The 121,896-nt window shown below is 41.0% G+C and overlaps 7 protein-coding genes and 2 long non-coding RNA genes across 10 annotated transcripts; 5 read left to right on the top strand and 4 right to left on the bottom strand.

Annotated features, from left to right (window-relative positions):
- Nucleotides 1-414: 414 nt before the first annotated feature.
- Nucleotides 415-21,298, top strand: LOC118493549. Its single transcript, XR_004895501.1, has 3 exons — nucleotides 415-495; nucleotides 20,695-20,699; nucleotides 21,286-21,298. It is a non-coding gene; the product is annotated as an uncharacterized LOC118493549 (long non-coding RNA).
- Nucleotides 5,920-7,242, bottom strand: LOC116043979. The gene is made up of 3 exons (XR_004103582.2): nucleotides 7,070-7,242; nucleotides 6,100-6,101; nucleotides 5,920-5,932 (listed from the first exon to the last, which is right to left on the bottom strand). It is a non-coding gene; the product is annotated as an uncharacterized LOC116043979 (long non-coding RNA).
- On the bottom strand, nucleotides 7,495-20,260 carry cd99l2 (CD99 molecule-like 2). 2 transcript variants are annotated; one of them, XM_031291071.2, is made up of 10 exons: nucleotides 20,005-20,250; nucleotides 16,878-16,937; nucleotides 16,511-16,567; nucleotides 15,090-15,224; nucleotides 13,514-13,594; nucleotides 10,789-10,857; nucleotides 10,661-10,711; nucleotides 10,444-10,563; nucleotides 9,595-9,660; nucleotides 7,495-7,991 (listed from the first exon to the last, which is right to left on the bottom strand). In XM_031291071.2, exons 1-10 carry the CDS (start codon nucleotides 20,063-20,065, stop codon nucleotides 7,930-7,932), a joined length of 762 nt encoding a protein of 253 aa, XP_031146931.1. In that variant the 5' UTR covers nucleotides 20,066-20,250; the 3' UTR covers nucleotides 7,495-7,929. The 2 variants fall into 2 exon arrangements, with proteins under 2 accessions (XP_031146931.1, XP_031146932.1); XM_031291072.2 differs by lacking the exon at nucleotides 13,514-13,594 and having other exon boundaries at nucleotides 20,005-20,260.
- An 867-nt stretch (nucleotides 21,299-22,165) lies between the features above and the next one.
- Nucleotides 22,166-42,117, top strand: LOC116044004 (arrestin red cell-like). Its single transcript, XM_031291062.2, has 14 exons — nucleotides 22,166-22,420; nucleotides 32,064-32,094; nucleotides 32,218-32,278; nucleotides 33,187-33,231; nucleotides 33,319-33,515; nucleotides 33,865-33,992; nucleotides 34,901-35,036; nucleotides 35,119-35,203; nucleotides 35,696-35,768; nucleotides 36,535-36,672; nucleotides 36,907-36,990; nucleotides 37,945-38,021; nucleotides 38,922-38,976; nucleotides 40,342-42,117. Exons 1-14 carry the CDS (start codon nucleotides 22,398-22,400, stop codon nucleotides 40,439-40,441), a joined length of 1,233 nt encoding a protein of 410 aa, XP_031146922.1. The 5' UTR covers nucleotides 22,166-22,397; the 3' UTR covers nucleotides 40,442-42,117.
- Nucleotides 42,118-46,743: 4,626 nt separating this feature from the next.
- On the bottom strand, nucleotides 46,744-50,663 carry med11 (mediator complex subunit 11). Its single transcript, XM_031291074.2, has 3 exons — nucleotides 50,412-50,663; nucleotides 48,731-48,861; nucleotides 46,744-46,979 (listed from the first exon to the last, which is right to left on the bottom strand). The coding sequence occupies exons 1-3, from the start codon at nucleotides 50,479-50,481 to the stop codon at nucleotides 46,824-46,826; spliced, it is 357 nt and encodes a 118-aa protein (XP_031146934.1). The 5' UTR covers nucleotides 50,482-50,663; the 3' UTR covers nucleotides 46,744-46,823.
- pelp1 (proline, glutamate and leucine rich protein 1) lies at nucleotides 50,657-68,916 on the top strand. The gene is made up of 20 exons (XM_031291046.2): nucleotides 50,657-50,871; nucleotides 51,083-51,147; nucleotides 52,172-52,277; nucleotides 53,444-53,593; nucleotides 54,276-54,347; nucleotides 54,446-54,505; nucleotides 54,803-54,959; nucleotides 55,684-55,816; nucleotides 55,950-56,037; nucleotides 56,939-57,027; nucleotides 57,176-57,289; nucleotides 57,478-57,628; nucleotides 59,899-60,052; nucleotides 60,153-60,208; nucleotides 60,333-60,466; nucleotides 61,510-61,612; nucleotides 63,141-64,523; nucleotides 65,223-65,465; nucleotides 66,579-66,881; nucleotides 68,338-68,916. Exons 1-20 carry the CDS (start codon nucleotides 50,731-50,733, stop codon nucleotides 68,428-68,430), a joined length of 3,795 nt encoding a protein of 1,264 aa, XP_031146906.2. The 5' UTR covers nucleotides 50,657-50,730; the 3' UTR covers nucleotides 68,431-68,916.
- A 5,820-nt stretch (nucleotides 68,917-74,736) lies between these two features.
- On the top strand, nucleotides 74,737-94,148 carry alox12 (arachidonate 12-lipoxygenase). Its single transcript, XM_031291053.2, has 15 exons — nucleotides 74,737-75,087; nucleotides 81,273-81,419; nucleotides 81,677-81,878; nucleotides 82,979-83,060; nucleotides 83,168-83,290; nucleotides 84,865-84,971; nucleotides 85,490-85,662; nucleotides 85,804-85,947; nucleotides 86,457-86,660; nucleotides 87,963-88,049; nucleotides 88,864-89,033; nucleotides 90,987-91,108; nucleotides 91,640-91,740; nucleotides 92,744-92,914; nucleotides 93,108-94,148. Exons 2-15 carry the CDS (start codon nucleotides 81,273-81,275, stop codon nucleotides 93,285-93,287), a joined length of 2,013 nt encoding a protein of 670 aa, XP_031146913.1. The 5' UTR covers nucleotides 74,737-75,087; the 3' UTR covers nucleotides 93,288-94,148.
- Nucleotides 93,925-99,114, bottom strand: rnaseka (ribonuclease, RNase K a). Its single transcript, XM_031291077.2, has 4 exons — nucleotides 98,864-99,114; nucleotides 97,109-97,191; nucleotides 96,015-96,141; nucleotides 93,925-94,480 (listed from the first exon to the last, which is right to left on the bottom strand). Exons 1-4 carry the CDS (start codon nucleotides 98,936-98,938, stop codon nucleotides 94,463-94,465), a joined length of 303 nt encoding a protein of 100 aa, XP_031146937.1. The 5' UTR covers nucleotides 98,939-99,114; the 3' UTR covers nucleotides 93,925-94,462.
- A 1,316-nt stretch (nucleotides 99,115-100,430) lies between these two features.
- On the top strand, nucleotides 100,431-107,984 carry zgc:92664 (uncharacterized protein LOC436695 homolog). The gene is made up of 5 exons (XM_031291087.2): nucleotides 100,431-100,851; nucleotides 102,164-102,258; nucleotides 103,379-103,587; nucleotides 105,713-105,820; nucleotides 107,697-107,984. Exons 1-5 carry the CDS (start codon nucleotides 100,831-100,833, stop codon nucleotides 107,759-107,761), a joined length of 498 nt encoding a protein of 165 aa, XP_031146947.1. The 5' UTR covers nucleotides 100,431-100,830; the 3' UTR covers nucleotides 107,762-107,984.
- Nucleotides 107,985-121,896: the final 13,912 nt, after the last annotated feature.

Here is a 121,896-nt window from a genome sequence, read left to right as displayed (position 1 = left end):
CGCCTGAAAAGTGAAGCCAGTGCTGAAGCTCCTTAAAGCTGCATTCTATCTCATTTCCAGCAGGGGGACCACTGGCTCCAAAAAGAAGTCTGTTTCTGTAGAAGTCTCTGAGAAAATGAGCCTGCTTCTCACTTTATTATTATCTCAGTAAACATTTTCATAATGAGTTTATGGCCTCAATCGCTACTTTTAAGTCTTCTTCAATGCAGCATGATGTTCCCTTTGTAAATTAGGGTCCCATTTATTTTAAAATAGACGATAAAGCAGGGGATGCTTTAGGGGCGTGGCTACCTCGTGATTGACAAGTTGTTACCACGGTGTTGTCCGTGTTTTCGTCTCAGAACCCTCACTCTGTGTTTTCGCTTCATGAAAGTTAATTGGAACACTTTGGTCGATTAAAAATGTCGCGTTCAGCGTTCGGTTGTACTAAAATACACTCTTAAGCAGTCAGCTGTTTTTGCACCTGGCGAACCAAGCAGGCTCGCGGCTTTCGGCGTGACAGCGCCCTAATGCCTAATGCACTGATCTTTCCATTTTCAATATGGAGTGCTCCCAGAAGCAAGCTTGTACTGTATATGCATTATCAGAAAGTGTCATGAATTGTCTAAATATTTGGGAAAATTCCTTGATCCAATCATTTCTATCTGTCGTCAACTCAAGACGGCTGCTTTTAGTTATCTCTTTGCAGTGCTGTTGTAGCTTTTGAACAGTGCTTGTGTAATCACTGTATCTGTTTAAAAAAAAATGTGTGCTGAAATCCCTTTCATGTTATGATAGCCGTGATTATTTTAGCACGCCTTGTAAAACAGACCTGATATGCTCCCTAAACCAGATCTAGGGACACCGCTGCTCCTCCACCAGTCTACAGCTATCTACAGTCTGGTAAGCAGCTCCAAACAGCAGTATGTTCCACTGTCACTGTCCACACTGAATCTTAAAGCCGTATCAACATCCACAGTGCCGATAACAACGGCGTCATTCACACATTGTGTTTCCAAGTGAACATTGTACACGTCGTTACACATTATTTGTAAGATACTGGGCGGATCTGTCCTCTTCACTCGGATCCATCGCGCCTTCATCCAACCATCCAACCAATTCAAATGTTGCACGGTCTGTTAGATTCAATCCCTTTCCTTCACCATTATTTTAAAAAACCCTTTTTCATTCAACCCCGATACATAAAGGCAAAGCCAATCACAATGCTACATCTTTGGTGAATTTGTAGTTTTGCTACAGGCCAAAAGTTTTTTTTTTTGCTATATGACATTAAGACATCAGATACATTCAGTAAACGGAAAAGGTTTGTTATTCAGTGTTGGCTTGGTGTGAAGCTCGGCTCTCTGCAGCCGGAGCGCGGCCAAACACCGGCGCCTTCCAGGTCCTTTGGGTGCTGCTGCCGCCGTTCATCCGAGGTAAACACCCAAAGGAGCTGGAGGCCTCAGGTGTTTGCTCTGGCTCGGGGTGCAGCTACGGAGTGGTAGATGAATACTGTGGCGCGTCCCTGTGGGACTGTGTTAGGGTATAAGGCAAAGAGAGAAGCACCATTTTGAATTACAGCTGACAGGGCGTCCATGCATGTGTCGTACTAGGTGAACAGATCACTTACACTCGCGCGCTCAGAGTCCCCGAACACACACATTTCAAAAAGCAGCTCAGAGCCATGTTGGCTTGCTTTTTCAGCAGTGTTTCGGGCCTTTTTTTTTATTTAGAGAAAGAGGGACACAAAGAGATTGCGGGTAGAGGCGTCTGCTATTCCAAGGCAACATGGAGGAGACCAGGGTGTGGTATTCATGTAGGACTGTGCTGCATCCTGTCAGATATGTAACACACCACGACCGCTGTTTACTCATACAACACATACTGCCTCGGCAGGAAATCCTTCACGCGTTCGCCTCTGTGTAGATACAGAGCGTTCTGTCAGACACTACTCAGGTCGCCGCCGGTCGTTGCTCACGCCACGTTCACGTCACCTGTGCGCTTCCACTAAAAGAATTGGCTCTCTGGGTACCAAAGACCAACGCGCCAATCATCACCAGGGAACCGTGCGCATTCCAAGAGGCATATGGATCCCAATGATTTTATTGGCAAGACACGCGTTTTAGAGTTCAGAGTTAGGATAACCCCATTGGTCAGGGAGTAGGACCTGAACACGCAAGCATGGACACCTAGCCAATAGGTTATTGATTAACCGTTCCATTAAAGTGTCCGCATGTGTCCACGGCAATGCACGTAACGGCGTGGCTGCGCGACCAGGACAAGGGTCCCTGGACTCTTCCCATGTGTTGCATGGGGAGTACCAACTCCTGCTATAAGGTCCCAGATTGCAGAAAGAACAAACATAAACATTAATTTGTTCCCTTGTCAATGTCTTTGCTGAATCAACACAGGAGGGCACAGAAGTGACAGTTTCCTTGACATGACATGTCATTTAGCTGACACTTTTATCCAATGCGACTTACAATGGCTATATATGTCAGACGTTGCGCGTCTCTGGAGAAATTAGGGGTTAAGTGTCTTGCTCAGGGACACGTTGGTTGATGTATCGCAGTGGGAATTGAACCCGGGTCTGCAAGGCGTGTATCATATCCACTACGCCATCACCATCCCCATATATGTATATATTTACGACTACTTATGACCACTCTTACAGGGCTGGGCCACCACATATTAATTATCTATGTTTTTAATGATGCCTGATATGTTTTTAACGTTTGTCTTCATGTTGTTGTTGTGTTGTCTTTATAATTGTTGGAGCTCGTATTGCAAGACAATTTTAGTAACGAACGGGTGAACTGGGAGTCCGCTGCCGCTTGTCCAATAACGGTCGGTTAGCGAGGGTCGGCTGTAGGCCAGGAAAACTCAAATCTAAATCAGCATCTCTACTGACCAATCCCAGCGTTTGAATGCTACGCAGGGTGTGTCTTGCCAAGAAAAGTAGTGGGATTGATAATACACGCGGCGTGCGCTGGTCCAAGCACTAGCTGAAATGATAGAATTGCGCCAATTTACGCACAAGAGTGTAAAGACCGACGCAAGAACCTGAAGAGCCTGAAGTCATAATTGTGACCGGGGAACTTGGAGGAGCAATCAAACTAAGACGCCTTCACGTCAGCCCAAGACCGCCCATCAAGATAAACAAACACATCTTTAATGGATAGCGTTCAATAACCCTCACCACAACCGTCTTTCGTTTGTCTGATAAAAGTAAACGTTCCCAAGTTGTAAATCTTACCCATGACGTGAACGTGGCATTATTACGTCCGCAGGATTATGGAAAAACAACTGGCCCGATTTTCATGACACGATGTGGAAGGGTGTAGCATGGGCCGAGGAAGAACCCATTCAGTTTTGGAGCGGATTCCGAATCCCAGGACGGATACCAAAATTATATTTTGTGAACACTGCGAGAAAGGGCGTGGCCTCGTCAGAGGTCTGCGCTCTCCGAGTGCCCTTCTAGTTCACACTAACATTGCGGGATCATTTCTGTCCATTACGTAAGTTTCCACAAATCCCCAGCAGAGCTCCTGAGCAGTGCTTTAAAACGACAGACAGACTAAATATCAGACAGTATAGAAAACAGTGAATGATTTCAGATGCAGCCCAGGTCTCGTTCAGGAACGTACGAGACCTCTTTAGACATTAGACAAACCGTTGGCAGTACAGAACAAGGAAGCCGTAACTATCTACAAAAAGTGAAGCTAAGTTATTAGGAAAGTCGGGTACAAAGTGTAAAAAGAGCAGGCGAGGAGTGTAAACTCACACACACACCAGACACACTAAAGAGTATATATATATAATATGGAGCATAAACAGGCTCTTACACAGGGCTACAGTAAAAGTACAAACACAGAACTGCTCACAGTAATATGTACAACCATCACAACTTTCCAAAAAGCACTCGTTATGACACTATTCAAGGTTCTAAAGCTAACTACTGCTGCTAACTTCATCTACACAGCTAAAGCAGACTTCTACATTTTTTTTTTTTTTTTTTTTTTTTTTTATGCATATCATCTCGACCAATATCGTCTTTGTGCCAACTGATAAAAAACTCCTCTCTTTGACTTCACACGTCAGACATCTTTCATTTATACCTCACGTTTCCACTCTGGTAAATCTTATTCCATTTCCAAGTCTACTAAAGGCTTCTGTACGCCTTGTTCTTGTTTGTCGTTTGATTCCACTATGGAACCGGTTCCTACGCAACTGGTAGGAATCGGACCGTATTAGAATACAAATTTCGGTTCCTCATTTCAGTTCCACTTAACGGACGTAAAAATATCACACCTTCTCTGTAGTCTACCGTTAGCTAGCTACTGTAAATGTAGCTAGCTAACGCCATATTTTCCCTCTGGGCTCACCAAAACGGACGTAAAAGCATATAACGGCTACCACATCTATAAAAGAGACTTTCTTTGATGTCATTTTTCAGTTTTTCAAGAATCAGTTTAGGAAATCGGAATCGTTTTAAAAGTACCGGTTCGGCATCGGAATCGTAAAAGTCCAAACGATACCCAATCCTACTGATCGATGTGCCAGCATAGCTTATGTTTTATGAGAAACAAAATGCATTTATCATGTTTGTTAGGCCTCGAGGATACACATGTTGCGTTTTGTAATAACAGGACAACTCCACAAGGATTCCTTGAAATGGTTATTTGTCATGTATGATCGGGCCAATAGCGGCCTGCTCTACAGTATCAGAAATCCCTCTGGCTTCTGTGGTGACGGTATGCTAATATCAATTTAAAAATGGCCACCGTGGGATAAAGACCAACTCAAGAGTTCTGCTGCACACACTGGCACCTCACTGCTACCACGATAAAATATAGTACAAACAATATTAGCTTCTTAATATAGCAATTGTATCTTCAACAAAAGTCACATTTCGCACGTTTCTGCCTGTCCACGAGCCTCGGCACAGCCTGCTTTTTTTTTTCCGGAAACAAAGTGCTCAGGTTTTCTCTTTTTTCAAATACCTTCCCGTTGGAGGAAGATCCCGTTCCAGTGAACAGAGGCCGAGAAGTACACGCTGTGCATTTTTTAGCTCTAAACTGCAGTGGAACTGATTTAGCTAGCATCACTTTTTATGCTACAAGTATGGTGAGTCCTTGAATTCAATCTGAATTCAAATTTGTCTTTTTCTTCTTTGACTTAACTTTTAGCCATTTCGGATCACAATTATTTCACCATCTTTGGAAAACCAAGCCATGCTCCCGTCATTAGGCGTTGTCATTAAAAGGCTAGTTGGAAAAAAACAATCTATTTACACTATAAAAAGTCACAGGTTGTAAGTAGACAGAAATGTTTGGATGCCTTATTTTTTCCCCCACTGCAAAAAGATCCAAATCTGAATAAGGCAACTTTGTACATCAAGATAGACAACATGAGGTGCAACTGACGATGTAAACAGTAGCTACCTGCAGTAAGTCCAGTATACGAGATGTGTCCCACTAATGGACTCTATCAGCTAATAGTGGAGCCCATTTAAGAGCAACACGTGTACCAAGTGGGTCAAAATGTAATTAAACATCCTGGGAAACTTCACCTAATAATGATTATAGATACATTATCATCATAATCACTGAGTACGTTTACATGCACACCAATAGTCCACTATTATTCCGAATATACAACAGACAATATTCCAAATTTGATGCAGGTCATGTAAACAGCACATTTCGTTTGGATATTCCAAAAAAGGCCTTTGACCTAATATAGCATTTTCTGATTAAGATGTGTGGGATATGCCAGATTGTGTAGTGTAGAGCGCATTCAGAATCTGCGTCTCAATCGGGGTTTTTACTGCAGTTTGTGACAGTTTACGGCTCTGTGCGTTGCTATGGTTGTTGGACACTAACCAAGCAGCCGACAGTTTGGAGGGCTGCGGTCGAGATGCACGGCCAAAAGAAAAGAAGGAGAAGCACAGCTAACTTGATTAAAGACTTGGATATCAGCAGGTTTTTGGATATGCGCACACATCACTACACCGACCTTTTCAAGAAGCTGGTTGAAGGAAAGAAAGAGGGACGCTGTGTTCACCAACAAGTCCGCCGCCGCCTGAGGAAAACTTTGGAAAAAGATCCTAATTTGCACGGCTGCATGTAAACAGGAATATCAGTGGAATATTCTCTTTCATTAGCCATGTAAACAGCTGAATATTGTCTTTTTCAGAATAAGGGCATTATGTGCATGTAAACGTGCACGGATTATCCCCTCGATATGACAATATAGTAAACTGAAAATGTAATAAATTAAATTAAAAAAGTCACATGTTGTGGGAATAAGAGATTGTGAGTGAACATCATGGTTACATGGTGTAACTTGAGTTCTATGAGTACGAGCTTGAGCCTTAACATTAACTGGTTGACTACCTTATCTGACAGTAATACACATTCTATCACCACTCTCTACAGGCGATTACATAATCAGTTGCTACAAGGCTTTGAATAGAAATCTGGGGAATCTTGTTAAATGTTCTCCAATCACTGTCTACTCATCTGTGGTGAGCAAAGAACACAACTCCAAGTCATGGATTCTGGACCAGATTCCATCACTGTGCATCAACAAAAGTAGTATCTACGACTCGATAATCAGTTATGTGTCAAAACTGCTGTGTTCCATTCAAAGTCAGGATATGAGATATTGCTGATCAGGGCCTTAAGTTAACTTGTTTTGGCCACCAGCCGCTGTGGCAGCTGGGTTTTCAAATCCACTAGCCACACAGGCTTTCTACCAGCCAATTTAGTTTTTGCCTCATAAAAAGGTGAGACACAGGAAATGCACGAGCATCGCTCTTGAACTTGTTAAGAATACACATTTGACCTCAAATCCAAGGAAATGGGGGACTTGGTTCAAATGTGAAAGAACAGTGGCCAAAAAAATCCCATTAGCTACACGCCAACGAGGCAGGTAGATTGACAGTTTCAACCGCCAGTGGCAAAATTCACCCGCATTTTGGCGCGCGGCCGGGTGCTAATTTCAGGCCCTGTTGCTGATTGCTGAAACATTTTTTGATTTGTCAAAAGAAATGTAAAGGAGGAGAAACACTGGGCGTGTATCGCACCGCTCCCTGGTTCACGTGAAGTTCAGCTGGAATTCCCTGACAAAACTCGGTTACACTTTACTTGAAGGTATCTACATAAGAGTGACATGACACTGTCATGAACGTGTCATAAACACTATAAACAAGTCATAAACGTTCTTTTAGTAACTTACTTCTTTTAGTAAGTGTCATTCAGTTTTTGTCATGACAAGTTAGAGTTAGAGTTAGGGTTCATGTGTTCATGACAGTGTCATGTGTTCATGACAGTGTCATGTCACTCTTATGTAGATACCTTCAAGTAAAGTGCTACCCAAAACTCAATCAATCAGGAAACTAATCCGCCTTAAATCCAGTCCACTGAGCAGTGACTGACTCCCTGTGAACTTAGAGAAGCTCGACACACGCCCAGAGGAGTTTCTTTCTCCAATGTATAATGAGATCAACCATTTTTTTGTATTTACTTTTTCAGTTTTTCGACGCCCCTGTGTGTCTGGAGCTCAGCAAAATGCTACAAACTGCAGCTCCAGAATCACAGCGGAGGAATCACAGAGAACATGCCGAAGGCTGGATAACTGTAAAAAACATTGTTAGTGGTGTTTAAACCGTAAATAATAAATTACTATATACACATACATTTGGCAAGGTTCGATACACTGTCGGCCATGTTTACAGCATAGAATTAAAAAAAGAAAAATCTGTGTTCACATTCAGCATAGAAGGACTACAAATCCCAACCTTCACAGCACAGAGCTGCAGGATCAACTAGGACATGCTACAATAGACAGTCTATCCTGTAGCGCTCGCGTGTGTGTGTGTGTGTGTGTGTGTGTGTGTGTGTGTGTGTGTGTGTGTGTGTGTGTGTGTGTGTGTGTGTGTGTGTGTTACACAGCATTCTCTTCAGTGGGAGGCTCAGCGTTGGGTGGCTCCAGGAGAGTCTGTTGGACTGCAGAGGCAGAATAAAAAACAGACGGGGGTTTATACACACATCATCTCGATCAGCTGTTACGAATGACAAGAGCCATCAGACTGCATCTTCACGGAGTACGCAGTGAGTGTTCTGACAGCGTGTGATTGAAATGTATTGTTAATAGTTTCTCATTATTAAAAAAGGGAAGAAAAAAAAAAAGGTCTTCAGTTTCTGCTTTTCCATCTCCGCCGGCTGGAGGGGTGTGTGTCCCTGTCTATGTTTGACTGATAGCAGCCGGTAGGCTGCCAGAGTGACGGTGTTACACCCAGGGGTGTACGTAGTGCTGCTGGAGCGCAAGCGCCACTTTTTCACTCCAAGTGAGGAAATAGAACATTGAAAGTTTGCTAATCTGGATGAAATTTAATATTTTTTTCAAATATTTCCAATCATCGCTGAAGCGTATATCATGCAAGAGAGACAATAAAAAAACAGATTCAATGGTCAAAGTTGTCATATTGACATTTGAGGTGTGTTGATTGATTCATGACATCAATTCATGCATTGAGTAACATGCAAGAAAACATTCCACCTTAAAAGTAACTGGTAGCTAGCCTTTGAGCGGCACGGTGATTTAAATGATTTGTTCTCTCGTCTATAGCTAACTGTTAATTAGTAAAGATGACAAGGCAGCAAAACATCCTTTCATTTTACAGTTATAGTTGACTAATGTGTGTAAACTTTCCACTGTAGGAACAGTGGTTACATAACCTTCGAAACGAGCCACAACTTAACCGCACTCATGTGGTCATAGGTGCCCTCCAGTACTTAAAGTGCTCATTTAATGCTCATTTTCAGGTTCATAATTGTATTTAGAGGTTATATCAGAATAGGTTTACATGGTTTAATTTTCAGAAAACACCATATGGTTGTTGTACTACAAATTACTGCAGCTCCTCTTTTCACCCTGTGTGTTGAGCTCTCTGTTTTAGCTACAGAGTGAGACCTCTCACTTCTGTTCCTATCTTTGTTGGGAGTCGCACATGCACAGTACCTAGGTAAGGACTACTAGCCAGAAGCAGAGTATGAGGGCGTCCCACGCTAGCAGCTAGGCGAGCATTATAACGTGTGTTAGAAAGTGAAGTAAAGGCTGGACTACAATAGAGCTGTTTGGAGCAGTTTGTGAACAGTGTTTCCTGTTGGAGATGGTAAGTCCCTTTGGGGTGGACTTTGGGCTTTTTCACTTTGGAAGCCCATTACATGCACAAAAAAGATATATAACATGATAAAGGAAAGGGGAAAAGCCAAAAAGGGGGTTAGGGGGCGCCATCGTGAAACCAAAATATAGATTTCCCCCTTTTGGTTTCTTTTTTCTAAAAGGAGATGGGCGGTTCCTCTTTTTTACTGTGTTTCTCCTTCTGTCACTCCTGCTACTGGAGTTATCAAGTGACTGGCTGCACCAGTTAAGGAAATGTTTGCCTTTTTTTTTCAGAAAAAAATCTATCGTTTTATATTGGGGATTTTATAGTAATAGCTGAGACTGGAAAAGAGTGCACAATAGATGTTACCAAATTTCCCTTCCCCGATCAATAAAATAAAAGGCATATCTAATGAGAGTGGAGTGCAGTAGAGGTGTGTTTACCTTGTGGTTCTGTAGCCACCACAGCCTCAGGGTTCTCAGCCTTCACCATGTCAGTATTCAGGCTCTCTGTCACAACAAAACAACACATTTAGTGAGCATCGACAAATACAAGTACTGTGCTGCTGTGACCACTGCTACTACCATTACTGCTTTTAGTGTTACTAACTGCAACTGTATCTACTGCCACTATGATTTCACTACTAGTACTACAACTAATAATTTGGCGTTATCTACTGGATTGTGTTGCACCAGCTATTCATGAATGAATAAAGTCTAAATTAAGTCCTTCCTAAGTTACTAGCTAGTTTCAAATATAGTGGTTTACTAAATCAGGTTGCAGGGAAACATCTAAAGTGCTGTCCAATCTTTTTTGTCTTAGTAAATTACACATATTAACACACAAATATGACGTGGAGTTCCGCAAGGCTCCATTCTGGGGCCTCTTCTGTTTAACATCTACATGCTTCCACTGGCGCAGATTATGGAAAAAAACAAAACAAGTTATGAAATTACGAATTACAAAGATTACACACAACTTTACATAATCATATCACCAGGGGACTCTGGTCCAATATTAACACTGAGTTTTTGGAACACATCAACAACTGGATGTGCCAGAAGTTACTTCAATCAAATTAAACTGAGGTAGTTGTTTGGGAGCCAGAGAGGAACGATTAAAAATCAGCCCTCAGCTTCAATCGGCAATGTACCACAGACAAAGACAAAAATCTTGGTGTAGTTATGGACTGATGATAATTAAGCCACATTAAGACAATTACAAAGTCAGCCTACTATCACTTGTGTCCTGAGAGACTAACTCCTCTAATGACTGCAGTGCAAAAGCCTTACGTTGTATACTGAAGCACAGCTTCTTCTTCTGGTAGGAGATGTAGCTGGTGATTGCACCCACAAGCGCCATAGCAACCGCACTTGCGATCCCTGCAATGGTGCCCACTTCTGCTGTGGTCTCTGCAAACACACACGCACACAGATATACAGTAAAGTCTGGCAGCCGAACAGACAGACATGCATTTATAAACACACGCTGGGGACAAAGAAGACCCACCATTGTTGTCGTCATACTGGTTAATTTGATCGTCCCCGCTTGGACGCCCACCTGTGGAATAACAGCACGGTTAAATTCCTAAAGAGACCGAGTTTTACATGGATTTCCTATAAAGGTGCCCACATTACCTTTGCCTTTGTCAGGCTTGTAGGTGTTGTCTTTGCCGACATCAAACAGATCGTCGTCAGTAAATCCACCTGAAATAGGAGTCGGAGATAATCACCACGCTTGAATGATGGAATCACTAAATGATGAACTTAAAGAAAGCTGCTTAAAGGCAAAGGAAGCTCTAAATTATGGATTTGCGTAGAGCTTCATTTGTTAAGCTGTGGTTATTGATCCGTCATGTTCACCACACACAATCTCTCCATTTGGTTCCTCTAGCTCTGTTGTGTTTTCAGTAGGGCTGGGTTAGAATAATCGATTCTCCAATTAAAATCGATCTTTGTTTGAGCGATCTGATCTCGATTAATAAAATCCTGAAATTGATCTTTTAATACATGCCTTTTCCCCATAGATGTATTGCCAATCACTAACTTTTTGGGGTCGTTTCTTAATGTAAACATTAACCTGGTGCAATATAAAAAAACATTTGAGGGTGGATTTTTGCCTGTACAATTCACAGCATCAGTTCTCTGACAATCTATTTTATATCCAAGCAAAATTGATATTGTAACTGAAATTTCCCTAACCTATTCGATATCGAAACCAAAATGTAATCGAAATCTAATGGATTTGGAAAATTACTGGCCTTAGTTTTCAGTACAGGTTGTTGACACTCTAAGGCCCGTCTCCATGACGTCCATCTGGACTTCTGGCAGCCTACCATATTTGATGTTTTGTGTAACTTGACATGCTCTGCTCATGTACAGTATATATGAACACGTTTCCTGCACCATTAAGTTGAAAGTAGTCTGCTACTAAATATAGTCAGACTGATACTGGATTTGTGAGGCCGGTAGTGATAGATATTTCAGAGTTTAAAAGATCTGATAACAAATAGATTTAGATTTTTTCTTTTCTAAACAAGATGCATACTAAGCGGAAGCGGGAAAAAAGTGAATTCGGCCAACATATGCACGAGTACAGATCTATCTGCAATAAGCTACATTATATATAATATATATCATATATATCAGCCGATTTTACAATCTTGCTCTAATACATACATAGTATGTGCATATAGTACATGACTATATATTGTAAGGTTGAACCCCAGCAGTCTTGTACATGAGGGAACATTTCATTATTAAAAGTAATGATGCATTTCATTAATAAAATCAAGATCACTTCAGATATCTACGCACAACAGGTTATTTGATTACAGAAATAGAGAGAAATATAAATCATTACCTGAGAATGAAACATGGAAACTGTTTTAATGAATATATCAGAATAAACTTCAACTAATAAAAACTTTGAAACCATATTTCGTTCTTCAGCAGTTAAACTTAAAGAATGCAGAAACAGCATGCGTGGACAGCGTTACTGTATCAGCATGGAGGGAGGGGATGATGAGCAACAGATGAAAACAATGAGCTGCCTCTCTTGGAGGAGTGTTATCTAGTTCTTCTGTAGAGCTCGACAACAGAGCACTTATTCAAGCAGACTGTGGGGAAAGCTGTCCTGATGGATGAGCCACAGCAACTCTGTCTCGGTTGCTTTTAATGAGCTGTACGCGCTGTGGCTTTGGAAGTTTTACAGGAATGTCCGAACGACTGAGGATGGTCGTACATTTACTGCTTATCCTTCTTTCAGAGGTTTTTCAAATACTGCAAAAAAAATTCAAATTTTGGGAGAATTTCCGCATGATTTCTGGACACTAAATAACTTTGCTCAATTTGAGGGTGTGTGTGGGAGAGGTGGAGAACTTGAACGGAGACACAGGTATGAGGTCACAGTGTAGAGAGCTCAACAGTGTGGTTCCGGAAGTAAAAATCCCATTAATTTTCTCCATAAGGATTTAGATTATCAACCATAATGTCTAAACCATCCGAGGTAGACTGACCACGAGCTGTGAGGTTGTGAAACGAACGTTTCTGCTCCTGTAGAAGTCTGTATGAAATCAAACTTGTTTTAAGAAAACATGTTTTATTCGCATAGGATCTATGGAGAAAGACTACACTTCCCACAATCCTAAGTGTAACAGCGACGTCTCTGATTGGTGGATCTCGCTGTTACCATGGAAACGTTTGCCGTACCCGCGAATGGCTATAGCGAGCTGCTACCACTGAAGTCTTTGATCGTTTCTGTACGCAGTCTTGAACCTTTTGATTTTTTGCCGTTTTCGAAATGTTATTTTGCGCCGCATCAAATGTTTTATGGTCAGGATTCAGATCATAGCTGGTTGGCTTGCTTCCAGGCTTAGAACTCTTTCTACAGTATATAAGCATTTTCTGAAAGGTTAATGGAGATATCGAACGGGGAAAAACACTTCCGGAACCAGAGCCGTTCATAAAGTGGCCAGTCACTGTTGAGCTCTAGATGAGTGGATAGGCTGCAGTATATTTATTAGGGCGATGATTCTTCATAATCTGGTACCAAACAACCAAACAAATGAATTTAAAATGCCCAGCCTTAAATATACTGTACGTCACTGATAATGGCTTTCTATCTATTAAAGCCGCTATGTGTAGAACCTGTATGGGATTAGAGCATCTAATCATTAAACTACTCTGATGTCATAGGTGCTGGGGGGGCAATCAGCTGTCCTCCAGATTCTGACATGTCTGAGATGTTGATATTCTACACATAGTGGCTTTACTTCCACATGCAATCCTTTAAAATGATGATCTTGGGAGTGATAGCAAACAGCTAACACATGCTAATCCTGCGGGAGACACTCCCACCCACCTCCCTGCCCCTTGTTCTTATCCTTGCCACCAATGTCATTGTTGGGGTCCAAGGCGTCAGCCAGGTCAAAGTCATCAGCAGCTGTAGAGTCAGAAGTTCCGGGGTCAATGTTTTTGCAAAATAAAGGCAAAAGCAGGAGGGAAAAAAAACATTATAACATATAAACTGAGAGGGTAATAACAACTCAAATTCAAAAGACCATTCAAGTAATGTATGCTGTCGCGTGTAAGCAAGCTAACATATGATATAAGGTGTTTGTTACCTCCTTAATAATTCAACGATCATTTATAGCACAACTCCCACACCATGTTCAAACTGAGCTTCACCTAGCAACAGGCTGCTGGTACTTAAAGGGTAACTGTTCAACCTGGACCCTATTTTCCCATGCATTGGTGTCTAATTGACTAATGTGAACAAAAAGCGTTGAAATTAGTCCAGTATTGAGGGAGAACGCTGTAACCGGCAGCTGCAATCCGACCTGCAATGTAACCCTATGGGGCAAATGTGCATCGTCAATTTCCGTCCACTAAAAGTGTTTTTGCCGCTGACAGGCTCAGATTATTATTCTTAGTGTTTGACAACATTATGGAAAGGATCCCTACAGAGACAGACCTTTCTGTTAAAGAGTAAGATCCTTTGTGTTTAACCAGAAACTGCAAATTGCCAAACTCACCAGACTCCATTTTAAATAATCAGTACTTTTAGCTTGTATAGAGCCAGCATATTTCCACATGTAAATGGGTAAATTAAGGGTTTATTCCAACCAAACCAGAGTGGTGATTGAATAAGCAACTGCTTTATTGATTAGAACTGTGGAAAGACAAACCACGATGGTTTTTATTTTGTTTCTGTCGACTTTGAAAGTGTTTTACGATGATAAAATCACTGTTTATTTAAATGGAGTCTGGTGAGTTTGGTAATTTGCAGTTTCTGGTTAAACACAAAGGATCTTACTCTTTAACAAAAAGCTCATTAACGTTACATTGCAGGTTGTTTCACCACTGCCGACTGCAGCAATCTTCGTCTTAATACTGGACTAATTTCCTATGTGTTGCATACTGTACATGTATTCAATTTATTTTATTCATATTGTTCTACCTGTGTGCATTCCCACTGCTTCTGTTTTGTCATTTTTTTCCAGCCACTGTTAAGCTACTGCCAATGAAACTCTGCACTTCCTGAACATATTTCACATTAAAAGCCTAGCCTATCACAAAATGGGGGAGGTATTCCATTTGAGGAGGCTTTTTAATGTTAAATATCTGTGCAGCGACAGTAGCTGAACACCTGATTTAAAAAAAAATAGCAAAATGGAAATTCATGACTAGAAGGAATTAGAGAGTGAGAGCAGTTCTCATATATAGGAGGAGGATCCAGACTGCAGGCCAACATGGAAGAAGGGTTGAATCTGGATTAACCGCAAATTCAAACAGAAGCAGCTCAGGAAATATAAAGCAGGGCAAATTTGAAATAAAGGCAAAGTGCTTGTAATAAAGACCTGGTGCTCTCTGCAGTTGAGGTGCTGGCCTCAGGAGGAATGCTGGCTATAAACACAGAGGAAGCTGCATTCTCTCACCTGGCTTGGGTTTGGGCTTGACTGGGGCCTTGGTACCTGTGGGGGCTTTCGGCACAACCTTAGGTGGGGCTTTGGTGGTAGTGGTGGTGGTGGTGGTGGTGGCATCGACATCGAGTCCATCATCCAGATTAAAACCTACACACAACATTGAATTATTAGTCTTGCATTGCCAGACCTATCTCCACAGCGCTGTGGAGTAAGGTCTGGCTATGCCACAGATGCATTGTGGGATTAGGGTTGGGTACCGAAACCCGGTTCCACTATGGAACCGGTTCCTACCTAACTGGTAGGAATCGGAACGGATTAGAACGCAAATTTCGGTTCCTCATTTCGGTTCTACTTAATGCGTCGACTGAAATATTTTCCCTCTGACGCTCCGAAACGGACGTAAAAATATCACCCTTTCTCTGTGGTCGACCGTTAGCTAGCTACCGTAAATTGTAGGCTACTTTTAAAATGCCATATTTTCCCTCTGGGCTCACCAAAACGGACGTAAAAGCATATTAACCATTCACTGCACGTGATCGCTAGTAAACATATTACATCTTTGATGTCATTTTTTAAGTCAGCTTTTCAAGAATCGGTTTAGGAATCAGAATCGTTTTAAAAGTACCGGTTCGGCATCGGAATCGTAAAAGTCCAAACGATTGGAACATTTGCACCCAGATAAAATAAACGCCCCATACAATATTAATTGAAGTTAACTGTTGATACAATACAGTAACGTGAGCTATTTAAATTAGCTGGATACATTAAACCTCATTAGCTCTTACCAGTGTATCGTCAGTGTATTTTGTCCACAGCAATCCCACCAATCAGTCCCAAAACGTCCCAGTTAGAGAGGAAATACTGTAACATATTCTTTGTAAATCTTTACAATCATTCCCAGAAAGAACCAAGCAGGCCTGCCTTGTTGCACGATACAAATTGTCTTCAAAATTTGCCATTTTCAGCGTGTAGCTCGCTAGCTCAAAGGTTGCCGTTGTTTCCCAAAGAGAATGAACTTTGAGAACGGCAACACACAGAGAGCGGAAAGTGAGCGACATCCGGCGCAAAATAAACTTCCGTTGATCCAGACTACTGACGTACGGATCCACTGACCTCAGTTGTGATCAGTGCGCTGTCAAATGTTTCACACAGGTTGATAAGGCGTGTCTAAAACCTGTCATAGCACAAAATTTAAGATAAGAAGTAAAATGCTTTCTGGACAACAGTATTATCTCACAGGTGAGCTGCAGTGGGAGGACTTAAAACTCCTGCTCCACTGTTCCTCAAATCGTATAAAAACATTTTGTTTACTGGTTTCCAGCGGTTCATACCAGGAGACATGATCCTGGTTAAGATGGTGTTGTATTACATCATAAGATATAATTATTATAGAATGAAATGATCAGTGTATGAGTAGCTGCTGTGGTTCTTACCTCCTCCAGTTCCTCCAGCTGGCTCGGCTGGCTTTGCTGGCTTTGGTGGGGGGGTCGCTGTTGTGAAAGTGAAAGATGAATCATGAACTATATCTATATAATCATTAGGGCTGTCACTCGATTGAAAATATTTAATCGCGATTGATCAAATGATTGTCCAAAGCTAACTCGATCGAATTCGAGCCACCTGAATTTTTTTTTGGGGGGGGAATTCTGAAATTCTGAATTTCTGACAATTGAGAAATGTATACTGAAATTTAGGTTTTTAACATGTAAAACCAAGAATTACCATATTTTAATTTCAAAGAGTTGAATTCAGAACAAATAAATTCAGCTCAGACATGGTCTGGAGTTTTATTGTACTTACGTGGTCCACTGTCGTCATCATTATCCAGAGCATCGGACAGGTCAAAGTCCTGAGACAGGACTACAGTCCAGAGAAGACACAGGGACAGACAGAGGAAGCAGACACGTTACACTGAATCTGACACATGAAACCCAAAAGGATATTCCCAAACACGTACTTTAGTTAGGGCTGGGCAATATAACGATAATATATCGACATCGAAGTATGAGGCTGGATATCGGGCCCTATTTTAACGATCTGAGCGCACGGCGTGAAGCACCTGGTGCAGATGTGCGTTTAGGGCGTGTAAGAATCCACTTTTGCTAGTTTGACGGCGGATAAAAGGGTCCGTGCGCCGGGCGCATGGTTCAAAAGCGTTGTACTTAGTTAAGTTCATAGGTGTGTTTTGGACGTAACGTGCAATAAACCAATCAGAGATCATCTCCCATTCCCTTTAACAGCCAGGCGTGTTTGGACCTTGGCGTATTGCTATTATGATGGAGGATTTGCACCGTAATATTTTTATTTGTAATCTTTTGCATGTGTGTGCGCTGCTGTGTGTCCCTGTGTGTGTAACAAGTATAGTGTGCGCGCGCTGTGCACATTTTACTAATGCGCTGTTAAAATAACAATGAAATGCTGCGTTATTGACTTTAGACCAGGTTTTTGTTGGTCAATGGCGCGATCACTTCCCGCTGCCTCAAGATAGCAATACTCCCAGAATGCACCTGAACACACCTCCCTGTAAGACCAGCACGCCCATGGGTGCACAGATGGGCGCAGGTGCATTTGCTATTTAAACGACGAGGGCGCTGGATGGGAAATTGACAACTACGTCGGTCTTAAAGGTCACATATTGGGTACACAAACAATGTTCTCAATGCTGGAGTTCATGTGTAGAGCCCCTGGTGAAACTTCGAGCAACGTTTCATGTTGTGTCGAGCCTTCTTTGTGTTTTAAAAATAGTGATTTTGATGAGATCATAGTAGTGCCCCTAGCACTCCCATTCAAAAGGCCATTTGACCCAAAACGAGAATACGGTAAATCTTAAAAGTGGCGCTTCCGTCATAATTATTTATTATTTTAAACGAAAGTTTGACTCGGGTACATTCCCGCCCTAGGTTGCATTTTGGCGAGAGTTACGCTTTAACATTGTCCCATGTAGCTACATGCTAACGGCAGTAAAAGATGTCATCTTGGCTGCCAGTGTCGTTAAATTCTCCCCAATTCCGGGTCACAGTACTCCTGAAACATTTTCTGTTTATGTAGTATTTGGGTTAAAAGCCTTTATTTGTGTATATATATATATATACATATTGACTGTAGAAACTGCTGCTATATTCTATTAGTGTCCACTGCTAACTATAGTAACTACATGCTAACGTCAATAAACAATGTCATCTTGGCTGCCAATGTTGTTAAATTTGTTAAATGTTGTTACATTTTTTTTTTTTATTTGTTAAGGTGCGACCTTTTCAGTGATGAGTTTTTCGGCCCTGTGGGTGTTACTGAGTCACACAGAGACAAAACCCCCGGCCCTGGTGCCAAACTGGCCCCTAGGGCACTAATCCGCTTTTGCTGTCTGAATTTCAGAACAGAGACACAGACAGGAAACAAAAGCAGTGACACACAAACACGTGGTGTGTGTGTGTGTGTGTGTGTGTGTGTGTGTTTGTGCGTGCGTGCGTGCAACAATAGCCACGTTTCAACATGCAGCTGCAGTAATGGACTTTAACGTATACAGTACCATATCCTTGCGATGACCCACATATACTATTGATATACATTAGACAAACAATGTAAAGATAATTGTAAGCAGTGTTAATGAAGAAAGACGAAATTAAACGGCAAATATACAAGAATATATATACAAGTATACAGTATACACTCCAGCTAATTGTGATGTATGCTATCTGTTCCTTCACTGCTCTATCCTTCTCTATCTATTTTTGGAATCTGGTCTTGTTTCTTGTTCTGCTGTCACACCTCACTGCCCCCCTGGGAATCAATTCTGATTTATGGCGTCATTTTGGGATTTGGAGAACAAAACCAAAACATTTTTCACCACTTTCTGACATTTTATAGACCAAATATCTAAGCGATGAATCGACTATAGGAAAATAATTGTTAGTTGCAGCCCTATCCGACTCTCGGCAACATCAAATCTTCACCTAACCCGACTAACTCTAATATTAACATTAAGATAGCTATTTTATTTTATTTTTTAAATGATACTTAAACTACCTGGCATAAGCATGTTCAATATTATGCCTAAACCCAACCCACCGGCTTGGGGAGCCAAAATGAATTCACATAATTTACATCTCATTTGCATAATTAGCTTCACAGCATTGCATTTACTAGCTGAACACTGATTGGGGGAATCATTTTCTGACTGCAGCTTTTCTGTCGGTCCATTAAATAATGGGTTATGAATATCATGCAGCCCTTAGGAAGAAACAATCCAAATATAAAATGCAATCAAATGTCAGCGAGCTCCATCTGCATGCACCTGGTGGTCTGGGGTGCTGATCATGTAAGGTGGAGCGAATTGGGGCGTGAGGACACGTGCTATAATACAGAATTGAATCATTTTGCACTTAAATTATTCACCTTTGAGTGACTAACTTCCCATATTAATCAGCACTGAGAGTGACCTCATTGTCAGCATGGCATGTGCAGCTGCAAACCAGACAGACAGGCAGGATACTGTGGGTGTTGCCACATCACTTTGATCTATAATAACTAACATTAGATTGTATTGATAAAGCCTACAGATATATTATCATATGAATAGCTAAAATAACTGGACTTTCTTTAACAAACTCTATCGAACCATGTAATAATGTGTAATTACTGAATCTATTACAGCTGGGTAACATCAGCATCGGTAGCCTAATATCTGGAGCAAATGGAGCCACAAAAACTGAATTAAGCTCCAATGTTAAAGTCTATTACGCGTATATGTATAATAAAAGATTATTTTTTGTGAGTGGACATGTAGGCTAATGAGCTGGCTTTCTGCTCTCTGTCTCTTTAACGTCTGCTCCCAGGCCGGTCGACCGTTACTCGGCCTTGATTCCAAGTGCGGCAGCGGCACAAAAGGCGAACATGTGGATTTGCTGAGGTGTGCGGGACAAAGCCTTACCTTCCAGCGGCAGCAGCAGCGCCAGCAGCAGACAGAGCGACCACAGGGAGCGGTTAGCCATGACTCCGGTCTCCGCACACACAAACAGCCGGTACAAAGTGGTAATAGAGCGGTTAAATAACGGGCCTGTTAACGTTCCGTTTGTCTGCAGCCTGCTGTTCAGCTTCTCACACAGAAAGCCGCATACAAGGCGTTCACTATTGCACCCAGTGACCCTCCCACACTGTGCCACTTCCTGCCACACCTTTCAAAATAAAAAAATCTACTTAATAAGAAGGCTATGGAGGACATAACCCACAACTTGAGGCTCCAAAGGGATAAACTGGACCCCTGTCTTACTAAAAATGTTTTGACACCCCCTCCCTTCTCCCTTTTTATTTATTTTATTTATTTATTTATTTTATTTTTGGTCCGGTCAGATACTTCATTATCTTACCATGTATGTCTGTGCTGACTGTCTACAATAAATAAAAAATAAGTTCATAAAAAATAAAGAAGGAGGTGATGTAACGGTTTGGTTTTGCCAACAGTAAAAGTGAAGAATGTCAGCAACACTAAAATGACCCTTAACTATTTTAATTATACGATAAATATGAAGTTTCAATCACGTCCTGCAATTAAATAGTCCTATCTCCTCAACTCGGGCATGTTTAACACGTAAAAACACTCTTTGCTTTGAATATCAATGAGTCCCAGTCCCAGTTTGTGGGCCTCATATTAGTACTCTGGTCACAGAGGAAACCCTCACAGTTTTTCTAAAAAAAGAAGGTTGTTTAAAGACACTTACCATTGTTCTTAAGGTAGGCCTATTTCCAAAATCCTCAAATATTCTTCCAACCATCTGGGCGAAAAAATGAATAACTATAGAATTATTTTAGAGAAAATCATGGTTACCTCTGTGACCCAATTCTATCCTAATAATGAGAGGCACAAACTGGAGTAAGTGTGTGTGATATGGTTTTTCCACAAAAAACTCTCTTTTTTCCTTTTCTTTTTACGATTATTTAAACAAAAGCATCTACTCTCTCTGAAATCTATTGATATGCAAATGCTTATAATGTGTGAGTACTGGAGGCTATAGGTTTCTACATCACATTTGTACAAATTGAATAGGCTTCTAAAATAGTTGTGATGTCACAAAATCTGTTTGGTACATCCAGGTGTTAAACTCAGACCTAAGGTGAGCGCAGAGAAATGTTCCCCCCTTCAGAAGATGAATGTAATAACAAACTCTCCATATATATCATTCTGCACAGAGAAGCTTAAACATCACAGTGAAAGAAAAACACGTATTTGACTGGAGGGGGACTTCCAATGAAACTGTTGGGATTAAGTGTAGTGCACTATACAGTATATTGGCTACATACAGTGGCACTCATAAGTTTATGAACTAATGCTAAAGTTAACTAAAAAGAGGAATAAAAAATCATCTTAAAAAAATGAGGAAAAATCCAACCTTTGAGGACACCAATTTTCTTTGTGAATGAATAATGTATCGTAAATAAATAAATGTTCTTCCTTAAAATACAGGGGGCATAAGTAAGAGGCCAGTTATTTCATGGATCCAGGATACTATGCATCCTGATAAAGTTCCCTTGGCCTTTGGAATTAAAATGGCCCCACATCATCACATACCCTTCACTGTATCTAGAGATGTACTCCATTTCAGAAGGAAACTTTTTACTCTACTACACATTTGTTTTGCAGCTATAGTTACTATTTCATTTAAATAACTAGTGAAATTATCAATTAAAACAAAAAATCATATATTAGAGACATGTTTTTTTATTATTTTTATGAATAGCGATTTGTGTACCATAACTTTGTTTTTCTTCCCCTCAGATTCATGTTGTGACCCTTTGGAGGGGCCCAACCCCTATGTTGGGAACCATCACGTCTCAGTCTATAGCTCCAACTTAAACAGCTGATGACTTATGCTCATGGCACTTTTTTGCTTTTACTTTGAATACTTTAGCTATAATTGTAAGGAGTAGTTTTACATTGTGATATTGGTACTTTTATTTAGGTAAAGGACCTGAGTAGGCTACTTCCACCACTTAGTGCAAGTGCAAGTACAAGTATAGCCTACTTCAGAAATGTATTGAGGAACAGACTACTTGAGTAAATGTAGGCTACTTTAGCCACCACTGTTTACTGTTAGCTAATGCTAGTAGTAGAGTGTATGCATTGGGATTGCAGGTGTATTAAAGTGCCTTGAGTGATTGTCGTGCCCATCATATTATGTGTAGGCGTGGTTTTTGTCCCTAAACTGCGGAAACAGGCTGACTTATTCCAAAAAGCTGGCAGCAGCAGCAGCAGCAGCACACAGCCTGGACCAGCACTGACAACAGAGCAGCGTACATTAGACGTAGTGTCCACACAGCACTGAGGAGATGGGGGACAAAACGGGGACCAGGTAAGAGAATCATCCAGTTGGCTAATGTGTGCTGTCACGGGATGGAAATAGAAGACGTAGGCTATAGCCTACGTTCCGTTAACTCGAGAAGAAGAAAAAGGTGGGAGAAAAAAGGGAACTATCCAAGCTCCTTTAAAAAAAAAAAAAAAAAGGACAAATGAAATCTCTGCTGTTTATCGCCGAAATAGCCAAACATGTAGCCTGTGTGCGAAAGACACTACGAAATTCGAACCAGATTCACACTACTCTCGCTTCGCCATGGATTTTGGAGGACTGGAAGTTGATTTTTTTCCTTTTAAATATATCAATATTCCAACGACACCGACCGTAAAAGTAATGCCGAATTGAAGAGTGGATGCTCACTGAAGTTTACATTATTGTCCTGTCATGTATGCAGCTGTTGCGTTTGACTACAAACAAGGCCGCGTCAAATTCCCTTAAAATGTATACATTTTGGAAAGGAGTCTGGCGTAACTTCCTCATATGAGAAAATGAGACGTATTGGGGGTGTTGAGTATGCTACCAGCAGTAGGGCATGTAGCCGCAGTTGTTGCCTCGCAGTAAGCTAATAATCGTTTTTACTTTTACGTGGATGATTATTCAAGTCACATAGGCCTATAGGTACAGTAGGCTATAATTCAATATAGACAGAAGTCAAACTTTGTTTAACCCGACAGGTGTTTGGTAGGCAGCACTTTTATTTACCGTGGAGGCTATTGTTTTTTTCAAGGTGCATTTTAACTGAACATCCCGTTGCATAACGTTACATTGTAACTCTCAGAATTGGCTGATAAAGTAGCTTCTCGTCTACAGTGTTGCATTTTTCGTACAACAGTTGAAGTCAGCAGCGGCAAACGTGCTGTCTGTAGAGGCAGGCCGACTTATTTCTGTGTCTTGTCTGCATTTTTCAATGCAAAGGTCTCAATATAAAAACGATGATTACACGAGAGATACAGATAGTGGAGATAAAGGAGAATTTGACAGATTTGGTGAAGGTGGCTATAGCAGCCCACCACTAGGAGTCGCCAAAGACACCAATAGGCTACTCAAATCACAGGGGCTTTAAAGCAGGGGTGTTAAACTCAGTTTCACTAAGGGCCACACTGGAAAATGAGAATCACACCAAGGGCCAGACATGTATAGTTTACTGACATGCTTTTATTTAATCGGAAAATTCAAATATTTTTGACCTCCATTATAAAGCCTTCTCACTTACAGTTTGCAGGGTTTTTCCCAGTGGTGTAGTCTAATGTATTTTAGTGGGTATACTGTACTATATAAATATATGGATCAGACTGGACATATCAAAGGGGGGGGTCTGGGTGTCCTCCCCCAGGGAAATTTTGAGCGTCACAGACTTCATTTCCTGCAATCTGATAGACTTTTTTTGCACCAACTTATGGTAGATATACCTTTTTTATTTAGCCTATGCGAAGGAAAACACAGATGACAATTCAAAATATATTAAACATATAATGGAAAGTATGTTGTAGCGTGTCATTGTGCATTTTTAAGTGGGTATATGGAAATCCTGGAGCTTTCTTAGTGGGTATCCCTGCATATCACGTAGACTACACCACTGGTTTTTCCTGCATAGAGGAATTTCTGGCGCCCGCCCCCCAGGAAGTTACCAAAATGATAACAATTGAAAATAAAAATAGCAATTCAAATCCTCTCTAAATGTGTTTAAGAGGAATTTACTAAACAACCGTAAAACAAGAAGAACAGAAACTTGAATATGAGCGCTAATCTCAGTTTTATTCTCCAGAGTCAGGCTGTATCAGAAATTAGGCCTATTTGTTTAACTACGTTAATTGGGGTTTTATTTACTCAAGCATAATACACAGTTTATCAAATTGTCAGAAATAACAGACGAATGCATGTGTAGATTTCTGTCAAATAAGATAACACAGACTCATTGCTTTTACTGTACGCGGACCGATCGTGCTTACTGTAGTGTGTAGTCACCCCAAAGGCCTATTCTGAGTCAGGAAAAACCCTGGTTTGTTTCACATGAAAGCCCTAAAAAAGTCCTTAGCCATCATAGGATTTAGCAAATCAGGCAAAACAATGATTGCGTTTTGATAAGTAGGCTAGCACTTAGCCAACTCACTGCAAACTCAATGGTTGTGTGGGAATTTCTGAGTCTCAAAGTCAGGAAATCTGCCAAATTGTGCTTTTAAATGTGTTGCGTAATTGCAGTTTGAAAAACAGTTTCCCATGTTTTTTGGGCCTTGAGTTTGTCACGTTGCTGTTAAAGGATAGTTTCACAAATTTTCAAGTCTGTGAAAAACAATAGTGAAGTGCTAACATGTACTGTGAAAGATGTTTTGCTTGCTGTGATTATTCCTCCTGTTCATACTGGCCATTACATTCATTTTTTTATATAAAAAAAACAAACTGAAATTGTGAATTATGAATAGTTACGATTTAGTGGATAATTACAGACTGTCCAAAGCTTAGTCAGGATACTGTTTTCACACCATTTCATTTTTCAAATGCTAAATAAAATTGAATAAAACAACCAAAATTCCTGATTCTTTACTTGCAATGAAGGTTGTATAGAGCCATCGATGTTGTTTATGGGCAATTTGCTTGAACAAAACCCAAATTTGTGACGTAGAATTTGATTTTAGGGTTAAATTACATGGAATTAGTTTTTAGTTAGTTTTTGATATCTTTAGCACAGAGCATTGATAATAGCTTCTTTATGGGGGAGTTTTGTGCTGAATGAGCACTCATTGTGTTTATAGGGAATAGGGAAGGGTTAGAGTTTGATTCTTTCTCGTGTTGTGGAAAAATTGCGACATTTTGGAGGCCTGGCTGTTGGATCATTTCCAAATCTTTCAAATCGCTTAACATTTGGTTATTTGGTTTTCATTTTAATTCCACTTGTGGCTAGAACAGCCAGTTTATAGCAGCAAGTTTTGTCAAACTAAGAGCGTAAGAGTGTGAACAACATTTAAATGACATTGTGGGTTGCTTTGGCAGGGATATATCCTGTCCTCAGTGCTGACTTCAGTAGTTTTATTATGATGACATCACGTTTTTTGGGCCTTTTTTAGGATAAGGGGTTGACAGGAAGGGGTTCACACGTCCCGTGTTAAGGAAGTAATGGAAGTTTTCGTTGGTAATCAGGATGGGCATTTTGTTCTTTGCCCCTGTTTTCTTTCCTCAGAATGTTAAAGGCAGCACATTCCTGGACGTGCACTATGATAATGTTCTTAAAAGTGCAGCAGTGTGCAAAAACTTAAAGCTGACATGGCCTCAGTGGTCTTGACAACAGCTCTGCTTGTAGGCCAGAAAGAATCTTCTCGAGTGGCAGATTAGTCTCAACAGTGGGTCACAAAATACTTTTTCTGGCATACACACCACTGGCGCACAGTATTCACTGTCCACATTTCCTGGAATACTTCACCCACTTCCTGTTTAGTTTAAGTACAGACACTCTGTTCTTTTTTCTTTGCTTTGCTTTTGACCCGCCTGCGTGTTAGCTGAATGGAAAACAACTTGACAAGTGATTTGACTTAACTGGGTCTTGCTGGACTAATGTTAATGTAAATACTAAATATAAGAGTAAAACTGTACCCTGTAACCCCTAATGTTCTTGTTTTTAATAATCATTCAAGTCTAAAAGTCTAAAAATGTAATATATTTATGTATGCACAAAGAACCAAGGCAATTTCCTTGTAAGTGGTACTTACTTGGCAATGAATCCTTTTCTGATTCTGATGTAGTTGTGATGTGGGTGACATTGTTTACACACTTGTCTGTGTACTTAAAACGTACCCAAACTGGGGACTGACCATTGGTCTGAAGGCCCATTATTCCGAAACCCGAATAGTTCTAAAAATGTCCTGGAACGAAAGCACATAGTCCGACAGCCTGTTATCCTGAAAACCAAAAAGCCCACTGCTCCGAAAGCCTGTTGCTCCTAAAATACACACTTTGGAGTTGGAGGTTAGTGACTGCCGGCCTTACTATTTTCCAAACACCCTTAACGTATTGCTTAATTTAACAGATAATGCATAAATCATATCATATGACTTTGTATGACTCCTGAAAGACTTTTCAGCTGATTTTTAACTTCAGCTCTTCTGTGAACTAAGTTATAATAACGGGCCATCCAACTAATGGGTCTTTGGAATAATGGGCTGTTTGGCCAATGGCATGGCAACATAGCTGCAAAGATTAATCAATTACGTGTCAACTGTTTCTTCAATTACCAACTATATTGTTAATCCAATAATTAGTTTGAAAAAAGATCTGATTCCTGAATATGTTCTAGTTTTTTCTCTCCTCTGTGACAGTAAACAGAACATATTTTTGAGTTGTGGACAAAACAAGACATTTAAGGATGTCATCTTGGGCTTTGGGAAACACTGATCGACATTATTCACCGTTTTCTGTCATTTTATAGAGCAAACAATAATCGACAAATTAAGTGACAATGACGCTAATCGTTAGTGCCACACGGCACCCAAAAGTTTACCTAAGATGAGTTCCTCAGGGCTCGATTCTTGGGCCTCCTCAGTTGCTCCCACAAAGCTCAAATTTTGCAAAACAACACCAACACTTACCCCAATTATGCAGATTACACTCAAATGTTTAGCTTTTAGTGTATTTCCCTTTTACGTGTTCGAAATAAAGCATTCATTCATTCAAATGTACGTACAGCTTTTATTTTTTGATGAGCAGGTGGCACCTTGTACGGCAGCCACGGCCACCAGTGTGTGAATGTGTGTGAATGGTGAATGGTTCCTGTACTATGTTAAAGCAGCCATATTATGCTAATTTTCAGGTTCATAATTGTATTTTAATGTTGTACCAGAATAGGTTTACATGGTTTAATTTTCAAAAAACACCATATTTGTGTTGTACTGCACCGCTCTCTCTCACTGCTGCAGATCCTCTTTTCACCTGGTCTCTGTTTTAGCTACAGAGTGAGACCTCTTTTCTTCTTCTTCTTCTGTACTATCTTTGATTGCACTTGCACATGCCCAGTAGCTCAGATGTAGATCATGTCAGCTAGCTAGCTCCATAGACAGTAAAAGAAAGGCTGTTTCTACAACTTCGGTCAGTTACAAGGCAGGATTAGCTGGGAGACTTCTAAATGAGGGCGCACATGTAAGTAGTTCTTTTGTAGATTATGGTGAACTTGTGTGGTGTTGTAGCAGTGCTTTGCTATTGAGAATGAGGTAGCATGCTAGCGTTAGCATGCTAGCGTTAGCATTAGCATTAGCATGCTAACGCTACGAGCTAATGGTTGCGGTTAGCCTGCTCGTTTCGGCTTGTGATGTCACAAGCCGTGCCGATTTTGAACAGCTCACCCAGAGACTGAAGGCAGGACACATTCAGAAACTGTATCTCACTCTAAACAGCATGGGTGGATTTTTTTCAAAGTTTGTATGTGTGTGGAAGCACCACAGATACAACATAACACCCCAAATCCCAGAAAAAGTGTTTTTTTCATAATATGGGCACTTTAAAGCGCTTTGAGTAGTCGTTAAGACTAGAAAAGCGCAATATAAATACAGTCCATTTACATTTGGAAAGACCCACCGCTATCCAGCTGCCACCTGTAAGCTCTGAGTGTACATTCTCCTGGGCACGAGGTCAGAGCCTAGACGCCAAATATTAATGCTGTGCATATTCTACATTCACATAATCCATTTCATGGGAGCTTGCAGACTGTTTTTTTTAGTTTTAGTTCTATTCCTTCCCATTGTCTTTTTAAATTTAGTTTGTAATGATTTATGTAAAGCATGTTGAGTTGCCTTTTATGTTTGAATGGTCCCATACAAGTAATCTTGTCTTGCCTTACAACACAGATCGGTGATATCTAACACTGTAAGAGAATCAGAGGGTGGTGATTTCCTTAAAATAAGTTTGGAGTAGTTCCTCAAGTGTGTTTCTCTAAAAACATGTTCTCCGTTTAATGCCATTGTTCTTTGTCGAGTGCTTTTGCAGTTTTTCATTGTGATGATTGATGTCTCAGGATCGGGAATGTTCCATGCTGTGTACTGTAATCTAATCAGGCCCACATGGTCATAGACAGGCCTCTGCTCTGTTCTGCTGCACATACAGAGACTGTTGAGAGTAAATGTCATCCAGGATCCGTTTTGAGACACGGTGTAAGACTCCGGTACACATTTAGTCGTAGTTTATCGTGACCTTCTGTCCTACAGTTCATTGTACTGCCATTAATTGGCAAACTGCCAAATTATTATACTGTGCTGCGAGTGTGTATTGGAGTGTAATGACATCCACAGTTTCTACACTCACAGCTTGTTGTTGTCCTTATAGACCATATGACTAACCAGGCCTTATTGTTTCCCTTGTTTACTGTGAAACCCAGGCAACGCTACATGGACAGATGTTGTCCGTGTAGTGGTCATGTCACTGGCGTCAGTGAACTGTAGCTTTTAGCAAATCTAGTGTGGTGGCAATGTTCGCAGTATTGGCCAGAGTGAGTGTTTTTGGTTAGAAGTGGGGAGGTTTGGGGGGCATCCTTGGGACTTGGAGGTTAGGACCATATACTGTATGTAAAGATGAATGCGTCTCCACCATGGATGTATTTTTTTAACTGGATACTGGACCCCAAAATGGCACCAATTCAGTTCAAAGGATTGGCTCGCTGGGCGCATATGGCAAAAAAGTTTCTACGCTTTCGGGGTTTACTTACCTGATATGCAGCCCAGTTAATATACACAGTAGTTTCTCCCACTGGCCCCGGGAGAATATAGTGATGTCACATGTTTGTGTAGAGGGATGTTTTTTTTTTTTTTTTTTTTTTTCAAATATAAAAAGTCCATTGATTAAAAATTCAGAATAGAAAGTTTAAGGTGTCCTGGCAGCAGTTTGACAGTTTTACAGATGTCTCTTTTACAATGGCGGTGGCCTATGGGGAAAATCGTTTTTGGGCCGCGGGGGTGGATTTTTCGTTGCCAGTGGTCACTGGACAGAATTGGCTGTAAGGCTGAGCGCTGTACCTGGGGGTCTGATCTCCACTTCCTCCCACTATACAAAACTAGAGCCAAAATATCCTGTCAATCATGACGTTTTAACTCGTTTTCATGGCATCAAATAAATAATAAAAACCAAACTTATCAGAAAAAAAATTAACACTTGAACAATCGTCAGCATGAAAACAACTACCTAAAATGACAGAAACTTATCTTTGGGAAAAATGTATTTGACTTCTGACGCTGCCAGATGTTTTGGTATTACTTTTAGTCTAGTCTATATCCACGATGTTCCACTTCCGGGATTGTTCAGGTCCTGCGGGAAATTCCGCTGGATGTCCCTCATTTAAGCAGGATGTCCGTCCCCTTCCTCTTTCTTTGTGTTGCCGTTCTAAACTCCTTTTGGGATTTCTGAGGACTATGGTTAACTGCTCCTCAGATCTCTGCAGGGTAAATCCAGACAGCTAGCTAGACTATCTGTCCAATCTGAGTTTTCTGTTGCACGACTAAAACAACTTTTGAATGTACACATGTTTCACGAAAACAAGTTCCTTCCTGAGACTATTTAGCAGAGGCACCGTGGCTCCATCCGGTGCTTAGCGAGACGATTGTGATTGGTTTAAAGAAATGCCAATAAACCAGAGCACGTTTTCCTCCCATCCCAGAATGCCGTGTGGACTAGCCAGACCTTCCCTTGCAGCGCTGTGGAGGATGGTCTGGTAATGCGAGACTACTTTTAGTCTATGCATCAACTCCTCGTTAGGACTCGCACCGAATTGCACCATTATCCGTGCAGCAGAACCACATATTCTTCCTCCTTCTAAACTGGACGCCTACTTTGCCCATAATGCAGTTCGATCGGACATTTAAACGCGCCAGTCTTGCAAAGGTTCGGCAAATTTATTGAACTTTTAAAAGTTAAGTTCGGGAATTTTGCATAATTTCAATTATACAAATCATACATTTTGATAGTGGATTTATTTGGGGGGGGAAATACAAATTAAAAGCATAGATAACATAGCATAGAAGATAAGGCATCAGAGACTCTCCGTGGGATCATATCTAAGAAGTTACTTTAATTTTTGGAGAGAAGTCTTTTTTTATTTATTTTTTAAGGAGGGTCAACTAATTTTTAATTTTAAAGGTCCCATGGCATGAAAATGTCACTTTATGAGTTTTTAATGTGAGTTCCCCCAGCCTGCCTATGGTCCCCCAGTGGCTAGAAATGGTGATAGGTGTAAACCGAGCCCTGGGTATCCTGCTCTGCCTTTGAGAAAATGAAAGCTCAGATGGGCCAATCTGGAATCTTGCTCCTTATGATGTCATAAGGAGCAAGGTTACCTCCCCTTTCTCTGCTTTGCCCGCCCAGAGAATTTGGCCTGTCCATGAGAGAGAGACATCATGGCTTTCAAACAAGTGAAGCATGGCAGTTGGTCAAGGCTACCCCTTCCACCTTGCCCCCCCCCCTCTCCTCCTCAATAGCATTTAAAGCTACAGACACAGAAATGGGACATCCTAAGGAAAGCTCATTGTGGGACTGGCTCTAGTGGCTGTAATTCTGCACCAAGGCTGAATTTCGGGAAAGAGACTTCAGATACAGTATTAGGGGACCACTAAGGTCTATATAAAAGAGACTTCAGATACAGTATTAGGGGACCACTAAGGTCTATATAAAAGAGACTTCAGATACAGTATTAGGGGACCACTAAGGTCTATATAAAAGAGACTTCAGATACAGTATTAGGGGACCACTAAGGTCTATATAAAAGAGACTTCAGATACAGTATTAGGGGACCACTGAGGTCTGTATAAAAGAGACTTCAGAAAGCATCCAAAAAGCAGCATGTCATAGGACCTTTTAAAGTTCAACTTTAAATTGTTGATTTTTCTTCTTCTTTTCTATGAGAAAGGTTTACAATTATGTCTGCTTATGATATGGTTAAAGATGTGTTTCTATCTGCATAATAGTACATGGTATTTATCAGCAAACAACTCCTATATTTCCACTTTACTCTCGTTAATTCCCTTGGAAAGTTTCAACCTTGAATATTCCCATTCCATTTTGCAGCCCTACACCTGACTGTAAGTAAAGTCGCAAGGCTAACGCATGGCAAATGTCCTAAAAGGGGAAATAAAGCAAAAGTCTCAAACTAGGCTGCTGTGAGATCTGAAAGAACCAACGCAGGTGTGATCCAGCCTGGGCTGGGCAATATATCGATATTATATCGGTATCGATGTATGAGGCTAGATGTGGTCTTAAATTTTGGATATGGTAATATGACACAAGTGTTGTGTTTTCCTGGTGTTTAAGGCTGCAATACAGTAAAGTGATGTCATTTTCTGAACTTACCAGACTGTTCTAGCTGTTCTACTATTTGCCTTTACCCACTTAGTCATTACTGATGATTATTTATCAAACATCTCATTGTGTAAATATTTTGTGAAAATCACCAATAGTCAACACTAAAGTATCGCTATCAACTGCAGCAGTTGCTTGAATATAATGTTGCGGACATTTTCAAACTGCGCTGCATTGAATTTGTGTAGTTGAGCCATAGAACTGTATAAAACTAGAGTTCAGCCCAGGTTGCTAATATGCTAGTATTAATAAATGAATCCCAACTTTGAGTTACATACACACACTGTTAATAAGATATGCTCTCTCCCTCTTTCAACAGAGTCTTTAAGAAGTCCAGCCCCAACTGCAAGGTGGGATATACAATATGTTTGTGTGGGGGCTCTTCTCAGTGTTTCTTCCTATCTGGAACATCTCCTCTCGTGGATTATCCTAATCCCTCCGTTTCCTTTCTGTCTGTCTCCTTTCTTCCACAGGTCACAGTTTATCTAGGGAAGCGGGACTTTGTTGACCACTTAGACCACGTGGATCCAGTCGGTGAGTCCAAATGCGTACACACACACACACACACACACACACACACACACACACACACTTAGTTTAGAGTCAGAGTTAGATCAGACTTGAACTCACAAGACTATCATTCTCATCCAGGACCATCATCATCACCACCCTCCCTTATTTAAGAGTCCAATTCCCAAACACGTATGGTGCATTTAGGGTCACTTTCAAATTTAGAATATCCAACACATTCTCGCTCCCGACTCGTCAAATACTGACGCTTGGTCAGGACCCCTTGGCATTAGCCTGCTGGGTGAAACCACTTAGTTAGGGTTAAGAAAAGACTGTGGGCTGGGTTTAAAGATGTACGTTTTAAAGCTATGGTGCGCGACTATTTTATATTATGAACGTCCGTTACATTCAAGCCATTGCCAACAAAGCTAATTAAGCCTGTCATCTCCACAACACGCTCTCTGTATTTCTCAGTGTGGCTATGTTTACAAAATGGTGTCGTCCGGCGACTTACGCGCGCAGCAACTCGAGTGATGCGTCTCGCGTCACCGCCGAGAAAGGACAACGGCAGCGTTCAGCTTCGGAGACGAAGACGACATCGAAACTACAAGATAATGACCTCTTCTGAAGAGTCCATCATGTTTTTTAAATTCTCCGTGTCCTCCTTGGCTACTAGCAACTGCACGGAGGGGTGGGAGTGGCGCGAGATCACCGCAGGCTTGCGTCATGTGGATGTTCCGACAGTGTTGTTGTTAGAATTCCTCATGGGGGAGACAGAAACTATGCACTATAGCTTTAAGTCGAGACCTTACAGGAAAATACATCATTTTTCAATTTTGAGGTTTTGGGCTATTTCAGATTAGTGGGGAAAAAACATCCAAAATACACATTTAAGTGTTTATTTTACTATTTTGTGTGTGTGTGTGTTCTAGACGGAGTGCTCCTCATAGAACCAGAGTATCTGAAAGATCGAAAAGGTAAGAAAGTTCGAAGGTAGACACAAAGTAACAGAGGGACTTGAATGACCGGTCCACTGACCACCCGTTTAATCACTTATCCTCCAGTGTTTGCGACTCTGACCTGTGCGTTTCGTTACGGCCGGGAGGACCTGGATGTCCTGGGCCTTTCCTTCCGGAAGGATCTGTACGTCAGCACGGTCCAGGTCTTCCCTCCTACGCAGGAGAAAAAGACGCCTCTGAGCCGGCTGCAGGAGAGGCTGCTGAAGAAGCTGGGTCAGCACGCCTACCCCTTCCACTTCACTGTAAGCCTTCTAAACGCAACAGGTGTGATCTGGTGTTGTGTTATGGAGAGACTAGGGTGCCGTTTCCACTGGGGACACTTTTCAAAAATCCCGCTTGTGTCCCCCTTCACTTTCAAATTGTGCATTTTTGACTCTATCAAATGATTGGGATTGAGCCCCCCCTAAAAAGGCTCTAAAACCAGCACTGCTAGTAAACTAAACCAACCTGCTCTTACCCATTTCACATATTTTTAAGTGCTGTGACTTGTGGCATAAGATAAGGTACGTGTATTGTTTAGCTTTAGAGTGTTCCATATTACTGTGCACCTAGAGCTGCCATTTAGATTTCACTTTGTTTGACACGTGGCAGATCCCCCAGAACCTGCCTTGCTCAGTAACCCTCCAGCCGGGCGCAGAGGACACCGGGAAGGCGTGTGGCGTGGACTATGAGCTTCGAGCGTTCTGTGCTAAGACTGTGGAGGAGAAGATCCACCAAAGGTTTAACACATTCAGACACCAGCTACCTAACTATCACTCCTAGAGACTACACTGAAAAAAAAGTTTCTTCTTTGGCATGACATTCTTTGAAACCAACCAATAGCCAATATTGTGCACCAGTTTGGAATGCCCAGTTCTCAATCTGGGTTTCCGCGGGGTCTTAAAGGGTAACGACCGTTTTCTTTTTCTTTTTTCAACCTGGACCCTATTTTCCTATGTTTTTTGTGTAAGTGACTGATAGGAAGAACAATCTTTTCAATTTGGTCCACTAAAAGTTCAGTTTTTTGCCTCTGACAGGCTCAGATTATTCTAAGTGTCTGACAACATTATGGAAAGGATCCCTACAGAGACCTTTTTAAAACCTCTTTCTGTTTAACCAGAAACTGCTCTGAGGTCACTAGCGCTAAACCCACCAGATTCCATTTAAAAAAACAATACTTTTAGCGTGTATAGAGCTAACATATTTTCACATGTAAAATCGGTAAACAATGTGTTTTATTTCAACCAAGACTAGAGTTGTGATGGTGGAAAAGTGGAAAGAAGATCCAAAACAGCTTTTCATATTTTTATTTTGTTTTTGTAGACTTTGAATGAAGTGTGTTTTACGATGCTAAAATGATTATTTACATGGAGTCTGGTGGGCTTAGCGAACGCAATTTTGCGGATGTTTTTATATTTAAAAAAAGGATCTTACTCTTTCAACCTCCTTTCCATAATGTTGTCAGACACTTAGAATATTAATCATTCATAATGGTCTTAAAAAGTCTTAAATTTGACTTAGCAAAACCTGCAGAAACCCTGTCAATGTACGGCAGTCCCTGTTACTAATACCTATGATGATGTTGTTGTTGTTGTGTGGTGTGTCATTTCCATAAATGTACATGTATATGAACCTGCTGTGTATGTAGGAACTCTGTGCAACTAGTGATCCGGAAGGTTCAGTACGCTCCGGAGAAGCCAGGTCCACAGCCGATGGTGGAGACCAGTCGCAGCTTCCTGATGTCCGATAGATCTCTACACCTAGAGGTCTCACTGGATAAGGAGGTAACACACTCGCACACACATTGATTTGCTATTTGATGACTGGGACACACACAGACACTGCTAAGTCTCTGCCTCTCTCCAGCTGTACTACCATGGCGAGCCCATCAGTGTCAACGTCCACGTCACCAACAACTCCACCAAGAGTGTGAAGAGGGTGAAGATATCGGGTAACTCCACCTGCCCTTAGACACTCGCACCCTTGTTTCAATTATTATCACTTTATCAACAACTGATGGATGTTGTGACCAAGTCCCAAGTAAGTCTCCGCAGCCTGTGGAGGTATGTCTGGCAATGCGAGACCACTATTTTTTAACCAAAAAACCCTAACCCTTGCATTCAGCATTCCATTTTGTTCCTTCTTGCATGGACTTTTTAAATCCAAAAGTGATTACTCGTGGCACAGACGCAGCAATTGTGGTGAAATGGTCCAACTAATGTGGCTTCATCAGGGATATTAGATGTTAACGTGTTGCCATAGAAAGGTTTGACTGACGGCCAATCATGACAATCACATACCGGGGAGTTTTTTGTCTCGTCCAATCATGATTCACAGTTTGCGCTGCTGTCGCTACATAGCCTACTGATAGTTAGACAGAAACATTCATTTATATTATTTAATATTTAACAGCTAACATTCAATTATCCTCTCTGCTCCTCAGTTCGTCAGTATGCTGACATCTGTCTGTTTTCCACGGCTCAGTACAAGTGTCCAGTTGCCCAGGTTGAAGCAGAGTGAGTTATTTACTATACTGTTATCCTCCTTTTTTATGCACGCTTAATTCCATTCTTTAATTCCTTGAAACCAATCTAGATTTATAGGTATTTCTTTAATTTATTTTTTAAATACGGTAACGATATGTCGCCCGATATATAACATAAACACATAACATAAACAAAATCTTTCTTTAGAATTGTTACAAATCAACTTGTCAGTGCTCTCTGGTGAACAAAATATGGTAAGGTGACACAGTTTCTAAATGACGTCAAACCTAGTTTAGCATTTTTGCACTGCAAGTTCTTGTTCCTTAACGGCCAACATATACACAGATACTGATACATATCTGCCAGAAGCTAATATCGGCTGATATATAGCAACATGGCTGTCTAGCCCCTATGAGTATGTTGGCACTTCTCAACATTAACAAAGGGGTTCCACAGGGATCCATTTTAGGTCCTGTTCTCTTTACAATCCCTATTAATAACTACAAGCACGTTAATAATTGTCAACTGCATTAGTATGCAGATGAGACTATTTTGTATGCAAAAGCAGACATAATTGACCATTTGAAATAAAAGCTACCAACATATCCTACCAGCTTCCTGCTGGTGCTTCTTGCTGTCTTTTGCACTTAAGAATAAACTTCCTTGCTCAAAGTCTCATTTTTTTTGTATTGCAAGTATGCAGTATAGAGCAACAGACATTACAAATGGATCACTCTTTAACCTTCCCATTTTGCTCCTCCCTCCCTGACCTTTACCCCCCACCCCCAAACCCCAGTGATCAGGTTTCTCCCAGCTCCACCTCCTGCCAGGTCTACACTCTGACCCCCATGCTGGGTACCAACAGGGAAAAGAGAGGACTGGCCCTGGATGGGAAGCTAAAGCATGAAGACACCAACCTGGCCTCCAGCACCATGTACACACACACACACACACACACACACACACACACACACACACACACACACACACACACACACATATACATATACATATACATATATATATATATATATATATATATATATATATATATATATATATATATACACATACATACATACATACATACATACATACACAAGGGTTTACATTTTATGCACAGAAGCACAAAAAAACTCAAACTGTGCATGTGTCCTATGTGTTGCAGAGTAAAAGAAGGGACCAACAAGGAGACGATGGGGATCCTGGTTTCCTACAGAGTCAAAGTCAAACTGGTGGTGTCTCGTGGAGGGTAGGTGAACACACTCGAGCTCTTCACAGCAATGGCTTCTGATAATGAACAAAGGATTTGCTGTTTTTCTTTGGAAAGATATAGTGTGTATAAATAAAAAAAGAAAAGAGTAGGTCTCAAATATGGGTAAACATTGGTGTCTCAGGTGTACCAGGGGCCAGATGCATTAACTGTAGATTCACAGAAAAACTATTGAGTACACAAAAAAGATACACATTTTTTTTGTCAGAATGATAAAGCTGTGCAGACGAATAGTTCTGTTTTTATACATACAGTATGTCATAGTGAAAGTGGCTTCACGTGTATGGACCTGTAACACTTAAGTTAGCCATAGTTTGACATAGATACGTAGTTAGTCACTTCTTTGCAAATTGCGAAAAGCCAAAAAAAATACGATGAGCCATCGTTGTTGTAACTATACTTTGCCATGAAGCTGTTGGTATGTGTGACATCACTCGTTGTGATTGGCGGAACCTGCCTTATTGCAGGTGAAAGGCAGGTCAAGCTGCTATATAAATACTGTGAAAGATCCATTGTTTTAGCAACCTAATCTTTTTAACCTAATCTTACCTAACTTCTACTTTGCTTTTTTATTTCTTGCACTGTAGCTATGTTACTTTATACACTTACTGACTAGGTTTTTTTTCTTACTCTTATGTTTACCTTGAATCTGACTGTGAGCAACTGCAACTTAACAAGTATTCTGATTCTAAATCTGAAAGTATCGAAACGCTCAGTCCACAGAGAAATGCACACAGCCCGTAATCACAAACTGTCTTTAAACGAGCCGTCAGGACTTCCGTACGATTTTGATGTCACAACTATTTTGAGTGTTGGTTTTAATGTGGTGGTTGGTAACAAGGTTGTTTAGTTGATTGTAAGGGCTATCTGTGTGTGTGTGTGTGTGTGTGTGTGTGTGTGTGTGTGTGTGTGTGTGTGTGTGTGTGTGTGTAGGGATGTAGCAGTGGAACTTCCTTTCGTCCTGATGCATCCCAAACCTTTAGACCAGCCCAGCTCCCAACCACAGACAGGTAGGACACACACACACACACACACACACATATACACATATATATATATATATATATATATATATATATATATATATATATATATATATATATATATATATATATATACACATACATACATACATACATACATACATACATACATACATACATATACACACACACACTAGCTGAAAGAGAGACGGAGCAGGAACCCCCTACTACAGATATTTTAAAAAGTTGAGTTGCATATTAAACTGGGCCTACAATAACATGTAGGGCGGCCTAAAGCCATGCATTCTAAGGTAATACAATAATAATTATTGACGTATTCATATATGTATACATGCTGTTGTAATGTTAAACATACATGTAGCACGGTGAATCCTTAAGCTTAACTGTATCTGTGGATGGCTTCCTTACATACAGGCCAGTAGCCTGTCATCACATTTTCAATGAAAAACAAATCACAAATAGGCCCATTTATCTTTGCTAATAATATCTTGGACTTGTGTTTATGTATATTTTCAGACATATTTCAATTTTTGGAAAAATATTTGGTTACACTTTACTTGAAGGTATCTACATAAGAGTGACATGCCACTGTCATGAACGTGTCATAAATATTATAAACAAGTCATAAACGTTTATGACATAATGCTTCTTTTAGTAAGTGTCATTCGGTTTTTGTCATGACAAGTTAGGGTTAGAGTTCATGTGTCGTGACAGTGTCATGTGTTTATGACAGTGTCATGTCACTCTTATGTAGATACCTTCAAGTAAAGTGTTACCAAATATTTTCTTTCCTTTTTAAATGATTAAACAATAACTTGCTCCCCCGGGCAGTAACTCTGAGGACCGCCTGTTGAAGATGTCTGGATTAAAATGTAATTGAATGATTTCATGTGTTCTTGTTTGTAGTTGCTCCAGAGGCTGATGCTACTGTGGATACAAACCTCATAGAGTTTGAGATGAAGTAAGTTTTTTTTTTTTTTTTTTTTTCTTTTTTTTTTTAAACCTGGACCCTATTTCCCTATGATTTTGTGTCTAAGTGACTGAAGGAAACAACAATCTTTAGTATTTGTCCAGTATTAAGCGAGATCGCTGCAGTAGGCAGTCAGCAAAACAAGCTACAATGTAAGTTAATAGGGCAACTGTCGAGCTTATATTTACCTTCACAAAAGTGCTCAGATTAATATTCTAAATGTCTGACAACATTATGGAAAGGATTTCTAAGGAGGTCGACCTTTCTGTTAAAGAGTAAGATCCTTTTTTAAACATAAAAACATCTGCGAAATTGCGTTCGCTAAACTCACCAGACTCCATGTAAATATTTTTCATTTTCATTTTAGCATCGTAAAATACACATCATTCAAAGTCTACAGAAACAAAATAAAACTATGAAAAGCCGTTTTGGGTCGTATTTCCACTTTTCCACCATCACAACTCTAATTTTGGTTGAAATAAACACATTGTTTACCGATTTTACATGTGAAAATATGTTGGCTCTATACATGCTAAAGTAATAGCTTTTTTTAATGGAATCTGGTGGGTTTAGCGCTAGCGATCTCAGAACTGTTTCTGGTTAAACAGAAAGGTCTCAAAGAGGTCTATCTCTGTAGGGTTCCTTTCCATAATGTTGTCAGGCTTTGGCAATAACAGCACTTTTGGTGGACCAAACTGACGATGCACATTTGCCCCATAGGGTTACGTTGCAGCCCGGTCTGTGGCTGCCGGTTACAGCGTTCACGCTTAATACTGGACCATTTTCAAAGATTGTTGTTCCTATCAGTCACTTACACACAAAAACATAGGAAAATAGAATCCAGGTTGACAAAAACTGAAGTTACCCTTAAGTCATGAAGGCAGGGATGTAAACATTGCACACAAAAAAATCGTCTTTGCAAGTGTTTGGTCTTATTTGCCCTTTCTGCATGTTGACAGAGAGCGGGGCTCCGGCACACACACACACACACACACACACACACACACTGTGGTGCAAATGGAGCGAAACCACCTGTCACTTTGGCAGTTTGTTAAAGTCACAGTAAGTCACAGCAATGCCGGTTAAGCAGTTGCAAGTATGGTTACAATTTTCCAAACTCCACGCAGACACCGTTCGCTGCAATATAATATTAATGGCGAGCCGAAAGCGATCGCGGTGCTGTTAACGTTTCTCTTCCTCTGGGCCATGCAAAGTACCGAACAAAGGTACCGTTGGGAACCGGAACCGAATTCCAGCTACCGGTATCGGTACCGGAAAAAATGTGAGTGGTACCCAACCCTAAGTAATATATATATGTTTTATCCAGGTAGATGATGACATTCTTTCTCTTTATAGTACTTCCTCTCCTGGTGATGACTTTGTGTTCGAAGACTTTGCTCGCCTGGGGCTGACGGGGATAACGTTTGACAAGGATGAGGGCAACCCCTTCTGCTAGCTCCTCCCCCTCCTCATTCGCCAGCAGGGTCAGCTGTCTGAGTGGGAGGTTACGGGACCCCTCAACCCCAGGAACGTACGGAGAAGAACTTCTAAAGACAGCCTCCTGAGTCTAACCACATGCTTTAATTGTACCATTTATTCTGTATGGGCTGCTAGATGTGTCTCTTGTTAAAAGAGCAGTCAAGAAACCAATAGTGCGCAGGGTTTCCCCCAGAAAAGTTGTTTTAGCCCGGTGGCAAGAGTTTTTTATTTTTTATTTTTTTTTTTACGAGGGCCAGTAACAGACTGAAGGCACCATTAATGTAGAGCCCAATAGTTTCTGTGATAACAGAATCATAGACGGAATTTCTTTTAAAAAGCTATAAGACAGATTCCAGAGAGCCCTGCATTAAGTCAGCGCTAAAAGCTAACTGGAGATTTGAAAATATGACTGTCTAAGTTTCCTACTGTTTTAAAAATATGTTAAAAAATAATTCCCAGTGGCTTAGGCCTGGTGGGGGGCAACTTAGACATGGTGGGCTTGCAATACACTGGGGGAAACCCTGGTGCGTTCCATTCACCTCGGAAGTCGGAGCTGGGAATGATGTCCCACCCAAACTAGTCTATATCCACGACGTTCCACTTCCGGGATTGGTCCGACACTGCCGAGCAGTCGTGTTGGATTTTGAGCTCGGGGTACTGCGAGGTTGTCCAATTTCCCAACTCAGAAATCTGAGTTCAGGGGGGGGCGTGTTTCCAACTTTGACCTCAGAAATTCCGACCTCCGAGTACAAATGGAACGCACTATAAGTCACACTGGTTGTATGTTTGTGTAAAAACAGGAGGAGATGGTCAGTGACTCAGGCAACTGTAGTGCACATTTAGCAGGAGTTTAACTAAGTGAGGCTACAGTTTTACAGATGTTCCTGCAGAAGTGCTGCTGCTGCTTGACTCTTTCATCATTCTGCTGATGTCAGTATTGTACATGCTGCTGTGATTCAGGTTTATAGAATTCTAGCTTTTCAACAAAGGAATACGAGTGATGTTTTTATATCAAGGATGGGTCAACTGTTGTCTTTTATGGTTTCCTTTTGAGTGTTTCTTAGCCACTTTATAATGAAACAAATCAAATGCATTTTTATATCAGGAGCACAACTAGCTAGCGGGTAGAGTTACATAAACCAATATTATTTTATAGGTTTCTTTTTGTATTTTGTGGAACACATATCATTGGAAAAGACCTTTTTTTTGTATGTATAGTCCCATTAACACATACTCTGCAGACGTGAACTTCAGCCGCCTGTGTAATTTTAATGAATGGATTGAGCCCATGTGTGAATAGAGCAGGTCGTTGTCCTGAGAATTCACAGTGAGCGAGTGGTCGCGTTAGGGTTGCGCATCGTTTTGAATTTAACAATTCTGATTCTTCCTTTCAATTCCGGTTTTCAATTCCGATTCTTTGAGGGGTGGAGTTGAATTTTACGCTACTTTATACTTTTACTCCACTTCATACCAGAGGGAAAAATAGTAGGCTACTTTGTACTCCAATACATTCATTTGACACTTTGTTACTTTTTACTTTAAAAAAAAAAAAATATATATATATATACATATATATGATGCAGTACTATACTGCTCGTCTACCCAGTAGTATACACTACATATTTAATATTGGCTCTGCATCGATAACACAAACAAACCCAAAATATATTCTATAATAAACGAAGTAAAATAAGTACTTTTTACTTCGGAAACTTGACGTTTTGAATTCAGGACTTTTACTCGCAGTGGAGTATTTTAAGATTGTGGTATTTCGGCTTCAGTAAAGGATCAGAGTAAAATTGTTAAGTGTAAAAAAAAAAAAAAAAAAAAAAAAGTACTTGTCAGTGCTCTCTGGTGGACAAAGTGTGTAATGGCGACAATGTTATCAAACATGTCTGTGGCTATTCATTTCAGTCACTTATTTGCATATATATATATATATATATATATATATATATATATATATATATATATATATATATATATATATATATATATATATATATATATATATATATACACAAACCAACCCATAGTGATAAATCTGCGATGATCATCTGCCACGCCATCATATGGGCTGTAATCGTTGTGTAGTATTGAATTCTGTGTCACAGTCTGTGTTTGCCAGTGTTTTTTTTTCTATCTATGAAGATGCATGATTTCAGATCATAAAAACTCTTTTCTTTTGTTCACTGAGATGTAAATGTGAGCTATGCAAGTGTAAGATACCCCAGCTTATTATCATCATAATCAAACCTCAGATTTATAAAGCAGGTAAATTGAAGAATTCACGACATAAAACATATTGCAAGATACTATTGGACTGATGTTATTTTACTTAATAAAATGTACAAATAATCTGTCAAATGATGGGGTGATGTGATCTTGAATTGACGTGAAACATGACAAAAGCTTTCGGGGTAACGGAGTTCAGTGAATCGCGGACAGCTGCGTGTTACATCATTGAACACAACGTTGTTGAGAAGGTAAACAAGTCCAGGTTTAAGAAGGGTGTAGGACAAGCGGAATGACATTTTGAACGTTATTGAGGACGGTTTTGCATACGTCACTGGAGGTTCTGAAGACAAAGGAGACTTTGTCCACATTAATTTAGGTTCACAATAAAGTTTGGCCCTGTCTAGTCGTGCGCCAAACTAAAATGACGGGAAACGGTTTTCAAACTCCAATTACACGCCACACTCAAAGCAGAATTTTGGCAGATTTACCGACTTTGAGACTCAGAAATTACCCCAGAAGCAGAGTTTTCATATTTAAGGTTGTGAAACAGGTTGCTGTAAAAAAAATAAATGATGATGATCATCTATGATGACTAAGGAACTTTTTGCTGACGTACGAAGTCGAAATGAATGACAAAAAAGCAACAAAATGTTGCAAAAACAGACAAATGTTTTTAAACAAAAAAGTGACAAAAACGTTTGAGAAAGCCACAAAAAAGTTGGAAAAAGCAACGGTAGCACTTTACTTGAAGGTATCGACATAGTCGTGACATGACACTGTCATAACTATGACATGACACTGTCATGAACGTGTCATAAACGTTATAAACAAGTCATAAACGTTTATGACTTCCGTCAGTAAGTGTCATTCGGTTTTTGTCATGACAAGTTGACATTGTTTGGGTTGTCTTGATTATGACAACTTGACATTAATCAAAGTGACATTACCAGAGGATGTCTTGGTCATGACAACTTCCCCTCAAAACAACTCAGACGAAAACAAAAATGACCAAAAAGCGATAAAACACGACTACAAAGAGATGCAAAAAAACAAAAACAAACACAAGACACAAAATGTATGGGGCAATTGCTTTTTTATTTTTGAAAAATGTCACATTTTCTTGAGGAATGACACCTAAACCCCCCCCCCGCCCAAATACGTTCACCTAGGTTTTCCACAAAGCCAGGGAAAACACTGTATACAGTATGTATTTAAAAGCATGTCAAACTGTACACGTCTGGCCCTAGATGGGATTCTCTTTTCCAGTGAAAATGAGCTTGACAGCCCTGCTTTAGAGTCACCTAAATAGTCTGTGTCTGCCTTGCTGAGTCAGTGAACTAGCCATCCAGGACATGGACAGCCCAGAGTTTACTTTTCACTGGGCTCAGATCAAGATATTTGTGCTCAGAACTGAAGAGTTTGTCCCTTACTCTAAATCAGTGTTTCTCAAATGGGGGTACGTGTCCCCCTAGAGGTACTTTGGAGGACTGCAGGGGGTCCATGTCCCCCTAGGGGTACTCTGGAGGACTGCAGGGGGTCCATGTCCCCCTAGGGGTACTCTGGAGGACTGCAGGGGGTACATGACATTTTTTGCAATGTGTTTTTCAGTTCCAAGGCTGTAGTTACTTCTTTTTTTTCCTCCAAAGTTTGTCACTTTTTTCAAAGTTTTTGTCGCTGTTTTTGAAGTTTGTCACCTTTTTTGAAGGTTTTGTCGCTTGTTTCGACCTATTCTTGCCTTTCTTCCTGTTTTCTACTGTCTTTTTTTCTTCGAAGTTTTTGTCTCTTTTTCAATCCTCAACCATCCAGTATTATCGATACAAAGTGAAAATGCGCCTTTATTTTGAAATTCCCACTTTATATTTATTCTTTTTTATTAAGAGTAGTTTGTTATTAATTTAAATGTCTGGAAGAGCTCATGAAACTGTCAAATCAAATTTGAGCTGTTATTTGCTATATATATATATATATATATATAAAAAACTGTGTTAAAGTGCTCATATTATGCTCACTTTCAGGTTCATTGTATTTAAAGGTTGTACCAGAATAGGTTTACATGGTTTAATTATCAAAAAACACATTATTTTTTGTTGTACTGCACATTGCTGCAGCTCCTCTTTTCACCCTGTGTGTTGAGCTCTCTGTTTTAGCTACAGAGTGAGACATCTCACTTCTGTTCCATCTTTGTTGGGAGTCGCACATGCTCAGTACCTAGGTAAGGACTACTAGCCAGTCAGAAGCAGAGTATGAGGGCGTGCCCTGACAGTACCTAGGTAAGGACTACTAGCCAGTCAGAAGCAGAGTATGAAGGCGTGCCATGCTAGCAGCTAGGCGAGCATTATAACGTGTGTTCCAAAGTGACCACGTTTGTCTCTGAAGTAAAGGCTGGACTACAATAGAGCTGTTTGGAGCAGTTTGTGAACAGTGTTTTCTGTTGGAGATGGTAAGTCCCTTTGGGGTGAACTTTGGGCTTTTTCACTTTGTAAACCTATAACATGCACAAAAAAGATATATAACACAATAAAGGAAAGGGAAAAAGCCAAAAAGCATAATATGAGAACTTTAAATAGGCTTATGCATCGCCTCATATCGGTCGCAGGCCCCTGAATTGAAATTGTATCGTTACGATATCAGCAAACATCTTATCGTTTGGTATCGATATAATATCCTATCGTGTGGTTTACACCCCTACAAAATAGACCCCAAAATGCAACATACACTACTTTAGAAAAAAAGGGTTGTTATACACAAGAGTTGTTCTTTGTGTTTATGTGATACTTAACAATAAAAAAAGGGATCTATGAAAAGATTTGAAGGCTGGCGGCAGATATAGCAGTACAGAAAAATACTTTGCACATCTACAACGTGAGACAGGTGCGTCGGAGGGGGACAAGCGGCTCAAAAGTTGCAAAGAAACTCCTGCACGCTGTCTAACTTGCAAGAAAAAAATATAAAGTTCAGCCAACGTTTCGGTGCTAGAGCAGCATTTGCCTGAAGGTGGTCTAGTACCGAAACGTTGCCAACCCTCTGAGGTCTACGGGCATTTTTACATTTCTTCTTGAATTCTCCTTTTGAGGTTTTGTTGTGTGCATATAACCTGATCCTGATGTATTATATGTCAAAATGTTCAGAACAAACTCAGCTTTCTGTATAGTGACGTCCACATTTGTTCCACAGCAATGTGTGACCCTTGTGTTGTCTTCGAGTCAAATTTGACCCGTTTTCTAAATGTCTATATCAGAAATATGGGTTTCTTAGTTACTACCTAATTGTAATTACCCAAAAATAACACGGATGACTCCATACAACGCGCATCGCAAGTACAACAAAAGATCGGATCTCTACTCTCATTGAATTTTTGGGCGTTTTGTTCAATTTTTTAGCATTTGAAAAAAACACTATCCCGACTGAACACTGACATATACCATTCTGTGATGATCCTACCTTTATTATTATTCTGAATAATTCATAATTTCTGCTTTTTTACCTCCAGGAATAGGTATAATGTCCTATAAATTAGGTTTATTGACCATGAATTCCAAAAATAAGTGTAAAACTAGTAATAAGTTGGTGTTAGTGGTGCTCATACATGGTAGTGAAAGAAAGTGTAAAACGGGGAGGGGAAAAAGGGGCCAAAAACATTGAAAAAAAAGTGCCAAAAAAGTCAGAAAAAGTTAGTTTTGACCCGGGAGGACGTGTGCATGGTCCAGTGGAAGACAACACAATGTATAAAGAGATAATTTGGCCCTGACCCACAGGACAGATAGGATAACATGGGCGGCGAAATGAAAATGGCTGCGCTACGCTGCTATACGCGACGCGCCCGGTGTGTTTTCACTGTTATTTCTCAAATCTCTTGTGAAAACATACCTACACTCAGTTGTTTTGGTGCGTGAAATAAGTTCACAAAAGTCTTTGGTTCACAAAAGTAGCGTAAATTATGAATAAAATAGTAAATAAATGTCTTAAATGACGTTTTGTAATATCGCTTTTTGAGTAGGAGTGTTGTCAAACATCGCATTTCGTCAGAGGGTTAAACCTGATTTTTTTTCTTGCGAGTTAGACCGCGTGCGGGAGTTTCTTTGCAGCGTAGTAGTGAAATGCCGCTGTGAGCCCTTCTCGGCTCATGTCTGCTGCTGCTGCTGCTGCTCCAGCATGACCTCGCAGGTCCGTCCCAGTTCTCCCAGTTTGACTTTGGCGTACTCGGCTCGGTTCAGTGCCATCTGACAGTCCTTCCTGGCTGAGTAAGTGGAGCCTTCGTGAGGTTGACCAGTAGCTACCTGGAGGTGGGGGGGGGTAGGGGGGGGGACAGAAAGACAGGAGAATTACAGCTTTGTTCTGATGCACTTAACCCTTGTTGTCTTCCTGTCGACCATGCAACTTTTTGTTTTTCTGGGTCAAACCTTTAGTTGTTCGTGTGTCATTTTTCCCCACGTTTTTTGTCACTTTTTAAAATGTTTTTGTAGATTTTTTTCGGCGCTTTATTGATGGCTTTTTCCCGGAATTTTTGACACTTTTTCAACGTTGTTTTGTCTTTTTTTTCCTCCAAATTCTATAAAATTTAATTCAAATTCAAAGAAAGTAGTGAACTGATCATTTATTTTACTTGTGAAGAGCGCTGCATGGAACCATCCATGTTATTTTCTTTTGACAATTTGGTTGAAAGAAACCCAAATTTCTGATATAGAAACTTTTTGAAAATGGGTCAAATTTGACCCGAGGACAACAGGAGAGTTGAACCAATCCATTGTATTTGTCAATGTCAAATCGTACGAGGTACAATTCTGGTGAAATGTTTTCCCCCATCAGGTCCTAGCGTGTTGATGATTCATGGTGAAGCCAAATGTGGCTGTTGGATCGGCGCTCAGAAAAAAAAAAAGAGTCACCTGGTGGAATGGCGCCGGCACTGCAGTGATATTACTACTTTTTGTAGTATTAAAACAACACTGCGCTTACTGTCTATGGGCATCTCACTATGAGATTAGATTTGTTTCAGTAGTACAGGGCTTTTTTCCTTTCAATCGTCAAAAAAAAATCTACTTTTTTTTTTAAGTTGAGAGACAACAAAAAAAAAATGAACTGCAAAAAGCAAAAACTACAATTAAAGTAAAACCATTTTGGTACATAGTCCATTTTTAAGTTACAATTTTAAAAAGGTCCCATGTCATGCTCATTTTTTTTAGGTTCCTACATTTATTTTGGGTTTCTACTAGAACATCTTTACATGCTTTAAATGTTTAAAAACAGATTAATTTTTCCTCATACTGTCTGTCTGAATATACCTGTATTCACCCTCTGTCTGAAACGCTCTGTTTTAGTGCCTGTCTCTTTAAGCCCCTCTTCCGAAAAAGCCCAGTCTGCTCTGATTGGTCAGTGTTTCCGGGTCTCTGCATCTCTGCACCGTTATTGCAGCCGGGGAATGACTGTAACGGCACTGTAGCGCCACTTTCTACATATATATATATATAGTATAGTTGTGACATCACAACTGTACAGAAGTCCAGATGGAAGCGTTTCCAGGCAAAATAGAATAGGAAAAGATGTTTATATGTCATTTTGACATGAATACATTTCATAAATGACATTTTGATGTTTGAAAGTCTCAAGGTTTTGACATAAATGCACATATAAATGTAATTTAAAAAAATAATGATCGATTTTCAAATATTGCACCTGATACAGAATGAAATATTCTGTAGCCTATTTTGCCGTCAATACTGCCGACGTTGTCTTTGCTGTAATCAAATCAGTATATATTTATGTTTAACATGAAGTATACTACTGCTTGATTGCAGTAAATTTCCACAAAAATATTGACCAAATAAAGTTGAAGGACACGCCATTATTTCATTTTATCAATGGGAAACCTACATGTGTCCAGATAAGGCTAGCAGCAGCGGCACCGTGTCAGACACGTTTCTGGTGTGCAAAGACAAAGAAAACGCCACGCAGCCGCCGCGCAACTGACACGCAACAGAAACGCCACGCAGCCAGTGTGCAGGAGGCCTAATACTACTACTGTGTGTTTGACCTGGGTGAGGTAGCGGATCTGGCCGCTCAGTTCGTTCTCCACTCGGTTGACGGAGGCCTGGAACTGGATCAGCTGTCTGTCCAGGAGGCTGGCGTTGTGTTTGTCTTTGGAGAGTTCAAGAACGATATTACCTGCAGGGGAAGCACACAACAACAACATATTAGCTTTATGAGCAGACATGTTAACAATGCCCTTTTCAGGAAAAACCCTGCATGACTGCACACATATACACAATTACTTAAACAATCATCAAGTGTGCTTATTTACCACTACTACCAACCTATAAAGTTAATATGTTCTAAGTGCTAGCAAACAGGTGCCTAACACATCCTGCAGACACAGAGCGACATTAGCATTCATTTGGACACTATGAACAACACCTTTCACATTACACAGTCATTTGTTTTATTGATAAAACAAATATTGATTAGTGCAGCTTTAAGAAACATGTTTTTCTTACGTAATTAAAATGGTCAAATCCATGGCTAGATGAACCTATTTTTATTTATTTTTTTAGATCATTTTTTGTGGCATTTTAGGCCTTTATTTTTTCATAGGACAGCTGGAGACATGAAAGGGGAGAGAGAGGGGGAACGAAAATGCAGCAAAGGGCCGCAAGTCGGAGCCGAACCTGCGGCCACTGCGTCCAGGAGCAAACCTCCACACATGGGCGCGCGCTCCACCAGGTGAGCTATCCAGCCGCCCTAGATGAACCTATTTAAGGGGCCACAGGGCAACAATTTGTTTTCGGGCTCCTGTTGATGCCCCAGAAACCAACCAGTATCCCTGAGGCTGAAACACCACTGTGTTGGCCCCAGATTTTCCATCTGTCAATTAAGTTGTGCTTGTTTGGGACATCTACAGGGGCCCTCTTTAACACACACACACACACACACACACACACACACACACACACACAAAATAAAGCAGGCCCTGTTTTTGGTATAGCACTTAAAGTGTGCACATTCTCAAACAAATTTACAAAAGTAAAAAAAAATTCCAAAAGGCTATTGACATGCAATGGTAGTTTTGGGGTTCTTGGGAGTCTGGGGCCCCGGGGCAATTGTTTGTAATCCTGCCTTGCCCAAGTTCTAAATATAAAAGTAATGAAAAAAATCCTGCTAAGTAACGGAGAAAAAGGTTTCCGCTTGTTGGCCCAAAATCCTTTGGCCCGATTATGTCCATGCACCCTAGATCCAATGGTGGAATGTAACTAAGTACATTTACTCAAGCACTGTACTTAAGTACACATTTGAGGTACTTGTACTTTACTTGAGTCTTTTCTTCTCATGCCACTTTCTACTTCTACTCCGCTACATTTCAGAGAAATATTGTACTTTTTACTCCACTACATTCATCTGACAGCTTTAGTTACTAGTTACTTTAGCCTACAAATTAGGAGTAACAAGTAACATTTTCATTGCAGGACTTTTACTTGTAAGAAGAGTACAGGGTATACGTGCAATTTAGTGTCCCAAATTCCCCATACAATGTCCTTAATTAACTATGAACCTGCTAAACCACCTGTGCTACCCTAACCCTAACCCCTAACCCTAACCTGTCTCAAATAAGACCCTCATCATTTGGGACACTCAGTTTTTGGAAAATAACTTTGGTATTAGTTCCACAATAGTTCCACCGCTGCCTAAATGCCTAGTATGCGGGTGAAATGTGTCCTCACCGGCACACTGCATGACCGTCGCTATCTCCTTCTCCACATCCTCCAGAGCTCGGAGCCGCTCGTTCGCCATTGAGTGGCCAGTAAGTCACCGGCCACAACCAGCAGCTGTCCGAAAACAACTCCTACTTGTTAGTCCACACACAGTGTAGTGCACACAACTCGGCTCTGCGTAGACAGGAGGAAACCTAAAGACCGAAGCATCAAGCGTGAGCGCCGGACGGCTGAAGAAGTAGCTGCACATCAACAAAGAAGCGGCGTTGCTTAAACGACGTCACTCCGTCGCACACTTGTGACGTTCGCTTGGCAGAGAGGCGAGAACATGGCTACATCGGCTTGGCTGCGTGGCCCTTCTGCTACGCGCTTAACAGAGGGTTTGGTGTCGGTTCTGAAAGAACAGCGTACAGAGTATTTGCCCGCTCTGTTAGCTAACTACAGAGAACATGGCGTGTTTCAGACACAGGTAGAGCCCGGCCCGGAGAAGCACTATATTGGCTTGGAAGCTAGTTACCTGTTAGCCTGCTGTGGCTGTGCCGCTGCATCTGCTTCTACACGCTTTGTTGTTTACCGAGCTGACGTCTTCAGAGACAGTAACGTTAGCTTCTGAGATGGCTCGTGCTTGTTGTAATACGTGCCTCCACTGTTAGCTAACACCTGTGTTTAAATCTCTGCAGGGCGCGAGCACCGTCGGGGGTCTCGTGGGCTTCAGCAATGCCAAACTGGGCTCGAGCAAGACCAGGTGAGAAAATGTCTGACGATATTGATTAGATTTTATTTATAAAGGCCATTATCAATAACCAAATCAAGCACACAATAATCCAACGGTATTTACATTCAGTATGACTAAACTATAGATAAAAAAAAGACTAAAAAATGTGTTTATCAGCTGTCATAATATTTCAGTCTTCACTTAACTTATGGTATACATGGTGACGTTATGTCATCATTTTTTTTGTTGTTGCGCATTTTGGTATTATATTTGTTATTCTCAGTGTTGCCAGTTTTTAATAACATTATCTTGTGTAAAAATGGCGAAAGTGCATACTTTAAACCCTACTCACTAAAAAAATTTTTTTTTAAGGATATTTTAAACTTTTAAAAACATACACGCTTGCTACAGGGCCTTTGGGAAACTTCCCTGTCAGTGTTTATCACACGTGACCGTTCTATAAAGTTTGGTGCATTTTCATTCATTGATAGGGCTGGGTATTATTTGAAATGTTTAGTTACTAGTTTCAGTGTCAACACCAGTACGATACCTTACTTTGAGTGTGTTTCCATGGAAATTAGTATCCCGGGGACTATGGGATGTAAACACCTTAGCTAGGTCGCTCATCCCAATCTGCCCAGGTGCTTGCTTATCCGATATTACAGTGGTTTTAAGTTCGTAGCCAGAAAAAAAATATAACAATAAACGAAGTGATAATAATGTACATGCTGAAATAGAATTGAAAGTTTCATGAGGGTAAATCTGATAATTTCTCCCATCTTCCTTAATGCTGATCAGATGACAAAAAGAAGTCTGGATCTGCACAGTATACTGGACATTCTTGACATTAACACAACATAATTGTAATAACAATTATTAATAATTCATTTCATTCATTGTGTGTGTGTGTGTGTGTGTGTGTGTGTGTGTGTGTGTGTGTGTGTGTGTGTGTGTGTGTGTGTGTGTGTGTGTGCGTGCGTGCGTGCGTGCGTGCGTGCGTGCGTGCGTGTGTGTGTGTGTGTGTGTGTGTGTGTGTGTGTGTGTGTGTGTGTAGGTTTGAGGGGCTCTGCCTGCTCTCCATGCTGGTTAAGGACAGCTCCAGTGATCTATTCCAGCAACACTGCGTTTCCTGGCTGCGCTCCCTGCAGCAGGTCATACAGGTATGATGCATACACATACGTGCACACGCAAACACAAAGCTGCCTGTCTGCCTCATCTACAGTGTAAAACCTGGATTATGAAAATGTCCACGGCGTTGAGCCGCATTCACATTGCCTGCGTCGGCCGTCAAACGCAGCTCTTTTGCTTTTGAATGTGGGTAGTGCGTTGAAGCTGCCGCAAAGCATAGTCGCTTTGTCTCTTCTCTTTCTCCGTGAAATGAAGCTGCCGTTAACATAACTGTATAATAAACAGATTGCCTTGGGGGGAATGCGGGTATCAAACATATGTAAATCCATACTTTTGGTCATAATATAATAGCAGGAGGGGCAATTTTAGTAGGCTCAACACGCGCTTCGAAGCGTCGGCACAGAACGTAACATCACTAGTTAAAGAACACATCAGGACGTCGCACAAAATGGGTTGTGCTAGTGACACTTCCACCGCCGCACAACCCTGCGGATCTCGGCGGCTGATGTGAACGCAGCCTAAAGGCGCTGACACACCAACCCGGACAGTCTGGAGGGGTCGGTGACTCGAGTCTGTTCGGTGTGTTCCGTGCCGTCGTCAGTCTGAGGAGCCGTCGGCCTTCATTTGGGCCGATTTGACTTGTTGAATTGGCCAGTGGGCAGTCGGGCTCTATGACCAATCTGATTGGTGGAGTGCTAGCCCGGAAATGACGAGCGGGATGAGCGTGACGAACGCCTCTCAAAATCTGACGAAAATCTTTTAAACTGACCTTCGTCGATCTGCAATGAAGACAGATTCAGCAACTGTATGGCCTATTTCTCGCTTAAAATGTTTTCAGAAACACATTTCGGTGAACTGTTTTCGTAAAATACGAGCTCGCGTTCCGAACAAGCTGCAATTATGGTCTGTTTTGAAATTCGGGAGAAGCCAGACCCACGTGACGTGTTCGTCCAATCAGCTGCCGGTTTTAATTTTTTTGGGCGACAATACAGATTAGTGTCGCCTGCTGTTATGGAGCCATATCACGTCTCGCGCACGCGCAGAACGTACGCTCAAGTCGGCGTCGTTTCGGTGTGTTCCGAGGCACTTTTTTGACCAACTTGGCGAGGCTGATCAGTCCGACTGCCTTTTCTGCCGACGGTCGGCCGTCGGGTTGGTGTGTCAGAGCCTTAACCCCCCCCCCCGTTCCTTCCTGTAGTCTCAGGCTCCGGTCCAGACCATCCAGCTGGCGGTGAACATCCTGAAGGACTTGCTGCAGTACTCGTCCCAGCTCGCAGAGCTGGCCAGGGAGGTCGGACTCAACTCCATCCTGGGCATCCTCACATCTCTGCTGGGCCTCAAGACAGAGGTGAGGCCACACGGCAGGACCATTACAGAACATTGCAAATTGACATTTAATATACAAGAATTCACCTTTTAGACACAACTGACCATCCACGCAACACATTTTGGCCACAATTTACACGGGCCAGCCATATACCAGGTCTTGTTATTTGTAAATAAATCGGACAAATGAAGCAATTTGAAGATGTCCCCTTGGTCTCATGGAAGTCTTTACCCTCGTCTGATATTTAACTGAATAAACGATCAATAGATTAGTTAAACCAGTAGTCAAGAGATTAATGGAAGGAGGACATATATTTTTTTCTCACAACTTTATTGCAAAAAAAATACATTCAACATGTCAGACGCGTACTCAAAATAATGCTCCAGAGAAACAATAATCTGTTTTTAAATAAATAAAAATAATGTTAATAACAAAAACTATTTAGAGGGAGATGATTATGAAATTACAATGAGACAAAATTAATATACATTATTCTTCAAAAGTTCACCGTACAATACTACAGTTTACTTTTTTGTTTTATTTATTTATTTTTTCTTTGAATTCACATAAAAAGCAGTGAAATTGGGGGTGACATTTGTTGCATTTATGTAAGTAAAATTTGCCAGATAATGAATTCAATGTTGCTATTCTCATGTTGGAAATAAAAAGATATTAAGCAGCTTTGTTGCTCCTGTGATGTCAGTGTGAGCTGGCAGCCATGGAGGGGATGACGGCCTGTATGACCTACTACCCCAGAGCCTGTGGATCCCTCAGGGTAAGATACGCTCATGGACAGAGGAAACAATTCCCCATGTAGAAACTTTGAGGGAGAGAAAAAAAGCCTAAGCAGTTTTTTTTTCCTTCTTCTTTCAGGACAAACTGGGAGCCTATTTCCTCTCCAAAATGGACAGTACAAACAAGAAAACACAAGAGGTTTGTGGTGGTCAAAGTGTATGGGTGTCTTGATAAAGATGTATGCAATTGTTATTCTCCGTCTCTTTTTCTCAGGCTTGCGCACAAAATAGTATTAACTGGAATTGTAACAAATAATTTGTGAATTGTCTAAGAATGTAAATAAAAGTATATGTTGTGTTTTGTTTTCACACTGGACCAGATTTCTATTCAGAATAGTGAACATCAAAAGCCAAGGTGTTTTTCCTTCTGCAGGCTTTTTTTTTTTTTTTTTTTAACGTCTTTCCGTCTAACTCTGCCTGGTTGTCATTCTGTCAGATGGCCTGTCTGTGTTACGGTCACCTTCCCTGTCTGGGGGGCCTGTTGGACCGAGGAGTGGGTGCTGGCAGAGCTGAGGGCTGGACCAATCAGATCCACTGCCTACTGGCCTCAGCCAATGGCCTGCTGGCTCAGCTCTACCAGGGTTCAGAATCAGGTACACTTTTCTGTCAGCGATGGTTGAATGCTTCCGTCGAGCGGATCTAATTCTCTATCTCTATAGACTGTATATTTATAGAGTGAGACAAGACTGTGAGAGTCAATTAGAGCTGCAAAGATGTATCAATAGCTGAGGTAGACTGGTTAATTTCAGCTGTTTTAGAGTCAGGTTTTCCAGAGAGGGCTTCATTGCCACGTTTAATCTCTTGTCGTATCAACCGGCTTCCTTCCTCTTCATATCGGGCCTCCGCCGCCATGTTGCACTTGTCGTTCGGTTCACCTTTTGTTCTCCGAGAGGAGAAATGTTCGAGTTTTGAGGCTTGTCTCTAGGTCTCAAGGACATATTGCAACCCCTAAATGAGGTCGAGGGCATAGTGGGTGCTATTTAATACGTTTAAACCAAGTGTTTCTTGAGAGCTCCAGGACACGCCTACAGTTGATGGTTTAAACTAAAACCTTCTACATGGTTCACAGAATTTAATTTTTAGTTTTTTTATTCCTCTCTTAAAGCTGTCTGTTGCTTAAGCACTGTGAAACCGTATTTAACCTTCTCTGCCCAGATGCTGCTGTACCACTGCTGCCTACACTGTTACCAAATGGTTTCTAGCTCTTTAAAGCGGACTGTGACACTGCTGCATCACTCGATGGCACTGATTTGTACATGTGGCTCATACTCCGATGATGCTGTTATGAAAAGAAGCTTTTGCTGTTTGCTGGGACAGATGCAGCGGTGCAATATGAAGGTTCGGGGGTGGAGCTGGCCTTTCCTCATCTCGACCAATCGGATCCCTTGCTGCTGCTGCAGCTCCAGCACAGATACACAGCTGTCTGCCTGGCACTCAGACACACACTCAGGTACAACACACACACAAAACTACCTTTTTAAAGGGCCAGCTCACCTAAATCGTGCAAATGTTTTTTTTTCCAGTTACAGGGTTACAGGTTAGTTTGGTGTTTATTCATACTGGCTCTTATCTCTGTCCCTTAGGGTGGATCCTGCCTCAGCTGTCCGTCTTCCTGTCAGACCAATACTCAACCTGGTGTGCAGAGTCCTCGCTGTCAGCTCCAAGAGCATAGTGAGCGTACACACACACCACACACCACACACCACACACACACACACACATACACACACACATACACATACACATACACATACACATACACACACACACACGTTTGGGTTTTTTCGATACCGGTGCTAAATTGATACTTTAAAAATGGTGCTGGTGCCTGGACCGATACTTTAAAACAAAAGAAGAGCAATAAATGACAGTTGGCATCATTAAAGAACAGCTTGTTTATTGCTAAGGTCATGTAGTCAAATGTAAATCATTTATTTAAAATGTAATATTAATAATTTCTAACAATAACTTATTTCCCCAGTCAATTGCTGTTAAAGAACAAAAAGAAGAACCACTAGGTGGTAGAAGGGAACTTTACAACAACAACAACAACGCACCATTAAGTCTTGTCGGTGTTGTTTGTCCATGGTGTCTCAGGGTGCAGCTAGTCCCCTCTGTGTCTTTGGCTGCAGACGGTTGGACGTCCCCACTGTTGGAATCCATTCCAGTGAAATACAGCCATGCTTCACACTGTCTAGCTTTCAGCATTTTAACCATATCGCAGCCAGCTACTAGCTGCTGCCAAGTGTAATGTTAACTAGCGCCACATGCAGTGATGCGTCTGTTGCGTGTATTTTGGAGCACCAGAGGGCAGCACAGGCACCGGAAGGAGGCACCCATATCTGGGTTGCATATTGGCACTGGGTTTTGGTACCCAAACCTAACACACACAGACAGACACATGCATACACACACACACATACTGAGTATTTCAGTATAGGGTAGGCAAGACCCTCTGATGTGTTAATATACACTTTAGCACTGAATGCAAAACTGAACTTAAACCACCACCTGACATTTTTGAAAACACATGCTAACAAACTGTGTGTGTGTGTGTGTGTGTGTGTGTCAGAATTTAACAGGCGATGGAAGTGTGAGGTTGCTGGTCTTGCCCATCATACACACCCACACACTGGAGGTCTTATCGGCTCTTATCACAGCGTGAGTACTGACGTGCATACAGGCACACACTCCCTCACTATTTGTTTTTGATTTCACACACTTGTATATCACATGCAATAGTTGAATAATTCCGAAGATACCAGATACTACATAAGACAACTATTTTGTGTGTGGTTGTGTGTTGCAGTGCACGTAGCGGCATGGTTCAGTACGCTGCTGTGCTACAGAGGCTGTTTTCTCAAACCCTTTCTGCGTGGGCACCTCCACCTGAAGCCAGTCTGGGACAGCAGAGAGCCTACAGGTAACTGGCTGTGGGTGATAGGAACTGGTTTCTTTAAGGGGTTCTTCCAGTTTATTAGTATTGAGCAAAATGGCCTAGCTCGTATTAGAAACCACCATGGAATTAGAAGGAGGGGGTTTATTTGGCAGCGGTGCTGTGGATCATGCGGTAATGTCAGATGTCTTGTGTGTCTCTGCTTCATCCCACAGCTCAGTGCGGGTATCGGTGTACAGAACCTTAGAGCTGTGGATCCAGGTGGCCGGAGCCTCTGCAAGCATCCTTCAGGGAAGCCCTGGCCACTCAGAACTCCTGTTTAGTCACCTGCTTGGTGACATCACACCAGGGGCAGAGTCTGTCAAGGTTAGTTCCATGTAGTTAGTCTGAATGTATTCAAGCACCATATATTCTACAGGAATTGCGTATTTGTATAGATTTGAACCTAGCAGGCCTCTTGACTAACTTTTTTTTCACCGTCCTCCCAGAACCGTCCCAAAATGAATGTGTACCATCTGAAATGTAACTCGGTTTCCTACATCATCATTAGTTAGAATAATTGAAAGTGACCTTCAGCATGAATAAAACATTATACAAATGGTTAGATGATCAATCGTCAACCTTCTTTTTTTTTATTCATCTGAAAAGATTAGAGACTAGAGGTGAATCAGCAACACCTCCAACAAAGGCCAAGTTGACAACAACAGTGATGTCCTTAAGAAGAAGTTGGCCCTTTTTTGCAATAACTTGTTTTGCATAGGGCCCCCAAAAAACTAGAAACGGCCCCGCGAGCTGGTGTTTCCAAAAGTTGGAGGAGCTGCGGGACAATATGCACCTGAAATGTGATGGAGAGATCTCATTGCAGGCTAATGTCCCATAGGGGATGAAGAGGAGTAAGTAAATAACTGCTGTCAATTATAGAGTGGGGTCTAGACCTACTCTATCTGTAAAGTGTCTTAAGATAACTGTTAGATACTATAAATACAATTGAATTGGCTAGCTAGTGTTTACTGTAACGTTGCCGTTAACATTTAACAGTCTAACGTTGGCTAACTGGTAATGTTAACAATGACATTAACTAGCAAGCTTACCGACTTAACATGAGCTTGGAGTGATCGATGCCTTTAATTACCCACGCCCTGCGCCACAGACTCACCGCCAGACTGCCTGGATGCCGGCACATTCAAACCAACATGGCGCACGGCCACTCACCAGTGTCTGTCCACAGAGCGTCTCGTAGCTTGCCAGCCCTTGGCAACGAGTAAAAAAGTCTGTCTTTCATAGTCAGTCCCTCCAGAAAAACGTGATTATGCAATCGCATAATTCAATGCATAATCAGCCAAAGTCCGCATATTTATGCGGGGGCCGCATTTTTTCAAATACGCCGCACTTTCGCCACATAAATTGCCGATTTCCGCGCAAAATATGCAGGGCTTGCATGATTTCATAATCCCCGCAATTTCGTTGCAAAAAAGTCACACATCTTAGCAGAAAGTTGAAAAATGTTGCGTTTACTTCACACAAGAGCAGCCATTTTCCCCTGTTGCCATGGGAACGTTATGAAGTGACATAATTACGCGACGTGAACATCATCGAAAAGCTGCCAACCCCGCGATGAACCTATGATGACCAACCGCAGTTCCCGCATATTCCATCGCATTTTTTAAGAAAACGTGCCGCATAATCAAGGATTCACAATCACAAAAAAACTCCGCATTTTTCTGGAAGGACTGCTTAGTCATCTGTTTTTTACAGAAGCGGATTAGTCTAATTCTCCACACTTCTTCAGGCTGTTATTCCCTGGAGCCGACATCTGTAAACACGATAAGAAAATCAAAGATTTGACTATTAAGCGCAAGAGGCGTCACTAACTTGAAACTGTTTTGATTTTTGGGTTGGGGTTTTGCTGTGATCCTAAAGAGAACTGTTGTTGGTGTTGAAAGAAAAGACTCCCTTGCTGCACTAAGTTAAATGTATTAAGCTTAAGTTACTTACTTTGTTTACTTGTTATTTTTGTAAACATAAAAAAACCCGGTGTGCAGCTCTATTATCTGAGCAAATACAAATAAGTATCGGATCTGGACTTGGTATTGGCAGATATTCAATAATAAAAAATCGGATCGGGGGTCAAAGAAGCTGATCGTGGGCGCCCGGATAGCTCAGTTGGTAGGGCAGGCGCCCATATCCGACCCGCGGCCCTTTGCTGCATGTCATTCTCTCTCTCTCTCTCTCTCTCTCTCTCTCTCTCTCTCTCTCTCTCTCTCTCTCTCCCCCCCCCCTTTTTCATGTCTTCAGCTGTCCTGTCAAATAACGGTCTACAAATGCCCAAAAAATAATCTTATAAAAAAAAAAACGAAGCTGGTCGGTACATCACTAATTTCCATCACCGTTCATTGTAAGTTAGCAGGGCTTTTTTTTTTTTTTAACTATCATCCCAAAATACATTTTCATCCTCCCCAATTCTTTTTTTATTTATTTATTTTTTTCTGCACTGGGACGTCCTTAAGTTGGAGTCGTGCCAAGCAGAACCAGTAGTTTGCAGGAGCAGCCATCTACTGTTCCATGTGTCAGTGCAGCAGCGTGGAAGTGTTGTCTTCAGCTCCCCCTCTGTCCCCCTGTGTTGTCCTGTCCTCCAGCTCCGGGTGGGTCTGTCAGCAGATGCGGTTCCTGGAGGGAAGCCGGGCCCGCGGAGGACAAAGCAGTTGGTCATAGTAGACACAGTCGGGCCGTCACTTCAGAGAAAAGGAGACCTTCTGGCCAACCAGGATACTTGTCTTTCAGCCCTCAGGGGTGAGATGCTGCCTCAGTTTGATTACATCCTATAATAGTAGTGTGACCTTTATTGGTCTGCTTGTCTTGTGTAATCATGCTGATTTTCTTTTCCACACAGCACTGAGGCAAATCATACTGGCCAGTGGCACCCTGCTGAAAGATGACATACACAAGGTAAACGTCAACGCCTCCACGTAATGCCTCGCTCTATTGCAGAGTGGACGTCTAATTCTCTTTGTCAGTAGCAAACAGTCAGTGTGTGATTTTTTTTTTTTTCCGCTCTTGATTTTCCTCACAGCGTCTCCATGACGTGGTGCTGCCGCTGTGTGTGCGTCTGCAGCAGCAACAGTCCAGCAGCAGCATTTCCTGTGAGTCTGCAGGGGGCGTCAGCGGGCAGTACAGCAGCGCCCTCGCCCGACAGGAGCTCTACAGGTACTACCCTCATTCACACAAAGATAGATTTACAAGTGCAGTGTTTTTGGATACTACTTTTTAATGTAAAGCATTTTGTGTGTCAAAGAGTTAATTTATAACCGTTTATTTGTCAATTTATTAAATACTCTGATGTTAATCTGCCGACTGTGATCGTTTGGATTGAGTGGCCAGTCAACAACATTCCACTTTTTGGTTCCAAAAACCAAATGTTACTTCTCTAAAGCCCAGTTCAGAACAAAGATTCGCAACAAGACCTCGCAGTGATCTGAACCGGTCTGTCTCGGCTCAAATCAGACCAGCTGCGACTCAGCTGGTTGAGTCTCAGAGGCTGGTTTTAGAAGGTAAAGGACGTCCCGTGTTTCAACAGCCAACAGAGAAGTCAGCTACAAACTCTAGAAATAAAATGATCCATAATCCATTTTATTTCTTTGTTACAAACTGTCAACTGGTTGAAACGGCCGAGTTTGAGACGGAGGCTCAACGAGCATGGTTTATGGTCGAGCGAGCAAGAGATTGACTGAAGAGAGAGAGCTTTGTTGCCAAAGCAGTGAATCTGAAAAATAAAACCTTGTTTTCGCCGATTCATCACTAGAAATGCAACTGTAACAAGCATCTCACTATCCCTAATGTTATCCACATTCATATTTATACGCAACAAATGATATATCCAGCCACAAAAAGAACCAAAGTTGGAAGTTAGAACAGAGTCACAGAGAGTCGTTGCTATGGAGATGATGCACCATCTGGTCGCATTGGTGTGAACTGGCAGGTTTTAGAACGTTGCAGACCGACTCGTTCTTCTTCGTTCTTTGGTCTGAACTGAGCTTAATCAGCTCACTGCAGACAGAGTGCCAGAATTCAACCTTTGCTTTCACATGCATTTATTTTACTGCACACCTGTCTGCCAAAGCTCCTGGTTTAGATCATGTTTGACCTGACTTGTATGTTGTAGCAAAGATGAGAAAAATGCATGTTCTTGGCCGTCGTGCAGTGCAGTATAGATGGGCTGATATCGGTGTTTTGTTGTTTCGGATTTTCAGGTTATTGCTGGCTCTGGTCCTGGTCCCCTCCCCCTGTTGGCCTCCCCCTCTGACCTGCGCCGTGTCCATCCTCAGCAACGGACGCAACGACCACAACCTCAAGGTGCGGTATCTGCTCTGAGGGAGGGGAGACACTGCTCAAGCATTTCTGGGACATGGATGCACACAGATGGAAAGAGAAAGGAGAGAGGAGCTCAGTGTGTCAAAGGAAGTCCCCTGGCAGTCTAAAACTATAACAGCATAATTAAGAGCTGGTGCAAGGCAAACCCGAGCCAGTTCAACCACATTACTCATGTGAATCGTGTAGATCCTAAGAGATTAAAGCTATAGTGCGTAGTTTCTGTCTCCCCCATGAGGAATTCTAAGAATTGACAACAGCACTGTTGTTGCATCCACATGATACAAGCCTTCAGTGATCGGGCACCACCCACGCCCCTCCTCCACGCAGTTATTTGTAGCCAAGGAGGACACAGAGGAGTAAAAAAACATGATGGACTCTTCAGAAGAGGTCATTTTTAGGGATTGACCGATACTGGGTTTTCCAGGCTGATACCGATACCGATTATTAGCAGTTAATAAAACTGATTAACCGCTATCTGGAACCAATATGCATTTACAGTGAAAATGAAAATCTTTAAGTCAAAAATTAAGATTTTGGAATGTTACAAACTCCAACACAAAACTTTGTTTAAATGCTTTAAGCAATTATTTAATTAATGAGAAACTTTCAACATAATACCCAGTAACAGAGAGTCAGATATTGTTGTGGACGGGACATTAAGTCAGACAGGAGTGGCTTTTTTTTTCACTCTGCACAGTAACTCTGGAGATCACTTTTATCTTTCACTGTGACATTGTATTGGTAGTAGAATTTTACAGTCTACAGTAGGGCCGGGCTGGGACAATTACTCAGGCCCGGGGCAATCCCCCACATTCAGCCCACATATACTGTAACTTCTTTCTGTTTACTCTTTATGCCAGCCAGTGTAAAGTTCAGAGTGAATAAGGGTACACTCTGGGCCAATCAGCTGGGGAATTCTCGCAATGCTTCTGATGGCTAGTCTGGGCCTGGAACAGTGGGCACAAAAAAAAACAGTTCCCCCACACAGCACTCATTTAAAAAGACAATACATCACTTTTATAGCTGGTTTGCCTCTTACTCCCATTATTTCCAACAAAATTATGACATGCATACCATAGACCATATGATACATATATACATTGCATCACTATGACACACACATACATCCAGCAAACTACATGGAGAACTATGAGGACAAAGCAGCATCACTGATCTGTTTTAACAGTATATTCTGTGGTCTAGCTCAGCGAAAAACACAGAATCCATGAGCACGTTAGCGTGTCGTTCACTACCGAGCACGTTTGTAATTGGTTTGTAATTTGTAATTCTTCATTTCACCTGTTCAACTGACTTTAGCAGTTCAGATAACACACTCGGCCGTCCTGCTGTTATTACAGACATGTGAACTAACCACCCGTTTATGGACCCACAGCGGCACAAACACTGGAATGGATATTTGGCATTATTTTTTTTAGCATTACGTGATAAATACATTTAGCTGTCAGTCATTTAAGTTTTTAATGACTCTCCGTGCTCTCTCCCCTCTCAGGTCTCTACATTCTGTACTGAGGCTCTGACCATCTGTAACTCCCTCCTCCACCCCCGCCTTCCCTCCATCGCCCTCCCCTTACCACCCCTCTCTCTGAAGCCAAGCCCCGCCGCTCCAGTCCTCTCGTCCTCCCAGGGAACTACCCCTGGACTCACTTTGCCGACGCTCCTGGGAGGCCCTGCCCCCGGTCCTCCCTTCCCCACCCGCCACACCCTCGGCCTGGGTCCCTCTTCCCTGCTGGGCTCCCTGGAGAACCACCTCTCCCTGGTCCCGGGGCTGTCGGGCCAGGCCCCCGGCGACATGATCCTGTCCCCGCACGGGCATCACCAGCCGGAGCCCGCTGGGCTGGGCCCTCCGGAGGGGCAGAGGCCCGTGTTTGTCCGCTACGACCGTGAGGAGGCGGACGACGTGGAGATCTCACTGGCCAGCGACTCGGACGACAGCGTGGTCATTGTTCCCCCAGGTATGCTCAACATGGACAGCCAGCAAGACGAGACGGCGGCGGTGGTGGCGGCGGCGGCAGCCGCCAACTCTCACAACATGGCCTCCGCTGCACCGGGCACGCTGCCGGGAGGGGAGTCTGTCGCCATGGTCCCCACCACCACCGCAACAGGAACCACGATTGACAGGCTCTCGCTCGCCAATGACCTAGCCACCTCGTCCCCTCTGCTCACCACCTCCACCGCCCCCATCAACTCCTTCCCTCCCCCCGGCTCCTCGGTGGTCTCCCTGGTTCCGCCCCTCAACTCCAGCACGCTCGCCGCCCCACCCGGTGCTCTCGGCGACTCGTTGCCAGGCCGACCCCAGCTCCAGCAGATGCTGATGCAGGCGTCCACGCCGAGCCAGCCCGGTGCCATGGCTCTCCCGCTCCAGATGCACCAGCTGCAGAATCAGCTGAGCCAGCAGGGACGCCACCTCCACCCGCACCAGCCACCGTCCGCCAGCAACGAGGACTCGGCCGTCATCAACATCAACAGCACGGACGAGGAGGAGGAAGAGGAGGACGACCTGGAGGACGACGAAGAGCTGGACGAGGAGGAGGAGGGCATGGACGAGGACGACGAGGAGGAGGATGTGAGCGACTTTGCCGACGACGAAGAGCTGTACGATGGGGAGGAGTACGGTGAGTATGACGAAGAGGAGGGGGAAGAGCTGGAGGAAGAGGAGGAGGAGGAAGAGGAGGAGGACGGGGACATCCCTCCGCTGGAGGGAGCGGAGGACAAGGCCGGGGAGGCTGGGGCCGACGGGGTGAAGGTGCTCCGAGCGGCGGTGGATGACGGAGGGATGGCCGGGTTCAGCGTGGAGGGAGAGGCGGAAGGAGGGATCGAGGAGATCCAGAACAGCCGCTCGCTCTTCGGGGACGACAGGATTAAGGTGCAGAAGGTGTGTAGTGGAAACTTACCGCGGAAAAATCTCCTTATTCTCTGGTGTGGTGAATCAGAGGCTTTCAGAACGTGCGCACGGGAGAAGCCCTGGGGTGTTCTTCCCCGTCTTACGTACAATCCAGTGTCTTCAGGTCACCAAAAGGGACACCGCCCTGTCAGTCGCTGTCGTCGCGACAGAGATGGATTGAGTCATGCATTTTGCAACATACATTTCCTGAGCTCTTTTCCTGAAATCACAAGTTTGAAATTCTTTATTAGGAATAACCCCTTGAGATGTAGCATCTTGTTGTCGAGGGGGTCCTTAGCGACATAAATATACAGTACTATCACAATTGTAAACAAAACAACAGCCACAAAGAAAAAAGAAATGAAAAAATCAGCATCAGTCAATCATATTCAAGTTCTCGAGGCACAGCAAGAATATACATAATAATATTGAAAGTGGTTAGTGTTGTAGAGGTGTTATGGACAGCTACAGTTCTGTAAATAAGAAGACAGGGCATTTTTAAAGGAGTGGAGAGATGAAATGGATTGAATGTTTACAGCGAGGTAATTGAAATGAAATGTATACATTTATAAATATACTTGTGTTAGCTCCTGATTGAACGTTAATACATACCTAACAAACCGTACACCTTATCAAGCTAAAACCATGAAATAATCTTAAAACTAGAGTCTAAATGTTTCTCTCCCACAGGTGGAGAGCATCGGCGTCCTGGAGGAGGCGCGGGAGGGGGAGGGGGAGGAGGATGAAAGTGAAAGGATGGACGACCCCACCATGCCGCAGATCCTGTGCGTCACCGGAGGAGCGCTGGAGGAGAGGGAGGAGGCGGAGGAGGACGCAGCGGGAGGAGGGGGAGAGGGGTCGTGGGAGCAAGGAGCCAATGAGATTGAGCTGACTGCCCCCTCAGAAGAGGGCACAACCAATCAGAATCAACAGGTTGGTACCACATCTCCCCCTTTTAAAGCATACTTCCGTGTCTAAAGACTGAGGCGTTGTAAGAACAGATTGTTCCATCATTTCTGACAATGAATAATATGTATGCACTCAGGACATCTCTGACTATAAACGGACCCAAAATCAATCATTTCTAGTGTATCAGTTTGAAGAATTGCCTACATTAAGCTCCACACAATAGTCACACATTTGTACCTTGAAATAGCTACATTTGTAAAAACATGAGGTAAACAGGAAAGCTCAGCTGTGTTCCCAGCTAGCACCAGCAAAACGTCAGACAGCAGTTATTTCCATATATACACACACATAGATACAGTGTATATATTACATATACACACAGTATTAATGTAAAATTGTAACATGAAACGGTGACAAGAAACGTCATTGTTGGACCCCCGCAGTTCATGTGTAAGCAAATTAGCCAAAAGGTGCTGAAAGGAGCTGAACTTTAATATGACATGTAAGGAGGACAGGAGTTAAACTAATGATATGAAGTCTGAGCAGTGAAAGCTGTAAAAGTGTAAGCACTGAAATAAGCTTAAGAGTACTAAAATGAGTTGAAAAGAGTTACCAGAAGAGCTGTCAAAACTCTACTAGGAGCTAAAGTGCACTGAAAGGAGTTGAGGTGTAAGTTTCTTTAGGGCTAAATTTAGTTGATTCACTTAGTAAGTGGGTAGATCTGTTACAAGTAGTTTGACAGGTAAGAAGAGAAAGGGGAATGACAATGAGGGAAAGAATGAAAGAGAAAACGGGACCAAGGCTGGTACGGGCGGGAAGAGGGGAAACAATGGAGGCTGGTGATAGATAAAAGGGGCAGAACACCGGCTCAGATGTCTGTATTTGCAGTGACAGAGGTGGTTTGCTCTCTGAGACACAGAATTGTGACTATAGTGCATCCTAGAAGAGTATTGTGTTATGTAGAACACTCAAGACTTGTAAGCTTTCTTTATATAACAGGATGCTGAGTGTTTCTATCCCCTCCTTCGTTATGTGTTTTTGTTCCACTAATGGTAGATAAATCGAGCTGGTTTTGTTACAGTGTTGTGACAAGGAAACTTGAGCTCTCCACCTAAAGCTGACTCTTCAATTCATCAGGAGTCGGGAGCTGAACCTGCACAGGAAGCCGGTGGGAGTGACACCCAGCCACCCAGTCAGCAGGAGGAGCCGCTAGCAGCTGTTGAGGACGGAGACCCCCCAGCAGCAGCAGACCCCGAAACCTCGACAGGCCCCAGAGAGCCTGAGGAGACAGACGCTGAGCAGAGAGAGGAGGTGAAAGCTGAGCAGCAGGAGACGGAAGGAGTGGAAATGGGGGAGAGTGATGGAGAGGAGGGGAAAGGAGTGAAGAGGAAGAGAGAGGAGCCACAGGAAGAGGCGGGCCGAAGCACTGAGAAGAAAAAGGTAAAAATTCATGGCTGATTTTGGATTTATGCCGACCTTACACCAAACAACTTTTCAAACGATTCCACTGTCGCGGGAATGAAATCCTGAGTCTTGCTAACCTGCTGCTAGTCTCCTAAAGAGGCGTGGCCTAGTTTGAACATGTAGTGAACGAATGTGGATGAATGAAAAGTTATATTTAAATGATTGATTAACATGTTCTTTTGCTAACGTTAGATATTTACACAGCTCAAAGACATATTTAGCGTCACGGAGATTAGTTTTGTTAGGGTGTTCACGAACATTAGCTGACGTTAGCTACTCCTCTGCGTTGCCAAATCTCGCGAGAGTTTGGTCCTGAGACAGAAACAGGTCTCAAACAAAGGTTAATTTTCTCCTGATGTGTCCGTCTGAAAAATGCCATTTTAGTGTCAGAATGTTCTGGAGATATGTGGCTTGTGAGAAATGGGTCCAATATTTACTTTGGTGACTATGGGGTGAAAGAATCACTCATAATCTGTGTTCACGTTCACTTCTCCCGTTGGAATCAACACACAGGGCTGCCGCTAGTCTCCTAAAGAGGCGTGGCGGTGGCAGAGCCCACGGGACACAGATACAGGAAACTACTTTGAGTTGGGGCGTCTCGGTGCTAAACTGTTTCTGCTAACGTTAACGTTAGCTAACTAACGTTAACGTTAGCCAACGGCCACAGCAGGGGTTGCTCGGCCCCTCCACTTTTTTGCCAAGACAGCATTGACAGCCCCGGAGATGCACAATCGGTTTAGCCATCTCCCAATGTCCGCTGCTGCCTCGACGGGGAGTAAAACAGATGGACTGCAGGCTCGTTGCTGCCAATGGCCCGCCGCAAATTTTTTTTTTTACCATTATGGCCACGCCAAGACCCGCCCTCCAAAGCAGCTCGATTGGTTGGGGATAGGCATTGACCTGGAGTGGTTATGGTGAGGTCAGGGGATAGGACCTGTACAAATGAGGTTACGTTACCTTGCATAAGCATGGACGCCTGGCCAAAAGTCACTATTGAAGGGTGGGTCTTGGCGTGGCCATAGTGGGGGGGGAAATATCGCGGCCCGCCGCTGATTCGGCCAAAGCTGTTTTGTTGTATCATGGCAACAATTTGTATTATTTCTGGGTCAAAACATTCTCCAGAGGAGTGGGGAGGGGCAGTGGGAGCATGCACAGATGTTTAACCCGATCTTACTCAGGCTATTGGGTATACATGCAAGAATACCCCGGTTACTGAAGGAGTTCTCTCCCTCTGTTAACTGGGTTAGAAGAACTCCGGGTAAGGTGTTAACATGGCGTTAAAGAAATCGGCGTATTGCCTTAACCCAAATACAATCGTTTTTTTAAACTGCATGTAAACGCACTGAGTGTCAGACACATCTCTAATGATCCCAGAGCAGGACTCAGCAGTTGTCTCTCTCTCTCTCTGTCTGTCTCTCTGTCTGTCCCTCAGCTGGACGATGAAGCCATGGCCTCCATGTTGGCTGATTTTGTCGCCTGTCCGCCCGATGATGAAGACGGCGCCTCTGGATCCAACCGCTCCTAAATATTTGTCAACCTGAACCGATGTGATTAAAGTTAACCATGGACGCAGCAGATACTGAATCATTAGTGACATTTCCCAGATTAAGTTACCTCATACAACAACTCCCTTATCATGACACCTTCCAGTCATTCTTCAGTGGTCAGATCAACAGGTAGAATGGGGCTTCCAGTTTTCTTTCTTAACAGTGTTGCCAACTTCAAGCTTCATATTTACTGTCCCATCATTCAGCTTGTTTATGACGAAAACTCATTTTACATCAGCTAAAAGAAGCAGTCCATAGTCTACAGTCCCACGTACAGCTGCCCAGCAGGGAGGTGAAATCTATTCTTAGGAATGCTAGCCTTTGTTCTTATACAGTGTCCTACAGTTAGTGTACGGAGGGGCCTTCTTGGATTTATATGTATCTTTTTATGCTTTTTGTTTTGTCATCACTCTCATATTCTTTCTTATAAAAAAAAGTACGAAAAAATAAAACGAGTCACACACTACTTTTTACCGCTCAGATTTAATCACAACAATAGTTGTGTTTTTTTTCTCTCCACGTTCGATGGTGCAGAGGCATTTAAGGGGGAGGATTATGTGTTTGGGTTGTCTGTCCGTCTGTCCTATTCTTGTGACCGCAATATCTCAGGAACGCCTTGAAGGAATGGCTTCTCATGGCAGAAATGTCTACTGGGACTCAAAGATGAGCGGAGTAGATTTTTGTGGTCAAGATCATCGGGTCATCACACTTTTTTTGGCCATAACTCAGGAATTCCTACGCTAATTATTACAACATTTCACAAAAAAATGTCTTAATAGTTTAAAACCTACCCATTAGGCTCCATTCAGGCTGTGGTGGTGGCGAACACAGGGGATGTTTAAAAAAAAAAAAAATGCAGCGGTCTGCAGCAAAAAGTTGTAACAGAAAGAAACACAAAAGTACAGGAAAAAAAATTTGAAAGTTGAAACTACTTGCTTTCTGTGTAGCTGGATATATCATTAGTTCTAAATATGAATGTGGATAACGTTAGTGATGGTGAGATACAGTACAGTTGTATTTCTAGTGTTATTTATTTCTCTTGATTCACTGCTTTGTTCTAACCGTGGTTCTAACTCCACGCTCTCTCTCTCTTCAGTCAATCTCTAGCTCGCTCGACCACGCACCATGCGTAGAGTTTTGTACTAACAGGAAATGATACAATATGTGCACCCACAGACGTCAGCCAAACTGCCACTTTGGAATGCCACTGACATTAAACATATCTATCTCTCTCACAAACCTCTTCCGTCTATTTAAATGTTATGAGGCTGTGAGTGTGCATCAACAGTACTCAAAAATCCCCTTTTTCCCCTGAAACAATAACCAGTGTTTTTCCTCGTGATTTGGATTTGAATGTCTCCTTATCTCCAGGCAACAGGCCTCTGTACGTCATTGTGCATTAGCAAGAATGACAGATTAGAAAACTAAAGGAGGTGATAATGAGACTGTGTACACATACAAAGAATAAATATGAACACCTTGTAAAGATTAAGATAACAAATTAAGTTTTTAAAGATTATGAGATAATGAAGTGTCTAGAGCTCTTTCACTAATACTGTCCCTATCCACCGCAACCTTCTCTCCCCTGTCTCCCTTCTCTCTTTCTTTATCAGCTCTACCCTAGTCTCGCATTGCCAGACCTATCTCCACAGCGCTGCGAAGGAAGGTCTGGCAACAGGAGCGTACACTCCTGGATAGGAGAAAAAAAACGCTCAGGGTTGTTGGCATTTCTTTTAACCAATCACAATCGTCTTGGGCGGAGCTAAGCTCGGGATGCAGCCACGGTGGCTCTGCAAAATAGTCTCGGGAAGGAACTTGTTTTGGTCGAACATTTGCACCCCGCAAAAGAAGCCACATACAATATATGAAGTTAACACACAATATTGTAACGTGAGCTATTTAAATTAGCTGGATACATGGTTGAACGTGAAACTTGCCAGTTCATCGCCGTGTGCATTTTGTCCATAGCAAATTCCCGCCAATCGGTCCAAAATGTCCAAGCACAAAGGAGGCCAAGCAAAAAGGGAACACTGAATAGAGCCAAATAGTGATTCAGAGTATCCAGACCTTAGTTGGACAGCTGAGACAACACAAGGGTGGCTTTGGGAAAAGTCTCTGAATGTGCTTAAGGAACACATCCAATGCACAAATCTTGAACTGTATTGAAAATCTATAGAGACCTGAAAATCACAGCTGGATGAGAGCTGAAAAGAGAGAGAGGAGGCAGCTGCTGTTAAATTCCAGATAGCAAGAAGGATTTAAGCTGTGTATTTCGATAGATAGGTCCATAGATTTTTTTGGGGGCATTTTTAGTCCTTTATTCGACAGGACAGCTGAAGACATGAAAGGGGAGAGAGAGAGAAGGGAGAATGACATGCAGCAAGTCGAAACCCGGGCCCGCAGCGTCGAGGAGTAAACCTCTATATATGGGCGCCCGCTCTACCAACTGAGCTATCCAGGCGCCCAGGTCCATGGAATTATTTTGACTGAGGTGGCCCAAGTGAGACCCTGACTTATACAGGGGTGGCATGAATCAATTTTGATTGGTATGGCTTCATTTAGCCGATACAGATCTATTTGAATATGCCTGGGTCTGCCCAAATGCTAAGGACATCCCTACTAAAAACATGTTATCTTTAACATATTATCTGGGTATTCTTTGGAGACTGATGGGGACAAATACTTGATTGTAAATGAATCGTTATTCATATTTACTCATCGCATATGGGGGGAGGCGCCTGGCTATGTTGGATTCGGATCACTTGCAGTCAATGGTCCATCCATGTCATGCTTTGTCTAATCTGTAATGGCAGCATCTAACACGTTAAGTACGTTGTGTACTGACATGTAAGGAGTGTTATATTCACAGTTCTGCCAGGCTTTTCCTAACGCCTGGACACCAATGATTCTCTGGTTGCTGTTCTATTGTAATTCTACGCCATTCACGCTCTTTTTTTGACACAGTTGAACATTCTTTTGTTTCTGTAAATAGGCTGGAAACACAGGTTTGTAATCAGAGGGCTCTTTTCCACACTTGTTCTCAACCTATGGTGTCCCCCACGGATTAGTTTTGGGTACAGTCTTGATCTCGATTCACAAGATATGCTGCCACTGGAGTAGACATCTCATGGACTGGATAATAATGTGTTCCTCTATGCTGATGATATAGAGCTTGTTTACCCCCTAAAGCCTGGCATACACTGCTATTGTAGTCCAAATCTGCTCCTGTCTTTCAGATATTAAGAGCTGGATGGTTGTAGTGTGTTGTGGATGTAGTTTTGCTTATTTAAAGCTAATGTACTTGAACTTGTTGTCTGGAGTTTGCACCTTCAGGGTTGAAAGCACTTAATTGGAAGTCGCTTTGGATAAAAGCGTCAGCCAAATGACGTGTAATGTAATGGATGGCATAGGACGTTTAACAATTTAACCAATCCAAATCTGACATACCTTTGTTCTAGCACTCAAGCTTCTAGTTACAATAGTAGTCATCTGGCTGATGGTTTAACAAAGCTTCCTCCAGTTGACGAACTTATGTGAACATTTAGAGAAAAAGATTTTATCTCTTTATTTAGACTAAAGCAATATTCTTCAATCCAGGTCTCAGCCGAAAGTCAATCCTCCAACTCTAATTTATTCAAATCACTACCTCCAGGCTTTTAACAAATACTATGAAAAGAGAGTACATCATTCCCATTTCTGTCTCCCCTCACTGGCAGCATCCATCAAAAAGAATCCCCTTTATGAACCTAACCAAACTCAAATACATTTCTGGTTTGTTTTACACACTATGAATCATGAGAAGAGGAAGCAATCAGTACATATTCATTTGTACAGTATGTTCATACTTTCACACTGTCAACAGAATGTCCATAAAATTCCCACAGACATGTACATCCTGAACACAGTCTTTAGGGTTACAACACAGCTGTGTGTCAGGGCTGGTTACATCATCATTATCTGGAGGATGAGGTGATGTTACGTAACAGTATCAGACTTCTCATTTTATTAAATGTTCACACTGTTTTGAGAAAAATTGGAAGTTCTTTTGAAGCTATTTAGTTCAGTATTTCAACCTGCTATCAAAAAAGTTAGCTATTTTTTGTGTAGAAGCTTTTGTTAACAAAATATATGAAATAACTTTTTAAATTTAATTTAAATGTATTTTAAACAGACAGAAGCAACTTTGGTAAACTATTTTTATTATATAAATAAAACATTACAAACACTGAACGCTGAACAAACACTTTCGCAAAAAGCAACAGGTCACAAAGGCTTCAGAACTAAAAAGCATCTTTTACGCTATAAAATTGAAAATACAAAATACATAGAATAATACAAAATAAAACTTTTGTATTAGGCGCAGTGTTTAAATTAGTTCCACCTTGGTTGCATTTAAACAAACATTTATCATCCTGATTATTGGCACATCTGAGTGATTGCCTTTGAATGTGCGTCAGCATGTTGGATGTGTTTCCATTCACATCTCCTACAACAGTTGAGCAACGGCGACACACCCATAGGCCAATCTTCCAGTTTTTAATATTTTTTTGTCCTTGAAATAGCTTGACTGACTCACACGCCAATAAGCGTGTTGTGCTAACCCAGTGGTTCCCAAACTGGAGGGAGTTACAACAGGCAGAGCGAGGCTAGATATAAATTACATGCATGGTTCTGCTGCACTTCTAGCAAGGTCTGGACAAGTTCAGAAAGGACTGCCAGGTAAACGTAAAGCAGACGATGAAGAAACAAAAACAAAAAAAATGAAAATATTTTACCTTTAAAAGGGGGGCCCTGCGCTAACCTCAGCACATGTTGCTAATGGTGTACGGCTAAAAGTGTCCAGGCAGGCGGAACTCGCGCTTGTGAACTTTGGTTCCACATTACATCTGTACTACTATTACTACTACAATGGCTACATCTCATGGCCCTTATTTGATAGCTCCTCCACTCCTCAGCTGAACTGGAAGTGGGGTTAGCCCTATGTTCCCACATTTCTAGGACATTTTCAAAATTAGGTCTTGTGTTCCTACATTTCCGTTCAATTTAAGCCATATCCTCCCACAACATTTTTTATGGTTAGGGGGATAAAATCTGATAGAAATTTATGAAAAAAGGAAATGTAGGGTCTTATTTACATAGGGCCTTATTTTGGAAAAAAAAAAATCTTAGAAATGTGGGAACATAGGGCTATGGTAACATAAGGCCTAATTTTCAGTGAAAAAAAATATTCTTAGAAATGTGGGAACATAGGGCTGTAGGTTCCTCCTCGGTGAAGGCCGTCTAAAAGCTCGTATTTTTGCCCCGAGGAAGGCTCATCGAGGAGCTATAGGCAAGAATACACAAGAGCAGCCTTCCTGGAAGCCGTGCAGCTGAAGGAGTTGCTAACTCCACCCAAACAGCTGGCGAATTCTTGAGACGCTTCAGAGGAAAGGACGTCTCATCCCTCTACAACACATGCTCTCGCTGCTTCTCTCCACCCATGATTTCCACGAGGAAGGGAGGCCAATGGAGGACTCGAGGAGGCAATTTAAGAAGGGGCAACATGAGATGCAGCGACTGTGTATTCTGCGTGCACCGTACCGTGACCAGCATGCTGTGACAGTTCGGTACGAATATTCAAACTGTAACAACCCTACAAAATATTGGAATGTTTCTGTTGGGAGCCATTATGTAGCTTTGCTTTATGTTTTGTTTTTATATCACGTTGGTGACATTAATGCATATGCAGTTTTGTATTTTATCACTGGGTGGAGCATTGTCACCGGAGAGCATAAAGGTGTGTGGCAAAGGGGGAAGCATACAGCTTTTCACCGTGTTAGTGGCTTGTCATTGGTATTGTCTTATTAATGTTTAGTTGGAAAGCAGAATGATACCTACCTGAAATGATGGACAAACTCAAATAGTAACTATGCTATTTGGTGAGCACGCACCAACGTGAAATAAATGGGTCAACGCACTGAAAGATATTTAAAGTATGGACAGTGATTTATTGGCAGCCCAAGCCAGTTCCCCCTTTGTCTCACCACATTGGCCCAATGTAGGTCTGGTTAAAAGACTGTACAGTTTCTTTAACTTTTACCATTAAAGACTTCAGCCAGAAATCTGCCATCACTTAAAATTGGTGTACTACTTCACTTCACTTTATGTACTTCTTTGAAAAAACTTTTCCAGTCGCTGCTGTGTAACATGAGTGCTATCTCACAGCCTTATCTGTGCAGCCCAGATATTGACCCAACTTCCTTTTGAAACTTTCTCTCCCTCCCTGCAAGGGTAGACCACACAAAGGGCCGATTGAGAGGGGCAGAGGAGGGAGAGTCAGTCAGTGGAGCTGTGAAAGTCAAAGTGAGTGGGAGTGAGTGTGTTAGAGAAACAAACTGCTGGAAAGATTCTACTAGAGAATCAGAGGAGGATTTCTTGCATTTAGAAATGCCATGCTCACCAGATAACTGTTGAACTGACAGATCTGTGAGGACTTTAAAAAAAGAGAGAGAAAGAAAAGAAATAGGATACAGGGAAAGGAAAAGAAAAAAAGTGGCAGAATACAAACGGAGCCAGAGGAAATCTAGAGAAAAAGAAGAGGACCCTTCTCTTCTTTGGAATCTGGTACTCAGCTGTGAACACAATTCTGCATTAAGGTGAGTGTTTTTTTCCACTTGTTACTTGGGTTCTAACACCCCACAAAGGCTACATTTGTTTCCATGTTTTCAAAATATGCTCTTTACTCTTAGGTGTGAAAGATATGTCAATTGTTTTTAAAGCCTAATATTCCTGGCACCTGCTGTCCTGTCAGCCATGTAGAAGTATCCATAATGTTATTGTTAAGATGCTGATGAAAGTGATTGCGCTGAAGTAACCCAGCGATGTTACTAGACTGACTCAGTGAGTTTACAGGAACATCCGACTCTGAAGTGTAGGAGGTGGATGTGTTTGCTGTCACGATCTGTACTTGGCTGAAACTGGTTTCATCACTGTGTTTGGTAACCCCACTGTGTTGGCTCAATGCAGGAGCAACCTGAATTACGGCTTCCATCTCAAAATGCAAATATATGATGGTGTTGGCAGACCTGTTGCAAGCTTCTAAAAAGCAATTCATAACAATAACAAAACAGCATGCGCAGACTTGTTAACATTATCTTTATCCTTGCTTATTTTATTCAGAGAATGCAGGCAAACACCTGTTAACCAATGGGCCATTTAGAGTCCCTCCTTTTGAAAACAGGTTGAAGAAATCTTTTACATATCAATCTATGCTGTTGCTAAACTCCGACGGTGTGGCATGTCATGGTGTAAACTGACAATAAAGTTGTTCAAGGTTCTTTCTGAAATTGCTCCCTCTTTGTGGACTTTAGTGAAGGTCCGCCATCTATTTTATTTTTTTAATTTTTTTTTAAGATTATTTTTTGGGGCTTTTATTTGACAAGACAGCTGAAGAAATGAAAGGAGAGAGAGAGAGAGAGAGAGAGAGGGGAATGACATGCAGCAAATGGCCGCAGGTCGGTGTTGAACCCGGGCCTGCTGCATCGAGAAGTAAACCTCTATATATGGGCGCCCACTCTACCAACTGAGCTATCCGGGCGCCCCCGCTGTCTATTTAAGTGTATGCATTCTAAATATGAAAGCTATGCCACACTCAGTTCCCTGAAGAAATACACAATGTACCAAAAAGTAAGTAGGGCCTAGGCGATATGGAGAAAATCCAACTTCATGATATTTTTTACCGTACATCAATGTCGATATTGCAGCGAAATAGTAGGGTTGACTATTGGTGCTTTCAAAACATATTTACACAATGAGATGTTTGATAGATAATCAGTGATTACTAAGTGGGTAAAGGCAAATGATAGAACAGCTAGTCAGTCTGGTAAGTTCAGAACATGACATCACTTTACTGTATCGCAGCCTTTAAAACCAGGAAAAGACAACACTTGTGTCATACCACGATATTACGATATCCAAAATGTAAGATGTCAATATAATATCGATATATTGCCCAGCCCTAGTTAGAAGAGGAGTAGCAGTGTAGCCTTGATGGCAGGGGAGGGTGTGTAGCCGTAGGCACAGCTCCCCCTCCCTATCTCTGCTCTCCATCGACTTCTGTTGCAGCTGCTGGGTCAAAGGTATCAACATGCTCTGGCCTGTTCTGTCTTAGATCTCCATTCAACCTGCCAAGTTGTTTGTAATGCAGGGAGATCTCTGTGATCTTTTTCTCTGTACCAAAGATTTTAGTTTCTGAAGTTTTTTACAGTAATATGATGGATCTACTCTACTTTGGAACATTACCATCAGTCTTGTATAAAGTACTTGAAAGCGATACTAATAAATGCTCCTCTCTCAAAAGGATCTTATGACTAGTCACCTTTTTAGAATATTAGTTGAGTAAAAGTCTTAAAGTATCTGATATTTCATGTACCTAAGTATCAAAAGTAATTTTCAGATATTAAATGTATTCATATAAGAGAAAAGCAGAAACACCATTTTCATTTTTGTATGAGGAAGGATCTTTCACTCCAACATACGCAAACATTTCTGTGTGTAACGTTATCTTTATCAGCCCTTGTCTGTTACACTGCCGACAGCGCCTGCATCAGGGACTTCCATTATTATGCTTCCTCTTCCTCTTCTTTAGTTGTGGCCTGTGGTTTTGGCAATTTGCAACAAACCGGTATTACGTGACCAACATTTGAATGGAGCGTACATTAACTTGCAATCTAGGAGCAATGATTCGCTACTTTGTCGCAGTCTCACAAATTTCTGCTAATTTTATTTTGTACTAACGAGTAAGAGAGATGCTTAGTGGATATGTAGTGGAGTAAAAGTACAGTAACGAAATATTTGTACTTTGTACATAATTCGGTAGCTCACAAAATAGGGTACAATTAATATAAAATAATTACAGGCAACTATCCCAGGGCCCTGGACCTTCATAGGCCCCCAAAATTCCCTGTGCATCACTTGGTTTGGAAATATGATTCATTGCATGTTTGACAGGGAAATTGCACTATTTTAGTTCTACATTATTAGCCAATGGTGTGGCCCTGTCTTGCAGAAGGGTCGAAATCTTCTTTGTTTGCTTTTTTGTTTATATTGTGCTCATATACAATTGCATAACGCAATGCAGTATTTCATTGTCATAGCAGCGAAATTAAGGCACAGACTAATAAAATCATATTTTCCATATACTGTATTGTACTTGATGGAAAACAAGAGAGTCCCAGCATGTTTGCTGGTGTACAAGTCATGTTTAAATGTTAAACCACAAGTGTAATGTCCGTTTGACCACATTCCAAGATCAGAAAGCTCCAGTCTGCAATGGAGTATCTTTGCTTTGACTCATGTTCCATTGAATTAAACCAAACTGTCTTGCACATTCAGAAGTCCAGAAGGCAAGGAAAACGTTGGATAAGCATTTTTTTTTATTAAGATTTTGATCAGGTCCCTCACGGATTTGATGTTCTTGTTAATGCTTTCCCACCATGAAAAGCTTGTTTCGATTCCAAGTTTGCAGACATTTTTCCACATATACACATTTACCATACACTACTCGCATGACGTTGTTCCTAAACTTCTTTACTCCTGCACATATGTGGAAATCTAGTTTGCAGTATAAATATTTATCTATATCATTGCATGCAGCAATGGAACATACCTAAGTAGCCGCTAAGAGACTTAATAGTCATGGCTTAACATCATATAATAGTCTGGATATCAGGCTGCAACATTGACACTAATGTGCCTTACAAATAGCACATCATGAATCCCAGTATGCCTAACAGCCATACCAATGTCCTCGCGCTGAATGTAATCCTAGTATCAGGGCTTTTTGTATCTGCAGGAAACAGCTGTGTTTACACTGTGGGCTAATACAGTGTGTACACACACACACACACACATACACACACACACACACACACACACACACACACACACACACACACACACACACACACACCGGTTTGTGGCACTATCTTTGTGGGGACCCGTCATTGACATAATGCATTCCCTAGCCCCTTACCCTAACCTTAGCCATCACAACTAAATGCCTAACCTTAACCCTTACCCTAACCCTAACCTAATTCTTACCCTAATCATAAAACCAAGTCTTAACCCTCAAACAGCCCTATAAACTTGTAGGGTCCAGCATTTTGGCCCCACAAAGCTGTCGGGACCCCACAAGTATACTGGACTCCCGGTTTTTGGACCCCACGAATATCGTTAAACAAGCACACACACACACACACACACACACACACACACACACACACACACACACACACACTGCTCCTGGAAACTGCAAACACACTGCCCAAACAAAAAAAATTAAGCTGTTTGTCGATACTAAAAATATATCCACCATCAGTATTATTTTCTCTGTACTCAGGGCTTAGAGAAGCATGAGAATATCAAAGTGAACCATGTTTTTTTCACGAATACAACAGCAACATTTATCCATCCAAGCCTAATTTATAAAAGATATTTAACTTTGTGAATAATACCTTACTGCAACATACTCATGACAAAAGCTACTGTTTGTGCTACAGTACTGTTATTGTCGTGCATAGACCTCTCATGATGCCAACCGCAGCACTTAGTCATGTCCTGCAACAGTTCCCCTTATCTTTTGCATCATTTGCTCTTTTGCATCAGTGTGGTTATAAACATTTGCATACTTTCAAAATGATATTCAAATTATTACTAGGGAAAGACACTCATGTCAGTGCGCTCACACACAATATGTGACGGCTACAGATGATTCCATTTTGAGGAACACTTTAATTTCTAAGACCTTCTGGACAATGTAAATGCTTATGAAATCTTCTAATTTGTAAACATAATAAGTTAATGAGTGCAACATTTACTGTAGAAATATGTGGGCTTCCTCAGAGATATCACCATGATCATCTTGTCTAACTGCTAATGCTGCGCTGTTGACATGTTGATCTCGGTAAAGCCAGAGAGTCAGTTGATAACCAGCTTTGTAGGGTTAAGGGGGTTAGGTGTAGGTAAAGCCACTTATCCAGAACCTATCCACTTCATGCTTGGCAGGGTGTATTGCTGGGTACTGTAGGAATATTTAATTAAAGGTCCCATGGCATGAAGATTTCACTTTATGAGGTTTTTTAACATTAATATGAGTTCCCCCAGCCTGCCTATGGTCACCCAGTGGCTGGAAATAGTGATAGATGTAAACTGAACCCTGGGTATCCTGCTCTGCCTTTGAGAAAATTAAAGCTCAGATGGCCCAATCAGGAATCTCCTCCTTATGATGTCATAAGGAGGTTACCTCCCCTTTCTCTGCTTTTCCCACCCAGAGAATTTGGCCCACCCATGAGAGAGAGAGAGAGACATCATGGCTTGAAAACAAGCGAAGCATGGCAGTTGGTCAAGGCCACAATCCCCCCCTCCCCCTTCCACCTTGTCCCCCCTCTCTCCTCCTCAATAGCATTTAAAGCTACAGACACAGAAATGGCACATCTTAAGGAAAGCTCATTGTGGGACTGGCTCTAGTGGCTGTAATTCTGCACCAAGGCTGAATTTTGGGAAAGAGACTTAAGATACAGTAATAGGGGACCACTAAGGCCTATATAAAAGAGACTTCAGATACAGTATTAGGGGACCACTAAGGCCTATATAAAAGAGACTTCAGATACAGTATTAGGGGACCACTAAGGTCTATATAAAAGAGACTTCAGATACAGTATTAGGGGACCACTAAGGTCTATATAAAAGAGACTTCAGATACAGTATTAGGGGACCACTAAGGTCTATATAAAAGAGACTTCAGATACAGTATTAGGGGACCACTAAGGTCTATATAAAAGAGACTTCAGATACAGTATTAGGGGACCACTAAGGTCTATATAAAAGCATCCAAAAAGCAGCATGTCATAGGACCTTTAAGAGAATGTGTGTGCTCTTTGCAAAAGAGCAGTCAAATAGAGGAAGTGGTTAAAAGTACTCCGGGTGACCCCTTGATGCACAGAAGGTTAAGCTTAAGTCATAGAAATAGTTTAGGCCTTAACCCACAGCTGTGTTCTACAGTACCCAATGACTCAGTATTGCCTTTTTGGTGCAGTTTCGACAAGCAAAATGACAAAATGTTTCTAAAATAAAACTATTAACTATTAATACCGCACAGAACAAGTCCTGCATTCAAATGTTTCCTTCAAATAAAAAGAGAGGCATTATCCTCACAATGTACTTACATTTACTAAACCTCTGTTCAAGGTGGAGCTTTCAGCTCTAATTTAATGATGGATAGTTTATTGAATTATAATGTATCATATTTGAATTTAATATATTTGATATTTTATGAGTAGAATCTGAATCTGTAACGTACCCAGTAACATTTCTCTGTCAGGTAAATGTAGTAGTACAATGTTTTCCTATGAAGTAGAAGCACACAGTATGTCAGTAGTACACAGTTGGGTTGCTTTGATGACCTTCTGTAAGTTATTTTGGGGTACAATGCTTCTGGAGAAAGCTGCAAGCAGCAATACAGGAGTTCAATTCAATTTTATTGATAGTGTAAAATCACAACATAAGTTAACTCAGGACACTTTACAGATAGAGTAGGTCTAGACCACATTCTATAATTTACAGAGACCCAACAATTCCCCCCCAAGAGCGAGCATTTGGTGCATAAGTGGCGAGGAAAAACTTCCTTTAAACGGGCAGAAACGTCGGACAGAACCTGGCTCTTGGTGGGCCGCCATCTGCCGAGGTCAAAAGCTTCAGTCCATCTGTAGTAGCCTTCAAGCACCCACATGTTGTCAGTTGAACTATTGGTTATCAACATGCTGTTATGTGTTTATGTCCTTAGATGGAAGTCTACACTGTAACAGTAGCAACCGGAACATCAGAGTATTCAGGCACTAACAACTACATCTATGTGACCTTGGTGGGGGAGGAAGGAGAGAGTGAACGCACCCTGCTGGACAACCCTGGACTGGACTTCTGTCGAGGAGCAGTAAGTATGAATAATAAGCATACTGTGATGTGTGTTTAAATTAAAGAACATAGGCTACTTTCAATTAGATTTTCTTCGGGGCTAAATTATGTAGTATCAGATTGGTGCATAAACTCAAGTACTTGAGTACTACCGATACCAGCATTTTAGGTGGTATCGGAGGCTTTTCTGATACTGATATCGGTACATCTCTTTAAATAGTGATCACAGGTATGATTTAATATTTTTCTCCTTCTCCATCCCTCCATCTCCGTCAGGTGGATCAGTACAAGGTGACCACGCATTCACATTTAGGCTCCCTGCTACTGGTCAGACTGCAGAAACAGAGGTACTGGTTGGAAGATAACTGGTTCTGTCGCTACGTCACAGTGGAGCCTCCAGGTGGAGACAAGGTGCTGACTTTCCCTTGTTATCGCTGGCTCATAGGAGACGTCGAGGTGGAGATAAGAGAGGGAACAGGTAGGAAAGATTCGAAGCATTCAGAATCCACCCCTAATGGTCAGCTGTAATGGTACCGTTGAGCAAGGCAACCAACTCCAAAAGGATCCTGTGGAGCTGGTCGGTGGCAGAGTAATTATCCAGGGCAGTAGCTCGTACATTGCAAAGGTTACATTGCAGGGTGCCCAGTGCACAACAACAGTGCACAGTTAGTATCCATTTTAGCGTGAAATTATTATTTGGAACAAAGGCGGGACAAAGTTTTGTAATGTCCATCGCAGCTACAGCATGGGTAAGGTTAGGGAAAGATGGTGCTAATGGCCAATAAACTGTGGGGACGGTATGGCTAATGCTAAGCTACTTAAACACTTACAGGTTTGGGTTCCAACCCCCCTCCCCGACCTCCACACCCTTACTTTCTCCCTTTCACCATGAAGGACACACTACTGAACAGACCACATTTGAAGGTGGCCTTACACGCATTGTTGTTAGATCTCAGCCAGGTGGAAATGCAATCTGTTCAGCGTGACCACATTGTTAAGACAAACATTTGCACAGCAAGTTGAAGGTTGATTTTATTCTACAACTGGATACCGGATCCCAAAATGGCGGCTATTCAGTTCCATGGAATTGCTCGGATGGCACATATGCCAAAAAAAGTTTCTAAACCTTCAGGTTTTTGCACAGGTTTTTATATCGCTTGCTTCAGTTCAAGAGACATTTTTCAAATATAAAAAGTCCATGGATTAAAAATTCAGAATAGAAAGAGTCATAATCGCCTTTGTTTGCAGTTTGAGGTTCCCTGGCAGCATTTTACAGACGTCTCTTTTACAATAGAGGCCTATGAGGAAAATCCTCTTTGGGCCGCAGGGGGATTTCTTTGTAGCAATACCCAGTAGCAACTGGACAAAAATTGTCTGCAAGGCTGAGCACAATTCCTGGCGGCCTGATAATTAATATAATACATCCATGCATAACCCCTGCCAAAACTAGAAGTAGTACCAAGTAACTTTTTCCTCATAAATTTATATTTTGGGGGGACAGTGGTCATAAGCCCCTGTAAAACTGAAATGTTGCTAAAGGTGCACTTTCCTGTCTCCCTTCTCTTCCTGCCTGTGTAGCGAAGACACTGAAGGACGACTCCTTACCTCAGCTGCTGGCACACAGGAAGACAGAGCTGCAGGAGAGACAGACCACTTACAGGTCCAAAACACATAACAACACAAAGATACAGCTTCACTCTCCAGACTGGATGTGTTAAAGAGTTATATGTATTTATTTGTATCTTGCTGTATGTTTCTGTCATTCAGATGGGTAACATGGGCTCCAGGAATCCCCAGATGTATCGACGCTAAAACAGAAGCAGATTTACCCCAAGACGCCCGCTTTGACAATGAGAAGAGGAGTGACTTTGAACATTCATTACACTATGCGTAGGTGGTGCACGCGCGCACACACACACACGCACACACACACACACACACACACACACACACACACACACACGTTTGTTTTTCAATACTTGTGAGGACCCTGCACTTACAATTCATTCGCTAGCCTCTAACCCTAAAGGCCCTAACAGACCAAGCCGACCGTTGGCTGTCAGTCCTAGTTGGGCTTACGGCGACCGACCGTCGGCCTAGTTTGTGCGGTGTGTCCCACACCTTAGCCAAGCGTCGGCCTTCGTCAGCCTTTTTTCGGCTTGAAAACGAGTGAGGAAAGGCAGAAACGCACAAGGCTCCTTTCATTTTTCATCTGATCTATCCAATATACATATAAGGGCTGTCAAAACTGGTCAAAAATGACATTCAAATGTTAAAAAAAAGCAGGTTCAAACTATTGGAATAACTATTTTTGCACATTACGTACGCCCATAAGATGACAAATGTACAACAAGATATACATGTACTTGTGTATTTATTCCAACAATAACATGTCTTTTAAAAGATCTCTTCATACCCACACATTACAAAATAAACGTTAATTACTAATATCCTATACTGAGATATTTAATATAAAGACTGTAATAGACCTCTCTCTCTGCACCCTCTCCACCGCTAAACAATTAGCCACCTAGCAAGCAAGCTAGCTTTCTAGGCAGCTGGCCAGCCTCTAAATTAGTTAAATGTAACAACTTAATGTTTAATTCACACGCTCTTGTCATATCGTAGGAAAGCACATTGCTATCGCCAGATGAGTGACATGTTTGTATGGCTAATTTTTGGTAACCAGTGTATGATGAAGGCATGTTAGGTGGATGAAATTAGCAAGCTAACGAGCCAGCAGCGGGCCATTTGGTCCCTCCGCTCCGTTCCCACTGTAGGGAAATTTCTTTGCAGAGAGAACGGATGACAGCCCTTGAGAGGGACAGTCCGGTTTGCCATCTGCCAGTGTCTGCTGTCTTCCTGGCGGGGAGTGAAGCAGAGGGACCGTAGGCTCTGTTCGGTTCTGCCTCTGCTCGAGCAAATGCTGTTTGTTGTGGGTATCATAGAAACGTTATCTGGTTTCCCTTGTTGAATGACGAATAGATTATCACAGCCTGCTGGTATGGAGAGTTACTTTCTCTCACACAGGCGCAGAACGTATGTGGCACTTGGCCGTCGGCTGTAGTCTCTGCGGTGTGTTCCAGTGCTAATTTTTGGCCCAGACAAAGGCAACGTGGGCTGACGCGAGGCAACGCCATAGTCGGACGTCGTTGCCACTAGTTCCCGGCCGTCGGCTTGGTATGTCAGGGCCTTAACGTTTACCATCACAACTAAATGCATACCTTACACTTACCCTAACCTAAATGTAATTTTATGCTTGAATTTAAAACCAAGTTTAAACCTTCAAACTATCTTTTAATGTACTGAGGGCAATCTCCTCACAATGCAGGAATGTCCTCACTACGAGGGTATAAAACTGAAATTGGTCCTCATAAAGAACGTTGGTCCCCAGATGAGAGTTGAGCTTCTATAGTGTGCAGTCTATCCCAACAAAGTATACATGCCCTCTCTCTTCTCATCAGCTTGCTGGAGTTGTCGCTGAAGAAGATGGCCATCAGGTTTGGAAAGTCCTGGAGTGACCTGGACGATTTCAAACGGATCTTCTGGAAGCTGCGAAGCCCCATAGCTGGTGTGTAAATACACACTATATACTTCTCCCAAAACCTGATGGGGAAAATGACTAAAAACTAATGGCTGGGCAGTTTCCTGTTAGACACTACATTTCTAATACACGAGAAATGCAACATGTTTGATATACTGTACACTAATACATAGTCCTTTAATGTACACATTCATTATATGGAAGATATAGAATGCCTACACTGTGTAATTTGTGCGAGACAAGAGATGTAGTTCACTGAGCGGTTTCAGACAAAACTAAGTGGTACTACGACAAACCTGGGACAAACTGTGACTATCTTCACTTGCAAAATTATCTTTTGAATTGATGGACTTCATATGTGTAATTCATGGCTCAATTCAAACGGGATCAAAACATTTATTCATCTCTCCCCATTCACTACCATCCATATTTTTCCGAAATAAGGTCCCATGGGGTACACCGGAAGGGGAGGGACTTCGCCTTTCTATACACATTTACTCACCAAGTTTATTCACTCACCCAGCATGTGTATGCGTTTGACTCAGAGTACTGTATGGAGCACTGGAAGGAGGACTCCTTCTTTGGCTACCAGTGTATGAATGGCTGTAACCCAAGGATGATCAAGAGGTGCAAGAAGCTACCAGATAACTTCCCTGTGGTAGCAGACATGGTGCAGAGCTCCATGGCTCCCAGGACCAACCTGGACAAAGAACTTAAGGTGGACAAATGCTCTACATCTGTCGCTATCATCTATACAGGGTCTAATGTGACACCATAAAGTTAACAACTGCAGAATTGTGTCACTTACTGTATGTCTTGAACCTGGTCATTCATTTCATTCTGCTTATTTCCTGTCCAGGCAGGGAATATCTACCTGTTAGACTACGTCCTCTTGGATGGGATTCCCACCAACACAATTAGGGGTAAACCTCAGTACATTGCTGCTCCACTCTGTCTCCTGTACCAACATCCAGATAACGGACTCATACCTATTGCCATACAGGTATATCATTCACACCCATAAAGCACATAGACCTGCACCGAAATAGTGAATGACCTCAACATGTCACTGATGTGGGATGGATTTTTTTTAAAGCTAACACTTGTACAATTTAAGAAAGCAGTTTTTTGGTTAGTTTTTGTCTGTGCGATGTTATGTAATGTTGTATTTATTCTGTTGATTTGATATTGTGTGTAATTCTAGTTTAGGCTTTTTTTTCAGTATTTTAGTTTCTTTCTATTTGAATTTGATTATGCATTGGAGAGTGCCCAGATTAAGCCCCTCTCATTTTTTCCATCTCTCCATCAAATCTTATATTGATTGTGTGTATACTAATCTCTAGTATTTGTATATGTGTAAACATAAACATATAAACTAAACTAAACACTACAGTGGAAACAAACCTGGTGACTAAAATCTGAACTTCATATGGTCTGGGAGGTCCTAGTTCAGGTTTGCTTTTATGCAATGGAACAGGACTGCCTGTAATAGTTTCCTCTCCTTGTCCTTAGCTAGAGCAGACTCCAGGCCTGGACACGCCCATATTCCTGCCCAGAGACCCGCCCCTGGCCTGGCTATTGGCTAAGATGTGGGTGCGTCACGCTGAGTTCCAGGTGTTCCAGCTGCTGTCTCACCTGCTCAGGACTCACCTGGTGGTAGAGGTGTTTTGTGTAGCTACTCTGAGACAGCTGCCCGCTGTGCACCCTATATATAAGGTAAGCCATATTACTCAGAGCTGTAGTTTTCTCTTAGAAGATTTAAGCCATGTCTGAGACCTGTTTCTGTCTCAGCAACAAACCATGGAGATCTGGCAACGCAGATAAGGTAACGTTTGCTCACGCCTTAACAAACTAATTTTCATAATGCTACATGTAGGTTTTAGCTGTGTAAATACCTAATGTTGGCAAAAGAAAATATTAAAGAGCCCCAATTATACTCCCTTTCTGCATCATGATTGTACTCCTGGGGTCTACTAGAATAGGTTTACATGCTTTGATGTTCAAAAAACATTTTGTTTCTCATACTGCCCATTGCTGCAGCTTCTCTGCCTGAAACGCTCTGTCTGAACTCTTGGCCCCTCTTCCTGAAAAGCCCAGTCTGCTCTGATTGGTCAGCTGGCCCACTCTGTTCTGATTGGTCAACCAAATTCAAACAAGCCGCTGGGTGCGCTGTGCTTATTCAGGCAGCACCAATGGGCAGCACATATGAAAAACTGGACTGGCTTTCTCAATCTGTGACATCACTATTTGAGGAATTTTAAACAGGAATGTGGACGAGGTGTTTCAGGCAGTTGAGAAAATGTGCTGTCTGTGGGAGAGAAAGCTCCATTTGGAGTGAAATGTGTTTTTTATACTTTATACATCTATTACATACACAAACTATATCACAACACACTACAGGATGGGTAAAAATCCCAAAAAGCATATTAGGGGCTCCTTTAAAAATTAGGCAAATATAACTTTTCATCCATCCACACGATGTTCACTACACTTTAAAACAAGGCTGCGCCCAGAAAGAACAACCCGTTACTCCAAAATCATTAATTCCCTCTGCAATTAAGTTGATGATGCAAAGTAACTGACTTGAATGTATTTTGCACAAACCTCATATTGGTTATGTGTTTAAAACTGGTCGATTGCAATTTCTTATGTACGTGCAATACACTTGATTTTTTTTATTTTTTATTTTAATTCATCTCTCTTTATCGTACTTCATCGTCTTTCCCCATTCCCATATGCCTTTTTATTGTGCTCCCTCTGTCACTGATGACCGGCAGTATGAATGTGCGTATATGTTATATGTAACCCTATCGCTGTTATTGCTGAGGAACTGTACATTACACTGAATTTACCTTGTGATCTATTAGAGTACAGGTAAATCCACCTCTCCTCAATGACTTTCCAGACCTTTTATTAGCAACAGCTCAGTTATTCGTGCTAATATTTGAGACTTTGGTAACACAGTTACTGTACTATATGTTGCACCGTGAGCAGTGTTTTTGTGTTTCCCTGCTGCAGCTCCTGGCTCCTCATCTGCGCTACACTCTAGAGATCAACTGTCGGGGGCGCACACAGCTCATCTCCCCTAACGGCATCTTCAAAAGGGTGTGTCACTCACAAACAGTACTTTTGGCATTTGGAAGTTAGTGGATGTGGGCTTGAAATATTTTTTTCAGAGACGGTTAATGTCACTGGGCTCTCCACCTCATCACAGCCACATGATCGATCTTTAAAAAAAACCCAGACACATGTGCTGTGTTAAAGGTCCAGTGTGTAACGTGTTTAGTTGTTCATTATCAAAATCTGTGTTGCCCGTTCACAAACTTGTCCTTTTTCATGAATATTTACCACCACCCTCAATTCCAACTATTCCTATTGGCTTGAAATTTTACATTTGCATGAACTGGGGTAGACGCTCCATATTCATGCGCCATCTTGAAATACGTTAGCCGGTAAGGGACATGCAGGGTATACTGCTCCACCTTTCGCGTTTTCGCTATCACATGATAAACTCACAGGTGCTGCTAATTGGTATTGTCGGTACGCGATCTGTGCTGCCTGCACAATCCGAGGACCACACATATTCAAAATCCAAATTTCAGAAACAGGAGTCTTCTTCTTCGCCCAGAAAAAGAAAAAGGATATTGAAAAGAGAGAGAGAGATCATCAGAAAAAAAGAGTGAACATTGGAGCTGCCTTCCAAAGATGGAAAGACCTGATGAAGGAAAAGGGGATCGAAAGAGACACCGAACGGCTACCGTAGCTGTAATACGTACTTTGAACTGCGTGGTGCGAGATAATTGATTGCGATATATGATCTCAACACTAGATGGGAGAAATTCCTACACATTGGACCTTTAAACAATGTGATGACTGTTATTGTGTCGGTGCTCATCGTGGCGGTCATGTTCGTGTGTAGGTTGTGTCCACGGGTGGTGATGGCCTGTTGATTCTGTCTCAGAGGGAGTACAAGGAGCTGACCTACTGCTCCCTCCAGCCCACCAATGACTTCACTGACAGAGGAGTTTCCCAGCTAAAGAACTACTTCTACAGAGAACACAGTCTGATGATGTGGGAGGCCATACTCAGGTAGCCTACATCCTACAACACAAGCTGTGTTCGAAACTGTTCTCTCACTCACTATTCCCTGTATAGTGTTTATTAAATAGTGAACTGCATAGGGAACGAACAAACGAGATTTCAGACACTCACTGAATACATTGTTGCGTCAGTAGATGCGCCCAGCGTCATGTAAACAAACCGAAACAAAAATACTTTTAATGTGTCCCTGAAACAAAGGCAGTGCTCCGGAGATTAGTAAAATGCTGTATATATTTGTTGCATTTTACATTTCCACTGTTTAGAAACGAAAGCCTGCTCCGTTTTTCCTTTTTCAGTTTTCGCGGTGACTTCTGCTGCTTCTTCTCCTCCGGGAAAACACGGCCGTGGTGCATTGTGGTGTATGGGAGTTAAATGTAGCGTACATCGTATGTACACTCAAATTAGCAGTGCATTGTGGGTATATAATTAAGCGCGGAGAATTCGAACACCACTACACATTGGCAAACTATATAGTGCACTCTTTCTGTGATAGGGAACGGTTTCCAACACAGCTTCACTCTATGCTCATACTAGAAGCTGAGTCAGAGTGGTCATATTTAGTCCTTAAAGGTGCCCTGCCACACAAAACTGTTTTTACTTGTAGTTTTTTGAAATATGTTAGGTCCATATGTGTTTGTGTTATGTGGTGAATGTGAAAATGAACTGCTACCTCCTCTGTCAGCTCTAGCCACTGAAAAGAAATAAGGGGAGAAATCAGGCTAATTACAAAAGCTGGTCAGTCTGACGTGGTGTTGCCTGAGCTCATTAGCGCTGAGTAAAGGATGCTGATAGCCAGGCTCTCATTGGCTAGCTGTTGCCAATCAGTGTCAAGCAGCTTAGCTCGTTGAATATTAATGAGAACTGGCACAAATCAAGCTGAGTCTTCCTGCAGGCTTTCTATACCACGCTTCTGAAAACAAGGTAACCAAGGCATTTTTTCCACAAAAAATGTTAGTCCATGGTAGAACTTCAGACATTACCACAAAGTAATGCAATACGTGTGACAGGGCACCTTTAAATATATCTGGTATATTGTCAGTATGAAGAGAATTGGAAAATATGATGTTATTTAAGATTTCTTTTTTTTTATTTAGATTGAGAGGAGAAGGGGAACACATTCGCAAAAGACACAATTTTGGCTAATTTCATAGGGAATTCAGTAGGGCTGCCCCTTCTTAGTCGATAAGTCAACCAATCGGTCTTTTTGGTCTTAGTCGACTAAGATTTCTTTAGTCCATTAGTGATTTTTTAAAATCCTTTTTCATGCTGAATGACTTAATGCAATTCAATTGTATTTATAGTGTCAAATCACAACAAGAGTTATCTCAGGATACTTTATAGATAGAGTAGGTCTAGACCACACTCTATAATTTACAGAGAACCAACAATTCTCCCCAAGAGCAAGCTTTTTGAGCAAACTTAACAGGCAGAAACGTCAGATACAACCTGGGTCTTTGTGGGGCGGCCATCTGATGTGACCGGTTTAGGAGGTAGGGAGGGAGGGAGAGAGAGACTCAAATCAATAATAATTTATACTTTATCAATCCCGCAAGGGAAATTACAATGTAGTATACATATCATATAATGATGAACAGTGACAATTATAGTAAAAGTAAAGAACTATGACTAATAATAATAATTGTAATAGTAGCAGTGCGAGTGTTTTTTATTCCAGAGCTTGCCTCCCTACGAGCACATGGTCCACCAAAACCAAAACCAAAAAGTTCCTTCCCGAGGCTATTTTGCAGAGGCACCGTGGCTCCGTCCGGAGCTTAGCGCCGCCCAAGACGATTGTGATTGGTTTAAAGAAATGCCAATAAACCAGAGCAGGTTTTTCTCCCATCCCAGAATGCTGTGTGGACTAGCCAGACCTTCCTCCGCAGCGCTGTGGAGGAAGGTCTGGCAATGCGAGACTATTGTAACTGTGCCTTTTTCCTTCAGTTTTGTCTCAGGTATGGTCAGCCTGTTCTACCAGTCAGACCAGGATGTGCAGGAAGACCTGGAGCTCCAAGCCTGGATCAGAGACATATCACAGGAAGGCTTCACAGAGCTCCCCAACTTTGGTCAGTTATTAATATTTATCTTAATACTTAACATTAAAAAAAAAAATTTCCAACTGGGAATTTTTACAAATCTTTAAGACAAGACAAATCTTAGGCATTCATTTTAAGACCATTAAGCAGTTGTGTTATGTAAGAAAACGTAAACATTGGATTGGGACTCTTAACTAGGGCTGCAACTAACGATTATCAACATAGTCGATTCATCCGTGGATTATTTTCTTGATGAAATGATTAGTTGTTTGGTCTATAAAATCTCAGAAAATGGTAAAAAAGTTGGATCAAAGCCCAATATGACGTCCTCAAATGTCTTGTTTTTGTCCACAACTCAAATATATTCAGTTAACTGTAACAGAGGAGAGAAGAAACTAGAACATATTCACATTTAAGAAGCTGGAATCAGAGAACTTTAACTTTTTTTTTCCTCACAAAATGACTCAATGAATCTATTCTTAACAACTGTATGCAAAAGTGACGTCTCAATATGTACAATAACTTGTACAACTTAATTGTTGATGGTGGATGTATGTTCAGGTCTGTCCAGTACGCTCAGCACCAGAGAGGAGCTCTCCACCCTGCTGTCGGTGTCCATCTTCACCAGCACAGCCCAGCACGCTGCCACTAACAACGGACAGGTGCTGAGCACTCACACACCTACTCGGGGGCGGTTCTAGGGTGGGGGGGCAAGGGTGGCCCTCTGGCCCCCCTAATTGTGGCAAATATTTTCATACATTTTTAACCCCACCTTCATCCCCAAAGAAGAGGGGATATTATTCCCATGCAGTGATAAATAAAATGTAGGTTAACACTGAATTCAAGGCAGGGCAATAAACTAAAATAAAAGTTTGATATGCCCGGCTTGTGGAAGGTTACCGCCCGAGACAAACTGTTTATTGCCCTGCCTCTTGGTGATTATCCCTTACATATGAGGCTAGATATCGTCTTAAATTTTGAATATGGTGATATGACACAAGTGTTGTCTTTTCCTGGTTTTAAAGGCTGCATTACAGTAGAGTGATGTCATTTTCTGAACTTACCAGACTGTTCTAGTATTTGCCTTTACCCACATAGTTATTATATCCACTTTGTTGATGAATATTTATAAAAAATCTCAATGTGTACATTTTTTGTGAAAGCACCAACAGTCAACCCTACAATATCGATATCGAGGTATTTGGTCAAAGATATCGTCCAGCTCTACGCCACATGTGAAAAAAGTTTTTGAGTTCTACTCTAAATTAACTACTCAGAACTCAAAAAAAACATTTCCCATAAGGCCCCAATCCTCTTCCATAAAGGTGCGATTGATTCTGATTTTAAAGGTGCAGTAGGTAAGTGTGTCAATCACTGCTCATGCACACGCATTCATTCTCCCTCATGGGGGGAGGGGCTTAGGAGACCGTTTTGGGCTTTAGCAGAAAGGGGGGGAATAACGTCAGAAAGCTGAAAAAAAAAAAGTCGGAATTATGACTATAAACGTAGAACTCAGATACATTTTTTTCACATTGGCCCTACTCCTCTTCTGTAGAGATGCCCTGGTGAAGTGTTGGTAAAAGAATATTCAGCCTCTTTTTAAATCCCATATCCTACACACTCGGGTGTTAGCTGATTCTCTCTCTGTCGATGTTTGATTTTCAGTTTGACTGGTGTGCCTGGGTCCCCAACACCCCCTGCACCATGAGACACCCCCCACCAACAGACAAGGATGCTGTTACCATGGAGATGATCATGGCCACCCTTCCTGATGTCAGCCAGTCCTGTGTGCAGATGGCTATCACATGGCATCTGGGGCGAGCTCAACCAGACGCAGTGAGTCCATCTCTGTCTGGTTTACAGGGTGTTATTAACAATACTCCATTCTGATTGGACAAATGGCAAAATACCACAGCAGATGGCATTTCAATGATCCCGTATATAGTTGGTCTGTGGAGCTGATCTGACACGCTGCACCACCCACATTAGTTCCTCTCTCTTCAGTAACTTCCTGTTTTCCTCTGCCTAGATTCCTTTGGGCAAATACACAGAGGAGCACTTCACCGAGAAGCGGGCCCGGGAGCTGATTGACAGGTTCAGAGCGGAGCTGAAGGAGATTGAGGGCCACATCATGAGTCAGAATGAAGGACTGGAGCTTCAGTACCTTTACCTCCTGCCCAGCCGCGTAGAAAACAGCATCACTATATAGAAAGACTAACGGACTAACTTCTTCTTTAGTTTTGGCGCTTGGCAACAAACAGGCATTACGTCACCAACGGGAACGGAGCGTGCATTATGAGTCGCCAAACCTGCTCTTTTGCAGTCTAACAAATTTCTTACTGATTGTATTTTGTAGTAACGGAGATGCTTACAGCAGGTGAAATGTATCGGAGTAAAAGTATACATTTTATTTTGGAAATGTAGTGGAGTAACTGTGAAAGTTTCTAGCAATATAAATAACGAAGTGAAGAATGAATGTATGATTCTACTTAAGTACAGTAACAGTACGTATTTGTTTTCCATGACATTACAATGCTTTTTGCAACAGCTACTCACTGATGAAGACCATGAACTGAAAGCTGAGTTAAGCTCATTTTGTCAAGCTTCACTTTTTGTCAGTGCACTCTTGTCATTTTGTTATATAGCCAATATATTTCCATGTATAAGTATTCACCACTTTATCATGGAACTTAAATTATGGTAATTTCAGCAACAGATGTTGATAGTGTGTCCAGCTTCACTGTGAAGAAGCTGCACTTTTGCAGGTTTAAAAAAATGTAGGGACAAAAGCCAGCTCTGCAGAAGTAAAAAATCCATGCTTGTGTCAAATAAACAATCTAACCAAGTTTAACTCCACATATCTTTTAATGTTTGAAATGAATGCTGGACTACAGCCTTGGACATTTGAATAAAGACAACCATTCAAAATATGATTCTCTGAGGCACTGTACAGACAAAAGTCCACTGAAACAAAGAACTAGATCTAATGACATTCTAACATTCCAAACACTGATACTGACAATAATCAAAAAATACATTCTCTTGTACAGTATGAAACCGTTGACATTTTTTTTTTAACAAGAATAATCACTGAGACTCTGGAGAACAACTATTAGCGTTTCAGTGGGTAGTTTTTACCACCACAATCAAATCATTTCATCACTTGTGATCAGAGGTAGAATTAATCTAGTCTTGAATACATGAATGTACAGAACGTTGATCTGCTCCCACGCAGCGCCCAGTCTCCCCCCCCACCTGTAATTTACGATTAGGAATTTTAAACCCTGAGACAGAAGTCAGTGATCACAGAAGAGCTGCGAGCTTCCGAACGCGGCCTCCTGCTGCCAGAGTGCTGCTGGGAGTTCCTCCGTCCAGCGGGTGGCATTAGTGCACCAGGTACTCCTACAGAACAACAGGATTAAAATAATGTTCACGGTTGCACTACTTTCACACATGCTCTATTCTTAATTGCAGTGGTTTCCCTAGCTTTGTGGAAGACTTAGGTGCACGTATTTGGGCATAGTTTAGGCATCCTTACTCAAGAAAATTTTATATTTTTCAATTAAAAACAAAGAAGAAAAATGCAAGTTCCCCCATACATTTTGTGTCTCTTTGTGGGATTTTGTCTCTTTGTGTTGTGTTGTCTTGTCGTGTCTCTTTTTGGTCATTTTTTTCCCCCTTTGGAATAGTTTTGGGTCTCTGTGGCCATGAGGCGTCTCTTTGTAGTCCGTTCGTGTCCCTTTGTGGTAGTTTTGCGTCTCTCTTTTTCACATTATTTTGGAACGTTATCACCATTATCTGTGTCCAAAACGATGGAAAAGCTAGAGCAGATATTAAACAACTAACACCCAAAAAGCTTAAAGACAAAACTTGCTAAAGAAGTCCAACTACAGTCATTAGATCTAAGATTTGGCGTAGGTGCTCAGGCGCTGCACCTAAACTTTATAATGGCGGGGAAAACCCTGTCATTTCTGATCACACTGTATTTGATTAATCTCAGGGTTCAACGTTAAGGGTTTTTTTTTTCACTTCGGTCATGCATGTGAAAAAGAATTCTACTTGCCTGAAGTACATTTTTACTGGCCCCTATACAAATAGTATTTTAAATAGTAGTTATCCAGTAATACATGTGAATGAAGATGTTCCTTTGAAAAATGATCCACTTTTATCTGCCTTGGACTCAAACTTACTTGGTATACTGCAGAGATTTTCAACAGGGGGTCCTCAGAGTTTCTGCAGGGGGGCCACCAATTTCTTTTGTTTTATTAAAAATGTAAATGTCTTAACACATCCAACATATTATTAGCATTAGCATATTAGCAGTGATGATAGGCTAACTGGCCTATAGGTAAGGTAGTCACTAAGGTATCCATCCACAGATACAGTATATTCTAAGGGTTTACTGTGCCACATGTATGTTTAACAATAAAACATCATACCAACAATTATTGTTTTAACAGTTTAGTATTTTTTGCACTAAAAAGGTATGTTTAAATGCAGCCTATACGTTATTGTAGGCCCAGGTGGTCCCTGCTGCATCTTTCTTTCAGTTAAGGGGTCCTTGGCTTAAAAAACATTTAAGACACCTGGTCTACTGCCACCCAAGAAAACTCCTTCAAGGACGCTTGAAACACTCGTTTTACAACCCTTATTGTTGAACCCTGTGTCTGATAAACCTTCAACTCATGGATCTCTCACTCAAAACAACTTTCCCCCGGGTCATATTTTAATGTCTCAACGCTACCTAAAATCCACATCTGTCTGTTGCAAGTCCAAACATCCACTTAGGGGCTATCACTTCAGAAGAAAGAAGATAGCTCAGATGTATCTGCATGAAGAGATACACCTAGAGCTATGTTGTAGTTTGGGTGAATCTGACCCTTGCCACAAAAAGGTCAATAACATTAAAAAAAAGCCACACAGAAAATGAACTCACCTTCCGCTTGTTGAGCTTCATCTGGCAGCAGGAGAAGAATCCAAACAGGATGTAGAAAGCTGCTGCTATGAAGCAGTTGTAGCCCACCTGGTTGTACAGGGCGTAGATTCTCTGAGGAGGGTTGATACTGAAGAGGAACACAACAACATTAAAGCCAAGGCCAAATTGACAGAAGGGCGGAACTCCTGAAAAGTCCCAATTACAAATCCGCCTGCTACATCAGCACCACGGACAGCGCCATGGATTTATTATTACAATCGTCTTGGGCGGTGCTAAACTCCGCACAGAGCCGCTGCAAAATAGTCGTTTGACAGTAAACTCAGTCTAGCTAGCTGTCTGGATTTACCCTGCAGAGAACTGAGGAGTAGTTAACCATAGTCCTCAGAAATCCACCAGAGTTTAGAATTACAACACGAAGAAAGAGCAAGGTAACGGAAAATACATGCATCCGGCAGAATTTCCTGCAGCACCGGAACAATCCCGGAGGTGGAACACTAAGGATATAGACTACACTGTTATGAAATTCTGGCATTTTTTTTTTTAATTCTGCCTACTGCAGCTTTAACACTGGGCATGCATTTTGGTCATTTTGCTAACAATGGGGATGGTATAAGCTAATATCAGCCATGATTGTTTTGCAAAAAATTTTAAAAACCGATTCGATATTTTTTATTTTTTACCAATGATTGACCTAAATATTTTCCATTTAAAACTGGTACCGTTGACGGCGACTACATCATGTCCGTTTCCAGCAAAACAGAGCGAAAGCACAACATCCATGTTATGTTCTTCTTTACAAATGAAATAAATGTTAGACTGATCAGTTTTTAGAAATGTCTCATGATATATTGTCTCTAGAAGTGTATTATTCAACTTTTGTTTTGTTAAAGAAGGAAAAGAAAATTGCAATAATACCGAATCGCAATACTTCTAGAACCAACAAATGAAAATTGCAGTACAAACAGTCGCCACCCATGTACAGTAAAGAATCGAATCAGTACAAAAGCATATCGTCCCGGCCGTAGCAGGTATCAATCCTCAGTGCAGCTGTATGGGCAGAGATCTGGAGAGAGGTGTGGTAGTAAAAGCCTTACTCTTGGTGGATGTCTTGATCTGTAAAAGGCACATCTTCAATCAGCACTGCTGAATGTGTGGTGAAGAAAATCCCCAGCATGGCCTGAGAAAGAGGAGGGACACTTGTTACTGATGGTCCCACAGTCAACACGGCAGGGTCGATGGGTTTTTGTTACGTTAAGACTCACTCGAGATTCCATTTAAACTGAATATACCGAAATATGATTTAAATATATATTAGTTTTATATTTCATTACATCCAATTCATTTGACCAAACTGCTTTTTGTAAAGGGCAACATGTATCAACAACATACAGGCATTTATGAGATTCTTTTTGGGCTTTGCATCTGGAACGTACAAGATTTTAAAGTATTCATGTTATGCTCATTTTCAGGTTCATTATTGTATTTAGAGGTTGTACCAGAATAGGTTTACATGGTTTAATTATCAAAAAACACCATATTTTAGTTGTACTGCACATAGCTGCAGCTCCTCTTTTCACCCTGTGTGTTGAGCTCTCTGTTGTAGCTACAGAGTGAGACCTCTCACTTCTGTTCCATCTTTGTTGGGAGTCGCACATGCTCAGTAGCTAGGTAAGGACTACTAGCCAGTCAGAAGCAGAGTATGAGGGCGTGCCCTGACAGTACCTAGGTAAGGACTACTAGCCAGTCAGAAGCAGAGTATGAGGGTGTGCCCTGACAGTACCTAGGTAAGGACTACTAGCCAGTCAGAAGCAGAGTATGAGGGTGTGCCCTGACAGTAGCTAGGTAAGGACTACTAGCCAGTCAGAAGCAGAGTATGAGGGCGTGCCCTGACAGTACCTAGGTAAGGACTACTAGCCAGTCAGAAGCAGAGTATGAGGGCGTGCCCTGACAGTACCTAGGTAAGGACTACTAGCCAGTCAGAAGCAGAGTATGAGGGTGTGCCCTGACAGTACCTAGGTAAGGACTACCAGCCAGTCAGAAGCAGAGTATGAGGGCGTGCCATGCTAGCAGCTAGGCGAGCATTATAACGTGTGTTCCAAAGTGACCACGTTTGTCTCTGAAGTAAAGGCTGGACTACAATAGAGCTGTTTGGAGCAGTTTGTGAACAGTGTTTTCTGTTGGAGATGGTAAGTCCCTTTGGGGTGGACTTTGGGCTTTTTCACTTTGTAAACCTATAACACGCACAAAAAAGATATATAACACAATAAAGGAAAGGGAAAAAGCCAAAAAGCATAATATGAGCACTTTAAGTAAAAGTCCTTATTTGCAATAAAGCACAGCAGCAGTCACAAAGAAGTGGCTTAAGCCTGACTCCCCGTCTGCACAGGACCAGTATCATATGGAATTCATGAGTTCTTTGTAATGGAACGAATTACGTTCTCCATGAGACTCCAAGTTAGTAAATTACAAAAACACTTACTGTTTAAAAAAAAAAAAAAAAACTGAAAATATAGATCACCCTGTAAAGTTTTTAGTAAAAAATGACTATGAAAACTGCTAGGCTACTATGGGATTCTCAATAAAAGAAATAATAATAACACACAGACAGTGGATTATTGTAGTGGATTCAGTGATTTTGGATAAATAATCCAAAATGGAGTCCTTTTTTTAAACATAATTATGATAAATAAGAACTAAGCTAAACTAAAACAACCAACCAACGGAACCTGCCTTCTTTGGATTCGATTTAAATTCGACTGAGTCATGTTTGAGCTTGATTGTAGTCTCTCGAAAATGAAGGTAGGCTATGATTAGCAAGAATAAAAAATAAATAAAATAATAACACTCACCAGCATTATAACCCCCCACGTGCTCAACACAATCCCACACGCGGCGAGTTTTGGTCCACAAATCAACCCACGCATTGTAACCCTCGGTTCTGGTTCTGTTGAATCACAAAGGTTGACCTGCTGCTCAAACTTCTGTCACTTGTTCGGTCAGGTGACTATGACCGAAAACAGGCACCGGAAGTTTCCGGGTTTTAATTATTTTATTGTTTGATATACATATACACATTCAACATTTAATAATGAACATATGGATACAAACCATAGATTTGGGCTTTAAAATATGTACAGCAGACCAACAGAAACAGGTGCACACACAAAAAAAAACGACGTAATTTGATCTAACTGCTAACTTACCAGCGGTGGTGCTGCGTTCAGGTACTGTCGGTATTACTAAAACTCTTCAGTCCACACAGGCAACAAAAAAGAAAATGATAAATTTCTTTCTTTCTGTAGTTGCACTTACTTTGCTCTGTCGGTACTTTTTTTATTCGTACTGTTTTTTTTTTTTTTAAAAACGCATTGTTGGTATGTGTTTAAGTTGTAAGTAAAGTTTAAAAAAAAAATTACCTCATGGTGCGGAGGTGGAGGAGAAACTTCTCTTCTTTCTGGGGCACGTTTAGCCCCAACAAAACGTTTATACAAAACTGACAAAATAGCTGACAAAGCCAGTGCTGCAAGTTCCATGTAGTCTACACAACACGCAGTGACTCACTTCTGCAAATGATCGACATCTAGCAAAAAAAATGCAAATATGTATAACTGTTATTTATCTATTTCTACCTTGTAAGTAGTCAGGGGCATAGCACAAAATTCTGGGCCCTGTAGAAAGGCATTCTCTATGGACCCCTCCCTGCATCCACAGCTATGATTCTAGCATCTATTTGGGCCCTGGGTACTCAGTCCAACATCCCTGTTAGTAGTGTACAATATGTCCAAGAGTTTTATTCTGGCTTCCATTGGCCTGCTCCACACACTGGCTTTTTATTGATCCACTGAAGATGATGTGTATATTCTACCAGTAGGCTAACTGATGGTAATTTGAATGCAAACTCCTGGTAGGTCTAAATAGGTCATGTAATAGGCCTACGTTCTGACTTTCAAGATAACTGATAATCAGATATCTGATATCCCAAGATGGTGACAATGTTGTATTATAGTGGAATATAACAGACTAAAATGACAATACATAGCCTTAGATTTGCATTGCACGCATATGGGACTGAAACTTGAATGGCTGCTCTAATGTCTGCAAACCATCAGATGTCACTGTGCTGCGTGCTGAAATTTCGGGGACATTGAACGCCCCTAAATGTTCAATATTTTTACGCCACAAACCAAAAGAAAGTCCCAAAGCCCTAATAAAAGAAATATATAGGTTACACACAGACACATCTTAAATATCATGTATTTCTACTCAATGCAAGCAGTTCCCTGCAGTTTGTTATATTTAATGTTTATTTGTAATTGTATTCCATGTCGCAGTGTTCCTCTTTTCAAATATAACGACATGTAGGCTATACATGTTACTGTCGTGGACGTACTGGGCCGCAATAATATGTATTACTGAAGATGGAGATTACGAGGAGACATCGAAGGCGGCACTAGCCTTTCATTGTGTTCAGTGGGTGACTTGACCCATTTGTCTCCAGTGGTAACGTCAATGTAACTCACCGCAGATATAACTTTATTAGCTAGCACTATGCAGCTGCATGTACAAATGTTGGACTTTTTCAGGCACCAACACTAAAAGCGTTGGAAGAACAGATTTCTAGCTGCTCTGCTAGCTAGCTAGCTAGCTACATCAGGAGGAGCACCAAATGCACGACGCTGGTAGCGAATGCTAACCTAGCTACACTGTTAGCATCTTAGCAGCTGTTCCGTCCACTGCATCATTGAGTCCTACGATAGTCTAACGTTAAACAGACTTAACGTTACATACAGTCTATGATACCACAGATATCAGCAAAATGACCTCAGCTTCCACTAAAGTAAGTCATTTTACACACGAACCATTGAGAAGTACGTTAACGTTAGTTTGCCGCCCTAGTTAGCCCGGTGAATAGTGTCCTAGTATTCATATATCTATGGTCCTATTAACGTTAACTAACGTTAATTGTTATTGATACAAACCCACGAGCCCCAGTATGTTTCCCGCTGCTGCTCGCGGGAGCAAGTAAGAATATCACTTTAGTGTTGAGAGAAGAGTTCAGGAAGGTAAGATAACGTTACTTTGGTCAGTTCTTTGGGATCCCACTTAACTTTTGACTTGTTATAATTGGTCATGTCTTAATCTCATCAGTTTAAAAGTCTGTGCAGTCATAATTTACATAACGCTTCTTTATACACTTTCTGTATCATGCCCCTCCGTGCCAATGAAGAGAAATGCTCCAGCATACAATAATATGCACAATACACAATATAATGCTTTCAGCGTTGTGTCAACAGTGTATGTGTGGTTTGGTCCTTTACCTTTTTCAACATGACAGGGACTCTGTGCACAAAGCCAGCTCCATAAACACCCCCTCACTCCCATCCACGATTCATGGGTGCCGATTCGATTTGTATTGTGATTCAAGAAGTATCGTGATTCGATAGTATAACACAAAGAAGTTGAATAATACACAGAGACAAAATATCATGAGACATTTCTAAAAACTGATTGTTTTCTAAGAAGAATGCAAATCACATGTCAGTCAGTCTGACATTTATTTCATTCGTAAAGAAGAACACAACATGGATTTTCTGCATTTTCTGCTTTTTGTCAGGAAACTACGGTGGCCGAGACGGTTCACAGAAATGCAAACGCTACAACACAAATGCAAAAGCTACATTTGTGTTGCAAAAACTACAATTTGAATGTTGTGTCTTTTGCATTCGTGTTGTGGCTTTTGCACCGCATACAAATCACATCGGCACCCATGTATGGTGAAAGAATCAAATCAGGACAAAAAGGCCCAGCCCTTCTGACTATCCCTTTAATGCCCATAGTGTCCGTATCAAAAATGGTCAACTGTCACATATGGCTGGCTGGATTGTTCAGTTGTCTACATACTTTTGGTCATGTAGTGAATCTCTCAAACTGCATATTGCATTGAACATGTGATTGTGTCCACTCCCTGTTGCATGATACATACTCCATGGAACTACATTTCCAGTTTCCCTTACTATTTGAGGCTTACATTCCTCTGCAAACTGTCTGTGTGAGAGGGGAACTGGCACCAGGGCCAGACACTGTTTCAGAGTCCAGTTTTAATGCCAAGTGTGTGTGTGTGTGTGTGTGTGTGTGTGTGTGTTCTACAGGTTGGGGAGATCTTCTCTGCAGCTGGAGCTGCCTTCACCAAACTAGGAGAGCTCACCATGCAGCTTCACCCAGTGGCAGACTCCAGTCCTGCAGGGTAACACACACACACACACACACACACACACACACACACACACACACACACACATATTGGGGAATGAGCAGTTTGCAGGTGTGGTGATGTTCCATACACACCTTTTTCATGTCAGATGTCATGTATAAAGAACCATGACCCTAACCCATGTGGATGCTCCTGTTCAGGGCTGCACAATATACAATAAGTTATTTATTTATTTTTTTATCGTCATCCCAATATCAACTGGCGCAATAAACACATTGTGAATGGCTGCGACACATCGCGAAAGACACTCTGAGCTTTTTTTGTGTTAGTTGAAAGAAAATCAGTAGAACACTGCACTTTATAATGTAACTGTCATTCTTACTTTTTTAGTGGTACCGTTTATTAGGGCTATGCAATTAATCAAAATTGTAATCGCGATTATGATTCCGGCTCCTAACGATCACAAAAACAGATTAATCGAGAAGAAACGCTTATTTTGCACCTTAAGTTTTGCAAGTAAACAATTATTTTTTTTGTCTTGTGTTCTGAATGAGAACAAAATGGGAAAAGTATTAAGGAAAGGTTTAGGGTGATTTGTTGAACTGTTTCCCTGTTGTTCAATAATTGCAACATCTTTCCAAACGTCAATGAGTAATCGTGTTAAATAATCGTGATTTCAATATTGACCAACGTAATTGTGATTCAGTTTTTTTTTTTTCCATAATCGGTTTCTAAAATGGGAGGATGTTTCTGCATTGAGTACTTTTACTTTTAATACTTTAAGTACATTTTCCTGATGGTACTTACATACTTTTACTTAAGTAACATTTTCAATGCAGGACTTTTACTTGTAAGAGAGTATTTTAACAGTGTGGTATTAGTACTTCTACTTAAGTAAAGTAAAATCTGTATTATTATATTATATATATATATTAATATATTTATTTTAAATTAAACAAGCAATTTGTTGTATTTTAGCCGAATACCGAAAGCAGCGGAAGTGAGTACACTTAAATGTCTGTTAATTTATCGCAAGTAATATTGTTATCCAACAATGTTCTTATCGCATATGTTCCTCATATTGTGCAGCCCTACTACTCCTGTTCCCCTGGCGTAAACACTAAAGTCCATTTCCTTCCCACCCTTCCTCCAGCGGTCAGACCAAGAGCACAGTGAAGAGGAAGCTGTATGAAGACGGAGCTCCGTCCGCCGCCTCCGATGGACCTAAAAAGGTCATCAAGAAAACCGTTGCTGTAGCCACGCAGGGCACTCCAGCCGCCATCGCCGTGCCTACAGCTCGGGTCGGCGCGGCGTCAGGACTGCAGGGCCCCGCCTCCACCCTGAAGAAACAGAAGACTGCAGGTGAGTCATACTCATCTCCACAACATCGCAGCATTCCAATCACTTCTTCATCAAACCTGATAATTAAACAGAAAAACAGTAGAATCCACACACTCTTTCCTTCACTCTCGCAGTCATACTGTATTATCTTTATTGTCAATGACAGTATGGTTCAATAGGGCTGGGTACCGAATTCAATACTTTTCTATACTATGTCGACGACATTTAATTTCCGGGATTGCTCTGTTGCTGTTGCGGATGTCCGTTACCTTCCTCTTTCTCTGTATTGCCGTTCTAAACTCCGGTGGATTTCTGAGGACTATGGTTAACTGCTCCTCAGATCTCTGCAGGGTAAATCCAGACAGCTAGCTAGACTGTCTGTCCAATCTGAGTTTTCTGTTGCAAGACTAACTCTACTCGCCTCGACTCTACTCGCCTCAACTCGACTCGGCACACTGTGCGTCCGTTTTCCATTGCATATTTTAGTACCGCCTCAGCGTGGCTGGTCGTCTTGCCGGCTCAACGCACACACCAGCGCACAAGTATAACATCAGGCCCCTTGAGCTTGTTTTACAGTTCTGTGGAGGCTCCACGCAGAGCTTCACCGTAGCCTATGTAATATGTGGCCTGATGTATACATTTGTCAGCTGGTGTGTGCGTCGAGCCAGCATGTGTGTGTGTACGTAGGATGCGGCGAAAGCTCAGCCTGGAGCCTCCTCCGCAGAACTGTAAACAAGCGGCGCCGTAGTAAACTGCCGTGACCTAACGCGACACGAACGTTGAAGGTGTGTGTTGTTGTTGCCAGAAGACACATTTTGTTTCTAAAGAAGCTGGAGGCAGCAAAAAAAAAAAACAGCTGGCTAAACTGTTTAAAAATAGCGGGTTTGTTCAGGGCACCCCCGTCTGTCGCTTTCACGTCACTTTTTCGGCTCGCCTCAGCTCGCTTGGAACCTCGACTGAGGAGGTACTAAAAAAAGTACCTGTTAGGTACTAGGTACTAGGTACGAGTAGAGTCGAGGCGAGTCAAGCAGGTACCATGTAATGGAAAAGCGCCATAAAACAACCTTTGAACGTACACGTTCCACCAAAACAAGTTCCTTCCCGAGGCTATTTTGCAGAGGCACCGTGGCTCCTGTGATTGGTTTAAAGACATGCCAATAAACCAGAGCACATTTTTCTCCCATCCCGGAATGCTGTGTGGACTAGCCAGACCTTCCTTCACAGCGCTGTGGAGGAAGGTCTGGCAATGCCAGACTACCTCTAAAGTATCGAGTATCGAAAAATGCCTCGTCATTCAAAACCCAATTTCAATACCTAAGGAGTCAATCTCATCAGCGTCAGAAACAGAAATATTAAATGCAGCATGTTTCTACCAAGATCTAATAATGCTTGTGATTGGCTGTCTGACGTTACACGTCGTAGAGACACGCAGGAAAAACTCTACGTTACACAGAGACGGGGCTCATGAGGTAGGCTCATGCCGTAATGTGTAATGTTGTAATTGTAAAATCAAATTCAGGGACAGGGACGGGGTATTGGTACCGGTACCGAATGTTTTTGAACGATACCCAGCCCTATGGTTCAACATGTTGTAACTGCTAGTTTGCGCTCTGGCTTTTTGGTTTGTAGTGTCAGATACTATGTAAGTTAATTCACTTCATTAATCTGTGAAAATAACATTTTTGTAGTAGTATCAGACATATTCTATCTGCAATTAATCTTTGGAAATGACTGATTCATGGACCTTTTTTCTTCTTTTTAACAGTACCCAAATCCAATCGAATCAATTTTTGGTAGTTTGTCTTAACTGTTTGTTTCTTTGTGAATGTTAAACCTTGTGCGTTTTTGCTTAAATAACATTTGGTGAGAAATGTATCTCGTCAGAATATTAACTTAATACTACATAGAAGCTCATAGTATGAAGGTATGAATCTACAACCATCCATCATAACAGGTTTTTTTTTTAAGCCTCAACTCTATTTCATTTGTAAAGAATTTAGATAATATATACTAGATATATTATCTAAATTCTCTTTTTCTGTAATCATTTTAGCCTAACTGATGTTTTTTTTAGTTTACAATGTCCACAAACAGTACTACACATTTTCTTGTGTGTGTGTGTGTGTGTGTGTGTGTGTGTGTGTAGACGTGACCCTCAGTGCTCTTAATGACTCAGATGTCAACAGTGATCTGGTGGACATGGAGGGACTCGGGCAAGGATCCAACTCCAAAAAACTCAACAACTTTGATCAAGGTGAAGTTCCTGAACAGCTCTCTCACACACACACACACACACACAGGTTCATTTAGGAGGGATATCGAGTAGGTTGGGCGATATGGACCAAAAATATCTCAGTATTTTTCGTAGGGATGGGAAAAAAATCGATTTACGTATGTATCGTGAATTTTCTTTTGCAACAATTTTTAAAATTGATTCTTTTCCCTCTAGAATCTATATTTTTGTATTTGTTTTTCTACCAATGATTGACCTACATATTTTCTGTACCGACTACATCATATCCGTTTCCAGCAAAACAGAGCGAAAGCAGAAAATGAAAAAACTCCACGTTATGTTCTTCTTTACAAATGAAATAAATGTCAGACTGACTGACTGACATGTGATGTGCATTCTTCTTAGAAAACAATCAGTTTTTAGAAATGTCTCATGATATATTGTCTCTAGAAGTGTATTATTCAACTTTTGTTTTTGTTAAAGAAGGAAAAGAAAATCGCAATACTCAATGCTATCGAATCGCAATACTTCTAGAATCACAATAAATGAAAATCGCAATACAAATTGAAAAGGCACCCATGTATGGTGAAAGAATCGAATCAGGACAAAAGCATATTGTCCCTGCCCTAAGTTTTAGGCTGAATGACGATACACGATATGTATCTCGGTGTTTTCTACGTGGTGGAGTCAAAGCCACTGTGCGATGTCACAAGCACTCTTATTTAAACACACTGTGATCAAATAAAATGCAAAAATTGGGTTTTCTTCCCTGTTTGAAAATATACAGCTGCAACACAAAAATTATCTCAAATAAGTAGTCTATATTAAATAAAAACAGCTCAATCTCTAAGACTGCTCCTTCAGTTGCTTTCTATAACAATAGTCATGTTTCCATTAGTCTATATCCTTAGTGTTCCACTTCCGCGATTGCTCCGGTGCTGCAGGAAATTCTGCCGGATGCATGTCTTTTCCGTCCCCTTCCTCTTTCTTTGTGTTGGCGTTCTAAACTCTGGTGGATTTCTGAGGACTATGGTTAACTGCTCCTCAGATCTCTGCAGGGTAAATCCAGACAGCTAGCTAGACTATCTGTCCAATCTGAGTTTACTCTCGCATGACTATTTTGCAGCGGCTCTGTGCGGAGTTTAGCACCGCCCATGATGATTGTGATTGGTTTAAAGAAATGCCAATAAACCAAGCACGTTTTCCTCCCATCCCAGAATGCTATGGGGACTAAGCAGACCCTCCTTCAGCTCGCTTTGGAGGAGGTTCTGGCAAAGCGAGACTATGTTTCCATTAACGTATTTTTATGCCAATTTGGACATATCCGTGATTACGTACAAATATTGCAATTAGAAAATTATACCGGGTTTTCCCGACCGTTATAAGACTTAGGTGCAGCAACCGAGCCGTTTTGGGCAGCACATAAGCCGAATGAATGTAAAATTATTGTGAGCATCAAAACCAACTAAATAAATACTGAGATCTAATGATTGTAGTCGGTTCCCAGTGCACTTCTTTAGCAAGTTTTGCCTTTAAGCTTTTTTGAGGGTTATTTATTCATTATCTGCGCTAGCTTTTCCAACGTTTTTAGACACAGATATGGCGATAATAATGGTCCAAAATGATGTCAAATTTTTTTTTTTTTTTAATTGAAAAACATCACATTTTCTTGAGGGATTTACCCCTAAACCCCTTTGCCAAATATGCGCGCCCAAGTCTTCCACCAACCCAGGGAATACTTTGCAATTATATAATCATTGTTGCATGCCTATCCGTGAGAAGGTCAGGAAGTCAGAAAGTATTGATCGACAGGCGAACACACGAGTAGTTTTGATCTTTTCATGGAATTTGTTGACAATAAGAAAAACTTCAACGGAGCTGTTTCGTGTCTCTACAGATAACCTGAACCTGGACTCGAGCCTCATCATGAATCCCAGCGATCTGCCTCTGCTCTCCCGTTGACACCTTTCACTTCCCGTGGACTTGAAATGACGGACAAAACTATAAAAGTCACACCCGAGTTGTAACAACCTGGACTTGTCTTTTGAGCCAGAAGGTGGTGACCACCCACATCAGAGGAATCTAGTAGTATTGAATATTGTGTTGTGTCACTGCTGTGAGAGTTGTTGGCACTATCAGCAACGTGTTTGGATCATTTAAAAAAAAAAAAAAAAAAAAAAACATTTTTCTACTGCAATCATATTTTATTTTAGACCATTTCCACTCCTCATCAACTTGTGCTTTGAAGGAACTGACTTTATGCAGTAAGGAAGCTGTTCGAACATTCATACTTCCTGTGTTTCTTTAAAAGAAAAGCCACGAAAACGAGCCCAATGCAGCAGAGAAACCTTGCTAAAGGACAGGCATTGGAAAGCAGATATGTGTCAGAACAATGTAAACAGTAATATTTGATTGTGTTTCATGTTCAATTCAGTCTTGCTTGTTTTTTTTTTTGCCGTCGTTGGGCAAAACCCCTTAATAACCTTTCAGCATATTGTAATTCAAGTGACCTGAGGCTACATTGACATTGCTACGTTTTGGTTTAAAAATTCCCCCTGCTCTGGCGTTTCAGAGCCCCTAAACCGGAGACATTTGGAAACACATTTGTGTTTCTGTCTCAACGGCTGCAAACGGAGGCAACGCCGACGTTTCGCCGCCTGATTGGGTGTTGGGTGCACAGAGATCGCTTTTGGCTCAAAACTCCACTTAAAAACCAAAATGTAGCAATGTAGATGTAGTCTGAGAGAAAACTAGACTTCTGCACCTCCTCTCGGCTCTGTTTTCAGGCTTTAGAACATCTAGCCCATGCTGGCAGACTTTGAGAGAGAGAGAGACTGACTATTGGCTGTTCTACAAATGCAGATGCGTGTGCACAGGCCTGATTCAATGGTGAAAAAGGTTGCTATTCCAACATTGGCAACAACTGCCTACACTGCAAAGCAACCCAAAAAATGGAAGACAAATTCTTAAAGAGAATCTGACAATAAACACAATAAAACGCGTGTCAATATCGCCGAAGCTTTTTGGAGATGGAGAGAAAATGTTGCTAATAGTTTTAGCCTTCTGCTAACTGTAGCCAAAGGCCGTAGCTGTGCGCTGTCAGCAACATTTTCTCTCCATCTCTGAAACGCTTCGCCGATATTGACACGTGTTTTATTCCTCGGCAGAGGAAGTTTGCCCAGTTGTCATGAAGACTGGGAGATGCTGGTGGATGCTTTAGGGGGAAAAAAGTTAGTAAGTGGACCTTGAGATTTTTTTTCTTCTGTCTGCATATTAAAGGAATGCCAAATATTGCTTTTTTAAATAGTTTTGGAAAATAGGCTTTTTTCTTCTTTCTCAGAGTCTAATAAGAAGATCATTGCCAATCTCATGTCTGTGCTTGGAAGTGCAAAGGCAGTTAGCCTAGCTTAGCATAAAGACTGGGGAATCCGCTAGCCTGGGTCTGTCCAACGTCCATAAATACACCTACCAACACCTGTAAAGCTCACTGTTTAACATGTCGTTTGTTCCTCTTCTCTGCTGCCATGTCTTAAAATGTTAACTGTTTACTGTACTTGAAGAATAACCATGTATCCACCCAATAACTATACTGTTCATAAATGCTTTTTGGAAATACTCAGTTTCATATATCAATCCATCTTGCTGTAAAATTGAAGATCACCCAGGTTCTTATCCTATATTTCCATAGCAACAGCAATAATACCAAAACCCATAGCAGCCATGTACTGTATACACAATTGATTATTGAAGTTGAAATGACGTAAGTGATGTTTGTTTCTCTTGTCAACATTGCAAACAGTTGGCTGTTTTTGTCGTAGAGTATAACGTCACCGTGTATATTTGACATTACTGCAGAGGTAATTTCACCATTGGATTCTATTCATTTCTGTCCAATATGAAAGTGAACATGAAGACACTTAATTATGAAGAGCGTACGTTTGGTTATCCATCATCATGTCTGCTTTTTTGTTTTGTTTCACTGGAGAGCTCTGAGTAAAACAAAAAATTGCATTTCCTGCAGAAAATGCATGGAAATGCTGAAAAGCTAAATTGCTAAAGCTAAACTGGATTGCTGGTATAATTGCGTAAAAAGAAGGTGAAGTCGTGTGAATAGTTGTAAATATGGGAATGGTTTTAATTAGTATGAATTTCTTGGAAATGTTGAATAATACCAATAATGTATCAAACAAAAGTGGAATATTTAAGTTATTTAAAAAATTATGGTTAAAATTTGTAAGTAGGTGAAATTGTAGCGAAATGTGGAAATAGTTGTAATTAATAAGTGTCTTAAAAAAAGCTGTAAAGCAACATTGTATGAAAATTTTTGTAAAAGCTGATGCTGAAATGAATTGCCAGCTTTATGTTCTGTCATAGTACACAGTCATAGTATAGTATGTTGAAAAAAAGTGATAGTGTGTCAAAAGCAGTAATAAAAATGTAAGTATAGTATATCAAAAAAAAAGTGATAGTATAGTATGTCGAAAAAAGTCGAAGTATTCAATGTCGAAAAAAAGGCATAGTATAGTATGTTGAATAAAGTCATAGTATAGTATGTCATAAAAAGTGATAAAGTCATAGAAGCTGGGAAAATATCTCTGACTCTCTCACCATCAGCACTGGTTCCCCTCAAGGCTGCGTCCTTTCCCCTCTGCTCTTCTCCCTGTACGCCAACAGCTGCACCTCCCTTCACCAGTCCGTCAAGCTCCTGAAGTTCGCTGCCGACACTAGACTCATTGGACTCATCTCTGGTGGGGCTGAGTGATTGACCACTTGGTGCATTCAGAACAACTTGGAGCTAAACGCTCTGAAGACAGTGGAGAAGGTTGTGGACTTTAGAAAGGACCTGCCCCCATCACCCTGGGTGACTTCACAGTCAACACTTTGGAGTACCTCCCCGGGCTCAATCATCTCCCAGGACCTCAAGTGGTTCAGCTCCCCCATCAAAAAAGCCCAACAGAGGATGTACTTCTTGCGACAGCTGACAAAGCTCAACCTGTCAAAGACAATGATGGTGCACTACACTGCCGTCATTGATTCCATCCTCACCTGCTCCATCACCATCTGGTATGCTGCTGCCACTGCCGAGGACAAGGGCAGACTGCAGCGTATCGTCCACTCTGCTGAGAAGGTGATTGGCTGCAATCTAACTGTACACCTCCAGGGCGCTGAGGCGGGCAGGAAAGATTGTTGCCGATCCCTCTCACCCCGGACACAATCTCTTTACACCCCTCCCCTCTGTCAAGAAGCTGCGGTCCAACAGGACCAAAACCTACCGCCACAAAAACTGTTTCTTCCCCTCTGCAGTCAACCTCACGAACAACGCCCCAGACCTCCCACTGACATTGAATCTATTCTGCATTCTGTCCTCTGCACAAACTATACAGTATATCCAGAACTTTACACATCCCTCATCCATGCAGCCTTTTTTTTTTTCTTTCTTAATGTTAGCTAAATCATCTAAAGCAGCTATCATACTGTATGTTAGTTATATGTATTGTTTGTTTCTGTATGTATTTATTGGTTTATTTTATATTAATGTTTAAAAATGTTTTACATGTATGCATTAAACCAAAGCGAATTCCTAGTATTTTCTGAGTCTCTTGAAAAAGTGATAAAAAACTGATAGTTTAGTATATTGAAAAAAGTCATGGTATAATCTTTCGAAAAAAGATTCATAGTATAGTGTGTGTCGAAAAAAGAAGTGAAAAAAAAAAGTGATAAAAAGTCATAGTATCGTATGTCGAAAAGTGATAAAAAGCCATAGTATAGTATGTCAAAAAAATGAAAAAAGTCAGTATAGTATGTCGAAGAAAGTCATAAAAAAGCCACAGCATAGTATGTAAAAAAAGTGAAAAAAGTCAGTATAGTATGTCGAGAAAAAGTCATAGTATGTCAAAAAAAGTGAAAAAAAGTCATAGTACAGTATGTCGAAAAAGAGTCATACTATAGTATGTCGAAAAAAGTGAAAAAAGTCATAGTATAGTATGTCGAAAAAAGTGAAAAAAGTCATAGTATAGTATGTCGAAAAAAGTGATAAAAAGCCATAGTATAGTATGTCGAAAAAAGTCATAGTATAGTATGTCGAAAAAAGTGAAAAAAAGCCATATGTCGAAAAAAGTGAAAGTCATAGTATAGTATGTCAAAAAAAGTCATAAAAAGTCATAGTATAGTATGTCGAAAAAAAGCCATAGTATAGTATGTCGAAAAAAGTCATAGTATACTATGACTTTTTCACTTTTTTTCCATACTATATGTATGTCGAGAAAAAGTCATAATATAGTATGTCAAAAAAAGTGAAAAAAAAGTCTGTTACGACCTGATGTCTAGGGGTAAACCGGACGCAACATAATGTGTGCACCCCCCCCCACTCTTCCCACTCCCAAACGTGGCCAGGACAAAGAATTGCAAAGTAACAGTCTTTTTATTTTGGAGATGAGGCCCCAAAACAACAAACAAAACAATTCTTAAGGCAAACTAAACTTACCTAAACCAAAACAAAACGTAAATAAAAGACAAAGCTCTAACCTAAGCTTCTAATAACAAAAACAGGAGAAAAAGGGAACCAACAAAAAAAGGACTTCTCACTCCTACCAAACTGCTACTAGCAAATAAGTCAAAGAAATATGTATTCACAGATAAAACAAAATGGTTGAAGGATAACAAATCCAAGAACCCAAAACAACCATTTTGACTGAAGGCTGTTAACATTACTCACAACAACTGCAAACACAAGACACAGGTTTACACAGGCACGTGTTGGGAATGGCAGAGTGAAGAGAGAGCCAGAGCTCCTGTCCAATGAGGCTTAAAATGGCTGCTGTCCTCCAGACGACCAATCAGGAGACAGCAATCAGCTCTGCTGGACCAATCCGGTGTTCACACCTGTTCTTCATTACCTGTGTACACTCAGGAAAACAACTGATAGAGCAGGGCACAACAAATCACAAAACATGACCCCAGGGTCATAACACCTCCCCACCCAAGATCAAACATTTTCAATAAAAAGTTTGACTCAAGATCTAGACAGAGCATCAGCCATAACGTTTTCCAAACCCTTTTTGTAACGAATCTCAATATTAAAATCTTGCAGTAACAAGGACCACCGCATGAGACGCTGGTTGCTATTTTGCATCCGAGACAGGAACACAAGCGGATTGTGGTCAGAGAAAACAAGGGTTGGCACAGGACTAGACCCGAGGTACACTTCAAAGTGTTGTAATGCTAACAGCAAAGCTAAGGCCTCCTTCTCAATGGTGCTGTAATGTAGTTGGTGTTTCTTGAACTTTTTGGAAAAATAACAAATGGGGTGATCAATGCCTCGCTCATCCTCCTGCAGGAGCACTGCGCCCGCACCAAGAGCGCTGGCATCTACCTCCAGCTTAAATGGTCGAGTGAAGTTTGGGGCTGCGAGCACAGGTGCACTGCTGCAGAGGAGAACTTTGGCAGCTTCAAAAGCCAACTGACAGTCCTCTGACCACTGGAAAGGAGTTTTGGGACTCACCAAACTAGTCAAAGGAGCTACCACATCTGCAAAGTTTTTGCAGAACGCACGGTAATACCCAGTCATCCCCAAAAAACAGCGGAGCTCACGACGCGTTTGAGGAGCTGGGAAATCTAAGATTGCCTGCACTTTGGCAGTAACTGGGCACACACGACCTTGCCCTACTTGTTTACCTAGGTAGGTCACCACAGCCTTCCCAAACTCACATTTGGCCAGATTGAGTGTAAGGGAAGCAGCGCACAGACATCCAAAGATTTGACGGAGTGTTCTCATGTGGTCAGACCAGGTTGATGAATAGGCCACTATGTCATCCAAATAAACCTCACAATTTTCCACACCACATAGGACCGTATTCATCAACCGTTGGAAAGTAGCAGGGGCATTTCTCAAACCGAAAGGCATGACTGTATATTGGAGAAAATGATCCGGAGTGACAAAAGCACTTACCTCCAAGGCGCGCTGAGTAAGTGGGACCTGCCAATAGCCTTTTAGTAGGTCCAACTTAGTCACATATTTAGCGGACCCTACCCGATCAATACAGTCCTCCATACGGGGGAGTGGAAATGAATCTGGTTTGGTGACTGCATTGACCTTTCGATAATCATTACAGAAACGCGAGGCCTGGTCAGGTTTGGGGACAAGCAGTGAAGGGGAACTCCAGGAACTGCTACTAGGGACAGCGAAACCGTGATCAAGGAGATACTTTACCTCCTGCTGCATTAAAGCACGTTTTGTCGGATTAACGCGATAAGCATGCTGTTTTATTGGTTGATGACCGCCCACATCAACATCATGACTTAACACTTTGGTCTGCATGGGAATGTCCCAATGTCTCAATGAGCTCAATAACATCAGACTTAGCAGAATTGGACAGATGCACCAAATATGCATCCAAGTCCGTCAAAATTTCAGAGTTTCTAAGGCGCGCACAGGAAACAGAACAATGCCGATCATCCAGCCCGTCATCACTGGGACTGTATGGGGGCGGAACGACTGATACTGAAGCCACAGGTGCAACCACAAGGGGCGATTTAACAAAATGCTCACGGTCAACATAAGTTTTGAGCATGTTGACATGACAAACACGTGTTTTCTTTCTACGATCGGGGGTCTGGATTACATAATCTGTGTCACTAAGTCTACGATCGACCACGTAAGGACCAGAAAACTTTGCTTGCAGACTAGAACCAACAATGGGTAACAGAACTAGCACGCGCTCACCTGACTGAAAGGTACGCGCCACAGACTTCTTGTCATAAGTAACCTTCATTTTTGCCTGAGCGCTCGAGAGAGAGTCTCGGGCAACATCGCACGCATGGTGTAACCTCTCTCGGAACGAACTAACATAGTCCAGAACGTTTTCATCTGGACTAGTTTTGCCTGAGAGCCACTTCTCTCTCAGGAGGCGTAATGGGCCACGCACAGTGTGACCGAAAACTAGATCGGTTGGACTAAACCCTAAGGATTCTTGTGACGTTTCCCGCACCGCAAACAACAACAGCGGCAACCCCTCATCCCACTCCCGAGTTGACTCAGTGCAAAACTTGCGCAGCATACTTTTTAGAGTTTGGTGAAACCTTTCTAATGCGCCCTGACTTTCTGGATGGTATGCACTAGAGACACGGTGTGCCACATTTAACTCTGCCATGACCTGGGCAAAGATTTTGGACATAAAGTTTGTTCCCTGGTCACTTTGGATGCGTTTAGGAAGACCAAAAGTAGAGAAAAACTTAACAAGCGCCTTCACAATCACATGGGCTTTTAATGAGCGCAACGGAACGGCTTCGGGGTAACGAGTAGCAGAACACATAATAGTGAGAATGTACTGGTTACCGGACTTGGTTTTAGGTAAAGGACCAACACAGTCAACAATAACGTGCTCAAATAGCTCACCGACAGCTGGAATGGGCCTTAACGGAGCAGGAGGAATTACCTGATTTGGTTTACCTGAGACTTGACAAATGTGGCACGATCGACAGAATTTCACGAAAATAACGAAGCACACGGTCGTACGTTTTCCTTATTCCCAAGTGGCCGGACAGGCAATGATCATGGGCTAAACTCAAGACCTGCAAACGGAAAGGCTGTGGCACTACAATCTGGGACACCGACTCATGTGTAATACCAGAGCTTGGAGACCAGCGCCACATAAGAACACCATCATCAACAAGGTAGAACACAGGCTTTTCACACGGTAGGTCCTCTGCAAGAGAAAAACAAGAAGTTAAAGTAGCATCAGCTTCCTGTGCTCTGATCAGCTGCTCTTTCTCTACAGCAAGAGTTAAGGTTCTATCGTCAGGCTGAAGCTCTACACTGATAGGTGCTTTATCATTACACTCTTCCTTACACTCTTGAGATGGACTTGTTGGATCAGAGCCACTCATGAAAGAGTTGCTAAGATCCACCAAGTCACCAAGAGTGACAAAAAAAAGCCATAGTATAGTATGTCGAAGAAAGTCATAAAAAAGCCACAGCATAGTATGTAAAAAAAGTGAAAAAAAGTCATAGTATAGTATGTCGAAAAAAGTGATTAAAAAAGTCATAGTATAGTATGTCGAAAAAAGTCATAGTATAGTATGTCAAAAAAAGTGAAAAAAAGTCATAGTACAGTATGTCGAAAAAAAGTCATACTATAGTATGTCGACAAAAGTGAAAAAAGTCATAGTATAGTATTTCAAAAAAAAGTCATAAAAAGTCATAGCATAGTATGTTGAAGAAAGGGCCATAATATAGTACGTTGAAAAAGGGCAAAAAAAAGCCATAGTATAGTATGTCGATAAAAGTGATAAAAAGCCATAGTATAGTATGTTGAAAAAAGTGAAAAAAAGTCATAGTATGGTATGTCGAAAAAAGTGAAAAAAAGTCATAGTATAGTATGTCGAAGAAAGTCATAAAAAAGCCACAGCATAGTATGTAAAAAAAGTGAAAAAAAGTCATAGTATAGTATGTCGAAAAAAGTGATTAAAAAAGTCATAGTATAGTATGTCGAAAAAAGTCATAGTATAGTATGTCGAAAAAAAGTCATAATATAGTATGTCAAAAAAGTGAAAAAAAGTCATAGTACAGTATGTCGAAAAAAGTGAAAAAGTCATAGTATAGTATTTCGAAAAAAAGTGAAAAAAGTCATAGTATAGTATGTCAAAAAAAGTCATAAAAAGCCATAGTATAGTATGTCGAAGAAAGTCATAAAAAAAGTCATAGTATAGTATGTTGAAAAAAGTGATTAAAAAAGTCATAGTATAGTATGTCAAAAAAAGTGAAAAAAAGTCATAGTACAGTATGTCGAAAAAAAGTCATACTATAGTATGTCGACAAAAGTGAAAAAAGTCATAGTATAGTATTTCAAAAAAAAGTCATAAAAAGTCATAGTATAGTATGTCGAAAAAAGTGAAAAAAAGTTATAGTATAGTGTGTTGAGAAAAAGTCATAGTATAGTATGTCGAAAAAAGTGAAAAAAAGTCATAGTATAGTATGTCGAAAAAAGTGAAAAAAGTAATAGTATAGTATGTCGAAAAAAGTGAAAAAACGTAATAGTATAGAATGTCGAAAAAAAGTCATAGTATAGTATGTCGAAAAAAGTGAAAAAAAAGCCATATTATATTATGTCGAAAAAAGACATAGTATAGTATGTCGAAAAAAGTGATGAAAAGTAATAGTATAGTATGTCGAAAAAAGTGATAAAAAGCCATAGTATAGTATGTCGAAAAAAAGCCACAGTATAGTATGTCGAAAAAAGTGAAAAAAAGTCATAGTACAGTATGTCGAAAAAAGTGAAAAAAAGTAATAGTATAGTATGTCGAAAAAAGTGAAAAAAGTAATAGTATAGTATGTCGAAAAAAGTGAAAAAACGTAATAGTATAGAATGTCGAAAAAAAGTCATAGTATAGTATGTCGAAAAAAGTGAAAAAAAGTAATAGTATAGTATGTCGAAAAAAGTGAAAAAAGTAATAGTATAGTATGTCGAAAAAAGTGAAAAAACGTAATAGTATAGAATGTCGAAAAAAGACATAGTATAGTATGTCGAAAAAAGTGATGAAAAGTAATAGTATAGTATGTCGAAAAAAGTGATAAAAAGCCATAGTATAGTATGTCGAAAAAAGTCATAGTATAGTATGTCAAAAAAAGTGAAAAAAAGTCATAGTACAGTATGTCGAAAAAAAGTCATACTATAGTATGTCGACAAAAGTGAAAAAAGTCATAGTATAGTATTTCAAAAAAAAGTCATAAAAAGTCATAGCATAGTATGTTGAAGAAAGGGCCATAATATAGTACGTTGAAAAAGGGCAAAAAAAAGCCATAGTATAGTATGTCGATAAAAGTGATAAAAAGCCATAGTATAGTATGTTGAAAAAAGTGAAAAAAAGTCATAGTATGGTATGTCGAAAAAAGTGAAAAAAAGTCATAGTATAGTATGTCGAAGAAAGTCATAAAAAAGCCACAGCATAGTATGTAAAAAAAGTGAAAAAAAGTCATAGTATAGTATGTCGAAAAAAGTGATTAAAAAAGTCATAGTATAGTATGTCGAAAAAAGTCATAGTATAGTATGTCGAAAAAAAGTCATAATATAGTATGTCAAAAAAAGTCATAGTACAGTATGTCGAAAAAAGTGAAAAAGTCATAGTATAGTATTTCGAAAAAAAGTGAAAAAAGTCATAGTATAGTATGTCAAAAAAAGTCATAAAAAGCCATAGTATAGTATGTCGAAGAAAGTCATAAAAAAAGTCATAGTATAGTATGTTGAAAAAAGTGATTAAAAAAGTCATAGTATAGTATGTCGAAAAAAGTCATAGTATAGTATGTCAAAAAAAGTGAAAAAAAGTCATAGTACAGTATGTCGAAAAAAAGTCATACTATAGTATGTCGACAAAAGTGAAAAAAGTCATAGTATAGTATTTCAAAAAAAAGTCATAAAAAGTCATAGTATAGTATGTCGAGAAAAGTGATAAAAAGCCATAGTATAGTATGTTGAAAAAAGTGAAAAAAAGTCATAGTATAGTATGTCGAAAAAAGTGAAAAAAGTCATAGTATAGTATGTCGAAGAAAGTCATAAAAAAGCCACAGCATAGTATGTAAAAAAAGTGAAAAAAAGTCATAGTATAGTATGTCGAAAAAAGTGATTAAAAAAGTCATAGTATAGTATGTCGAAAAAAGTCATAGTATAGTATGTCGAGAAAAAGTCATAATATAGTATGTCAAAAAAAGTGAAAAAAAGTCATAGGACAGTATGTCGAAAAAAGTGAAAAAGTCATTGTATAGTATGTCGAAAAAAAGTGAAAAAAGTCATAGTATAGTATGTCAAAAAAAGTCATAAAAAGCCATAGTATAGTATGTCGAAGAAAGTCATAAAAAAAGCCACAGCATAGTATGTCGAAAAAAGTGAAAAAAAGTCATAGTATAGTATGTTGAAAAAAGTGATTAAAAAAGTCATAGTATAGTATGTCGAAAAAAGTCATAGTATAGTATGTCAAAAAAAGCGATTAAAAAAGTCATAGTATAGTATGTCAAAAAAAGTGAAAAAAAGTCATAGTACAGTATGTCGAAAAAAAGTCATACTATAGTATGTCGACAAAAGTGAAAAAAGTCATAGTATAGTATTTAAAAAAAAAGTCATAAAAAGTCATAGTATAGTATGTCGAGAAAAGTGAAAAAAGCCATAGTATAGTATGTCGAAAAAAGTGAAAAAAGTCATAGTATAGTATGTCGAAAAAAAGTCAAGTATAGTATGTCGAAAAAAGTGAAAAAAGTAATAGTATAGTATGTCGAAAAAAGTGAAAAAACGTAATAGTATAGAATGTCGAAAAAAAGTCATAGTAAAGTATGTCGAAAAAAGTGAAAAAAAGCCATATTATATTATGTCGAAAAAAGACATAGTATAGTATGTCGAAAAAAGTGATGAAAAGTAATAGTATAGTATGTCGAAAAAAGTGATAAAAAGCCATAGTATAGTATGTCGAAAAAAAGCCACAGTATAGTATGTCGAAAAAAGTGAAAAAAAGTCATAGTACAGTATGTCGAAAAAAGTGAAAAAAAGTAATAGTATAGTATGTCGAAGAAAGTCATAAAAAAAGCCACAGCATAGTATGTCGAAAAAAGTGAAAAAAAGTCATAGTATAGTATGTTGAAAAAAGTGATTAAAAAAGTCATAGTATAGTATGTCGAAAAAAGTCATAGTATAGTATGTCAAAAAAAGTGAAAAAAAAGTCATAGCACAGTATGTCGAAAAAAAGTCATACTATAGTATGTCGACAAAAGTGAAAAAAGTCATAGTATAGTATTTCAAAAAAAAGTCATAAAAAGTCATAGTATAGTATGTCGAAAAAAGTGAAAAAAAGTTATAGTATAGTGTGTTGAGAAAAAGTCATAGTATAGTATGTCGAAAAAAGTGAAAAAAAGTCATAGTATAGTATGTCGAAAAAAGTGAAAAAAAGTCATAGTATAGTATGTCGAAAAAAGTGAAAAAAGTAATAGTATAGTATGTCGAAAAAAGTGAAAAAAAGTCATAGTACAGTATGTCGAAAAAAGTGAAAAAAAGTAATAGTATAGTATGTCGAAAAAAAGCCATAGTATAGATGTCGAAAAAAGTGAAAAAAAGTAATAGTATAGTATGTCGAAAAAAAGTCATATTATAGTATGTCGCGAAAAAGCCATAGTATAGTATGTCGAAAAAAGTGCTAAAAAAACCATAATATAGTGTGTCAAAAATACTGAAAAAAGTCATAGTATAGCATGTCGGAAAAAAAGCCATAATATAGTACGTTGAAAAAAGGCATAAAAAGCCATAGTATAGTATGTCGAAAAAATAAGGTTCAAAGTTTCAAGGGTTTCAAGGGTTCTTTACTGTCATTACGCCATGTCTACATGTAGAACGAAAGGAAGTACTCAGGTCTCGGCCTCAATTTAAAATGTTAAGGTGCATGATGTTGTCATAAGCATTAAAGTGCAGTGCAACCATAAATACATTTTACAACATGCAATAAAATCCTACTAATAAAATCCTGTATTAATTGCAGGAACTTGAGTATACTACACACATAATATACACACACACACACATATATATATATATGTATAAAAATAAAAAATAAAAACAGCGCAATATGATGCAGAAGGCATCTTGAGTGGCAGCAGCAGCGAATTGTAATTGTCCGTGTGTGCAGGGAAGACCTGTCACTTAAAGCAGTTAATTTGTTGGACAGCATCTTGGTAGAAGCTATTCCTCAGTCTAGTGGATCTTGCCCGGATGCTACGCAGTCTTCTGCCTGAGGGGACAAGGTGGAGTCTCTCAAGATGCAGGCTTCCTTGTCCTTACATCTGCTGTTGTAGATCTCTGAGATAGGTGTTAAGCTGCAGCTGATGGTCTTCTGTGCCACCTTGACCACCCTCTGCAGTGCTTGTTTCTCCACCACTGTGCAGCTAGCATTACCACACAGTGATGCCGGTATAGTATAGCATGTCGCAAATGTCTTTTGACATACTATACTATGACTTTTGATCACTTTTTTCAACATACTATACTATGACTTTTTTCACTTTTTGACACACTATACTATGATTTTTTTAGACATACTATACTATGACTTTTTTACTGCTTTTTGACATCTATACTATGGCTTTTTTCGGCGTTCTATACCTTTACTTATTTATCATTCTTTTTACATACTATACTGTGACTTTTTTCAACACACTATACCCAGACTTATCAATTTGTCAACATACTATGCTATGACTTTTTTCGACATGACTTTTTTCGAAATACCATACTATGTCTTTTTAATGGCTTTTTTCAACATACTATGTTATGACTGTTTTCAACACACTTCATTTGGTGGCATGGGGGGGGCAGTGGTTAGGACTCCAGTAAATAGGCACTGCAGTCTTTAACCCTCGGTTCAATCCCCAGTCTCGGCTGTGGAGTTTGCATTTTCTTCCAGGCTTTCTTTGAAAAATGTCATAGTAAAGTAAAACCATGACTTTTTTCGACATACATTTTTTCGTATACTATACTATGACTTTTTTCGTCATACTATTTTATGAATGTTTTTATCACTTTTTATGACATACTACACTATGACTTTTTTCAACATGTTATACTATGATTTTTTTTATCACTTTTTTGATATATTATACTATGACTTTTTTATCACAAAGTCATAGTATATGTTGAAAAGTGATAAAAAAGTAATTGTATAGTATGGCAGAAAAAGTCATAGTATAGTATTTTAAAAACTGAAAAAATTCAAAATTCATATTATAGTTTGTCGAAAAAACCCCACAGTATAGCATGTCAAAAGAATGATAAAGTCATAGTATAGTATATCGTAAAAAGTGATAAAAAAAGTCATATAGTATGTCAAAAGGGTGACAAGACATTCATAAAATAGTATTTTGAAAAAAGTGATAAAAAAGTCATAGCATAGTAAAAAGAAAAAAGTGATAAAAAGTCAAAGTATAAGTTTAGTATGTTGAAAAAAGTCATGGTATTACTATAACGATGTGACTTTGTCTGGAAGAACATGCAAAGTCCACAGCCCAGACTGGGGATTGAATCAAGGGTCAGAGTCTGCGGTTCCTTTGTGCTGGAGTACTAACCACTGCC

Source organism: Sander lucioperca, chromosome 17, assembly GCF_008315115.2.
Source record: "Sander lucioperca isolate FBNREF2018 chromosome 17, SLUC_FBN_1.2, whole genome shotgun sequence".
Taxonomy (NCBI): domain Eukaryota; kingdom Metazoa; phylum Chordata; class Actinopteri; order Perciformes; family Percidae; genus Sander; species Sander lucioperca.
The sequence above is the reverse complement of the archived record's forward strand: the minus strand, read 5'-3'. Positions and strand labels throughout refer to the sequence as shown.

Bases quoted from the DNA above. Each gene is read 5' to 3' on its own strand.
- zgc:92664 (XM_031291087.2), top strand. From the start codon at position 100,831: ATGACCTCAGCTTCCACTAAA. The intron at 100,852-102,163 runs GTAAGTCATTTT...TGTGTTCTACAG, and splicing joins TGACCTCAGCTTCCACTAAA to GTTGGGGAGATCTTCTCTGC. The intron at 103,588-105,712 runs GTGAGTCATACT...GTGTGTGTGTAG, and splicing joins GAAGAAACAGAAGACTGCAG to ACGTGACCCTCAGTGCTCTT.
- alox12 (XM_031291053.2), top strand. From the start codon at position 81,273: ATGGAAGTCTACACTGTAACAGTAGCAACCGGAACATCAGAGTATTCA. The intron at 83,061-83,167 runs GTCCAAAACACA...TCTGTCATTCAG, and splicing joins GAGAGACAGACCACTTACAG to ATGGGTAACATGGGCTCCAG. The intron at 85,948-86,456 runs GTATATCATTCA...CCTTGTCCTTAG, and splicing joins TCATACCTATTGCCATACAG to CTAGAGCAGACTCCAGGCCT.
- med11 (XM_031291074.2), bottom strand. From the start codon at position 50,481: ATGGCGAACGAGCGGCTCCGAGCTCTGGAGGATGTGGAGAAGGAGATA. The intron at 48,862-50,411 runs GTGAGGACACAT...CTTCCCCTGCAG, and splicing joins GACGGTCATGCAGTGTGCCG to GTAATATCGTTCTTGAACTC. The intron at 46,980-48,730 runs GTCAAACACACA...CCCCACCTCCAG, and splicing joins AGATCCGCTACCTCACCCAG to GTAGCTACTGGTCAACCTCA.
- pelp1 (XM_031291046.2), top strand. From the start codon at position 50,731: ATGGCTACATCGGCTTGGCTGCGTGGCCCTTCTGCTACGCGCTTAACA. The intron at 57,028-57,175 runs GTGAGTACTGAC...TGTGTGTTGCAG, and splicing joins TTATCGGCTCTTATCACAGC to TGCACGTAGCGGCATGGTTC. The intron at 65,466-66,578 runs GTTGGTACCACA...TCAATTCATCAG, and splicing joins CAACCAATCAGAATCAACAG to GAGTCGGGAGCTGAACCTGC.
- LOC116044004 (XM_031291062.2), top strand. From the start codon at position 22,398: ATGGGGGACAAAACGGGGACCAG. The intron at 36,991-37,944 runs GTAGGTGAACAC...GTGTGTGTGTAG, and splicing joins CTGGTGGTGTCTCGTGGAGG to GGATGTAGCAGTGGAACTTC. The intron at 38,977-40,341 runs GTAAGTTTTTTT...TTCTCTTTATAG, and splicing joins CTCATAGAGTTTGAGATGAA to TACTTCCTCTCCTGGTGATG.
- cd99l2 (XM_031291071.2), bottom strand. From the start codon at position 20,065: ATGGCTAACCGCTCCCTGTGGTCGCTCTGTCTGCTGCTGGCGCTGCTG. The intron at 13,595-15,089 runs GTGAGAGAATGC...CTGACTCTACAG, and splicing joins CAAGCCCAAACCCAAGCCAG to CTGCTGATGACTTTGACCTG. The intron at 10,564-10,660 runs GTGGGTCTTCTT...GTGTGTTTGCAG, and splicing joins CCAGTATGACGACAACAATG to AGACCACAGCAGAAGTGGGC.
- rnaseka (XM_031291077.2), bottom strand. From the start codon at position 98,938: ATGCGTGGGTTGATTTGTGGACCAAAACTCGCCGCGTGTGGGATTGTG. The intron at 97,192-98,863 runs GTGAGTGTTATT...CCTCTTTCTCAG, and splicing joins CGTGGGGGGTTATAATGCTG to GCCATGCTGGGGATTTTCTT. The intron at 96,142-97,108 runs GTAAGGCTTTTA...GTTCCTCTTCAG, and splicing joins GATCAAGACATCCACCAAGA to TATCAACCCTCCTCAGAGAA.